This window comes from Schistocerca americana, chromosome X, assembly GCF_021461395.2.
Source record: "Schistocerca americana isolate TAMUIC-IGC-003095 chromosome X, iqSchAmer2.1, whole genome shotgun sequence".
Lineage (NCBI taxonomy): Eukaryota > Metazoa > Arthropoda > Insecta > Orthoptera > Acrididae > Schistocerca > Schistocerca americana.
The window spans coordinates 236152461-236296639 of NC_060130.1; the positions used below are offsets into that span (position 1 = coordinate 236152461).

A 144179-nucleotide genomic window follows, 5' to 3' on the forward strand; every position below is an offset into this window, starting at 1 on the left:
AGCCATTTGTATGTCCCTTGGAGATTAAACTCGAAACTTCCTGCCCCAATTTTAGTTTCATCTTTACTTTCACAGGTAGGGCCCAAGTGAATTTGGAATATGTATCTATGACCATTAGAATGTACTTGAAATCGTTATTTCATTGTGAGTAGTCTGGCATATCTGCTTCCACAACTGGTTTTTGATCGTGCTGTTCAATCATTCGACAATACTAGCTTTCACATAGGAGTCTGTTGAGTAGTGATTTATCCCTGATCGTATTGTATAATTCCCCTCCATGGACGGTCTGAAGGTTGTTCGGACACCAGTTCATTCCAGTCTGCAACAGTTTTTCAAAGATGTTCGAACCTTCCTGCCCCATCTTTACCTTCACAGGTAGGGCCCAAGTGAATCTGGAATATGTATCTATGACCATTAGAATGTACTTGCAACCGTTATTTCATTGTGAGTAGTCTGGCATATCTGCAAGATCAGCCTGCCATAAATCATCCAATTCCTCTTATTATCACGTCTGTGCATAAATGTTCCGTTGCAGGTCTGTGAAGCTCATGAACAACTGACTTCATAACTACTCAATGATGCATCGTTCTCGAATCTCAGATATGACTGATAACATTTGATTCGGGTGACCTGTATTCACCGACCGAGCGAGGTGGCACAGTGGTTAGACACTGGACTCGCATTCGGGAGGACGACGGGTCAATCCCGCGTCCGGCCATCCTGATTTAGGTTTTCCGTGATTTCCCTAACTCGCTCCAGGCAAATGCCGGAATGGTTCCTTTCAAAGGGCACGGCCGACTTCCTTCCCCGTCCTTCCTTAATCCGTTGAGACCGATGACCTCGCTGTCTGGTCTCCTTCCCCAAACAACCCAACCCAACCCAACCTGTATTCACCGTGGAAGATGTGACGTAAGTAGTCATAATCAATCTACCATTTCATTTGAGTCATTGTAATATACACACTCTAGAGGTAGATCGTTCAGTCTTTTACACTGAACTTCAACTCCTTTACCCACGCTATGCGCAGGCGCTAACGCTAGTTTCATTATAAATGTTCAAATGGCTCTGAGCGCTATGGGACTCAACTGCTGAGGTCATTAGTCCCCTAGAACTTAGAACTAGTTAAACCTAACTAACCTAAGGACATCACAAACATCCATGCCCGAGGCAGGATTCGAACCTGCGACCGTAGCGGTCTTGCGGTTCCAGACTGCAGCGCCTTTAACCGCACGGCCACTTCGGCCGGCAGTTTCATTATATTCTTGTATTTATCACTGTTTGAGGATTTCATTCGTCCTTTTGGGGTCCTATGTATGTTGGTCATGTGTAACACACCGAGAAAAAAAATCGCAACACCAGAATGTAATTAATGTAGTGTAATGAAATTTTTAGAATACATTTGTCTAGGTAACATATTCAAGTGATTAACTTTGCAAGATCACATGTTAATGTATGCGCTGAGGTAAACCATTGCAAATGTGAAATCCTGGTACATTAATAACCGGTGTAACCGCCAGAATACTGAATGCAGGTATGCAACTGTGCAAGCATTCTGTTATAGAGGTGCCAGATGTTAGTCTCTGAGATGGAGTTCCATGCCTGTTGCACTTGGTCAGCCAAGACACCGTCAAAGCTGTTTGTGGATGATGCTGGAATTGTCGTCTGATGATGTTCCATATGTGCTCGACTGGAGACGGATCTGGTGATCAAGCAGGCCAAGGCAACATGTCGATACTCTGTAGAGCATGCTGGCTTAGAACAGCGGTGTGTGGGCGAGCGTTATCCTGTTGCAAAACAACCCTTGGCTTGCTGTTCATGAATGGCAGCTCAACAGGTCGAATCACCAGACTGACATACAAATTTGGAGTCAAGATGCGTGGGATAAGCACGACAGTGCTCCTGCAGTCATACGAAATCGCACCCCAGCCGATAACTTCGCACATATTATGGTATAATATTTTGGGGTCACTCTTCAAGTAAAACAAAAGTTTTCAGAGTCAAAAAGTGTGTAATACGTATTATTTGTGGAGTAAATTCACGGACGTCCCGTAGAAACCTCTTCAAAGAACTGGGTATACTAACTACTGGCTCTCAGTATATTTACTCCTTAATGAAATTTGTCCTAAATAATATATCTCTTTTTCCAACAAACAGCTCAGTTCATACGTGCAATACCAGGAACAAAAATGATCTGCACAAGGCCTTAAAAGCACTTACTTTAGTTCAAAAAGGGGTCCACTACTCAGGACTTCAATAATTTGCCAGCAAACATAAAAAATTTTGTTGCAAATAAAGATCAGTTTAAAAGGAGCCTGAAAGACTTACTAGTGGACAACTCCTTCTACTCCATTGGCGAATTTTTTAATAGAAACAAATGATGTATTGTATATATTCATACTACTAGTATTGTGATTTCAGCTTTAAAAAATTGACATGTTCCACATCGACGAGGATCTCCTCAGCACGGATCTATGGAACGAAAAACTAATCTAATCTAATCTGTAGGTGGAGTGTGTCTAGGCTGCAGACAGGTTGGTTGCAGGCCCCTGCCTGGCTTCCTTCAAACCACAAGTGGCCATCACTGGCATAGAGGCAGAACCAGCTTTCATCTAAAACATAACACACCTCGACTCGACCCCCCAATGAGCTCTTACTTGACACCACTGAAGTCGCATATGGTGGTGTTTCGTGGTCAGTGAAATCCACGCTACAGGGCGTCTGGCTCGGAGCAGTCCTTGTCGTACCCGACTTGTAACAGTTTATTGTGTCAATGTGGTGCCAAGTGCTGCTCAAATTGTTGCTGTAGATGGAGTACGATGCGCCAGAGCCATACGCCAGACATGATGGTCTTTCCCCCTGGTAGTGCTACGTGGCCATCCGGAGCCAGGTCTTCTTGCGATGGTACATTCTCGTGGCCACCACTGCCAGCAATAATGTACATTGGTTACAGTCCTGCCAAGTCTATCTGCAGTATCGCAGAAGAGACATCCAGATTCTTTTAGCCCTGTTCTAGGACCTCGTTCAAACTGAGCGGGGTGTTGATAGTGGCGCCTTTGTTACCTTAAAAGCATCCTGGAGTTGGTCTATGCGTTTGGACAGTTTCTCAACCAATGTCATGACCTAAAAAACTTTAACTTTATAACCATATAATCTGTAAAACATGTTTGGTGCACAACATTCTGTACAAGTAGATTGAATCTTTGTTTATAATGTTTGGTTGCATAAGAACTAGTGTCTCTCGTGGATGTTAGTCAGATGTTTCCGGAAGACGGCCCAGTAAAGTGAAAACTAGTTAGAAATAAACAAAATTCAGTAGAACGAAAACAGTTTGCTGATTATTCAACCTTAAATATGGACCTGTTCTACCAAGAAGTAAGAGAATAATCCGTAAATAAAAAAGTTACTTCTGTGCTACCTCCTGCTATATGTCTAAGATATAATTAATGATTATAAGATTATGACGAACTACTTTAAGAATTGTGCTTTTGGCTGAGATAAAATGAGAGTTACATTAGCTGTAGCGCACCTTCATCTCCTCATATAGAGAAAAGGTGCTTATTATGAGATAGTTCCCTAATGTAAGACATCTCGACTATGCTCATAGCAGGTGTTGAAGTCCGGTGGAGTGCTTCTTAATCATGTCTCTAGTGTGTTCACGACGATACAGTGAGCAGGATGCGATTGTTGAACCGGACAGAGTACGTAGAGGCTGTTATAAAATGTATACTGTTTGAAGTTTTCGTGACAGCGGTGCTCAGAAAATATTTCTGCTTAAAGGTGAGAGGATATTAATGTAATCGTTTATTGTTATTATATGTGATGGAATTACCTATAATTATTGATAATGACGTTCATTTTCCAACGAGCGCTTTTAGCATGGGCGTGATTCTTTGTGTAAGGTGGCGAGATTCCTAAAATCCGATAGTATAAGGATTCAAATATGCGGAAATGTCGCAACCTAAGATACCTATCGCATACGGGGGGGAACTAGTTCTTTCACAATTTGTTGTATACGATTTATACAATAACATTATAAAATGACAATATTTTATCATTTATTATAGCAAAATATTGACAAATGTGTTTATTTCAATTTATTAAATTACCATAAACGGGGATTATTTTGACTAGTCCTATGATTCGAAATTAGCATGTTTTATGGGCCTTTGGATTAGGCACTATTTTGTTCATAGGTTAATCAATATTTCTCCAGATTCAAAGTACTTGGTTCACAGTACTTATAAAAAATAATCTAACAAATAAAATCATAGAAATTGAAGTCTTTCGAGGTCTATATCTGACTATTGTATTCATTCTTCACAGATGGCCTTGGCACCTAAAAGGAAAACATGGGATAACGAAGCCATTTTTCGCGCCGCTACATGTGTGAAAAATTGCAAGACGGGGGTACCTAAAGCTTCGAAATTTTTTGCTGTATGAAAACGTAGCACGGAAAGGTATTTGAAGAATAAAACTGATACGTTCCAGGAGTTGCTAGGGGCTAATCTTGGTAGAAGGCCTGTTCTCTCATCTCATCAGGAAGATGAACTGGTGAAATAGTGTCTTGCAGTGGAAGAGCGATTTATGCTCTTAAATGTAAAGACATAAGAAACATGGTCTTCCAGTTAGCTGTAAAAAATTGGCTGAAGAATCCCTTCAGTTCAGAAAAAAGCTTTAGCAGGAAAGAAATGGATCCGAAATTCCCTTAAGAGACATCCCATTTTATTAATGGGAACTCCTCAACCTCTCGCAGCGACAAGAGTGAAAGCTTTTACTCCAGAAAATGTGGCGAGATTTTTTTCGTATTTACGAATCTGTGCTATCCAGAGTCAATCATAACACACACCGAGTCTTCAGTATTGAAGAAATTGGGGTGACGCCCGTGCAGCACAGACATAGCAAGATCATTGCTATGAAAGGGAAGAGAGGAATTGCTGCCTTGATTTAAGCAGAAAGGGGAAATCTCATCACAGTTGTGCCTTGTATGAACTCAACTAGCACTTAACGGTTCGCCACTAGTTGTCTTCCCAAAGAAGGATATCAAGTAGGAATTGATGGCTGGTTCATCCGCAGGATCAGTATCAGCTTGTCATCAAACTGACTGGATATAAACTCATTTTTTTACTCAGTGGTACGATAATTTTGTGAGCCATATAAAGCCATCTTAAAATGACCCTGTCATTTTGAACCTTGACGGACATTATTCCCATGCGAAGAATCTCTATGTGTTAGATAAAGCATGTGAAAACAACGTCCATACGGTATGTTCGCCACCTCACTCTACGCATAAAATGCAGCCCCTTGATGTCGGATTTATGGGTCCCTGGAAAACTTACTATGCCCAAGAGATAGACATGTGGTTTGCAAGTATACCAGGTCGTGTTGTCATCCCATTATCAATAGCTTGGTTATTTGGGGCAGCTTACAACGGAGCAGCAACAATGGAAGTGTCTGTGAATGCCTTCACAAAAACAAATCTCATCGCGTGCAACTGAAACATCTTTAGGGAGCATGAATTTTCAGCTCGTCACCATACTAACCCTCCTCAAGAAAGAGATGCCAAAACCGAAAAGGAAACTAGTGATGGTGATGTTGGTCAAGCTGTCAGACCTACAGATATCTTCCACAGATCGCAAAGCCATTTGGAGATACAGCCATTCAAGTAGGTGTAACATCGCATTTGTGCTCTCCTGAGTTAAGAACATCATCTCCTTATGTGAAGCGATTACAAGAATCTAAACAGAAACAATCAGCAGCTTAAGCTAAGAATAAGGCAGCCAAAAAGTTATTCGGGGGAGAAGAGTGGAAAGTCTTCAAAACGTAGACCTAAGGCAGAAGAATCGTCAGGTGACTCGACGTCCGGTGTCCATCTTGATGACAGTGGTGAATCAGGCAGCAGTGATGACGATGACGCAGAACGTCTGTTCTGCATATGGCGCTTTTATGACGACAAACACGGGGAAAAAATGGACACAGTGCACGAAATGTCGCTGGGCTCATTAAGATTGCGGTGTCACAGAAGACAATTTTGTTTGCTCGCAATGTCGTATGAATAAACATAAGTAGTGTGAAATGTGTGAAGTATAACAGGAATAAACGAACATCTGAAAACTGTGTGCTCATATTTCAATATTCAGCAATAAAAAAATACTATTACTATGTCATATTAGGAAACCTTTACCTCATTTATATGAAATGCCTTGTATGTGAAGATTTAATAATTACAATGTAAGATTGTTGACTATTGCAAATACGGTAGATGTATGGCAAAATTAAGTAATACAAGATATTATTACCATGATAAAAAATATAACTGCATTTACTTTTACGTCTTTAAAATGGGTTTACAAAAGTGTGTCTCATATGTTAGACACGTTTCCTCCACGTTCCATGCCTCGCTAAATATTTCGGAGCTTTCTACTTCGGGTTTAAGCAAGCTCTCGGTTCAGAAAATAATTTGAGTGTGACATTCCTGGAGGGCTGCAAACCGTTCGAGTGCGACAACATTCCTGGAGGGCATTAAGTTCAGGAAATTTGTTACGAGTACTTCAGCAGTTTTGACAGTCGAACTGTCTCTACTTTGTACCCGATCTCTCTGTGTATCGATTGGCGAGCATTCATCAGAGGACCTCAAACTACCAACAAGCCTAAAAAACCGCCATGTGCACTCCACAATATTCTCTTACCCGAGCAGCTGCTTCCTCTGTGTAGTGTACCCCTGACCTAGCAAGGGGAGTCCTACAGATCTCCATCCCATAACGCGCGTCCAGAAATCTATAGCTATGACCATCGCTGAATCTGTGATTGAGACCCTCCAGTCGGTCCCAAACCAAAGAACGCCGATCGACTCTGGGTACGATGATACCAGTCGTGACCTCTGCTTGCACCCTGCAAGCGAGGCCAGCAGTCTTCGAACTCAGAATCCAAGCGACAGCCGCCATTTGGTGCCGACATGAGCAACAAGTTGCAGGCTTGTGCACCCTGAACCCTTGATAGCCACAGCAGCGCCTCTTCCACATCTCGGATGATGCCTCTCAGGGCACTTATCGAGTGCACCTAATGGACTTCACAACGTGCCTAACATTGGAACTCCCGATAACATGTGCGTGCTCGCATCCTGCTGAATGAGCAGTCATCTGTCCACTGACAGATTGAATGGGCGAGACCAGGCGGCCTACTCCACACTGACTGTCGGCCTCGAGCGACGCGACTGGGTAACAACCCGCCACTCACCCTGTAGTGACCACGGATCCCGCGCGTCGGGTGTGCTGGAAGGTGTCTCAAGAGCAGAGCTTGTGGACGAAACAAGCGACACCTGTGGTGATCATCCAACATGGCAGATTTTCCGCTGCCTGCACAAACCGATGCTGACCATGGCCATTCAGCGTCTTCAGCTGTTCACGAACTGGGGCCAGTTCCTCCTGCATCCGCATGCAGCACGCACACACTCTATCCATCCAGCTACCACTAACTTGAGAATTACACTACTGGCCATTAAAATTGCTACACCAAGATTAAATACAGATGATAAACGGGTATTCATTGGACAAATATATTATACTAGAACTGACATGTGATTACATTTTCACGCAATTTGGGTGCACAGATATGATAAATCAGTACCCAGAACAACCACCTCTGGCCGTAATAACGGCCTTGATACGCCTGGGCATTGATTCAACAATGGCGTGTACAGGTACAGCTGCCCATGCAGCTTCAACACGATACCACAGTTCCTCAAGAGTAGTGACTGGTGTATTGTGACGAGCCAGTTGCTCGGCCACCATTGACCAGAAGTTTTCAATTGGTGAGAGATCTGGAGAATGTGCTGGCCAGGGCAGCAGTCGAACATTTTCTGTATCCAGAAAGGCCCGTACAGGACCTGCAACATGCGGTCGTGCACTATCCTGCTGAAATGTGGGGTTTCGGAGGGATCGAATGAAGGGTAGAGCCACGGGTCGTAACACATCTGCAATGTAACGTCCACCGTTCAAAGTGCCGTCAATGCGAACAAGAGGTGACCGACACGTGTAACCAATGGCACTCCATACCATCACGCCGGGTGATACGCCAGTATGGCGATGATGAATACATGCTTCCAATGTGCGTTCACCGCGATGTCGCCCAACACGGATGCGACCATCATGATGCTGTAAACAGAACCTGGATTCATCCGAAAAATGACGTTTTGCCATTCGTGCACCCAGGTTCGTCGTTGAGTACACCATCGCAGGCGCTCCTGTCTGTGATGCAGCGTCAAGGGTTCAAATGGTTCAAATGGCTCTGAGCACTATGGGACTTAACAGCTGAGGTCATCAGTCCCCTAGAACTTAGAACTACTTAAACCTAACTAACCTAAGGAAATCACACACATCCATGCCCGAGGTAGGATTTGAACCTGCGACCGTAGAGGTCGCGCGGTTCCAGACTGAAGCGTCTAGAACCGCTCGGCCACCCCAGCCGGCGCCGTCAAGGATAACCACAGCCATGGTCTCCGAGCTGATAGTCCATGCTGCTGCAAACCTCGTCGAACTGTCCGTGCAGATGGTTGTTGTCTTGCAGACGTCCCCATCTGTTGACTCAGGGATCGAGACGTGGCTGCACGATCCGTTACAGTCATGCGGATAAGATGCCTGTCATCTCGACTGCTAGTGATACGAGGCCGTTGGGATCCAGCACCTTGTGTGAATGCTCTGAAAAGCTAATCATTTGCATATCACAGCATCTTCTTCCTGTCGGTTAAATTTCGCGTCTGTGGCACGTCATCTTCGTGGTGTAGCAATTTTAATGGCCAGTAGTGTAAATTACGAAAATGTGACTCGCTTGTATGTTTGTGCTTCACCAGCGGAGGCTGGCGGCTGACTGAGCTGTGGTCAGCGGTTGCTGGTCATCTAAAAGAATCAAATAAATTACTACTATTTTACAGAATGTGCGAATGTAAACCTTACCGTTACGAAAGCGAGATGCTATACTACTCAAATACAATACTACGCAATGAATTTAAGAATTAAACTTTGCAAACAGACAAAAACACGCAAGGAAGTTAAGATCTAAACAGTGAACACAAAGAGAAAAGCTAAACATGTGACTTGCTAGTCTCCTGGTGCTTCACCAACAAGGGCTGATGGTTGACTATCAACGGTTACTGGCCGACCAAAACAGACAAATGACTACTGTACTACTGAGTCCGCGAATTTGCACGTTGTTGTTACTAAAACGTGACGCTATGCTATACATCTACATCTACATACATACATCGCAAACCACTGGATGGCAGAGGGTATCTTGTATCACTAGTAGTCCTTTCCTTTCCTGTTACACTCTCAGATAGAACGAAGGGAAAACGATAGTCTGAAAGCCTCCGTACGACCTCTAAATTGTCGCATCTTATCACCATGGCCCTTACACAAAATGTACGTTGGTGGCAGTAGAATTGTTCAGTAGTCAGCCTCAAATGCCAGTTTTTTAAACTTCCGCAATCGTACCTCACGAAAAGAGCGTCGTCTTCCTTCCAGGAATTCCCAATTTTTAATCTGACCTAACGGGGATCTCAAACACTCGAACAGTACTTAACCCTAGGTTACTAAACTCTCGTAAAATATTCGATTGCAGTAGGGTATAAAACGAGAAATTTTGAACTTAATTTGTTCTGTACCATAGCATTAGAGAGCTAATAATGTAATTAATTACTGCATAATCCATAAACAAATTTCCTTTGAGTAAAATGCGGAGTTGTAAACTTAACGATGGTTTAGTAGCAATGTAATACTTTCCCCTTTGGCGTTCTTGGGTTAACAATGGGTCACACCAGCCTTCTCTCCGCCGCCTCCTTAATGGATGAGCTACACTTTCTCAAAATTCTCCCAATAAAACGAAGTCGAACATTCGCATTCCCTACTCCCAATCTGACGCGCTCGTTCCATTTCATATCGCTTTTCGACGCTACGCATAGATATTTAATCGATTTGAGTGTGTCAAGCAGCTGTATTCGAACGTTATAGAACTGTTTTTCCTACTCATCCGCCTACTGTAGAAACTAAAATGTAAAGTATTACTATGGCAAATAATTTGGACTACATTCTTAAGTTCCTATTATAAAGTAAAATTAGATTGTATACTGTTGTGTTGTACTATCAATTGCTATGCATGTAATTGCATGTTTCACGCAAATAAATTACAAATTAACTTACATTTTTCTTCATTTAAAACAAGCTGCCATTCATCACACCAACTAGAAATTTTGTATAAGTCATCTTGTATACTTCTACAGTCACTCAGCGACGACATCTTCCCGTACACCACAGCGTCATTAACATGAGATATTAGTCTGCAATTATGTGGGTCAATTCTTTTGCCTTTCTTAGATACAGGAGCCACCTACGCTTTTTTCCAGTCGCTTCGGACGTTTCACTGGGAGGGATTCGCGATAAATGCAGGCTCAGTAAGGGGCCGATGCCGCAGAGTACTCTTTGTAAAATCGAAATGGGATTCCATCTGAACCTGGTGACTTCACTGTCTTCAATTCTTCCAGTTGCTTCTGTACGCCACGGATGCCAGTTTCTATGTCCTCCATGCGGGAGTCTGTACGACAATCAAACGATTCTATATATATAGTTAAGGCACACAGGCCATTTGACCATCTTTTTCTGTGCAGATGCACAAACAGTGCCCGAACTCTTACGGGAATCGGCAGTAAACCCGCGAGTAATGTGTATAATGGGCAGGGGCACTATGACTATAGTGCGGGACAATAAGTTGTGAATATGGGTCTCACGGGAGGCGTGCCAGAGATAAGTTCCTGCAGTTGAACTATCCTCTGTGTCCTCGGTGCCTCAGACGCCGGCACGGTAGTTCAGCGTGTTCGGTCAGAGGACTGCTCGCCCTCTGTAATAATAATTTAAAAAACTGAGTAAAGGAATCTACGATCAACTTGAACGGATGTCTTGTGACGCCCGCCCAGACCAAACGTAACGAACAATACCGAACAAAATGAAAATGAAAAAAAAAAAGGATGGATACAGCCTCTGCCATGTAAGCAGGAGATCCTGGGTTCGAGTCCTTGTCGGGGCACAGATTTTCAACTGTCCCCGTTGACTTATATCAACGCCTGTATGCAGCTAGGGGTATTCGTTTCATTGGAAACGATTCTGTGTTCGTACGATTCTCCTACTTTCTTGAACGTGAAATCAGCTTTCCTTTTACCGTCGACGAATGACTGAACAGAAGCTTTCGATTCGCTTAGTGATTTTATGTATGACTAGAATTTCCTAGGGGTTTTCGCCAAGATCTTTCGCTAGGGTATGACGATGGAAGTTGTATACTTCGCGCATTGACCTTCTGATGCACACGAATTTGTACTAACTTTTGTCTGTCAACATTTGTGCTGTAAATAGTCTTCACGGGTTTGCCGTCGGCCAGAGCTAAATTCATTATATAAGTGGGACGCTAACATCTGCTTACCTGATTTTCGTAGCATAAACACCCTGCTGGCCTTCTTGACGGATTTATTAACTACAGTAACATCTCAAATACAAAAATACGCAATGAATTTAAGAATTAAACTTTACAAACGTACAAAAACACGCAAAGAATTTAAGAATTAAACTGGGAACACAAACAAAATCTAAATGTATGACTCGCTAGTCTCTTGGCGCTTCAGCAACCAAGGCTGACGACTGACTGGCTGTATCAGCGGTTACTGGCTGTCCAAAACAAACGACTACAGCACTACATTATGCGCGAATGTACATGTTACCATTACTTAAACGCTATTCTGTACCATTTAAATACAAAACCACGCAATGAATTTAAAAATTAAACTTTGAAATCACACAAAACATTCAAAGTATTTAAGAATTATACTGTAAACACTCCGTGCTTTGCGCTAGCTGGTGATATACCGCATCATGTACTCGTCCCCCGCGGCGTTCGGGGACACAGCACACAGTTATAACATCTGATGATGGGCATGTAAGAGCCCAAAGCCGGTGTTTTAACTATTGAAAAATAAGAAGAACCTGACAACTGAAGCGGTATTTTCCACCTCCACAATCGGAAAAGCTAAATATGCAGCTTGCTTGTCTCCTGGTGCTTCACCAATGAAGGCTGATGGCTGACTGAATTCTCAGAACAGAGCAAGCGGACGGACACAGAATTGTAGGCTGTGTCTTCTGCAGACCACGGTGGGAGTAAAACTGCAAACTAACAACAATACTATTGGGGGAAGCTAGGAAAAATCTTGCCATTCGCGGACAAGGCTTTAATGGCAAAATCTCGCGCAGAGCAGGAGCTAGGAGCACGGGGTTCACTTTAATTCACTTTCTGATACAGGCTAGGCAGGATCAACTTGATTTTCCTCCTTATACGGTAGGTCGGTGTCGTACTTGGAGGTGGAGAGACGCAAAGGCGATAGACAGGTGACAGTCCGAATAGCGGTTACCTCCACCTACACATCTGCAATCATCACGTCTGCTTACAATTATGGTAAAATAATACAACAGCTTCGGTGGATTTGGTTGCAACGGCATTAGGGCTTAGCTGGTGTAGTACTGGACGAAAACACACTTGAGACATACGCGCCGGCGCTGTAATGGGTCCTAGCAAGTCTAGATTCACTTCTTGGGGATATGGAATAGGTACTCCAACACAAACACAAAATGTTAGATCGCTTTATTAAATCTTGAACAACATAGAATACTTAGCTTGGAAACAATCCATGTCCACATGAATGTCTATGAATTTATTATTGCCGCTCTCAGTGTACATTTGACTGTGAACTTCGATACAGTTCCGATTTCTAACAACTCGCGCTTCTGGATCCTGAAGTAAGACGATGCTAACTTCGTAGGTGAGGATTAGAGTGTTAGCTGAGCGACACTGTGCTCTGACGTAAGTACTCTTTCGGCAGCAGCTGCCTCTGGAACTTCTTGAGTACGTTTCTACGCGGACTTCTCTCATTCGTTGCTACGTCAGGCAGCGATTGCCTTACTTGTGATTTCGTCGTGGGGTATCACCTTTGACAGGGAATCTCGTTCTCCGGACGATACCACAGCTAGATTAGTGTAAATGCACGCAGGCTCAGCATGATTGAGTTCACAGGCATAGTGCATTTGTAGTGCTTCTTCTTTCTTTCGATCAACCAGCCACTGTATTTGCACGATTCCATTATAGTTAATGAATATGTTAGGAAGTGCTTTATCATTGTCATATATCCCTTCATCAGATACCCTTCCCAGACCTTTAGTTTTCCTTGTCTTGCAACCGATTTCATGTATCACTTAAATGTTCTTGAACTGTACGTAATTAAATGTAATGTTTTCTATGAATCTGTGCACACACAGCAACTTGAAATAAAGCTATGATTTACATGGATCAAGTACTAAATTTCGTTGTTGGCACATCCCTCTCATGAGATTAATCAATACAGTAACTGTGGGAATGTCGGTACTTGGAATTCAATGCTTTACTATCAACTTGCGTTAAAATTAATTCCGTTGCGTCACTTCATTAAGCTTTAGGATTTCAAAGAGCGATCTGCTTCCGAGTAAGTTGACGCAGATGAGGCACACTCACACACGGCATTTCGCATCCCTTCGTTTCTCTGCTACAACAGGGAGTGCTGCTTATATAAAACCAAGTGTATACGTCGGTAAAATTTTGACAGTTTACTTATACACTCCGAGATATTTACATTCTTCGCCACATACAAATTATTCATAATATATGATTAACACAAAATAGTTTGCTTTGTGCTTTTCTGGATACTTGGCTCATCGATCGCAATTTGCCGAAAGCGCTCGGCTTATGATTCGCATCTTAAAAGAGTAAAAATTTTATTAGAAATATTTTACTGACTTTGTAGTCTTTCCGGATTCACATTATTTTTGGCAGTCATCTTACGTTCTTTCCAGACATGTTAAGATCCTTTTTAGCTCATCTTTTGCCACTGCAGTACCACCTTGAGCATATTTGTATGGGTGTGAAGTACGCATTACACGGGAACAGCGCGTCACAAAGTTTTATTGGTGAAAAGGTGCTGGCTAAAAGCGTAGTTTTCTGACCTTAGAACCATTTCGATGTCCCCAGACCTTTTACACGTGTTCACTAACTCAGTTAAAATTAGATATATGCCTCGGACCGGATATTACGTGCATATTATACGTGAATGAATGCGGTAACTTTGAACCTCTGTGTCTCCGTAATGGATAATGATATTAAAAAGCCGGCCGGTGTGGCCGTGCGGTTCTAGGCGCTTCGGTCTGGAACCGCGTGACCGCTACGGTCGCAGGTTCGAATCCTGCCTCGGGCATGGATGTGTGTGATGTCTTTAGGTGAGTTAGGTTTGAGTAGTTCTAAGTTCTAGGGGACTGATGACCTGAGACTTGAGACCCGTAGTGCTCAGAGCCATTTGAGCCAAGAAAATTACGTACAAATGAGATTTGCCAGGAAATTGGAAATAATATTTATCAAAAACCAAAAATAGAATATTACGCGTAGTTGGAAATTAAGAAATCCGGAGCGGTTACTGAAATCATCGAATCTGTTTGCTCGCAGCGTGTTTCCGTGTACGGTCTTGTAAGTTTATGACAAGGACTAATTGTGTACTGTGCAATTCCTTTATTTACAAATATATAATAATTTAATGCGCGAATTAACATAAATGCGTGAGGAAGAGGATGAGATGAAGCATCGTTTAGCCGAGGATGGCCTTGGTGTGCAGGGGAGCAGCGTAGGCGGCAGGGGCGGCGTACGCAGGGGCGGCGTATGCGACGGGGGCGGCCACCTTCGCGTACGCTGGGGCGGCGTAGGCGACCGGGGCAGCCACCTTGGCGACGGCGGGGGCGGCGACGACAGCCTTGGCGGCCACCACGGGCTCGCGGTGCACGACGGCGTTGAAGCCGTTCACTGGGTCGGCCGTGTACTCGACGGTGCGGCGGGAGCCGTCGGGTTCGACCAGGCTGTAGCTGCCCTGCACCACGTCGCCGTTGCGTGTCTCCTGCTGGCCCTTGGAGTCGCCGGTCAGCGCGTCCTGGATGTCGTACGCGTAGCTGTACTGAGGGTTCGGGTCGTAGTCGTCGACGACGGCAGCCTTGGCGACGACGGGCGCGGCGCGGGCGACGGCGACGGCCGGGGCGGCGTAGGCGGGGGCGGCGTAGGCGGGGGCGGCGTAGGCGGGGGCGGCGTAGGCGTGGGCGGCGAGTGGCGCTCCGGGTGCGACGACGGCGGGGGCTCCCAGCAGACCCGCGCTCGCCACGGACAGCGCTCCGGCAAGGACCAACAGCTGCAATCAACGACACTCTCTCACTCTCCGCTTAATTAATGCGTGCCCTAAACTTTTTCGGCTTGTCCCTTTCCTCCTCGGACGCCATTTACAATGGAGGAGGCAGATTCTTACCACCTTTTATCTCAACTGCTAGATATTTAAAAGCGAATTTATACAGTATATTTAGGGAGACGATCACAGTCTTTCACCCATCTACATTTACATCTAGATACGCAGGGACCTCAGAAAGTACACTACTGGCAATTAAAATTGCTACCCCACGAAGATGACGTGCTACAGACGCGAAATTTAACCGACAGGAAGAAAATGCTGTGATATGCAAATGATTAGCTTCTCAGAGCATTCACACAAGGTTGGCGTCGGTGGCGACACCTACAATGTGCTGACATGAGGAAAGTTTCCAACCGATTTCTCATACACAAACAGCAGTTGACCGGCGTTGCCTGGTGAAACGTTGTTGTGATGCCTCGTGTAAGGAGGAGAAATGCGTACCATCACGTTTCCGACTTTGATAAAGGTCGTATTGTAGCCTATCGTGATTGCTGTTTATCGTATCGCGACATTGCTGCTCGTGTTGGTCGAGATCCAATGACTGTTAGCCGAATATGGAATCGGTGGGCTCAGGAGGGTAATACGGAAAGCCGTGCTGGATCCTAACGGCCTCGTATCACTAGCAGTCGAGATGACAGGCATCTTATCCTCATGGCTGTGACGGATCGTGCAGCCACGTCTCGATCTCTGAGTCAAACGATGGGGACGTTAGCAAGACAACAACCATCTGCACGAACAGTTCGACGACGTTTGCAGCAGCATGGACTATCAGCTCGGAGACCGTGGCTGCGGTTACCCTTGACGCCGCATTACAGACAGGAGCGCCTGCGATGGTGTACTCAACGACGAACCTGGGTGCACGAATCGCAAAACATCATTTTTTCGGATGAATCCAGGTTCTGTTTACAGCATCACGATGGTCGCATCCGTGTTGGGCGACATCGCGGTGAACGCACATTGGAAGCGTGTATTCGTCATCGCCATACTGGCGTATCACCCGGCGTGATGGTATGGGGTGCCATTGGTTACACGTCTCGGACACCTCTTGTTCGCATTTACGCCACTTTGAACAGTGGACGTTATATTTCAGATGTTTTACGACCCGTGGCTCTACTCTTCATTCGATCCCTGCGAAACCCTACATTTCAGCAGGATAATGCACGACCGCATGTTGCAGGTCCTGTACGGGGTTTTCTGGAAACAGAAAATGTTCGACTGCTGCCCTGGCCAGCACATTCTCCAGATCTCTCACCAATTGAAAACGTCTGGTCAATGGTGGCCGAGTAACTGGCTCGTCACAATACGCCAGTCACTATTCTTGATGAACTGTGGTATCGTGTTGAAGCTGTATGGGCAGCTGTACATGTACACACCATCCAAGCTCTGTTTTGACTCTATGCCCAGGTGTATCAAGGCCGTTATTACGGCCAGAGGTGGTTGTTCTGGGTACTGATTTCTCAGGATCTATGCACTCAAATTGCGTGAAAATGTAATCACATGTCAGTTCTAGTATAATATATTTGTCCAATGAATACCCGTTTATCATCTGCATTTCTTCTTGGTGTAGCAATTTTAATGGCCTGTAGTGTAAGTTACGTCTGTCGTCCCAAGTTAAGACCATAGCTCAAAGAGCATGGCGCGCCGCCAGAAGAGAGTACGTACACCGGGTTTCCTGCAGACGCAGTTCTGGTGCGGTACGGATAACAGGTGCGTCACGGGTTGCGAGTGAAATAGCACAGCAATTGGAAACGTACTGCAAAATTGAAGTTCTAGGTGCAGTTCGATTCTTGTGGCAAAATCTCTAAATTTTGTGGGAATTCCTCGTGAAATTCTGTCACTATATGGACTAAATGTGATGTCTTGTACAGCCGTAGTGAAATCGTGCCAACAGTTTGACCGAGACCGCACAGACAAGGTTGAAACTGATCGGGAAGTCCAGACCTCGGTCTGTTCGGCAAACTGGAAGAACATTTGGGAGGAAAGAGATTTTTCAACGATGGCGAAGCTAAGACAGCAGTTTGCGAATGGCTCGGTGAGCAAGGAGTGGATTTCTGCCGTTCGAGAAACTGAACGATTGGTAGAACGTTCCGACCGTTATTTACAGAGACTTGGTGACTATATTGAAAAATGATCTCACGTATCTGTGTCACTATGAAGTATAATGCAGACTGCTACAATAATGAGTAAGTTACTTTTTGAAGTCTCTCGGTCCATATTCAGCCAGTCACTATACGGCGCATGGCGGAAGGTAACTTGCACCATTGTTAGTCATTCCTTTTTCCGTTTCACTCGTGTATGGAGCTTGGAAAACACCACAGTCTACTTGCTTTCGCAGGAGCTCTGAGTTTTCTCGTCTTGCATTTACGTTCATTACGCGTGATGTATGTTGGTGGCAGAAGCATCGTTCTGTTACTGTTGCCAAGCTCACAGGCCTCTACAACGTCGAGGAGACGTTATGTACGTCCTCGACGTTACATTCTAGTCTACAGGAACTTGGAGGCTGTTTCAATCGAAGCTTCAGGCGAGCCAAACAAACAGTGGGTTATTGGAGGTTCTAATGTGTTTAAGGATGTCACTTCGACATTTCTGTGCTTCTCGATGCTGTATTTGGAAGAAGTATTGGGATGACTGTGTCTATTGGTGCAAGCAATCATGCAGATTATGGTGGTCTTGAAGCTTTCGAAGATATTAATATAATAGCATGGGACACATTGGACATATCTAATGAATTTAATCTATTTTTTCTGAGATATCTGTTATATACTGGGTGTTTTAAAAACATTCGCCCGATTTCACAAGACAATATTGTCTACATGAATGAAGACGGGAAAATCTTGAGGCGAATTTTAACTTTTGCATCAAAACTGAACTTTATTTTGGAGCCAGTTGCAAGTTTCCATTTGGTGTGGCTGTCGGTAGATCTCTCACTAATGAAGCTAGTTCGCTCACCCGCTCGCTCGTTCATTACCCAATGTGCGTTCGATTGGAAGGAAACTACCTTATATACTCTAATCTACAGCTACATTGATACTATGGACGCATAGACCAGATGTGGCTTAAATTCGAAGAAAGAGAATCGGCGACAGCTAAGAGATTTATATACCAAATAAATTAATAAGAGATGATATTGATCCCCCATGGTACACAAAAAGGGTCAGAACCCTGTTGTAGAAGCCACGAGAAAAGTATGCCAAATTAAAATAATGCAAAGTCCCCAAGATTGGTAAAGTTTTACAGAAGGAGATCAAATCCGACTGAAAAATGATTTAGACAAATTATCTGTATTGTGTGAAAAGTGGCAATGAAAAGTGTGAGGTCAGCCACATAAATACTAAAAGAAATTCAGTAAATTTCGGTTACACGATAAATCATGCAACTGTAAAGGCTGTCAGCTCAACTAAATATCTAGGTATACTAGTTACGAGCAACTTAATTTGGAACGATCACATATATAAAGTTGTGCGAAAGGCGAAAAATATTGCGGTTTATTGGCAGAATACTTAGAAAATGCAACAGGTCTGCTGAAGAGACTGCTTACACTACGCTTGACCGTCCTCTGCTAGAGTATTACTGAGCGAAATGAGATCCTTACCGGCTAGGAATGACGGAGGACATCGAAAAAGTTCAAAGAAAGGGAGTTTGTTTTCGTTTTGTATTTTCACGAAATAGGGGAGCTGAGGTGGCGATCGTTAAAAGAATAGTGTTTTTCGTTGCTGTGAGATCTTTTCACTCTCAATCTGCGATATTCTCCTTCGAATGCGAAAATGTTTTGTTGATACCCACTCGCATAAGGAGAAATGATCATCGTAATAAAATAAGGGAAATAGGAGCTCGCGCGGAAAGATTTAAGTGTTCGTTTGTCCCGTGCGCTGTTAAAGAGTGGAACGGTAGAGAAATAATGTGAAAGTGGTTCGATGAATCCTCTACCTAGCAGTTAGGCCTGAATTACAGAATAACCATGAAGACGCAGATGTAGGCACATGTAAAAAAGTATGCCAAGACATGTACATGCATGTAAAAGATACGCGCTTGTAAATTTGGATAGTTATTTTGGAAGTCACAGCTTTGTAGTCCTATTCGTAATTTAAAATTGTACTCCAACTTTCAGTCCGCCTGCTTAGCCGGGTGGTAACGTGCTTGCCTCCCATGCAAGCGGGCTCGGGTTCGATTCCCGGATGGGTTGGAGATTTTCTCCGCTCATGGAGTGGATGTTGTGTTGTTCTCATCATCGTTTCATCCTCATCACCGGCACGCAAGCCGCCCAATGTGGCGTCGACTGAAATAAGACTTGCTTTGCACTCGGCGGCCGAACTTCCCCGGACAGCACCTCCCGGCCAACAATACCATACCATCATTCCATTTTCCAAGTTTCTGTATGGATTCATGTAGATGATATATTCTTGTGAAATGGGATGTATCTCTTTGAGACAGCCTTCTAACTGAAACAACTCCTGCAGTAAAAATCTAAAATCCTTCGTCTATTGCCCCAGCCCAACTTCATCAAGTTTCATAAGGCTTGAACAACACTTCTAATGAACCAAACCCTTCAGAGTCCTTACTATATAAGCTAGTGGTATATGAAATTAAATCCGAAAATGCGCACGCTCTTATAAAGCAAGGTTAAATCTACGGAAATAAGCAATCGTGGCGGCAACATGGGAGACCTTCTCCTCCCAGTTTCAAGGGGAAAAAAACACGTCGGCTATTGTTAGTTCTCAATGAAAGGCTTCATGTATGCCTAAGAAAGATGAAAATTTGTGATGAAATCAAGTGTATTCGCTAACAGTTTTATTGTCAGACCTCTTTCGACCTTCGGACTAGAACAGTTTTACCGAGCGAGGTGATGCAGTGGATAGCTCACTGGACTCGCATTCGGGAGGACGACGGATCAAACCTGCGTCCGGTAAGCCTGATTTAGGTTTTCCGTGATTTCCCTAAATCGCTTCAGGCAAATGCCGGGATGGTTCCCTTTCCTATCCTTCCCCAAACAGGTGGGACGGATGAGCTCGCTGGTGGATTCCCTCCCCCAAATTAACCAACCAATCAACTAGAGCAGTTTTCTTCTCAGCTGTTAAACCCGATGCTTCACTCTGTCTTAGCCTACTGATTAGCAAACTCTGTGTCTCTTGGTGATCAAATTGTTATATTACCTTTATTTGCCTCCTAGGAAGCTTGTTTTTCTAATACTGTGTATGGAACTCCTTAAAGAAACTGTAACTATTTGATGAATTGCGCCTTATATGCACACTATCGTATTACGTAGCTTATTTTATCATGGTGTGTGGAATGTTGTCAGACTGGAAGACAGGGGAATAAGCTACTGCAATGACCGATCGTATTGTATTAGTACATGCTTCACCTAGAATTCCAAAAAGATATTATTTGTTTATTATTCTGACCTGTAAAGCTATGTTTTCCTTATGTAATGTCGCGAGAGACTGTGCGATCTGTGTCAAAATGACAGAATCCTAGAAATTTGATCTGACACAATAAGCTTCATTCCGACCATATTTTAGCTTACTCGAGACTGGTCGATTAGAGATTTAACGTAGACATTTCAGAGTAAATAAATAGCACTTCGTTGAAGCAATAGTCTGAAAATAGGCATCTAACAGTCATAAGTGTATGAAAATAACCCCATAAATTAGAAACGGGACAGTAACTTAGGTTCTGTTATACTCTCCGATGCAAATTGTCTTACCTCCTACTCACTCTGTAATTCTCAACAGCGATGACTTACGTCAGAATCAAATAAAATTTCGAAGCTGATTGATGGATTGAACGATTTAGAACGATTATCACAATTCTGGCAGAACTGTATTCTTATTCAACTGTGTGTTAATTCTGGAACATCTGTTACTACAATGCTCTTTAGATTTCTAATCGCATCAGCTTACTTCGGCTGTCTTTAGATCTCTTGCCTGTGAGAAACTACCTTTTCCAAAGCAGTACCATCTACAATACATTATGATTTGCTTCATAGGGACAATGCCTTTTACGTAATTATGTCGTTGTTTTCGAACTAGTATGGGAGGTTCGAGATATGTTCAAACGATGATGGTTTAAGTTCTTTCATTCTTTGTTGACGATAGATAAATATAACGTTCTGTGTATACATTCTGATACGTTGATGCACCGAACAGCGAAGTTAACAGAGTAGCAGTTATGCGATTTCGAATACAGTCGTAATAACGTGAAAGAAATATTAGAAGAGGCAAACGTTTCATTGTCTTTCATTTTGCATTTGTCATTCTGATTATATAAGTGAAGTTAATCTGTAAATGCTCACCTTCTATTGGCTAATGCTTTGTATAACAACAGTAGACAAGCAAATACACATTCGTGAAACTTCTGGCATTCTCCATTAGTTCATTTATTTACGAGATTAAATGTAGGAGTAACTGCTAACATAATAAATAAGGACTATTAACAGTACTTTAGTGACGTTTTACTTAAAATTATTTCCGGCTCGTGTGTTGACATACACTATATTTATAATTTTTAAAGAAAATTTCGTTGTAGATCACATAAACTACTTCTCCATATTCCGGTGTATTAGGAATTTACATATCAAAAAAATTTCTGTATCATATCTGATTGCGACTGAAAGTTTGATTGAGCTTCTGACAAGGAGAGTAATTAACATAAATTTTGTACATTGATAGTAAGAAAAAGAGGCCTGTGAAAAACCTGAAAAACACGCCGGAAAGAAGTAGTTGTCTTTCATCCACCGTCCTGTCAAGTGGAATGTAATTTAAGAAGGACGCATTTCATTTACATTCGTCACCGTGGTCAAACAATAAGCGCGAGAAAGTCGTTAACTGCTACCAAAATCAGTGTCACTTTACAGCCGAGTGCACGCTATCAGGAAACTTTCTGCAAATATATAATTGTTCGGGGCACTAGGGTTCGAACTGCGTTCCAGAACCAGCACCCATAATTTAAAACCAGTTATAGTTACACTGCAAATTCTATGCAAACTGAAAACAGACTCTTGGGCTGTAGCTCGTACATTTTCTACCGTATAGTCTACCTCTTTCCAAAGGGGCTAGCTGTGTGAACACTGTGCAGGAGATGCTGTAAACTTAGAATGCATAAATAAGAGGCGACAGATTGAAGCTTTGCCCATGAAACGTGCTCTATGGCCTCAGTCTGAGTGGGAGATGCCCGTGGAACTCCCTTGACCGAGATTGAAACCTGATCCGGTGTATAGCTTTAATCTGCCAGAGTTTCATTACCACTGCATAGCAATTTAGGTATAACGTTGACGACGAGGGCGCAACCATTTCGGTGAGTCCTGGTGCATAGACGCCCCAAGTAATTAACGGGAAGATCACGACAGCTGTAGGCCTCGACTAACCGACCGTGGAGAGACGACTGTTACAAGATGGCTGCAATACTACTGTTGGACAGACTCCAAGAAAAAAGTGCAATCTGCTACGGGAAGAGAAATAAGCACAACGTAAGAGCGAGAGTGCTGCTTACCGTGACTGCCATTGTGGTGGATGTGAACTGACTGTTGGCTTCTCTGGACCCGGGTGGGTCTTATATACCTGGCCGGACGTCCAGTTGATGTAATCGGGCGCTCTTTCAAAATTGACCACGCCTGCGTGGCCGGCAGCTGAGCTCAGTGCGTCTACGCGTTACAGCGATCTATTTGGAGTGACCCCGGCTTCAGCCCCGGGGCGTGACCGAAATCGGCGCCCCGCTTCTGTCGAAAGCCGGCCGGCCGCGGTTACACCACAGCATCCAATGTCGCTTTCACCGCCTTATCTTACACGCCCTCCGCTTTGCGTCTCGGCGCAGACATCTCTTATTGTCCATAGCGTGTCCCTGCGTTCATTCATCATTACTTGACACATTACACTGAGGCGAAATATTGACCTTCGCAGAAGAAATACGTTACTACGCACCGTTATTTCGTGACGCCAACGAGGAGAAAACAGTGTTTGCAGCTTATAATATTAAAAGCACTACGAAACTAGGATTTCTTTTATGTTTCATCGCCACTATTGTTATCTTCGTTAGTAATTTTCATTTCAGACATCTGTGAAAGCCCTGTTTGATGTGATCTGCGTTTTAGGGAAATGTCAGCAATTTGTATCAGAGATACAGTATGTGTCAGATTGTCTTTTCGAGAGATTTGATTTAATAGGTTTATCTTGACGCTCACAGAGTCTGAATACATTGAGCCTAGATGCATCGAACACTGAATAATGAGAAAGAAGGGCGTTAAGTCTCAACTGGAAGAAAAATTTAATGTAATGTTGGCATTTATACCGGGGTTACAGGTAAGTGATTAAATACTTACAAGCAATTGTTGATGTAATTTATAAGATTGGCAAACAAGCGTTAATTAGACCTTATTTACCAATCGATAAATTAAATGCCAATTAACAGTCGGAATACTTGTATATTTTGCCATATTACCAGTCTGTTTGTGCGCCCTCTGAGGCGGACAAATTTATTGTCGGTATTCCAAATATTTCTCTAGATAATTTAATTACATCTGCACAATGACGTTGAAGTGCCTCGTTAAAATAATGTAGCACAGGCAAAGGACATATCACTGAATACGAATTTTTTAAAACAGTATTGTGCAGTAAGGTAATATTAAGTGGACACCAATATAAGCGAATGGATTACATGGTAAATAAGTAAATAATCTTTGTATATAACTTGTCCTACGACGGCTTTCAACTGCTGGCATGCCACTGTTGATTGTTGAAATGTCCAATTTTCCCTTTGACGAAGAATTTCTAACATGAAAAACTTTCACCAGCGTTCCCTCGCTACATTTCAGACTTCTGCAGATTACATTAAAAAATGACAGAAAAGGCTAACAAATGTGCAACTGACCGTACTGACAAAAGCCGTATTTTTATAAAGCTGGAGAGAACTTAAAGTGAAACAAGCTGCTTTAGAACAATACGTAAGATAAAGGAGGATGGATTGTAAAAAACTCTGTCGAAATGACATTCATCTTAAGCTTTGAGCAGATATTCTACTGACCATATGTAGAAATAAGGTCTGCCAAATTTCAGAGAATCAGAACGCAGTACGTTCGATACCAGTTGGATGTAGAGTCTAGTTGGTTCTAAATATGTCTCCAAGTGCTTTTACTAACCCCTCTAGCTGCTATTCAAATGAACAAGAAGGGTGAGTTTCCAGTGGGACCGGAAGGAATTTGATGAATGTTACACGGTCCACATTGCATATGTTATTATTGCGACTACACAGAACTGGAGGAACACCCTCGCATAGACCAATGATTTAAAGAAAGTAATGCTATAAACTTTAAATTACTTTTTTGCCCACTAATATGTTTGACTGTGGATGGAACGGTTCAAGGCAAGAAATAGAGGACAACACCTGAATTGTCCTACGTGACGTTGTCGAGTTCATTGGCACAGCAAAAGGAAGCTTGCTATACGAGTCAACCACAATCAACCAACGAGTCTATATGCACACGTTGCCGTGGTAATTACGACTTAGGCCAAGCAGAGAGTTTTGTGGCGGAGCGGACTGATTTTCCGCACATGCGTGACACTGTGACGCCATCTGTTCTATTTGGGTGTCCATCGCTGCCAAGTACAGTGTCGACGCGCTAACTGTTTCTTACGAACAATCCCCCGGTGTCCTTGGTGAAGTAACTGTAACACTTCTTTTTGCAAAGCGTTAGGGATCAACACACGTTACTGTCCACTGTCATTTTGAACAAGAATCAAGCCTTTCTGTACAGCGAAGCTACGCCGACGTGCAAAGTGTCGGCCCACTACAGAGTTCGTTATGCTATGCAAGGAACGAGGCCAAGATGTGCGAATGCATGTGAGCAAAATGTTCAAATCTGAATCAGCCTCCGTGGTCTGCGCAATTTCCCTGTAGTTCAGCAGAAAAGATTGAAGCGATTCAGAATCCTGAGCATCAATGTGACATCAAGATGCAGCAGAAGCGTCAAAGTCTGTATCAGGGCCAATCGGAAGACGTGACGGTGCGTCCGCATTACTATGTTGAGCTGTCGAACGACACACAATCTCGTACTGGTACTGAGGCAACAACAAAACCCATCTTGCAATTTTTGGGCAGTTTGTACAGGAACCGATTTCATCGGATGAAACAAGGTCTTCAAATGCTTGTGATCCGTTACTAAGTAGAATTTTCTGCCATACAAGCAGTGGTGGAATTTGGTGACACCATACACAATAGCCAGTGCCTCTTTCTCTGTTTGTGGATAATTGCACTGAACTTTTGATGCGAAAGCAATAGACCTGTCTTTATCACCAATTCTGTGTGAAAGCACTACAACAACCGGTTTGTCAGGATCAAAGTGAACCAAGCATCGATCACTGAGCAATGCATCTTTAAGTTTTTGAAAAGCTTCTTGGCTCTCATCTGTCCAAACAAAGGGGACATTTTTGTGATGCAAGAGAGCTGCGATTTGTGCAGCATTCGGTATGAATCGAATGTAATAGTCCATTTTCCGTAAGACTGACTGCAATTCTGTGACATTGGGAGGAACTGGCAGGTCACGTGTGGCTAACAAATGTGACTGGAGAGGATGTACACCTTGACTTGTTTATGAAATGACCAAGACACTGCAACTCAGGTTTAAAAAAATCCATTTGTCCAGTCTACACTTTAGTCCTGCATCAGATAACACACAAAACAAAGCTCGCAAGTTGGCAATGTGTTCTTCAGGTCTATGACCTGTTGCGACAATATCGTCCAAATAGTTTGAACAGTTTTTTACTTGAACAGTCAACTGTTCCAAATACCGTTGGAAAATGGCGGGTGCGGGAGCACTGCCAAAAGGCAAACGCAAATATTTAAATAAGCCAAATGTGTGATCACAACACACACTTTTTGAGATTCTTCATATAGTGGTATTCGAAGATATGCGTTGCGCAAAGCAATTTTTGAAAGTAACGACCAGTGCCTAATTTGTGCATGATATCCTCTGGATGTGGCAATGGATAAGTATCAATCACAGCCTGTGGGTTGCCTGTAGACTTAAAGTCAACACAAAGGAGAATGCGACCTGGGGAGCAAAACCAATTGACTTGCCCATTAACTAGCTTGTATGGGCACAATAGCTCCGTTATTTTGCAATTCCTTAAGTTCAGCAGTGACTTTGTCCCGTACTGCAATGGGAACAGTTCTGGCCCGGCAAAATTTCGTCGGAGAATTGTCCTTCAGAGTAATGGGTACAACAAAATTGTTACCCTTGCCTGAACCTGTAGAAAAGAGTTAGGGGAATTCTTTTAGCAAGCTAGCTACAGTGTCTTGTCCATGGAATGCAGACACTGACAACACATTGTCCTGAATTTTAAAGCCAAACAAATCAAATGAATCAAGACCAAATATGTTCTCACAGTCACGTGATTTTAATACCGTGAAAGTCATTGTTCGCGTGTGCGAACGATACATGGCAGGCAACGTATATTCTCCGAGAATGGGAATGTCTTATCCATTTTAAGCTGTCAGTTGCATGCTAGTTTGAGACAGGCATGGAGAACCTAAAAGTTCATACATGTGACGATTTAGCAATGTGACAGAGGCATCCGTAGCTAAATGAAATTTCACATGTTTCCTGCACAAAAGCAAATGAAAAAAATTTTTTTTGGACTGGCGTAGCACTGAAGAAACTGCTCGCTTGCTAGTTTTTCTAATGCCTGCAGCAGACTTGAAATATACTGCCTTAATGACATGGGCCTTGTGACTAGATTTTTGTGCGTGACCAGAATTCTTATGTTTGGTCAGTTGTGAACATACAGACTGTACGTGTTCTTTCTTGCCACACGCATTACACCTGACTTGTCAGGAGGGTGGTCTTGGCGCCTACACTGTGAATAATACTAAGGGAAAGACTTAATTTTGTTTGCCTGTGTAGCCGCTTGTGTAGCAAGCTGCTTATGTTGCATGGAGCGTTGTTTACTCGGTGTGGCGAGCACAAGCTGCCACTGCCAAATGGGCCGGTCGCGAACAAGGGACTCTACCCGGAAAATAGCTGTCTGCTCAAATTTATCGGCTGACAGGGTACCTGAATCGTACTGATCTAGTATTTGCATTCTCTGCTGACACGATGGATCGGACAGTTTCAAAATCTGTTCTCTGAGTTTGAGATAAGGTACATTGTACACGAGCACATCATGCAACATAACATCTGAATATAAAGCACCACAAGCACATTTGAATTTGCATTTCCTCGTCATACCCTGCAAATTTGTTACCCACTCATGATAAGTTTGTTCTGGCCTTTTTTGCAATTGAAGAACTGATATCTAGCTGCTACCACATTCACTTGTTGGTCTTAATAGTTAGTTAGCAAAGCTACAACCTGATAATACGAAAGTACACTCAGAGTGGCGTTAGGATATAACTTCTGGATAAGTCAGAACATTGCACTTCCTAAAGTGGACAAGAAATATGCTAGTTTCACAGTACCTGGTAGGTTGTGAGGAATGACATGTAGATGTTTGCTGAGCCTGAAACTGAAACACCTGCATTAGCTGTGTTGCATCTAACGCAGGATAAGAGACTTTTAAAGCAGGTAAACACTCCTGCAAAGTAAAGACAAGAGAGAATTAAGGCGCCAGAAAAACACAAAAGAAAATTCCGTGGCCGCCAGGCACTAGGCTCTTCTTATAACTCGTCGCTAAATGTCGTATCCTGTCCACTCATCTAATATAGCGTGCCTAGGAAGCTGTTTTTTTTCGGATAGCAAGACAACAATTCAAGCAAATCATATTAATGGAGTTTATTAGAGTGAATTAAATCGACAATACTTTGCGTTTTCACAAAGAGGTCTCGCAAACAATTGGCGACATGCCAATAAGCAATGTCCTTTGGTATATACAATTTCAATGCAAGCAAAACACAACAGTTCTGAAGTCATGGCTAAAGCGTTTGGATGACAGTTTGTCTTCTTGTGCTCCCACAGTTAGGTGGAGTGGCACTTATATTCTCTTTGTATAGGGACCGCTCCTGTCGTGGTGTCGTCCTAGTCAGCATACTCTTGGCTGACGTCATCTCAGAGCCCTCTCTGCTGTAACGTTCCAGCCCAACGTGCTGGCGCTTGATGTTACACTGGAACAAGAAATGTAACCCTTCCGCAAATTGCTGCAGATTTCAGTGCTGATCCATCAACAAGTGTCAATGTGCGAACCATTCAATGAAACATCATTGATATGGACTTTCGGAGCCAAATACCCACTCATGTACCTTTGATGACTGCATGACACAAAGGTTTACGCCTCACTTCGGCCCGTCCTCACCAACATTGGACTTTTGCTGACTGGAAACATGTTGCCTGGTCGGAAGAGTCTCGTTTCAAATTGTATCAAGCGGATGAACGTGTATGGGTATGGAGACAATCTCATGAATCCATGGACCCTGCATGTCAGTAGGGGACTGTTCTAGCTGGTGGAGGCTCTGTAATGGTGTGGGGTACGTGGAGTTGGAGCTGATACATCTAGGGGTTGGGTTGTTTGTGGGAAGAGACCAAACTGCGAGGTCATCGGTCTCGTCGGATCAGGGAAGGATGGGGAAGGAATTCGGCCGTGCCCTTTCAGAGGAACCATCCCGGCATTTGCCTGGAGCGATTTAGGGAAATCACGGAAAACCTAAATCAGGATGGCCGGACGCGGGATTGAACCGTCGTCCTCCCGAATGCGAGTCCAGTGTGATATATCTAGATATGACTCTGACAGGTGATATGTACGTAAGCATCCTGCCGGATCACCTGTATCCATTCAGGTCCATTGTGCATTCCAATGGACTTGGGCAGTTCTAGAAGGACAGTGCGACACCACACACGTCCAGAATTGCTACAGAGTGGCTCCAGTAACACTGTTATGAGTTTAAACACTTCCACTTGCCACCAAACTCCCCAGACATGAACATTATTGAGCATATCTGGGATGCTTTGCAATGTGCTGTTCAGAAGGGATCTGTACCCCCTCGTACTCTTACGGATTTATGGACTACCCTGCAGGATTCGTGGTGTCAATTCCCTCCAGCACTGCCTCAGACATTAATCGAGTCCATGCCATATCGTGTTGCGGCACTTCTGCTTGGTCGCAGTGGCCCTACACGATATTAGGCAAGTGTACCAGTTTCTTTGGCTCTTCAGTGTATTTACGCAGTTGACATATCTCTCAGCCTTTACAGTATCTGCATCTGTTAAGACATGTCACACTGTATGCGATGAATGTTTATCATAAGTGAAAGGCGAGGAGAAAGGTCTCCAACAAAATCGCTTCGTTCGCATGGCTGTGGTTTACATATACCTTAATCTGTTACTGCTAATTACATAAGTACGAGGGCAGTTCAATAAGTAATGCAACACATTTTTTTTTCTCGGCCAATTTTGGTTGAAAAAACCGGAAATTTCTTGTGGAATATTTTCAAACATTCCCGCTTCGTCTCGTATACTTTCATTGACTTCCGGCTGGTGGCAGCGCTATACGGAGCTGTTAAAATGGCGTCTGTAACGGATGTGCGTTGCAAACAACGGGCAGTGATCGAGTTTCTTTTGGCGGAAAACCAGGGCATCTCAGATATTCATAGGCACTTGCAGAATGTCTACGGTGATCTGGCAGTGGACAAAAGCACGGTGAGTCGTTGGGCAAAGCGTGTGTCATCATCGCCGCAAGGTCAAACAAGACTGTCTGATCTCCCGCGTGCGGGCCGGCCGTGCACAGCTGTGACTCCTGCAATGGCGGAGCGTGCGAACACACTCGTTCGAGATGATCGATGGATCACCATCAAACAACTCAGTGCTCAACTTGACATCTCTGTTGGTAGTGCTGTCACAATTGTTCACCAGTTGGGATATTCAAAGGTTTGTTTCCGCTGGGCCCCTCGTTGTCTAACCGAACACCATAAAGAGGAAAGGAGAACCATCTGTGCGGAATTGCTTGCTCGTCATGTGGCTGAGGGTGACAATTTCTTGTCAAAGATTGTTACAGGCGATGAAACATGGGTTCATCACTTCGAACCTGAAACAAAACGGCAATCAATGGAGTGGCGCCACACCCACTCCCCTACCAAGAAAAAGTTTAAAGCCATACCCTCAGCCGGTAAAGTCATGGTTACAGTCTTCTGGGACGCTGAAGGGGTTATTCTGTTCGATGTCCTTCCCCATGGTCAAACGATCAACTCTGAAGTGTATTGTGCTACTCTTCAGAAATTGAAGAAACGACTTCAGTGTGTTCGTAGGCACAAAAATCTGAACGAACTTCTCCTTCTTCATGACAACGCAAGACCTCACACAAGTCTTGGCACCCGAGAGGAGCTCACAAAACTTCAGTGGACTGTTCTTCCTCATGCACCCTACAGCCTCGATCTCGCACCGTCGGATTTCCATATGTTTGGCCCAATGAAGGACGCAATCCGTGGGAGGCACTACGTGGATGATGAAGAAGTTATTGATGCAGTACGACGTTGGCTCCGACATCGACCAGTGGAATGGTACCGTGCAGGCATACAGGCCCTCATTTCAAGGTGGCGTAAGGCCATAGCATTGAATGGAGATTATGTTGAAAAATAGTATTGTGTAGCTAAAAGATTGGGGAATAACCCGGTGTATTTCAATGCTGAATAAAAGAACCCCTGTTTCAGAAAAAAATGTGTTGCATTACTTATTGAACTGCCCTCGTATTATACCTCTACAAATTACAAGGGTTGGGAAAAGGTACTGAAACACTGCCTGAATTTCAGGTTGCACAATTGTATTTGATCACTAACGGCACCTGTGCAATGTCCTCAATACGTTGCAAGACGTAGTCGTGGTCGGAACACAGTTACGTGTAGTTGTGAGTACATTATGTCAGAGCTAAATAAAGTCGAACGTGGGCTAATTGTTGGTTCCGTACCCATGGAAGCCGAAGCGTTTGATGTTCCGAGAGGCACTGTGTCGAAGACATATGCCACATAGAGGAAAAGTGGAAAAAGTCACAACCCGGACGAAAGGATGTGTTGCGTGATCGTGGCAGACGATCATTGCAAATACTATCAGCTCAAAAAATAAAAAATAAAATAAAAATAAACGAAGGGAGCTCCAGGAGATTGCAGGAAGAGCTGGAATTTCAAAACCACTCATTAGTGATGCAAACACCCGTAACGGGGAAATGTTGTCCTAAGTCAACAAATCTAGACTATGGAGCACTGGAAGAGAGCCATTTGGTCAGATGATTCTTATTTCACAATGAAAGGCGATCATGCTTTGTAGTGCTCGCAGAAAATACCATTGGGTTTCTATGACATTAACATTGGGTTTCTGTGATATCGTTTAGTTAACAGTAATTCAGCCACAATGTAATTTAAAAGTTGAAATTTATTCCTTACAGACAACTTAATTGAAATAGTTGTAGATGTTCTATCTGGAGCTACACACGAAAAATTGTGCTGGACCTTTTTATCACTTATGGTCACCCTACTGCTTAGGCTATCTGAGCATGCTTCCCAGACCAAGCCAAACTTACATATGTCACACGCCTACCTATTTCTTTTCATCAGCAGGAAATCTGGGTTTGAGTCCCAGTTCGGCACAAATTTTCATGTATTGCTCCAGTTCGTATATCTATACCTGTTACAGTTAAGTTGAATCGCAGAAATAAACTTAAGTATTTGAAACTTCAGTGCGTAGTCATATATATATATATATATATATATATATATATACTTCAGTGCGTAGTCATATATATATATATATATATATATATATATATATATATATATATATATAAGGCAAAACGGGCCCATGATAAAAATGTCAGTGATAGTCTATGACTTATCCTTGTCTTGGTTCTAAAACCTACATGGGAATCACGAGATGTGCGAGTGTGCGTAAATGAATTAATAATCTACGAGAAGAAATAGCTACGTCTGTGGCATATGGAAGATTGGGTCAGTCTGTGGGGCATGCTCAGCTAGCGTAAGTGGCATTATACCTCCCAGAGAGCTACGGAGGGGTCATGCGCCAGACCTCCGCGACCGGGGCACGTGTCGTGCGTTATGTTTACTTTGGCTGCTGCTTAGTGCCGTCTTCCTTATAGATCTATATGGTGCACAACTATACAAAACCACTTTATGTTTCACCTTTTGTTCAGGCTTCACCCGACCCAATCCCGTATCCTATTGTTGGAAGTGCAGACTTGCTGTTTGGAATATGTCGGTCGCTTGTGTTATGTGGGCGGTTGAGACTGTGATTTCTGACGTGTCTGCCAAGCCAATTTATTGCGAGAGCGAGCGAATGACAGTGTTTAAGAATTGCCTAGAGAGGTAGTGCTTCGATCAGGTGTTGTAAGCTGATGTTCTGGTAATTTTGCCCTTAGTTAGCTGCAGTAATTGTACTGTTTTGATTCTGTGGTGTCACCGCCAGACACCACACTTGCTAGGTGGTAGCCTTTAAATCGGCCGCGGTCCGTTAGTATATGTCGGACCCGCATGTCGCCACTATCAGTGATTGCAGACCGAGCGCCGCCACACGGCAGGTCTAGAGAGACTTCCTAGCACTCGCCCCAGTTGTACCACCGACTTTGCTAGCGATGTTTCACTGACAAAATACGCTCTCATTTGCCGAGACGATAGTTAGCATAGCCTTCAGCTACGTCATTTGCTACGACCTAGCAAGGGCGCCAGTACCAGTTACTATTGATACTGTAATAATGTACCGGCAAGACCGACGTTCTTCATTAACGGATTAAAGTTAAGTATCCCACCAGCTACGTCCGTTTTTTCTAAATTCTAATTTCCTTGTCCTGTTCCAGACCTCACGCCAGCTTCCTCTTGTAACCCGGTGTTGGCTCTCCTGCCAACCCACAACAGATTCCACAGAAACTGATGTTTTTTTTTAATGTACTGTCTACGTTACATGCCGCCGGTTGCATTGCCTTTCAGAATCCGTTATTGTTTAAATCTGCGAGTATTTCAACTGATATTGTAACATGTTATTGTCGTATGGCTGGTACTGAATTTTTTCCGGTGAACATATTAGTTCAAATGGTTCAAATGGCTCTGAGCACTATGGGACTTAACTTCTAAGGTCATCAGTCCCCTAGAACTTAGAACTACTTAAACCTAACTAACCTAAGGACATCACACACATTCATGCCCGAGGCAGGATTCGAACCTGCGACCGTAGCGATCATGTCGTTCCAGACTGTAGCGCCTGGAACCGCTCTGACACTCCGGCCGGCAACATTTTAGTCGTGAATTATGATGTAAGCTATATATGTCTATGAGGATTGATTGTTTACCAGTCTACATGTGTAATGGAACCAGGTGGATGTTAATAGCAGCCATGTTCAGCAAGACTGTGGGACTTAAAATCGGAACCAGTGAAGAATTTATGAATGGCAGGCTCCATGTGGTTCCCAAGTTGTGCAGCGACCGTACACCATAAAATTACCAAATATGCAGCAACCAGTCACAAATTCATGTCACTGGAAACTGTTTTGTTGTCACCTGTGATGTCATTTCATGGTTATTTTACAAAAATAAATGTAAAAAAATTGGTATTTGTAACTGAACTCAATCAATCGGACCCAAACTAGAATCCTACAGCATAGTACGTCCACAATGGGTGATACTGTTAACGCAATCTCAGAATCCACATTTATTGCCTGTGAACAGACGGAACATTGGTTAGCACTACCACCGCAGTAAACACGGGTGAGGGGAGCACTAAAAGACAAAACACTAGAAGTGAAGTAACAGGTGCGGTTGTCCTCTGAGTGCAAGGGGCTAACGTTCGCTCAAATTTCCCCCCTGATCAAGAAGGTAATATTGGGTGTGGACTTCATGCAACAGCATGACACTGTGATAGTAGTGAGTAAACGAGAAATTTATCTTGATGTTGGAAGACGATACGTTGCATTCTGTTTCAACGGAATAGAGCCAAGCAGTAGCGCTCCACCACAATCTAAGTGATCACAACATCCCCACAGAAGGTGGTTTTCGAGGGCGCGTCTGCCTCTCTCCCTGTGACGCTCCAACGAGAAGCAAACCGGAGTCTACACAACATGAAGAGATACTCCATAAGATATAAGTAAATATTCCAGAAGAGAGGCGTGAAGAACCAAAGAATATTTCTGTAGAATATGTGGAAGTACACTCCTGGAAATGGAAAAAAGAACACATTGACACCGGTGTGTCAGACCCACCATACTTGCTCCGGACACTGCGAGAGGGCTGTACAAGCAATGATCACACGCACGGCACAGCGGACACACCAGGAACCGCGGTGTTGGCCGTCGAATGGCGCTAGCTGCGCAGCATTTGTGCACCGCCGCCGTCAGTGTCAGCCAGTTTGCCGTGGCATACGGAGCTCCATCGCAGTCTTTAACACTGGTAGCATGCCGCGACAGCGTGGACGTGAACCGTATGTGCAGTTGACGGACTTTGAGCGAGGGCGTATAGTGGGCATGCGGGAGGCCGGGTGGACGTACCGCCGAATTGCTCAACACGAGGGGCGTGAGGTCTCCACAGTACATCGATGTTGTCGCCAGTGGTCGGCGGAAGGTGCACGTGCCCGTCGACCTGGGACCGGACCGCAGCGACGCACGGATGCACGCCAAGACCGTAGGATCCTACGCAGTGCCGTAAGGGACCGCACCGCCACTTCCCAGAAAATTAGGGACACTGTTGCTCCTGGGGTATCGGCGAGGACCATTCGCAACCGTCTCCATGAAGCTGGGCTACGGTCCCGCACACCGTTAGGCCGTCTTCTGCTCACGCCCCAACATCGTGCAGCCCGCCTCCAGTGGTGTCGCGACAGGCGTGAATGGAGGGACGAATGGAGACGTGTCGTCTTCAGCGATGAGAGTCGCTTCTGCCTTGGTGCCAATGATGGTCGTATGCGTGTTTGGCGCCGTGCAGGTGAGCGCCACAATCAGGACTGCATACGACCGAGGCACACAGGGCCAACACCCGGCATCATGGTGTGGGGAGCGATCTCCTACACTGGCCGTACACCACTGGTGATCGTCGAGGGGACACTGAATAGTGCACGGTACATCCAAACCGTCATCGAACCCATCGTTCTACCATTTCTAGACCGGCAAGGGAACTTGCTGTTCCAACAGGACAATGCACGTCCGCATGTATCCCGTGCCACCCAACGTGCTCTAGAAGGTGTAAGTCAACTACCCTGGCCAGCAAGATCTGTCCCCCATTGAGCATGTTTGGGACTGGATGAAACGTCGTCTCACGCGGTCTGCACGTCCAGCACGAACGCTGGTCCAACTGAGGCGCCAGGTGGAAATGGCATGGCAAGCCGTTCCACAGGACTACATCCAGCATCTGTACGATCGTCTCCATGGGAGAATAGCAGCCTGCATTGCTGCGAAAGGTGGATATACACTGTATTAGTGCCGACATTGTGCATGCTCTGTTGCCTGTGTCTATGTGCCTGTGGTTCTGTCAGTGTGATCATGTGATGTATCTGACCCCAGGAATGTGTCAATAAAGTTTCCCCTTCCTGGGACAATGAATTCACGGTGTTCTTATTTCAATTTCCAGGAGTGTATTTCCAAGATACAGAATATTCCAGAAGAGAGGCGTGAAGAACCAAAGAATATTTCTGTAGAATATGTGGAAGTACTTCCTAGCAAAATGGGTACTTTTAAAAACCAGAGTAACTACTGTTAACTTCTGTCACCTCTGTATCAATTAAAAGTTTTAAATTATAATGTTCAATAACCCTCCCTGTAGGATTATAATGTAGTAATTCCCCAATCACTACGCCCACACGAGTCGTACGGGTTTGATCTCACATTCATGTACGTGCCAGTACTAGACTGGTGGCTGGTCTGTCCTGTCCAGTGTCACTGTCACACCGCCACAGCTCATCGGAAGACCAGTCACAAAAAGTTATTATTATCTTTGCTTTCATGGCCTCCGTAAATTGTGTCGTGTGAATGTAGCACCATTAAACTTTTCTTCTTGTTTAATAATTTGTTTCTTAGACATAAGCTCATAGTAAGGACCCGCTAGGTTAGCCGAGAGCGCTAATGCGCTGCTTCCTGGACTCGGGTAGGCGCGCTGGCCCTGGATCGAATCCGCCCGGTGGATTAACGACGGAGGCCGGAGTGCCGGCCATCCTGGATGTGGTTTTCAGGCGGTTTTCCACATCCCACTAGGTTAATACTGGGCTGGTCCCCACGTCCCGCCTCAGTTACACGGCTCGCAGACATCTGGACACGTTCACACTATTCCATGGATTACACTAGATGCAGACTAATTCCGTCCCGGGGGTTACAGGGTGGCGGCAGAAAGGGCATCCGGCCACCCCTTGAATTAACCTTGCCAAATCCGAGTAACCTTGCCGATCCTGCGTCACTGCGGGAAACAGGCACACGCAAAAGAAAAGAAAAGAAAAGAACATAAGCGCACAGTAAGATCAAAATCTGGACTTTTGTAAAGGTAGAGGGATGTAAAAAGTATAATTACTGTAAAGTATTGTAATAGTGTCGACATTTTCGATCCTCATTCTGAGGCTAGGGCAGGGAGGCGAAGGGCCCCGTGCCATACTGCCAGTGCTCGGTCTCTCTCTTACTGATCTTGGAACGCTTCAGATCAGTCTCTGAGAGACTGGAGTTTTCCGCGATGCCTCTCCATATGTAGGACCTCTGTATCCCTTATTTCCAATACATCGCATTGGTGTCAATTGGGCCTTCATATTATTACCACTAAATTCACAGCCTATCCTGTCGCCTACACACCTAGCGTGTCTGTTCTGTACACAAGCAGAAGATCGTGGACAAAATCACAAACATTGCAAAAGCGACGATAAGGAGCCAGTAGAGAAATGCCAAGAACGCCAAGCAGCGATTTTCCTATATGTACCACAAAGTATTTATAAGGAATCACAGTTTGTTCTGCCTGCAAAGTGAAAAGTTAGTCATGCATTCTGCGATTTGCATTTTCTTAATACAGTGCGTTGACCCTCTCGCTGCTTACGTCAGACCGGCTGCTGCAGCTTTCGTCGGTAGTCATGTTAACAACACAACCAACACGGTGATATCGCTCTCCGCAATCAGTGCGGTCCCAAATGGCTGGCCCGTCGGGTAATCCGCCTTTGGTCTGCTTTGACGGTTTCTTTCCTGTAAGCATCCCTTTGTGCACACATCTCACCTTTGCTGAAAAATAGAAAGAGGTTCCTATAAGTATATTTGTACTTAAATTCAATTTTATCTAACTAGTTGGTAATCCATCATAAAATCTGATTGTGTTTGATTTAAAAAAAGTGTGTGTAAACATGAAATTTTCGATGAGATTTGTAATGCTTAGCACCGCAGTTAACTTATTATTAAATAATAGAGAATGATATCAAGATGGTTTGCACAGTTAAGTTTTACTCTGCACAAAAAAATTAATCCTATCATCAGACTTTCATATGGTTTAAAGTGTTACCCTCTCCCCCCTTCCTTCGACCCAAGAAAAAATACGCTACTAATAATAATGTCGTTCATGCTCTTTCATTTGTTTGTCTTTGTAATCATGTTAGTGAGATGTGGGCTCTGCACATAAAGTTTTTATTGAGTGTTGAAGATGGTAAAAACAAACTGTTAATTCTGGCTTCTTAGTTACAGTTCAAAGTAGCACAGAGAAAAAAACAAACATAGGACACTAAGACGAATATAAATCATTATCACCCAATGCTCTCTTGGCAAACAGGTGTCTGCTAAAAACTCTCATAAACTCACTCAAAACTTATGGCCAACACTCCAGCATATTTTCACGCTACCAGCGGTATGCCTTTTTTATAAAAACAATAGCCTGTAGTGTATCCTATGACCACTCAGCTTGTCTAGGAAAAATCTAGAAATATTATTCATGCCATATGGTCTAGACTTACACTTCATATATAAATGAATTCAAGACTTATACTTCTAAATTTTATACAAATAGAGAAAATCATAGACTATATGAAAAATTTAAGTATATCACAAGATACAGTATTTTTAACATAGTAGTAGTTGACACGAATGAAAAGAAACTGTTTCTACAATATTAAAATTAAAAGGAAAGACACTTGATGTTTTTTTACCTTTACCATTGCATTCTTACAGGGCTGAAAAGAAGAAAACAAATACAGACGTGCGCATCCGACATCTCTTGCTGACTGTCACTGTAGCACTTTTTCTAGAACATTTGAGAAAACAAACATTTTATTTTTGTGCTTAGGGTTACTGAGCTATGTGCTTACTGGACGGGGGAAAACAGTTTAGGTTATAAAACTCAATCAGCATTGTAATAATACTTTGGAATACCAAATGAAACCTTAAGATTGATACAGATGCACCTATTTCCAGTACCCGCCACTTTTGCAACATATTATATATGGCACAGGAATCTAACTATTTATGGGCTATTAGTACAAAATCCAGTAGTGCTATATCTAAACTAAACATTATATTTAACATACACAAATAAAGTTTACAGACTGAAAGGCTTTATATTTCATAAGTGGTGCATACCTATTCTCTTTTCTGTGCATAGTGTTCTTAGGACTACAGAAATTCTGAAAACTAGACGCTTTATGCAAAACAGCCAAACATGAGAAGAAGCTGCAAATCGCAGAATGATCGGAACTGTCGCACCGGAATCATTTTCTACTGTTAAGACAAGAAGGATTCAATTTTATGTAACACTGTTTTTTCTTGATATCAAAAAAACATGTTGTAAAGGAACGATTAATACTGTTTTGTCTGAGACTGCATCGTAAATTGTGTTATACCAAGTGTTATGTGCTAGTGTGGAAATTTTGCTCTTAAACGTAAGTTCACGTTTATCCCGACGGGTTAGTCATCACGAAACGATACCCAGACAGGAGAATATGTTACTGTGTTACAATCAATTTCGGCTGGCTTGGACACCAACGAAGTCAAATTTTTAAACAAAAACTTCCTTACTTGCAATTTTGCTGGTATGTTGATTTTTTTAAACAATTAATTTTGTTGTATACTTAGTCATAAGTTATTAATGCACAAACAATTTTGTCATTTTCACACAATTAAAGTTATATATACATATTTCTTCATTTTGCTATTATGTTGGTATGTCATCCTGCTAAACAATCAGTTTTTGTGGAATGCATAAACATTATATGTAAGTTTTACTGTTTGCCATTATATCGGCAAATTACTCTGCTACTTTCAGTAAACAGAAAAGAAAGAAGCTCCTGTTATCACGTTGTAATTAAGTTGTGCGAAAGTTGTGCTTGCACAGAGTGATTTCTATTTACGTATAGGTATTTGCTCACATCATTTTAATTTTATGCAGATTTTTGTATTTATCGTGTTAACATATACATAACAGGCAAACATCCTTTCCCAGTGATATGTATACAGCTTAAAGTACTGTGCATACACACAGATAATCGTTTTGATCTTAGGTCATTTGTCAAAAGCCTCAACTGTCAATGCAGGAAAGAAAGTAAGATATTTTTACTTTCAGCTTTATGTGAGACTGAATTTTTCACTGTTCTTTAGAATCATTTTGTAGCATTTTTTTATATAAGCATAAGACACGGCTTACAGAAGGTTTTTTTTGTCGTTTATTGTAAAAGTTTCTTAAGTTATAAGTATGTTGCCAGTATTACTTCCAGTAGGAAGACTGCTTCTTCTTCTCATGCAACTGTAGGATGGATCAGTTTTCCAGCAGGCCCAAAACAAAGTCACGCTCAAATGTACTACGAAAAAAATTGCATCTATTATTTTTATTTTATTTTATTTTATTTTTAAGTGACAAGGAGATGATGTAATCTGACTGGTACTGATCGCTTCGCGATTCTTTACATGTTTAGTTACATTTCATTTTCATGTACACACATCAAAAAAAGTTTTGCATCACCTCGGCTCCGAGAGTTCCGAAACCTATACAGAAAACGGGAATAGGGATCAACGTAAACATCATTTCTGCCCCTTTATTGCTCATGAAAACCACACATTGCATGTTGTACCACCATACCGCCAAAACCTTCAGAGGTAATGGTCCAGATTGCTGTACAAAAAATGGTTCATATGGCTCTGAGCACTATGGGACTTAACATCTGAGGTCATCAGTCCCCTAGAACTTAGAACTACTTAAACCTAACTAACCTAAGGACAACATACATATCCATGCCCGAGGCAGGATTCGAACCTGCGACCGTAGCGGTCGCGCGGTTCCAGACTGAAGATTGCTGTACACACCGGTACCTCCAGTACCCAGTAGCACGTCCTCTTGCATTGATGCATGCCTGCATCCGTCGCTACATAATATTCACAAGTTCATCAAGGCACTGTTGGTCCAGATTGTCCCACTCTTCAATGGCGATTCGGTGTAGATCCCTCAGAGTGATTGGTGGGTCACGTCGTCCATTAACAGCCCTTTTCAATCTATCCCGGGCATGTTCGATAGGGTTCACGTCTGGAGAGCATGTTGGTCACTCTAGTCAAGCGATGTCGCAATCCTGAAGGAAGTAATTCACAAGATGTGCACGATGTGGACGCGAATTGTCGTCTATGAAGGCGAACGCCTCGTCTATATGCTGCCCATATGGTTGCACTATCGGTCGGAGGATGACATTCACGTATCGATCAGCCGTTACGGCGCCTTCCATGACCATTAGCGGCGTACGCCGGCCCCATATAATGCCACGGCAAAACCGCAGGGAACCTCCACCTTGCTGCACTCGCTGGACAGAGTGTCTAAGGCGTTCAGCCTGACCGGGTTGCCTCCAAACACGTCTCCGACGATTGTCTGGTCGAAGGCATATGCGACACTCATCGGTGGAGAGAACGTGATGCCAATCCTGAGCCGTCGATTCGGCATGTTGTTGGGTCCATCTGTACTGCGCTGCGTGATGTTTTGGTTGCGAAGATGGACCTCGCCATGGACGCCGGGAGTGAAGTTGCGCATCATACAGCCTGCCGCGCACAGTTTGAGTCGTAACACAACGTTCTGTGGCTGCACGAAAAGCATTATTCAACATGGTGGCGTTGCTGTCAGGGTTCCTCCGAGCCATAATCCATATGTAGGGGGTCATCCACCGCAGTAGTAGCCCTTTGGCGGCCTGGACGAGTCATGTCTTTGACAGTTCTTGTGTCTCTGTGTCTCCTCCATGTCCGAACAACATCGCTTTGGTTCACTCCGAGATGCCTGGACACTGCCCTTGTTGAGAGCCCTTCCTGGCACAAAGTAACAATGCGGAGGCGATCTAACCGCGGTATTGACCGTCTAGCATGGTTGAACTACAGACAACACGAGCCGTGTACCTCCTTCCTGGTGGAATGACTGGAACTGATCGGCTGTCGGACCCCCTCCGTCTAATAGGTACTGCCCGTGAATGGTTGTTTATATCTTTGGGCGGTTTAGTGACATCTCTGAACTGTCAAGGGGGCTGTGTCTGCGATACAGTATCCACAGTCAACGTCTATCTTCAAGACTTCGTGGAACCGGGGTGATGCAAAACTTTTTTTGATGTGCGTATAAAGCAGGCAGTACAATCTGTTAGGTGGTGGCTGAAAGATTCTCATTCAAGGAAGTGGATATCACGACATCTGATGTTTACTATGAAGTGCAGCAGCATAGCTTTGCTCTAGGGCTGGGTGGTCACAGAATTATGAATTAGCGATTTCTTGGCAGTAATCCATGACGTGCTGCCGCAAAGGTGCCTTAGGCCCCAAGTGCCCACTTGATGTGTAACAAGTAGCTGTTCAGCGTTGATGTCAACAAGAATTCTGCCTTCCATTCTCACGAAACGTGAGAAATTCAGAATCATCTGAGCAGTATTTCTGTGTGGCCAATCAAATGTATCTGAGCACTATAGGACTTTACATCTTAGGTCATCAGTCCCCTAGAACTTAGAACTACTTAAACCTAACTAACCTAAGGACATCACACACATCCATGCCCGAGGCAGGATTCGAACCTGCGACCGTAGCAGTCCCGCGGTTCCGGCCTGCAGCGCCTAGAACCGCACGACCACCGCGGCCGGCTTGGCTTGTGGCCAATCCTGCAATTTCTTCCCGTATTAGACACTTTGTATGCTACGTCAATCAATAGTAAAAGCCCAGTCAAACTCGGTACCAACCTTATAAATTGTTTATACGTATTTTTATGCCACTTCAGAGGAACTTTTGCAGCGTTCCTCTCTATTTTCATGACTCGACGCAATTCCGTTTGGTCACATTGACTACAAGCATACTGTCACCACTCCAACAGAGTTTGTGCTGAGAACAGTGACCTTCTTATTCTTATCATTCGCTTCCTGGCTGTGGTCCCATGCTGGTCTGGAGATGTTAAGTGTCGCTTTTTGCTATAGCATAAGGTGTTAGTTTCATATCGCAGAGTCTGTAACCTGAAAAGCTCGCATGTATCTGGCTCTTTTGAGTATCTAGAATGTGCAGTTGGGGTATTTCTCTTGCGCAAATGAGGAATTCTGATTTATACTTCTTTCAGTTTTCTTAACGATACCAGTCTATATCACTCATTATTAGCTTGAGTTTTTCATGTTAATTTTCTGTGTTTTGGTTTTCCAGGAGTAACATTGGAGTAAGGTTCCACGTTGTTTCTCAAATTTGAATAAACGTCCAGTAATTTGTGAAATCGACTTTCTTTCACGAACCCTATTTTCTGCAATGTCTCCAATCATTAGTCGACCCTTATTTAACAAATCAGGAATACACTAAGGTGTTTCAATAGCCGGCCGCGGTAGCCGAGCGCTTCTAGGCGCGTCATTCCGGAACCCCGCGACTGCTACGGTCGCAGGTTCGAATCCTGCCTGGGGCATGGATGCGTGTGATGTCCTGAGGTTAGTTAGGTTTAAGTAGTTCTAAGTTCTAGGGGACTGATCGCTTCAGATGTTAAATCCCATAGTGCTCAGAGCCATTTCAACCAATATTTCAATATGTTGGTGTTTCCATTGTGCACATAGCCAAATTATTAATGGAATGTAGCACAACATTTTGTTTATTGCGGTAGCGAGTGGGTAGCGCTCGTACGTTTTTATTTCGCAAGGGCATCGCGCCTACTCGTCATAAGCGATTTCGTCCAAATTTGTTTAATTGGACAGAAATGGAAGTGACGGAAGTGGGAGCTCCAGATGCTCAAGGGTTTAGAAGAAACAACATTTTTGACGCGGGTTGGGCGAAGCATAGTTTCTGGGCGCGGTTGACGCATCGGAAAGAGTGCAGAACAATAATCCGGGAGTCGTGGGGTCGAGTCACTGCGGGCCGTTGGGGACAACTCTAGCACGTGTAATACATAATCTGTAGAATAATAGAGGTATCTAATTTTATGTATGAATTTCTCGTGTAAGCCATAAAAATCCTTGTCATGCCTTTTATGAAAACATTAATAAATAGTTGTATTAATTAATAATAATGAATTAATTAACTGGGCATTTTTCGGTTTATTCGCAGTGCAAGTAACGTAAAAACCGAAAACAAGAAAAAAGAAAAGTGTGTTTCCACGTGGAGGCTCGATCCCGCGGACGTCTAATTAGTGCTGTGGGATCTGTCCCCTGCGCCGACCGCTGTCCGGATGATGATGAAGAAGTTCGTTTGCGGGGCGCTCAGCGTCGTGGTCATCAGCGCCCTTAATAGTTCTCAATCTTTCCATTTCCAGTTTTGCCATTTCACAAATGATGATGAGATGATTAGGACAACACAAACACCCAGTCCCCGGGCGGACTCCGCTGTCCGGAAGCTACAGTAGTATCAATAGCTTTTCCCCCGCCCGATCTGCACCAAAAATGTTATTTTTTCTAAATACTTGCTCATCAGGAGCTCCCACTTCTGCCACTTTCATTTATGCCCAAGTCCTGCACATTCGTATTCCACAAATTTGGAAGAAATCGTGACGACGAGTGGGCGCGGCCCCATTGTCAGAACTCAAACGGTTAGTAATGCAGATTAGCTTAACACGTCATCGGGGCACTAAAAGAATGATGTTCAATAAATCTGTCCGATTGCAAATGCAAATTTCAAACTGAAGAATAGACCGGAATGATTAGACACTGCATCGAATCATAAGAGTAATCTTAGCTACGTAGATATACTTACACTGACAGCAAAGGAAAGGAAATAATAAGTTCCTTCTAATAAGTTCCCTATAATTAAGGGGCTACATCTTGAATACCGTATCCAACAATGCCATATGACCTTATATTTATGCTTTCATTGTTGTGAGTGCACTTTTTTCTAAGAAGATTAAGAAAAATGCCGCCTAATAACTCATAAATAAAGCATTAAATTAATAAAATGCAATTTGAAATACATGTTTAAAATTTAGGAAAGTATACATCACTTTAGTATGTCCATAAACACTCAACACAGAGTGTCATTCCCACAAGTAGCGACGTAGCACATAGACTAATGCGGGAATTGTGATGCTGTTGAAGATACGGCGGTCTCTTAGTTCGCCTAATATAGACAGCACTCAAAATAAAAATAAGTAGCTTCGAGGTGTTGTAGACGACGCCGGAACCGAGCGAGGTTGTTTGTACACTGATCTCGTGTTCGGAAGGACGACGATTTAAAGCCGCGTTCAGACATTCATACCTACGTTTCCCGTGATTTCCTGAACATTTAAAGTAAATTGCCAGTCACTGCAATACTTTGAGAGCTTATCAAGAATGGACTGAATATTTTGCAAAATTTTTCAGACTATACTTCATTTCACATAACTACATCATCTGCGAAAATTCTTAGGTTACTATTAATATTGTTTACAAAGACATTAATATATAAATTCAGTAGCAAGGGTCCCAGAACACTTCCCTGGAGCACACCTGAAGTTACGAGGGTGTGCTGGAAAGTAATGCCTCCGAATTTTTTGTATGTGAAAACTCTAAAAACTTTTTGTGTAAGACAGACGTTATTAACATTCTACAAATTTATTCTTCATGTCTACGTATTTATATCTCAACACAGCCACGCCGGCGACGAACACTTTTCTCCCTACGAGAGACCAGTTTGTTGATACCGTCACTGTAGAATGTTTGACTTTGTTGAATGAGCTATAACCTCACCTCTGATTCCAAAGCTTCCTCACTATCAAAGTGAATTCCTCGAAGGTGTTTTTTTAATTTTTGTAAACAAATAAAAACCGCATGGGTCCAAGTTGGGAATGTATGGAGGATGATCGGTGACAGTGAACCCAAGACGTCGGACTTTTGCAGATGTCGCAGCACGTTTGTGTGTTCTGCCATTGTCACGCTGAACGTGAAGGTTTTCCGTGTGTGGACTAACTCTTCGAATTCGAAACTACGCACCGACATTTACATTACACACCGCCATCTTACACGCTACAGATCGGAGATCACTAGCGGCGGAGGGCTGCAGATATGTAGACAGGAAGAATAAAGATGTAGAAAGTTAATTACGTTTGTTTTATTTAAAAAACATCAGTTAGGAGGTATTCAGCACGCCGTCGTAGTTGTGCATTTGTCGGCGATTCTCTATTGAAGAGCCGGCCGCGGTGGCCGTGCGGTTCTGGCGCTGCAGTCCGGAACCGCGGGACTGCTACGGTCGCAGGTTCGAATCCTGCCTCGGGCATGGGTGTGTGTGATGTCCTTAGGTTAGTTAGGTTTAAGTAGTTCTAAGTTCTAGGGGACTTATGACCTAAGATGTTGAGTCCCATAGTGCTCAGAGCCATTTGAACCATCTATTGAAGATAACATGTTGTGTCCTACCTAAAAATAGTTCCTCAGTCCTGCAATACATTTCGTATCAGTGCGGAGAATTAATCAGCGTTCAACAATAAACGTATGAGAGTGAATCTGGAGATTTGTTTATTTATTACATTGTAGGCTGTTACAAATAGGCCGCGCAGTTTGAGGCGCCATGTCACCGATGGAGCGTTCCCTCCTGCCGGAGGTTCGAGTCCTCCCTCTGGCCTGGGTATGTGTGTTATTCTTAGCATAAGTTAGTTTAAGTAGTGTGTAGGTCTAGGGACCGATAACCGCAGCAGTTTGGTCCCTTAGGAATTCACACACATTTGAACATCTGTTACGAATAAATTATACAAAGGCTGTATTCATTCTTAACGAAATGATTACTGCCGGCAGTATTTTTTTGTATCCATCGGTAAATCATCTGGAGAGAAAAAGGAGTGTAATTTGTCTCGTCTGCAAATCGCTAAGAGTGGACGGATTCTAGCCGCGGCCGAGGGACGGCACGAAAGCTCCGGGGCAAGACGAAAGGAACGTTTCAGTAAAGCCTGTGTTCGTGTTGGAATAGCTACGTAGAGAGACTACACTGAAGTGACAAAAGTCAGGGGATAGCGATATGCACATAGAAAGATGGCGGTAGTGTCGCATACAAAAGGTATAAAAGGGCAATGCATTGCTGGAGCTGTGATTTGTACTCAGATGGTTCGTGTGAAAAGGTTTCCGACGTGATTATGGTCGCTCGATGAGAATTAATAGATTTTGAACGCGGAGTGGTAGTTGGAGCTAGACGCACCGGACATTCCAATTCGAAAATCATTAGGGAATTCAGTATTCCGAGATCCACAGTGTTAAGAGTGTGCCAAGAATACCAAATTTCAGGAATTACATCTCATCACGGACAACACAGTAGAAGACCGAGAGCAGCGCCGTTTGCGTAGAGTGGGATATACATCGAACGTATCTGTTAGGATAGTCGCGCGAAATTTGTCGTTAATGGGCTATAGCAGCAGACGACCGACGCGAGTGCCTTTGCTAACAGTACGAAATCGCCTGCAGCGCCTCTCCTGGGCTCGTCACCATATCGGTTGGACCCTAGACGACTGGAAAACCGTAATGATGTCGGATATCAGGTGATAAGAGCTGATGGTAGAGTTCGAGCGTGGCGCAGACACCGCGAAGCCATAGATCCAGGTTGTCAACAAGGCACTGTGCAAGCTGGTGGTGGCCCCGTAATGATGTGGTGTGGTGTGAACCTATAATTGACTGGAAATGGTTATGTTCGGCTACTTTTAGACCATTTGCAGGAATTGGAAATTTTTTTGGAAATTTGTGGCAAGTTCCTGTGAGGCCAAATTGCTGAGGTCATCGGTCTCTAGGCTTACATACTACTTAATCGAACTTAAAGTAACTTACGCTAAGGAAAACACACACACCCATGCCCGACGGAGGATTAGAATCTCCGGCTGGGAGAGCAGCGCGAACCGTGGCAAGACGCCTTAGATCGTGCGGCTACCCCGCTTTGCTGCCATTCATGGACTTTATGTTCATAAACAACGATGGAATTTTTATGGATGACAATGCGCCATGTCACTGGGCTACGATCGTTCGCGATTGGTTTGAAGAACATTGTCGACAATTTGAACGAATCATTTTGCCGCGCAGATCGCCCAACTTGAATCCCATCGATCATTTGTGGGACGTAATCGAGAAGTCAGTTGGAGTACAAAATCTTGCGCCGGCAACACTTCCCCAATTATGAGAACAGCGTGGCTCAATATTTTTGTATGGGACCTCCAACGGCTTTTCAGTCGCTGCCAAGTCGAGTTGCTGCTCTCCGACACGATATGAGGAAGTATCTGGTGACTTTTGTCACCTTAGTGTATTATCTACAACGTAACAGGAATAAAAAGTTAATTTTTCTCGTACATAAGTGTTAGGAAAGAAACTTCAAGGATTTCGAATCTACATCTCCATGATTACGCTGCAATTCACACATAAATTTCTAATATTTTTAATTTCAGCCTATCGTCGCATTTTTCAAAAAATGGTTCAAATGGCTCTGAGCACTATGGGACTTAACATCTTAGGTCATCAGTCCCCTAGAACTTAGAACTACTTAAACCTAACCAACCTAAGGACATCACACAACACCCAGCCATCACGAGGCAGAGAAAATCCCTGACCCCGCCGGGAATCGAACCCGGGAACCCGTGCGTGGGAAGCGAGAACGCTACCGCACGACCACGAGATGCGGGCTCGCATTTTTATTTATAGTATTAGCAATATCGTTCAAATTTTGAATCTTAAAACAATAAAAGACATGCTGTTTGCTCTTACGTAACTAATCTGAAACACACACACACACACACACACACACACACACACGCACACACATACACACATTTCAGATTAGTTATGTAAGATAGCAGCAGACGACCGACGCGAGGCCTTTGCTAACAGTACGAAATCGCCTGCAGCTCCTCTCCCGGGCTCGTGACCATATAGGTTGGACCCTAGACGACTGGAAAACCGTAGTCTTGTCATATATATACAGGGTGGTCCACTGATCATAACCGGGCCAAATATCTCACGAAATAAGCGTCAAACGAAAAAACTACAAAGAACGAAACTTGTCTAGCTTGAAGGGGGAAACCAGAAAGCGCTTTGGTTGGCCCGTTAGATGGCGCTGCCATAGGTCAAACGGATATCAACTGCGTTTTTTTAAAAATAAGAACCCCCATTTTTTATTACATATTCGTGTAGTACGTAAAGAAATATCAATGTTTTAGTTGGACCACTTTTTTTAGATTTATGAAAGGTGGCACTGTAATGGTCACTAACATATGGCTCACAATTTTAGACGAACAGTTGGTAACAGGTAGGTTTTTTAAATTAAAATACAGAACGTAGGTACGTTTGAACATTTTATTTCGGTTGTTCCAATGTTATACATGTACTTTGTAAACTTATCATTTCTGAGAACGCATGCTGTTACAGCGTGATTGCCTGTAAATACCACATTAATGAAATAAATGCTCAAAATTATGTCCGTCAACCTCAATGCATTTGGCAATACGTGTAACGACATTCCTCTCAACAGCGAGTAGTTCGCCTTTTGTAATGTTCGCACATGCATTGACAATGCGCTGACGCATGTTGTCAGGCTTTGTCGGTGGATCATGATAACAAATATCCTTCAACTTCCCCACACTAAGAAATCCGGGGACGTCAGATCCGGTGAACGTGCGGTGCTTCGACGACCAATCCACCTGTCATGAAATATGCTATTCAGTACTGCTTCAACCGCACGCGAACTATGTGCCGGACATCCATCATGCTGGAAGTACATCGCCATTGTGTCATGCAGTGAAACATCTTGTAGTAACATCGGTAAAACATTATGTAGGAAATCAGCATACATTGCACCATTTAGACTGACATCGATAAAATGGGGGCCAATTATCCTTCCTCCCATAATGCCGCACCATGCATAAACCCGCCAAGGTCGCTGATGTTCCACTTGTCGCAGCCATCGTGGATTTTCCGTTGCCCAGTAGAGCATATTATGACGGTTTACGTTACCGCTGTTGGTGAATGAGGCTTCGTAGCAAAATAGAACGCGTGCAAAAAATCTGTCATCGTTCCGTAATTTCTCTTGTGCCCAGCGGCAGAACTGTACACGACGTTCAAAGTCGTCGCCATGCAATTCCTGGTGCATAGAAATATGGTACGGGTGCAATCGATGTTGATGTAGCATTCTCAACACCGACGTTTTTGAGATTCCCGATTCTCCGCAATTTGTCTGCTGCTGATGTGCGGATTAGCCGCGACAGCACCTGAAACACCTACTTGGGCATCATCATTTGTTGCAGGTCGTGGTTAACGTTTCACATGTGGCTGAACATTTCCTGTTTCCTTACATAACGTAACTATCCGGCGAACGGTCCGGACACTTGGATGATGTCGTCCAGGATACCGAGCAGTATACATAGCACACGCCCGTTGGGCATTTTGATCACAATAGCCATACATCAACACGATATCGACCTTTTCTGCAATTGGTAAACGGTCCATTTTAACACGGGTAATGTATCACGAAGTAAATACCGTTCGCATTGGCGGAATGTTACGTCATACCTCGTACTTGTACGTTTGTGACTATTACAGCGCCATCTATCACAAAGCGGAAAACGTGGTCCAACTAAAACATTCATATTTCTTTACGTACTACACGAATATGTAATAAAAACTGGGGGTTCTTATTTAAAAAGTAACGCAGTTGATATCCGTTTGACCTATGGCAGCGCCATCTAGCGGGCCAACCATAGCGCCATCTGGTTTCCCCTCTGAAGCTAGACAAGTTTCGTCCTTTTTAGTTTTTTCGTTTGACGCTTATGTCGTGAGATATTTGTCCCGGTCACGATCAATGGACCACCCTGTATATATAGAAAATGAAAAACGAACATCCACCACAACAGGACCATGGAATGATTCCATTCAAAAATAATCACCACACACATCAATACATTTATCCCACTGGGAGGCAACCGATTCCCGTTTCATAGATCGCGGTCGGCCGCTGAAGGATGTTCAACAGTACATAGTCTTGCACTTCCTCTTCCGACTGAAACCGACGTCCGCGCATGTCTTTCTTCAGGCAGCCAAAGACGTGAAAATCGCACAGTGAAAGATCCGGACTCTGCGGAGGATGTTTCAGTGTTTCCCAACCAAATCGCTGTATCGTAGCCTTCGACCAATTAGCAGTGTGGGGGCGGGCGTTATTTTGCATGAGGATGATTGTGCCCGACAGCACTCCTGTGCGCTTTGACTGCAGTTTATGCAAAATGTTTTCATAGCGCTGTGTAGTGATTATGGTTCCACACTTGAGGAACTCGAAGAGCAGATGGCCCCTGCAGTCGAAGAAGAAGGTCATTATAACCTTACCGATACTTTTGCGAACAGCTGTGGATTTCCTCGGCGAGGTAGATGTGGCATGTTTCCAATGTTCTATATCTACATCTACATCCAGACTCCGCAAGCCACCTGACGTAGCCCAAATGGAAAGGAACACTTCCTACTTAAATTTCTGCACCCTACACTGTTGGCAGTTTTGTGTAGGTGTCAGTTACGTGATTTTATTTCTGTGATTACAAAATAGAGTCGAATGTATGCACTGGGTCGGCGAGGCAGCTAGTTCATGACGATTCGGTCAACCAAGTAAATGAATGTACTGAACAATCTGCAAACCACCACAGGGAGCCCGTGTGTCAGGATGCTCATCGAGTGTGCCGCAACGGTGTTCTGATAGAAATATAAGTCTGAGAGAAGAACATATGGTGGTCTGTTGGGTTGATGATAGGTTCCTATGATTGTGGTCTGGGTTCCATTCCAGCTTCTTCCGATCATTTTTAATAGGGATAGACAGATTCCATTCTCTTCTGACTACGCCAAGTGAAGAAAGTATAATGGCATCGTGGTATGAAATTCACATTAAACATGATATTCCTTCTCTTCCAAGTAGAAGTTACGCTGAACCTCAATAAAGTCAGGAGTGGCGAAATGTGGGAACTCTAGCACCAGTAACCTTTGTTATACAAGTTATTTATTTCTAGTGACGAAATAAACGCTATGTAGGGTCACTGGACACTTATTCCATCTTTTATTTTAGCTTCTGTATGCCAATAAAATTGGTTCTGAGCTTGGAATGCAACTCAGACCGCCCTTAACGCGGAATTTGATCCCTTCGCGACAACACACCTCGACTACAATTTGTTGAAAACTGCAGATTCCTCAACATGTCCACATATTGCGCGTGAATGGGTTCGAATCCTAGTCCGGCACCAAAGATATAATTATGTATTATCAAGCTCTAGCATGAGAACACCTATCTGCTGGTGGATAATAATTTTGATCTTTAATGCATTTTCATTCGTTGTCAACACTAACGATATCTGACGTTTTTGACTCCCAGTGAGACACAGAACTATTTGAGAGATCACTGTAAGTTCAAGGATGTTATTCCGAGCTGCTGGTGGAGACAAATTCGGTAGCTGATGTCTCTTTGTGTGTACTCAGCAACGATATGGTTCAAATGGCTCTGAGCACTATGGGACTTTACTGCTGAGGTCATCAGTCCCCTAGAACTTAGAACTACTTAAACCTAACGACATCACACACATCCATGACCGAGGCAGGATTCGAACCTGCGACCGTAGCGGTAGCGCGGTTCCAGACTGTAGCGCCTAGAACCGCTCGGCCACTCCGGCCGGCAAACAACGATATGTGTGGGGTTCGATTCCCACTCAGCACTGAACTCTTCGTCATATTATTTCTAGTTCAAACATACTCACATGTCGCTGCTGGTGTAACAAACCCATATTTAACGTTCGTTTTCTCTAGAATATTACAGCGATAGGTGCCGGGTTGGAGTCCTGGGAAGGAAAAAATTAATGTTTCGTCTCGTCATTTCAGTTAAAACATCTAGCTACTGCTGAGAGCCGGCCGCGGTGGTCTAGCGGTTCTAGGCGCTCAGTCCGGAACCGCGCGACTGCTACGGTCGCAGGTTCGATTGGGATTGTTTGGGGGAAGAGACCAAACAGCGAGGTCATCGGTCTCATCGGATTAGGGAAGGACGGGGAAGGAAGTCGGCCGTGCCCTTTCAAAGGAACCATCCCAGCATTTGCCTGGAGCGATTTAGGGAAATCACGGAAAACCTAAATCAGGATGGCCGGATTCGGGCGCAGGTTCGAATTCTGCCTCGGGCATGGATGTGTGTGATGTCCCTAGGTTAGTTAGGTTTAAGTAGTTTTAAGTTATAGGGGACTGATGACCACAGATGTTAAGTCCCATAGTACTCAGAGACATTTGAACCATTTTTTACTGCTGAGAAAATCCGATATGTCACAGTTGATTATGCTTCGATAACAATCTGATTAGGTTCTGGGTTCGAATCCCTGTCCAACACAAAGCTTTACCTCACGGCATTTCAAGTAAGTTACTTGTGAAGAAGAAATACTGAACATCTCTCGTAGTTCGTTAACAGGGACAATAGATGCTGGGTAGGAATTCGCGTCCGTTAAAAATGTTTATGTTATGTAATTTAAAGGTTATATTCGCTAACTGATACTGTCTAAAATCGTGGTATATCACTCTCTGTTTACCTAGTCAGGAATGACTGTTAGTTTCCGTCAGTCACGAAATCTTAGTCTGCATGACCTGGGTTTGAATCCATATGCAGAACGAGACGGTTCTTCGTGACATTTGAAGTTCACACATATTCTCAACTAGCTGCTCGTGAATAACTTTTAATTTTTAATGTCATTTTGTTTTAAATAACAAGTACGGTATGTTACTTTGAAGAGGAAATCATGAATACGACGATCTTACTACGTGCATTGTCTATCTGACGTAATAATGAGAGTGGTAACATTATTGCAATAAATGTGAGCTTACAAGCCTTAAGGTCAGTCTTATCTGTGATTAGGTGTTCCTTGATATTTGTAGTATCGTGGTATTACTTCACATCTTGAGTTCTTACGATACAGAGCAGAGTTTTCTAGCGGTGACTTTTTGGAACCATTTTCAATAGTCAAACGACTGTACCAAGGAGCGATTAGAGGACCTGCTAGACAGCTACGTTATGTGGGTTGCATGCGTATCAGGCGAAATGCAATTCAGGTCGTTCGGATACTTTTGAGCATGTCTGTACATTAGTATTTTCTGCAGAGACGATTGGCATTTGAACCATGTCGATGCGTCAACATCGATATCGCGGCGCAGCACCCCCTGCCGGTAAAATGTACCTGCGCCTCCCTTTGACGTTATAAACTGAAGGTAATGGATCACGTTTTCTCCATCAGTGCGGGACGAAGTTCTTTTGGCAGTGCAACAGGTATGTGGAGAATTGTTCACGGAATGCCATAAAACACGCCAGATGGGTCAGGTCATACCACCGAGACCACTCCCAAGGAGATCGACAGCTCATTCCAAAGTCATTGTAGGGCAGATCCGCATCCTCCTTGGCTCTGGCACAAATGTGGAACAGTGTAACACATCGTACACTATCCGGGGTGACAGTCTGTCGCCATTTATTGCAGCATGGGTTACGTGTGCGTCGTCCACTTCTCCGCCTACCTTTGACGAATGTACAGAAACACAAGAATGGTGTATGGAACGACGTCACTGGGGACATGAATGGCACTAGATAGTGTTTTCGGGCGAATCCAGGTTCTTTTTGTTTGAAAATGATGGACGCATTTTGTTTCATGGAAGACAGGGGGATTGGCATCACAGTGACTGAATTCGCACAAGATAAACTACGCAAACTCAAGGCCTTACGGGGTGGGGTGCTATTGGGTACAACCACAAATCACGGTTGTTGTGCATCCAGGGTGAATGACATCCTGCGACCAGTAGCCGTACCCTTTCTGCACAACTCCCCAGATGTCATTTTTCAGCAAGACAACGTGCGACCACATGTTACTGCAGGATGACGTGCCTTCTTGGTGTCACAGGATGTCAACCTTTTGCCCTGGGCCGCCAGATCACCAGACTCGTCGCCAGTCGAAAATGTGTGGGATGTGGTGAAACGACGGGTACAGCGCTGTGACCCAATACCAATCATAACACATGAACTTTGGAACCAGGTGAATGCAGCATGGATGGCTATATCACAGCACGCCATTCGCGCCTTATACGCGTCAGTGCTATCACTCATGGAACAAGTAATCAGGGCCCATGGTGGACTCTGTGCCTACAAGGCAACAGGACACACGGTGAACGGAGGTGACTGAAATGCTAATCAAGTGGTTCAAATGGCTCTGAGCACTATGGGACTTAACACCTGAGGTGATCATGTAACAACACCAACGCTATACTATTGTACACATTATAGTGTATTGTTGTGTATTTATGGGTTGTCCATATTAGTACAGAAAGTGAAATTATTAGTTCAGTAGATTTTCTGGTTTTAAAATTTACCATATTATGCAGTGTTATTACGTGTTGTTTTGTATGAACATACACCAACTTGTACAGGGAAGAAACTACTCAGTTAATGCCTAATTAGGCTGGCGACCGTATTATTAACAATTTGGTAGCATCTGCTGTGTTGTTTCTTGTCCGTCCTAACGTGTGGTTGCACTCCGGAATTGCTTGACGTATCATTGTTATTACTGAGTGAGTGTACGTCTGATTTGCGTCCATTCAGGTACACGCGGTCAAAATCTATACAAAAATCCTTTCTCTTAAGGTGAAGCCCGTCAAATTACCATAGTACAGGCTTTAAACAGTATCGTGTGCATTAGCGCAGTGTTACAATCAGTCCCCTAGACTTAGAACTACTTAAACCTAACTAACCTAAGGACATCACGCACATCCATGACCGAGGCAGGATTCGAACCTGCTACCGTAGCAGCAGCGCCGTTCCAGACTGAAGTGCCTAGAGCCGCTCGGTCACAAAGGTCGGCGAAATGTTAATCAATTCTCCTTCTTTAGGGCCAGGAGCATAATGCATGGCTGAAAACGGCATAATTATTAGAGTAGATGCACCAGGCAGCTGCTATTTAGTGCATCTACTCTAATAATCATGTCGTTATCAGAAATGCTAATCATTTCTGCGGAACATACTAATGTACATGTCCTTTGATTATGAGCGTCCTACCTCTAGTCGCTCAAGGTGTTCTGTTTTTTTCTGAACATGACTGTATATGTGCAGTGCGCACCTTTCATACGTCTTTAATGTACACACAATACAAAGTCAGGAATTACAAAGAAGTGAGGGAGAACATGTTACCCGGCCTCTGTGACCGAGAGGTTCTAGGCGCTTCAGTCTGGAACCTCGTGACTGCTACGGTCGCAGGTTCGAATCCTGCCTCGGGTATGGACATGTGTGATGTCCTTAGGTTAGGTAGGTTTAAGTAGTTCTAAGTTCTGGTGGATTGAAGACATGTTAAGTCCAATAGTGCTGAGAGCCATTTGAACGATTTTGAGAACATGTTAGGAGGTGTTGCCCTCTATATGTGGCACTTCAAGAAGATGAAATCAATGTGTTAAAACAAAACAGCTACAAAGTTAAATTGTGGTCAATGAGTAGAATTAAAACTAGAATGGAAGAGAACCTCGTAGTTCACATATGAAACAAGTTTTCCTCTACCTCGTTTATTAGTGCCCATCTTTTGCAAGTATTCTATCCCACGGCGTTGATTTCCATGGCTCTGAAACAGGGACAGCGTGTTGTTGAACTCCGGTGCTGAGCTGGTCTCATCGACCGATGCAAACGCCGTGGCGGCGTAACTGTTTCAAGATGTATTTGGCGGCGTGTCTCTATAAACTGTCTTCATAAAATTCGGAATAGCTATGCATTTTTAAGTTAATTTTTCATTGGGCAGTTTGTCTGGATCCTTAAAGCGACACGCAAATGCATAGATAAATGTGACAACAGACTGCAATAAATATCTACACTTGACCCAGTGACAAGCTTCCAGTTACACGTGAAGAATTTGGCAAAGAGTTCACATATCCCTTTACAGACTATTTCTCTGCCGTTCCACTCTCGAATATCGCATGGAGTAAATGAGCATGTTAATCTTTCGGCGCAAGCTCTGATTTCTCTTATTTTATCGAGATGGTCATTTCTTTCGATGCAGTTGGAGGTAAACAAAATATATATGGTTCTCGGGCGAGACGTCGGATGTCATAGTGAAAACTCCACAATATTTCTTCAGCGCAACTCGCCGACATCTTCAGGTGCGACGAACACACTGCTAAGGCAAGACCAGAGCCCCCTATTTATTAAATAGGGGGCTTTGGTCCTGCCTTAGCTGCGTGTTCGTCGCACCTGAAGATGTCGGCCAGTTGCGCTTTAGAAATATTGTGGAGTTTTCACTATGACATCCGACGTCTCGCCCGAGAACCATATACAGGGTGTTACAAAAAGGTACGGACAAACTTTCAGGAAACATTCCTCACATACAAATAAAGAAAAGATGTTATGTGGACATGTGTCCGGAAACGCTTAATTCCGATGTTAGAGCTCATTTTAGTTTCGTCAGTATGTACTGTACTTCCTCGATTCACCGCCATGATTTCATTCGGGATACTCTACCTGTGCTGCTAGGTTAGGTTAGTGTTGTTTTAACGTCCCGTCGACAACGAGGTCATTAGAGACGGAGCGCAAGCTCGGGTTAGGGAAGGATGGGGAAGGAAATCGGCCGTGCCCTTTCAAAGGAACCATCCCGGCATTTGCCTGAAACGATTTAGGGAAATCACGGAAAACCTAAATCAGGATGGCTGGAGACGGGATTGAACCGTCGTCCTCCCGAATGCGAGTCCAGTGTGCTAACCACTGCGCCACCTCGCTCGGTGTGCTGCTAGAACATGTGCCTTTACAAGTACGACACAACATGTGGTTCATGCACGATAGAGCTCCAGCACATTTCAGTCGAAGTGTTCGTACACTTCTCAACAACAGATTCGGTGACAGATGGATTGGTAGAGGCGGACCAATTCCATGGCCTCCACGCTCTCCTGACCTCAACCCTCTTGACTTTCATTTATGAGGGCATTTGAAAGATCTTGTCTACGCAACCCCGGTACCAAATGTAGAGACTCTTCGTGCTCGTATTGTGGACGGCTGTGATACAACACGCCATTCTCCAGGGCTGCATCAGCGCATCAGGGATTCCATGCGACGGAGGGTGGATGCATGTATCCTCGCTAACGGAGGACATTTTGAACATTTCCTGTAACAAAGTGTTTGAAGTAACGCCGGTACGTTCTGTTGCTGTGTTTTTTCATTCCATAATTAATTTGATTTGAAGAGAAGTAATAAAATGAGCTCTAACATGGAAAGTAAGCGTTTCCGGACACATGTCCACATAACATATTTTCTTTCTTTGTGTGTGAGGAATGTTTCCTGAAAGGTTGGCCGTACCTTTTTGTAACACCCTGTATACATGTCCGTCGGGAAAGCCTCAAGCAACACGTAAACAAAATACTTTAGCAATCGGAAGAGAAAGTCGTTGAATGTTAGGTTATTAAGAAAGAAAGAGCCTCACATTTGGATATAAGATTTTTATTTGAGATATGATTGTTCGGCAGTGAGTGGGTGTAATAAATGGGACAGCTCGAACCGGTGAGGAGGTGAGGGAGGTGCTAGCCGATGTAAGCCTGGGTGTGGAGCGGCGCGAAGCCGACGGCGGCGGGCACCTTGGCGACGCCGAAGGGGCCGACCGGCTTCTGTAGCCCCGCTGGCGGGCCGACCGCCGCCTTGCCGCCTACCACGGCCGCCTCGCGGTGCACGACGGCGTTGAAGCCGTTGACGGGGTCCGCCGTGTACTCGACGGTGCGGCGCGAGCCGTCCGCCTCGAGCAGCGTGTAGCTGCCCTGCACCACGTCGCCGTCTCGCGTCTCCTGCTGGCCCTTGTTGTCGCCGGTCAGCGAGTCCGCGATGTCGTACGCGTAGCTGTACTGCGGGCTGGGGTCGAAGTCGGTGTCTGCGCCCGCCACGGCCTTCACCACCGGCGCGGGGCCCCTGGCCACGACGGCGAGCGGCGACCCCGCCGTCAGCACCCCGTGTCCTCCGATGATGCCACCGCACGCCACGCCCACCAGCGACGCTAGCACCAGTACCTGCAGTGGGGAAAACACATACCATCTTCAGCGCAGGTCGCAGACTTACACTACTGGCCATTAAAATTGCTACACCAAGAAGAAATACAGATGATAAACGGGTATTTATTGGACAAACATATTATACCAAAAATGACATGCGATTACATTTTCACGCAATTTGGGTGCATAGATCCTGAGAAATCAGTGATCAGAACAACCACCTCTGGCCGTAATGACGTCTGTCTGTAGTAGGGTTTTGGAGCATATACTGTATTCAAACATTATGAATCACCTCGAAGGGTACGATCTATTGATACGTAATCAGCATGGTTTCAGAAAACATCGTTCTTGTGCAACGCAGCTAGCTCTTTATTCGCCCGAAGTAATGGCCGCTAGGGACAGGGGATCTCAAGTTGATTCCGTATTTCTAGATTTCCGGAAGGCTTTTGACACCGTCCCTCACAAGCGACTTCTAATCAAGCTGCGGGCCTATGGGGTATCGTCTCAGTTGTGCGACTGGATTCGTGATTTCCTGTCAGGAAGGTCGCAGTTCGTAGTAATAGACGGCAAATCATCGAGTAAAACTGAAGTGATATCAGGTGTTCCCCAGGGAAGCGTCCTGGGACCTCTGCTGTTCCTGATGTATATAAATGACCTGGGTGACAATCTGAGCAGTTCTCTTAGGTTGTTCGCAGATGATGCTGCAATTTACCGTCTAGTAAGGTCATCCGAAGACCAGTATCAGTTGCAAAGCGATTTAGAAAAGACTGTTGTATGGTGTGGCAGGTGGCAATTGACGCTAAATAACGAAAAATGTGAGGTGATCCACATGAGTTCCAAAAGAAATCCGTTAGAATTCGATTACTCGATAAATAGTAAAATTTATCAAGGCTGTCAATTCAACTAAGTACCTGGGTGTTAAAATTACGAACAACTTCAGTTGGAAAGACCACATAGATAATATTGTGGGGAAGGCGAGCCAAAGGTTGCGTTTCATTGGCAGGACACTTAGAAGATGCAACAAGTCCACTAAAGAGACAGCATACACTACACTCGCTCGTCCTCTGTTAGAATATTGCTGCGCGGTGTGGGATCCTTAACAGGTGGGACTGACAGAGGATATCGAATGGGTGCAAAAAAGGGCAGCTCGTTTTGTATTATCGCGTAATAGGGGAGAGGGTGTGGCAGATATGATACGCGAGTTGGGATGGAAGTCATTAAAGCAAAGACGTTTTTCGTCGCGGCGAGATCTATTTACGAAATTTCAGTCGCCAACTTTCTCTTCCGAATGCGAAAATATTTTGTTGAGCCCAACCAACATAGGTAGGAATGATCATCAAAATAAAATAAGAGAAATCAGAGCTCGAACAGAAAGGTTTAGGTGTTCGTTTTTCCCGTGCGCTGTTCGGGAGTGGAATGGTAGAGAGATAGTATGATTGGGTTCGATGAAACCTCTGCCAAGCACTTAAATGTGAATTGCAGAGTAGTCATGTAGATGTAGATGTAGATACGCCTGGGCATTGAGTCAAACAGAGCTTGGATGGCGTGTACAGGTACAGCTACCCATGCAGCTTCAACACGATACCACAGTTCATCAAGAGTAGTGACTGGTGTATTGTGACGAGCCAGTTGCTCGGCCACCGTTCACCAGACGTTTTCAGTTGGTGAGAGATCTGGAGAATGTGCTGGACAGGGCAGCAGTCGAATATTTTCTGTATCCAGAAAGGCCCGTACATGACCTGCAACATGCGGTCGTGCAATTTCCTGCTGAAATGTGGGGTTTCGCAGGGATCGAATGAAGGGTAGAGCCACGGGTCGTAACACATCTGAAATGTAACGTCCATTGTTCAAAGTGCCGTCAATGCGAACAAGAGGTGACCGAGGCGTGTAACCAATGGCACCTCGTACCATCACGTCAGGTGATACTCCAGTATGGCGATGACGAATACACGCTTCCAATGTGCGTTCACCGCGATGTCGCCAAACACGGATGCGACCATCATGATGCTGTAAACAGAACCTGGATTCATCCGAAAAAATGACGTTTTGCGATTCGTGCACCCAGGTTCGTCGTTGAGTACACCATCGCAGGCGGTCCTGTCTGTGATGCAGCGTCAAGGGTAACCGGAGCCATGGTCTCCGAGCTGATAGTCCATGCTGCTGGAAACGTCGTCCAACTGTTCGTGCAGATGGTTGTCTTGCAAACGTCCCCATCTTTTGACTCAGGGATCGAGACGTGGCTGCACGATTCGTTACAGCCATGCGGACAAGATGCCTGTCATCTCGACTGCTAGTGATACGAGGCCGTTGGGATCCAGCACCGCGTTCCGTATTACCCTCCTGAACCCACCGATTCCATATTCTGCTAACAGTCATTGGATCTCGACCAACGCGAGCACCAATGTCGCGATACGATAAACCGCAATCGCGATAGGCTACAATCCGACCTTTATCAAAGTCGGAAACGAGAAGGTACGGATTTCTCCTCCTTACACGAGGCATCACAACAACATTTGACCAGGCAACGCCGGTCAACTGCTGTTTGTGTATGAGAAATCGGTTGGAAACTTTCCTCATGTCAGCACGTTGTAGGTCGCCACCGGCGCCAACCTTGTTGAATACTCTGAAAAGCTAATCATTTGCATATCACAGCATCTTCTTCCTGTCCGTTAAGTTTCTCGTCTGTAGCACGTCATCTTCGTGGTGTAGCAATTTTAATGGCCAGTAGTGTAGTATAGTTTGTGAACATTGAAGAAGGGCAGAACTTACACCGGATCCGTTAAAATGGTAATGAGACAGATTTCAGCGGCAGGGGCGCAGCGTGTCTCGTGAAGTCTAGCTAAACCTAATGTACTCAGTGGCGTCAGTTGACAGTGGAAAGTGGGTGCGTGCCCTGGGTGTCGTTTCGGTGGGGGTGCAGTTTTAGGACAGCCGAAAAGAAAGAGGAATTGAGAAGTAGGAGGGGGAAGAAAAAGTAGAAATAGATGAGAAGGGGAAGTAGAGAATGGCTCGGAGGACACTAAAAAACTAAATTTGTATGACACGATTGGCTAGGAACCCCTCGAGAAGGGTGTTCAACCGCTTGTTTGCGAGTTCTCTCAATTGGACGTCACTTCGGTGACTTGCGCTCCCTTGTCGTACCTGAGTAATGCTGCCCGGGAAAAGGATCTACAGTTGAACATGGAATCCGAACCATGTATAGTTACTGGTATATCTTCCCATCAGTGAAAGGTGAAGGCTAGCCAATCGGGCAACTGATTCTTCCGGGATACCTATCGGTTTAGCTAACACCAAACGCTGTAACCTCCCCCCACCTCCCCCACAAAAAAAATCATATACGTGAAGTGCAGGGAACGTGGTGGCCAGGCATTGGTCTACCCCTCCCAATCCAACAAATGGGAAAAATAATCTAAATGTTGTCTGCCATCAACGGCGAAGTGTGGTGCGACCCCGTCATGCTAGAACCATAATCGTCGCATGACTGCTAGTGGGACATTCTCCAACATTTCCGGTGGTACTCCACGTGGAAAGATACGGTAGTTTCATCCACCAATCGTGTTAGGCAAAAGATACGGCCCAGTCAGATGGTCGTGAACAATACCAGCACAAAAATTTATGGCATTCTCTGCTGACTCTGGAACACACGAGTGACTGTAGGATTTTCGAACTCCCAGACATGACTACTGTGGCTACTGAATATTATTACCTTCCTCAGTAAACAAATCACAGATTTGGAAGTTAGGGATGTTGACAATTTGATGTAGATACTGTTGGCTGAATTTAAGGCGCCGGGGAAAGTCATTAATTGCCAGGTCTTGTACCTGCTGATACTTAGAATGGATGCATGCCCGTCTCGTGCAGGATGTTCCACGAAGTGGCGTTGCAGTTATTTAGTTCCTTGGCTGCAGATAATGTGCTGCTGCTGGGGTTGTCGCCAGTTCAACGTAACACAGCTTCTTCAAACTTCACAGTTCGCATACCGCGAGGTCTTCCACTTTGCCGTCTGTCTGGTCTAAGGGATCCTGCTTCACGACGACGGTCATTAAGTCTTTGAAATGTGACACGGTTTTGTAGCCTCCTCCCTGAAAATCGTTTTGCATATAGGCACCTTGCTGCTCGACTGTTGCATCGTCTCTTCCCAAAAAATGAGATGCATGTCAGATGACTCGATTAGAGTGTAATCAACCATTTCGAACCTGTAAACATCAGAATCTTTCATGTAAACACAACACAACATAAATGATAATAATGTAATTGTTTATCCAGGGACGTGGACTCCGCTAGCAGTAATGAAAACTCACCCTTCCTAGTAGAAAGATGTCAATGTGTTAAAAATCGGTTTCCAATGTCAACGAGTTGCCTGTGAATCAGTCAGAACAACGTTGAACGTTTGGCCTAAGAGAAGTTCAACGTCAGACCTTTCAAGGACCCCTAGCGCGGAAATGATGCGCCTGTGGCCTTTGTGTCACGTAATAAAAGTGTTTCTCTTTAACTCTTCTATTAACTCTAAAAATATGTGTACGTAGTTGTTTACTCTCTGTGTAAAGACCTTATCTGGCGAGGGAGGAGAGATGGCATAGTGAAGATTCTGATACTAGATTTCACGCCCATGTCCTGGATTGAATTCAAAATCTGTCCTTTGTGGGCCGGCCTCTGGCCGAGCGGTTCTGGGCGCTTCAGTCCGGAACCGCACTGCTGCTACGGTCGCAGTTTCGAATCCTGCCTCGGGCATGGATGTGTGTGATGTCCTTATGTTAGTTACATTTAAGTAGTTCTAGGTCTAGGGGACTGATGACCTCAGATGTTAAGTCCCATAGTGCTTAGAGCTATTTGTCCTTTGTGCCCACGAAGTGTGGGGGGTGTAACGCGTTTGCCGGCATTCAGTCATTTGGCTAGTGTCCTCATGGTCGAATGTCTTGTCTGTCGATATCAGGTTCACCCCTGCCCTTCTCTCTTCGTTAAGGCGAATGCTATACTACACTCTATATGCACTCACTACTAAAAAACAAAAACTAAACTCCGCCCGAACAGGCCATGGATGTCCAACGGTACCGACCGGCCGCCGTGTCATCCTCAGTCCACAGGCGTCACTGGATGTGGATACGGAGGGGCACGTGGTCAGCAAACCGCTCTCCCGGCCTTATGACAGTTTACGAGACCGGAGCTGCTACTTTTCAATCAAGTAGCTCCTCAGTTTGCCTCACAAGGGCTGAGTGTACCCCTTTTGCCAACAGCGCTCGGCAGACCAGTTGGTCACCCATCCAAGTGCTAGCCCAGCCCGACAGCGCTTAACCACGGTGAGCTGACGTGAACCGGTGTTATCACTGCAGCAAGGCCGTTGGCACATGCACTCACTACAATCACCTAAAAATTTGGTCACAGAGGGCCTGAGCGTTTCTCTCAAGTGTCAAGACATCCCTAGATCTTTGCGGCAGTAGATCACTGGATGCAGACTTCATTTACGTAAATTACAATTATATACAATTGGCTCTGAGCACTATGGGACTTAACATCTATGGTCATCAGTCCCCTAGAACTTAGAACTACTTAAACCTAACTAACCTAAGGACATCACACAACACCCAGCCATCACGAGGCAGAGAAAATCCCTGACCCCGCAGGGAATCGAACCCGGGAACCCAGCGTGGGAAGCGAGAACGCTACCGCACGACCACGAGATGCGGGCGTAAATTACATCTACCTAGATAATATATGTGAGTAGCCTGGACATCATAGAAATACAGCAGCTTTGTCGATCGTATTTATTGGCTGTTGAGAACCAGCCAGTCCAAGATATCATGTAGCACTCACCATCGGTCTTCCATTTAAAAACACTACTGTCACAAGTTTACTTGCATGAGATACAGGAAAGCTAGGTATCACACCACACTTGATCTGTTAGTATTTGTGAACCTATGTACGAATATTCTTGGAAAGGCTCCGCAGCATCTATCCTTCCGTTGTCTTCTTCAAAGCAATGATGTGTCAAGTTCGTAAAAACAAATTTTCGATCAGACGATCAATATTAAACGTAATGGTACATTAAGGTTTGTATAGCTGGCTGCCTAAATGGATGGAAAGAAGAGTGTGAAACGAAGTGACAACAGAAATTTCGCTCCTGCCACTAAGAGCTACGTGAATTGAACGACTGTGCCAGACAGCACCAAACAGTGTGCCTTACCTGCAACGCAATATATCGTGGGGAGACATGCGATTTAGACTAAAACATCTGGAGATTAAGAGCTGCACGTTATAAGTTCTCCTACCTCAGAAGACTGAGCTCCCATGTGGACATCTCTTTTGACCTCTTAGGACCGAATCTGCAATATAATTACCTTAGTCAAGACTTTTGCCTTCCAGAAGGCAATTTCACCATCTGAAAATGTGCTTGACACCAGTCCAACAACCAAATTAGAAGAATTATTCAGACGTCTTCTAGGAAAGTCTGAAAAGTTGCTTTACTCTTTAGTTACCCAGCTTCGTTTCTAGCCACTTTCGAAATGGAAGCAAATGCGCTGCACAACAAATTAAAGGATAACTTTTTCGATATTTAGGAATGGTCTCCCATTGCGACGTATACGACTGAAATTTGGCTCAAAGGTTTCTACGGTCTTCATCTATATTTGTGCAAAACCGTGGCGCTCTGCGACATCAGCCTCGGGCTCGACGAAGCTTCGTACAGCAAGGTGTCGACACATGCGAAGAAAGGCCACATCTCAGATGTTCATGCGAGGTGCAAGGTAGGTTAATGATGACACACTGACATCAAATTTCACCAAAATTCTGCCCAACGCCACAGTGGAAGTATCACACGATTGAAATGTAGTCACACCTTCTCTTACTCAAATTTCGCCCCTTCTTTTGACGCCTCTGTGTCACTCAGCGACACCCAGCGTTGAAATCGGGCTATTTACTTGCGGGTGGCCGAGGAAGAGATTTCAGACACTCCGCTCGACATGAAAACGCCTCAAGGGATGGCATAAAGGGCGTAAATGAAACCCTCCCTTTTCTTGGGGCTTTGATTCCCGCACATTTCGCGGTTGAAAACGATAGTTATCAGTGTGATGAGGTACAGGATGATGTTATTGACAAAATTTGAAGCTGCTGACGTCCCCAGATGTTTCAACCCCTCTCTAAAGACATTGTGAGGTGCATCCCACTTGAACGTGATATGACCCCTTTGGAGCGCAGTGTGAACACAATTTTTGCTCTTGTGCACTCGGGGGAACCACTGAGAACCGTTCAGAATCAATCTGAAAGTGATCTGAAGCAGGAAAGGCTGCTTATGTGTTTTTGGGCCTCTTGTTTCACGCCCTCCCGCGACGTCAACATGGAGGGGTACGACATTGACACATATGTCAATACGACGACAAAGAGTCCCTCTAAGGCCCTTACGGTTCGGCAGTACCCTCAACGACCCCATCCACATTTATTGAGAATTTTAAAAATGTACGTTTACTGAGAAAACCTTCAAAGCAGTCCTAGGCACCTGCAACCAGGCAACCACTTGACATCCGTCCGATACTAGCTACCTTCCTGCATGTGTCTAGGACTATTTCGCGGGGTTTCTCTATAGTCACATTTTTAAAACTCTCAAAAAAATGTGTGTAGGTGACACTGAGGGTGTTCCCAAACTGGGGATTCTTAGGCGAGGGACTGAAATGTCCGGCGGGAAGGGGAGATGGGAGCAGAGTCGAAGGTGGTCAAGGACGTCGTCCTATTATGCAGAATGAGATTTTCACTCTGCAGCGGAGTGTGCGCTGATATGAAACTTCCTGGCAGATTAAAACTGTGTGCCGGACCGAGACTCGAACTTGGGTCCTTTGCCTTTCGCGGGCAAGTACTCTACCAACTGAGCTACCCAAGCACGACTCACGCCCCGTCCTCACAGCTTTACTTTCTTTCGGGAGTGCTAGTTCTGCAAGGTTCGCAGGAGAGCTTCTGTAAAGTTTGGAAGGTAGGAGACGAGGTACTGGTAGAAGTAAGTTTCACGTCGTCCTGTTGCTCATCGCACTTAGAACTGTTGTTTTCGACTGAGAAATGTGCCAGAATCAACGCCCCAAGGAATGGGATGGTCACATAGACACCTTTTATGCCACCCCCTGAGGCCTTTTCGTGTCGAGCGGTGTGTTCGAAATCTCTCCCTCGGCCATCCATATGAAAACTGCATGACTTCAACGTTGGGTGACGCGTTCTGATCTGAACCGCAGTGGCGTCAAAAGAAGGGGAGGAATGTGGGTAAGAGGTGAGGGGTGACGACTTTCCCATCGAGTGACACGTCCACAGTGGCGTTCGGCAGAATTTTGGTGAAATTTGGTGTCGAAGTGACATCATTAACTCACCTGACACTTCACATAAACCATGTGACATCATTAACATTACACACGAACCTTTGAGCTCTAGACTGAGCGAGGTGGCGCAGTGGCTAGCGTACTGGACTCGCATTCAGGACGACGACGGTTCAATCCCGCGTCCGGCCATCCTGATCTAGGTTTTCCGTGAGCTCCCTAAATCGCTCCAGGCAAATGCCGGGATGGTTCCTTTGAAAGGGCACCGCCGATTTCCTTTCCCGTCCTTCCCTAATCCGATGAGACCGATGACCTCGCTGTTTGGTCTGCTTCCCCAAACAACCTAACCCAAGCCTTCTGAGCTCTGGCCTTTTTTTCGCATATGTCGACATCTTGATATACGAAGCGTCGTCGAACATGAGGGTGACGTCGCAGGGGGCCACGATGTTGCACTATTACAGAGGAAACTCGTAGGCACCTTTGAGCCAAATTTCAAACTTTTGCGTCTCAGTGTGAGTCAGTTACTGGGTTTCGAAAAAGTAACCCTTTAATTGTGTTGCGCAGTGTAGTACGCCTTTATCACCTTAAATTTAGAGAGGGGCCATAGACCAGAAAAAAAATCACAAACGATTTTATTTCTAAATCTAACTACCGCATGTTGTAGGTAAGTCAATAATTTCTTTTCACAATTTTCACAAGTCTCTATAAATTGAAACTCGGAACCAATCGTTTTTTCCTTAACGAATGAGTTTGTCTTAGGCGCTAGTGATGAGTTAGTTACTTAAAAAGAGTAGATTAATTCACACTTAATGTAGGGACTGTCAACTGGACGGCTAAAAACTATTACATCGCCAGTGTTAAGTTCCACATCTATCTACCACCTATCTATACCAGATCTCATGTTTATAAATTTCTATGCCTTCCCTGAACAAGCGGGCGTGATAGCTCTTCCCACAGTGAGAACGTCCGTGTCAGCGTGTAATAAAATTCGCCTTGACGGAGATTCTCGACTTTGAGAGCCATAGAAATTCGCAAACATGACAACAGTTTCATTAATAAAGAAGAAAGCTTCAAGCTGTGATTCCTGTGCTGAACTGAACAACCGTTGCAAGTAGCAATGGGAGAACCACAATGGCAATAACCAAAGAAAATCCTGCGACGTTGGGACGGCGGGTTACTTATTCCCATCTCCGGCTGCGGACTCGACTTCAGTCTGCTACCAGCAAGCGGAGGTAAAACTTTGACAACGCCAGCCCTTCGTGCTGGCGAAACGTCAGGGAAATAGTTGAACAAACGTCGACCGAAAATCTCGACGCAGAAGCCAATACGCAGGCACTACGTCAATATGAATGCAGTGCATATATTGTAATCTGAATTATTAAATTAAATAATAAGGAATTTGGCCTCATGGTTATCACAGCGCACCAAACGTTGCATATAACTAGAAATTTAAGAAAACCCGGTAATGTTTTCGAAGAAAACATGGATTGTCATGGGATTTAAAAACAAAATCAGTACGCTGTATAGAAATCGATGCAAAATAATAAATCTAATGTTTCGAACACTCGGTAAGAATATTTACGAGGTAATTGGACAGTAAAGTCGCACAATTCGAGAGCGACCTCTGCCGTTGTTTTTTTAAATGTGTGTATCATTATTGTTATTCTATTGTCCGGGGAGGGGGGGGGGGAAGGGAAGAAGTTTGTGTTTTGGAAGGATACCGAAATACGAGGTATTATTGGGGATGTTGGGCCTACAAACAAAAGCTGTGGTACCTTGTCACAGATGGCAGATTACTAGAACGCGTAGATATGTACAAAAATACAGAAAACAAGATTCCAGGTGAGAGTTGCACTCATAACAAAACTTCCAAACTCGCTGTTAGCATGACACTGAGAAGAAGCGGCATTAACTTGCCTTAGTTTCGATACAAACGTGTAGAGAACGCTGGTGGTACGCACCTTGTAAGCCATGGTTGACGAGAGACTGTTAGCAGACGGTGACTGCCGTCGCTATATATACTGCTGAGCTGAGCCAGCCGCCGCGGGGACCACACCTTCAGCTGATGGCCCTGCCGAGCTGTTAGCCTCCTTGCATACATCCGTTGTGACATCGCTCATATCGCACCGCGATGACGAGCTGCAACAAAAACCCACTAAGCAGAACACCTCCCATACTGCCTCAACCACTGATCTTATCCGTGTGTTACAGCTAACGGCTTCTGTCTGGAAACAGCCTGCCGCAAACTTAATTACTTTATCACGTCCTCGCAAAATAGTTTAAAGCCTTTTGCCTCGTCAGCATAGAGAAGAGCGGGAACAACGTTTCGTCTAAGTGACCAATGAAACTAACTACCTTTTTTAAAATTATGACGTAATGGCATGCGCAGTGAACAGTAACAACAAAATATAAAGGACACTGCACAGCTAGAACGCACCATTACACCCGGAAGAAGGCCGCTGCAACCGTGGCCGAAACGTTGGTTTTTCTCCAGCAGCAGAAGTTTTTTACATTATGACGCGGTACCACACATAGAGAACTTTTATGTCTTACGTTTCGTCTATTGACAAATCAAAGACGGACATGATTACAAATGTCTGGCGCAACACCAGAGAAAATGCTCCTCAGGACTCTTAGGAGAACGACCCAGCATGGCTATGTATGATGAATGACTACTAGATACAAAAATAAGACACCGGCACTTTATGCAAATTCGTTTTTGCAATGTGTAGCTGCTGTCACTCCACACAAATACTGCTCATCACATCTTTCATGCGACGCCCGTTGTCAACGGAAAGCGTCGGTTAGTTTTCCATAAGAAACAAAATGATTTTAAAGTGGATTTTTACGAACCGACTCGATAGAGCAGTCACAGACTACTCCGATATTCGTTTTATCGATATGTATTAACAGCGACATTAAAACACCTAGTATAACCAGCACTCCATCACTGACTGAGCAGCACCCTGGCCTGCGCCGACAGCTGCCACCATGCAGCAGCGCTACTTAGTCACTGCTAGAGTACTGGTTATTATACGAGTTCCAGTGTCTCTGTTAATACATACTAATAAAACGAAAGTCACATTGGACTAATCTGGTATCACTCTGTCAAATTCTTTCTTCCTTTCTTTCGCTACCGCCTTTATCCCACATTGTGCGCAGGGTCAGCAGGGTTCAGTACAGATTTGGCATTGTTAATTGTAAGGGGTGGCCGGATGCCCTTCCTGCCGCCACCCCATACCCCCCGGGACGGAATTAGTGTACCCCAGCTGTCTGCGTCAAGTGTAAATCGTGAAATAGTGTGAATGTGTTGCAAATGTCTGCGAGTCGTGTAATGAGGCAGGACGTGGGGAAAAGCCCGGTATTCACTTAGTAGGATGTGGAAAACCGACTGAAAACCGCCAAAAAATCACATCCAGGCTGGCCGGTACACTGGCTGTCGTCGTTAATCCGCCAGGAGGATTCGATCCGGGGCCAGCGCGCCTACCTGAGTCGAGGAAGCAGCGCGTTAGAGCTCTTTTTTTTTTTTTTTTTTTTTTTTTTTAACTCATTTAGCTCTCGGCTACCCTGGCTACTCTGTCAAATAGGGTGGTAAAATTCCGCACTTAAAATGATTTTGTTCGAAATGGGGAAAAAAGCCGACGCTTCCGCCCACGCTGGGCAACGTATGAAAGACGTGATGAGCAGTACTTGTTTGGGGTGATATCAGCTACACATTGCAAAAATAAGATTCCAAATATCCCCCGAAACACCAGAGAAAATGCGTCTGACGACACTTAAGAGGGACTCCTGGTATGGTATATAGGATCAAGCAGCTAAGACAGGCACCCCATATATGAACTCCCCTGTAACGTGCACCTTTACATTCAAAATAGTTTTCAGTAATGATGGTACGAGAGCGAGCTGAAAATTAATACCTACGATTTTTTTTACAACTTTATTCTTCGTGTCTAGATTTTTATTTCTCAAAATAGTCACTATGGTGAAGAATACATGTCTCCCAGCAAGAGACCAGTTTGTTGATACTGTCACTGTAGAAGGTTCGACTTTGTTGGCGGAGCCCTAACTCACTTCTGCTTTCACCGCTTCATTTACTGTCAAAGTGAAGTCCTCAAACGCGTTCTTTAAGTTTTGGAAACAGATGAAATTCGAATGTGGCCAAGCCGGGAGAGTATGGAGGATGATTGATGACAATGGATTTTTACAGATTTCGCTGCGCTCGTGTATGGTTTAACATTTTCTTGCTGAAGGAGAGGGTGCTCCGTATTTGGACGAACTCTTCGGATTCGAAACTGTATTACAGCACGCACTAACCGTTACCCGCCGCCATGTTACACGCTAAAATTCCGAGCTGTCTAGCGGCAGAGCACACGGAGAATAAAGATGTAGAATGTTAACGTCTGTTTTATTTAAAAAGCCTTAAGAGTTTTCATGTAAAATATTCGGAGGAATTACTTTTCAGCACGCTCTCGAATATACAGACTGAATAAATACATCGAGGTGCGGTTTTCTCAAAGTTATAGTTGACAATATGGCGAATTTTCTGACGTTCGCAAGCGATTTTTATCGTTTGTAGTCGCCGAATTACGACACCGACTTTATTCTTCTCTGTAGCATTAGAAACAAGCCTTTAAGAGAACTTCAACGACATAACAGAGACTTTATCAAATAGTGTCAATCACTGTGCCACCATCAGGAAATGAGATTACACAAACATCTGCCCTATTACATGAAATGTAAAGAAGCACTTAGCTCATGTACGATTCTTGTGTTTACCTGCGCCTGAAGCCCTTCAATGTCTTTTCTGCTGTTGTAGAAATCAGATAACTTGCCCGTAAAGCTACTGAGGCATTCACGATGTATATAACTGTCGAGAAAGTGAGTATCGTTTATAGCGAGTGTCGCCAAACTATTAGAGCAGCGGTACGGTTGTGCGCTGAACTGGCAGCAGAGGTCGTGAATAGTATGTACATTTACAGTGCTCGATAAATAGTTTACCCAATTGTTACAGAACCGTCAACGATTAAGGATGTCGAGACATATGTCAACACTCGCTGTTGCGAGGCAGTGTAAGTAATAACACTGATGCTGATGAGTAGGAAACAACAGATATGCTTAACAAATAATTCCTTTTCCTTGCAGGCGAGGGGAAGCCATTCCAGCAACAGCCACATGATGTCGAAAACAATGCTGTTCAGTCGAACCTATTGTTTGAACACCAGTGACTGTAAGCATGTCAGTGTTGGTGTTATATCGCACTATGAGTTCTGCTCAGTGGTAGAATTTGAAAACGCTCGATTTAGTGACATCAGAATAATATTACCCATGCATGAATAGCGTCGACTGTGCAATGTGTCAATGCAGATTTCAGCCTTGACCTATAGAATCGTCCACTCCCCGCCATGATACTTGACGATCGTAAGGATCATACAATCTCTGTAGGGACGTGCCTGGAACAGTTAAAATATTTAACAACAGAGTCCATACACCTCTGGAACGGACTTTTAAGACTTAAATATATCAAGCTGCACCGTAAAGCATGACGCAGAGTGTCAACTAAGGTGGCTGCCATATGTCCACCAATTCTATGAGATATTGTGGGGCAATCTAGTGGAGTTAGCTCGCCAAACTCTGCCCATCAGAAGAAACCATAGCTCAGCTCTACAATACTTGCTATGCGTCGATGGAGGTGGAGGTGTGTGAATGTGTGATTCAACTTTAACAAATGTGACCACAGAACTACGATCTTATTTAGTTTGTTTGTGTAGGTGAGAGTTTATAAAGTTTAAGAGCCACACATGTGTTACTTATTTCCCTAAAAAAATCCAAACCCTAATGTAAACGAAAAGTTGCCACCATGACTGACTGGACGAAACAACCTCACCACAAGGGTCTTATAGCAAGTGACAGGTACTGTAGTGCTGATGCTAGAAAGTGGAAGACGTAGAGGAATGGATCATTACTTCCCAATAACACACATTCTTTAATTATCAGGCCTGCAGACTGGGGGAACAATAATCTTGTTCTAAAACTGTTAACACATCCTGATGAATTCCAATTCGAGCATGTATCTATTATTTCAAAAGCCCTGTTTCAGCCAAAAATCTGCTATTACAGGAGATTTTGTATGGAATTGAGGGTGTAATGTACCAGACATTCAGCGAAAGCAAGGATATTCCATTGTCTGAAAAAAGAGCCCAAACAATATATTCATATTTGATAATGTAGTAGTGGAAAATCAGGATGTGATCTAGAGACATTTCTGCTTTGTGATCTAGAGACATTTATGCTTTGGTTGGCCATATACACGTCAATATATTTTATTTGAGGCAGATGTACTCAAGGATCCTGAAGCAGTGGATATGGGATAAGGTGAATCTTGTTATCGCTTTCAAATAGGACAATCTGAATTTAAAGCATATTTACCAAGCACATGAAGGAACTGACATATCATTCAACGAATTGCTTACAATAACCGAGGATTGCTGGAATAACTCATAGTATGGCTTTCTGATTATAGATAAAACTAGGAAACTGAATGAGGGTCGATATAGATGAAATTTCGACGATATTCTGCATAAAACCCTCCCGCTGGAGGTTCGAGTCCTCCCTCGGGCATGAGTGTGTGTGTGTCGTTCTTAGCGTAAGTTAGTTTAAGTAGTGTGAGAGTCTAGGGAGCGATGACCTCATCAGTTTGGTCCCTTAGGAACTCACACGCATTTGAACATTTAAAAATCTGCATAAAAGGAAGTGTAGTTCTAATGGTTCAAATGGTTCGCAGCACCATGGGACTTAACTTCTGAGGTCATCAGTCCCCTAGAACTTAGAACTACTTAACCCTAACCTAAGAACATCACACACATCCATGCCCGAGGCAGGATTCGAACTTGCGACCGTAGTGGTCGAGCAGTTCCAGACTGTAGCGCCTAGAACCGCCAGACTGTAGCGCCTAGAACCGCTCGGGCACTCCGGCAAGCGAAGTGTAGTAAAACGTAACTGCACCCGTATACTGAAGACTATAGGCAAATTTACATGTGTCTTGCACACTTGTTCAGAAGGTACAAATCACATGTGTGCACACACTGACAGAAAAATCGAGGCAATCAACGCTAAATTAATGGAAGGTCTCGTTGAGGTGGTAGCTAGAAATGATGAGGTGCTGAATGTTAGAATACAACAATGTCCACTATATGTCAATGAATCATTCAGTATGTTTCACTGATAATGCAACACACATTGGGATACGGAATGTGAAAGAACGTCTGATTTATTAAAGTCAAATTCTGAAAAACTGCAAATGTCAAAAAGTATTTTCCAAAAAATAGATAAGTGTATGGTGAAGTATTAAACATGACTAATGCACATAGGAAGGGTAACACCTAAAAGGACGAATGAAAGTCTCAAACAGTGGCAAATACAAGAATATAATTAAATCAGTGTTAGCAGGTGCACGTAGCGCAAGGCAAGGGAGTTGAAGTTCAGTAGAAACGAATTAACAGTCTGCCTCTGGAGTATATGTATTACGATGACCCGAATGAAGTCCTAGACCAATTATAGCTACTTAGAGCATCAGCTGCCACAGGGAATACAGGTCACATGAACGAAATAATATCAGTCATTTCAGAACTTCGGGAAAAACACATCAAGTAATGATGGAGAACGTTGTTCTTGAGCTCCATATGCGGCACACACAATTGGATGATTTATGAGAGGCTGATCTCATAGATATTTGAGAATATTCACGATAGAATAAAGGTTTGAAGTGCATTCTAGTGATCATAGATACATAGTCCGAATTTGTTTGGGCTCTACTTGTAAAGATTAAGACAGGGAAGAATGTTGCGGAGGTATTGGACGACAAACTAATTAGTGTGCTGACAACTTTCAAAGCGACCATAGAAATGTATTTCAAAATAGGCATTTAAAAACGGCAATGGAACGATATGGAATAAACCACTACTTGACCCCCTCCCATTTGGAAGGTAGTATTAATGAATAACTGAATAGGATGATAAAAAACTAGCTGTTGATGCTATTTAAACTTAGTCGTTTCTTCACCAACAATAACCAGGCGTTCTACAATTTTCTACGTTACCAAGACTTCAGGTTATACATGTGCGGTAGTCTATTTCTAACGTTTCTCTTGACGATTGCGTAAAAACGACCAGTAGGCATTTCACTGCATCAGTTGAGGTCTACATGCAACGCCATACACTCTAACCTTAAAAGAATTTCGTGTACATTAAAAGCAAACTAATTTACTCCAATACATCTAAGCAAGGGGAAGTGAAGTATTGCGACTAGAAACATATAATGGGCGACCAAACAATCGGTTTGTCAATCAGGCAACATCGTCGTGAACATTGAGGGAATCACCCCACCGATGCACCAGGTTTAAGATACCTGTTTGGTAAATACCGTGTCCTGCTGCGTGAAGAAGTCTGTAACTGTCTGCTGCACATCCTCATCTGACAGAAATCGTCGACCCTTCAAGGCCTGTTTTTAGGGATCAAAGGTGTGATGATTGCGTGGGGAGAGATCAGGACTATAGGACGCGTGCTTGAGTGTCTCCCACTTTAATGAGTCTGGACACCCAGATCGACCAGCGTCTTGTGTCGCATTGTGCCCGCATGGAACTTGGCACATCATTCCACAACGGTGGTTTTTGACAGACATGCTGCCCCATTCTTCATTCTCCAACGGATATCTGCCGGTGTTTGTTCTTCGTCAGCCAAAAGAAGAATAACAGTACTTCGGTCCAAATTTTCATTTTTGTCATTCCATTTTACAGCTCATTCGCCTATTCGATGTATGCTCAATTACGAATACATTTAATGTATTTCATAATGGCTGTAGTCACCGCAGTGACTGTTCCTCCGGATATGCATGCATGTCCGAAGGAACGTTGCATCGTAATTCAGAATAACACAATCACTTCAAAATCAGATTTTTCATGTAGTCACCAAAGGAAGTTCATTGCATCTCTTACTTCTTATATGTTTGTTTATCCCTGCACGACGAAAGAACCCCTAATAAGCTTCATAGACAGTTTCTTACTTTCGCAGCTCGTAATAGTGGTGGCGTGCATCATCACAGTCCCAGTCCGATAAGGTGTACAGAGGCAATTAAGCAGTTAAGGTAAAAGTTTGTCAGCAAACCCGGATCAACTTCCAACTGTTGACTATTACGGAAATAGTTTAGTCGAGGGTCACCAGCCTCGGTTTGACACGCGAGACGAGGATAAAAACAGTACCACATATAGACTACTATCAGCTCTGTAGCAACCTTGTTACTTTACCTTACGTTGCAAATTTCTCCCACTGAACTGAAACATACATAGCCACGTCCAGCTAAAATATTGCAATGTCACCAAAAATCAGAGCAAAGAAAAATTCTCATGACAATGTCAAAACTAAGAAAGATTCAGCGCTCCCAGGAAATAAAGCGCATCAGATCTCACGAAAACAAGAAAGAAACGTATTTCAATTATAGCGAAGCCGATATGCAGTATGGTCAGCTATTTTGTTACTCTCATACTCGACTTCATAATTTAGGTAAACGTTGTCCGAAATTTCGCCATCTTTTTCATTCTAGTGAATTCTTACAAAAGATAAGGAATAAAGCTGAAACTTATAGCTTTGAACTCTGTATTTTTTGAGAGTATTACCCACTCCTCTATCCATCAAACCATGTGAGACACACGTCAAAATGATTTCCGGAGTACTTGAGTCCATGTGCTCATCCAAGATAATTTTGTTGCTTTTATCTTCACTCTAAAACGTCCGAAGCTGCCATTTCAAGTTTCAAAAGAAGGACACAAGCGATTTTAGAAAACAAAACTTGCTGGTTAAATTGTTTTTTCATTCTTAGCTGCGACCGTACGGTAGATAAGGAGCCATTATAAGAGTGTTCTTAAAATTTTTATGGCTTTTGTGCCTCACGTTTGTTGTTATCCAGATGCTCTCGATGCGATTCAGATTTCAGTCAGACCCATAATCTGTGTCGTAAAAGTAAGCAACTCTTATCACACTGGTCATAGAGGAATACAGAGTGAACTTCGGATACCTTGCATTTCCTACATCCATGACACGCTTCCTCAGTCTGACATCACACCCTGGCCTGATTTTTATGCTGCTGTTACCAAATAGTCAAATTTTTCTGTCTGTCTAATCTGACCCAGTTTTTTGGCTATTTAGTGTACATCCATTTTTATAATAAGTATCGATACAGAAGTGTTTTACAGACAGGATGAATAGCAGATTATGGCTGTCTGCTGAGACGCTGTGTTGTATGTGACGGTGTCGTCGTTGAGTGACGATAGAAAGATGTAGAGTGATTAGATAGAATTTTTTGTTGTTATGATGAATGGCTGCTTGCCCTAAATGTAGAAAAATGTAAGTTAATGCGACTGAGTAGGAAAAACAATCATGTAACGTTCGAATACAGTATTAGTAGTGTGGTGCTCGACACACTGCAGCTCGATTGTTTGGGATCGCCAACAGATCGGATTAAAGGAGGACATCGGAGCAGTCCAGTGGCATTCTTCTGCTTCGTAAACCCAAATGGGAGTCCGTGGGGGGAAGACGTCGTTCTTTTAACGAGGCACTATTGACGAAATTTAGAGAAAAGGCATTTGTGGCCGACTGCAGAACGATTCTACTGCCACCAACGCACATTTTGCGTAAGGGCCACTAAGACAAGATTAGAGGAATTAGGGCTTGTACAGAGGCTTATAGACAATCAGTTTTCAGGTGAACATGAAAGGAAATGACGAGCTTCCTTGTTCCTAGTTTCCTTGTTGCTTACGTGTGACCCTTATTCCTGGCCCGCCGTAGCTCCGTCTACGTTTTTCTTATTGTTTTTAGTATTGGTAGACATAATCTTATGATTATGGGTCTTTATTCTGTATTAGTTTTATTCTGTGAGATGGAAAACGTTTGGCCCTCAAAATAATTTAATTTTTGTAAGTATCACGATTTTCCTTATTATGAAATCATTAGATTGATGATGTATTTCAATGTTTAATATACGTCCGTATGGGTTAATTTAAACGTTCTCAAGAAGATACCATTACTGGCATCGAAACCTAGGTAAGCTAAAAAAAATTTACCTTGCAACTGAAGGCTGAATTTCTTATTGCCTGACACTAGTAATACCATATCCGAACGTTACAGGTTTGATCTTCCTATTCATCCGCATTATAATTTTTCACACTTAAGGCTAGCTGCCATTCATTACACCAACAGGAAATTTTGTCCAAGTCGCCCTGTGTCTTCCTACAGTCACTCAATTTCGACACCTTACCGTACACCAAGGCGTCATCAGCAAACAACCGCAGATTACTGCCCACCCTGTCAGCCAAATCATTTATGTATATAGAGAACAATAGCGGTCCTGTCACACTTCCCTGGGGCGCTCCTGACGATACCTTTGTCTCTGACGTACACTCGCCGTCGAGGACGACATAATGGTTTCTATTATTTAAGAAGCCTTCGAGCTACTCAGATATCTGAACTTATTCCATTCGCTCCTACCGTCATTAACACCTGTATTGAGGCACCAAGTCAAATGCTTTCCGGAAATCTAGAAACATGGAATCTGGGTGTGGCCTTTCGTCCATAGTTCGCAGTACATTATATGAGAAAAGGGCAAGCCGAGTTTCGCACGAGCGATGCTTTCTAAAACTATGCTGATTCGTGGACATAAGCTCATCACTCTCAAGAAATTTTATTATATTCGAACTGAGACAATGTTCAAGGATTCTGCAGCAAACAGAAGTTAGGAATATTCGTCTTTAATTTTGCGTGTCTGTTTTTTTACCCTTCTTATACAGGGTGAAAAGTATTTAAACCGACAAACTCTAGGAGGTTGTAGGGGACATCAAAACAAATATTTTTCCCTAATTTTATTTTTTCCTATGAGGATAATTTAAACCGGTGGAGGCCGTATTACGCTCTTCAGTTGTTAGAGGCCGTATTGCGCCCTTCATTTGCAGCCAACTGCTGTCCACCAGTGTAGTAGTGCATTGTCTCTGTTTACTAATGGAGCGATACACCTGGAGTGAGTACACTGATATGGTTGGTGTGTACTACGTAGCGCACCACAACGGACGAGATGCACAGCGGGTTTATCAACAACAATATCCTAATCACCGTATCCCGCATCATACGACCTTTGCTGCTGTGTACCAACGTCTGCGTCAGACCGGGTCATTTAGGTTGGTTGGTAGGTTGAGGTTTAAGGGACCAAACAGCAAGGTCATCAGTCCCTTCTTTCAAATATGTGCCATTCCGCTAATGGGACAACTCAGTAAAGTCAGAACAATAAAACGGAAAAAGGGAAAAAACGTAAAAAGGCAGTCATGTTGTCATTGGTAAAAAACAAAATGAGGGAAGTCGGCAAGAGAACGAACCCAACACTATGCTGAAGCAGCATAGGCAAGACCACCTGTGACTTAAAAGGTACAACTGCTATAATGTAGAAAGTACGGATGGGAATAGAAAGGCTAACCAAGCCTTAAAAAAAGGGCAAAAACAGAGTAAAAGGGGAAGAAAAGAGGAATTCGGTCAGGGAGGTGAATCAGGAATCTCTGAACACTGCTTACAGTGGGAGACACCCAAACACTCACCGCCCCGCCCCAACACCAGAGAGAGATTAAAAACCTTAAAACTGAGAATAAAAACCACTTCCCCGGAGGAAACCGAGAACCAGAGAGACCATCCGGGAATCGTCAGCCAACATCAAAGGTAAAGTGTGGGGGAGCCTGTACTTAGCACGCAGAGCCAAAAGAAGGGGGCATTCAACCAAAATGTGGGCTACTGACTGGAAGGCTCCACAACCACATAGTGGGGGTGGCTCATCACGCAAGAGAAAACCATGGATCAACCGAGTATGGCCAATGCGGAGACGACACAGTGTGGTCGAGTCCTTTCGGGAGATGCGAAAGGAAGAACGCCACAGGCCTGGTGTCACCTTAATTGCACGAAGTTTATTAGACAGGGAAGTAGCCTCCCAAGAATTGGCCCATGACTGTGCGAAGTGGGATTTGATGTGAAGCCGTAAATCCGCTGCAGGAGGGCCTACAGAAAACGAGGGGTAAGTAACTGCTCCCTCAGCCAAACGATCAGCGAGCTCATTACCCGGGATACCCACATGGCCAGGGACCCAAAGGAAGTCAATAGAACAAGCAGCACGGTGAATATCAGCGAGATGGTCATGGATGGCAGAGACCAAGGGATGGCGCGAAAAACACCGGTCAATAGCAAGAAGGCCACTCATCAAGTCCGTGCATAACAAAACGCGGTTGTGTTGGGAATGTTTAATAAAGGTAAGGGCCTGGGAAATTGCCATCAATTCCGCAGTAAACACCCCACATGTAGGTGGCAGCAGATGACTTTCCGTTCCAACAGAGGACGTGAAGGCATACCCAACACGATCAGCAGATTTAGAGCCATCAGTGTAAAAAACAACAGCATCCCGAAACTCCCATAAAATTTGGCGGGAAAAGGAACGGAACACCACCGGGGGGATGGAATCTTTCGGACCGCGGCGGAGATCCATCCGAAGTCGAGGCCGAGGAACTAACCAAGGAGGGGTGGAGGGGAGGGAGCGAGGAAGACAGGACAAAGAAGGAAGCTGAAAATCACGGCAAAGAGACGCAAGGCGCAGCCCAACCGGTAAACCCGCCCGAGGGCGGGAGTCGGGTGGGCGACGTCCATGGTCTGGGAACAGGATAGAATAGGAAGGATGAGTGGGAGAGGAACGGATAGTGAGTGCATAAGACACCAGAAGCTAGGACCGCCGAACAGAAAGAGGGGGGATCCCAGCTTCAACCAGGAGACTATCAACAGGGCTAGTAGGGAAGGCACCGGTGGCCAAACGGATACCACGATGGTGGACTGGATCCAGCACGTGCAGTGTGGAAGGAGCAGCTGAACGATAAACTTGACAACCATAGTCCAAGCGAGACAGAACTTGAGCACGATAAAGACGGAGGAGGAGGGAACGGTCCGCACCCCAAGAGGAGTGGGCAAGGAAGCGAAGGACATTGAGTTTACGGAAACATCCTACCTTCAGGAGTCTGATATGGGGCAGCCAAGTGAGCTTGTTGTCGAAAAGAAGACCCAGGAAACGAAACTGTGGGACCACAGGCAATCGTTGTGCAGCGAGATAGAGCTCTGGATCAGGGTGGATCGTAGTACGGCGACAGAAGTGGACCACTCGCGATTTTAAAGGAGAGAATTGAAACCCATGTGAGAGGGTCCATGCAGAGGCACGCCGTATATCTACCTGGAGCTGCCGCTCTGCAGATGCCATCGAGGAGGAACTAACCCAAATGCAGAAATCATCCACATACAGGGCAGGGGCGACCAAGGGACCGACAGAGGCCACAAGTCCATCAATAGCAATGAGGAAAAGAAGGACACTCAAGACAGAACCCTGTGGGATGCCCGTCTCCTGGGTCTGTGGAGAACTAAAAGCAGTACCAACTCGAACTCTGAATGACCGATGGATCAGGAACTGGCGGATAAAAATCGGGAGTGGGCCCCGAAGACCCCACTGATGAAGGGTAAGTAAGATGTGATGGTGCCAGGCCGTGTCATAGGCCTTGCGAAGGTCAAAAAACACTGCAACCAAATGGCGGCGCTGGGAAAAAGCCTGCCGAACTGCAGGTTCCAAGCGAAGTAAATGATAGATTGAAGACCGTCCCTCTCGAAAGCCACACTGGTAAGGCGACAATAGATCCCGAGATTCGAGGACCCAATTGAGCCGACGGGCTACCATCCGTTCAAGTAACTTACAAACAACATTGGTCAAACTAGTTGGCCGATAGCTGTCAACAGATAGGGGGTTCTTACCAGGCTTAAGGACAGGAACCACAATGCTATCCCTCCACTGAGAAGGGAAGTCACCCTGGAGCCAGATACGGTTAAACACCCGAAGAAGATGTTGCCGTTGTGGAGCACTGAGATGTTGAAGCAGTTGGTTATGAATGGAATCTGGGCCAGGGGCTGTATCGTGAGAAGAAGATAGAGCAGAAAGAAATTCCCATTCAGTGAAAGGTTCGTTGTAAGATTCTGACTCACAAGGGGTGAAACATAAGGCGGAAGCTTCAGCCAGCTGTTTTTGATGAAGGAAAGCAGCTGGATAGGAGGCCGACGCTGAAGCCACTGTAAAATGGGTCGCAAGATGTTCTGCAAGAACTAATGGGTCCGTACAAATGCCATCTGGGAGGTGAAGGCCTGGGAGGGTGGACTGCCGATGGCAACCTTGGAGAGAACGAAGTGTAGCCCATACCCGTGACAGAGGGACAGTAGAACCAAGGGAAGAAACGAATCGTTCCCAACATATCCGCTTACCCTGTTTGATTAAATAGCGGGCTTTAGCACGGAGTCGTTTAAAGGTAGTAAGGCTGGATACGGATGGGTGCCTCTTAAAGTGTTGCAAAGCTCGACGGCGATCACGGATGGCAATGGCAATGGCCGAACTCCACCACGGGACTTGCCGGCGACGAAATGGTCCAGATGAGCGCGGGACAGCAAGGCTAGCAGCGCGAACAATCGCGTCAGACACGTCACGTAGGACGTCATCAATACAACACGACAAAGAGGGAGAAAACTCGACCTGTGCAGTGTATAGAGGCCAATCGGCGCGGTGGAAAGACCAACGAGGTAACCTGTCCATCAGGGAGCGGGAAGGGAGCGTGATAATCAACGGGAAATGGTCACTATCACAAAGGTCGTCGTGTGGCGATCAGTGTAATGAAGGGAGGAGAGAGGGAGAAGAAAGAGAAAGATCAATGGCAGAACAGGTACCATGACTGGCACTGAAATGAGTAGGGGAGCCATCATTAAGAAGGCACAGGTCGTGGTCTGCAAGAAATTGGTCTATAAGAAGACCTCGTCTAGATGGAAAGGCACTGCCCCACAAAGGATGATGAGCATTAAAATCCCCAAGGAGGAGGAAGGGAGGAAGTTGCTGAAGAAGGCAGCAGGTTTAAGAGTTCTGTCAGGTGGGAGATAAAGATTGCAAACTGTGACTGCAGAGTCTAAGTATACCCTAACAGCAACCACTTCCAATGTAGTTTGGAGAGGAATCCACGTGCTAGCAATGTCTGTACGGACCAACGTACAAACGCCACCAGAAGCCCACAAGGGTCCGACCCGATTTCGACAGAAAACACGGAACCCACAGAGGGTCGGTGAGTGAGCATCAGTAAAATGAGATTCCTGGAGAACCACACAAGCTGCAGAGTAGAACGAAAGAAGTGATTTCAATTCCGGAAGGTGACGATAGTATCCATTACAATTCCATTGGAGAACCACAGAACGATGGTTTAAATGAGGGCTGAACACGCTAAATCCAGCCATACCGCTGGGTCCCCACCCGTCACTGACAAGGAGGGGGCGACATCCATGAAGGACAGGTCAGAATCTAGTTGTGAAGTCGGGGAAGGGACCTCCGGTGAGACCAGAGGCTCTTTGTCCCGGGACTTATGTTTCTTCTTCTTTTCAGGCTGAGATCAAGGAGGGCTGTGTGGCATAAAGGAGCCAGCTGCAGCAAGATCAGGAACAGAAAGAGACCGGGCGACCTGGGTGCCGACAGACCGCGGCTCTCGCGGTCGTCGCGCGGCAGCAGACCTTTGACCTGGAAGGTGCCGGGAATGGGCATCCCGGGAGAGGTGCCCTTGACTGGCAGACGCCGAAGGAGTGGGACACTTCTCCGGCTGGGGAGGGGGAGCAGAGCCCATAGGAGTAGGTGTGGGAGCCGCAGGGGAGGGGGGGAGGAGAGGGGTCCGGGATGGGGGTAAGGAAGAGGGAGGAGGGGGTGAAGATGTAACCAAGGCGTAACTAGATGTCATGGACACAGGGTGCAGTCATGCATATTTCTTACGGGCCTCTGTATAGGTTAAACGATCGAGGGACTTATACTCCTGTATCTTTTTTTCTTTCTTATATACTGGGCAATCTGGTGAACGTGGAGAATGACTACCATGACAATTTACACATACAGGAGGGGGAACACAGGGACTCCCCTCATGGAGTGGACGTCCACAGTCACCACAGAGAGGGGCCTGGGAACAGCGAGAAGACATGTGGCCAAAACGCAAGCACTTAAAACACCTCATAGGAGGCGGGATGTACGGCTTCACATCACAGCGATAGACCATAATCTTAACTTTCTCAGGAAGGGTATCCACTTCAAAGGCCAGGATAGAGGCACCAGTCTCAATACGATTATCTTTAGGACCCTTCTGAACACGCCGAACAAAATGAACACCCCGCCGTCCGAGATTGTCCCGAAGTTCCTCATCAGTTTGAAGGATGAAGTCCCTGTGAAAAATCACACCTTGTACCATATTTAGAGACTGGTGAGGGGTAATGGACACAGGAATTGTGCCAAGATGGGTACAGGCATGAAGGGCCGCAGATTGGGCAGCTGAAGCAGTTTTTATCAGCAACGAACCCGACCGCATCTTGCTCAGGGAGTCCACTTCACCAAACTTGTCTTCAATGTGTTCCACAAAGAATAAAGGTTTGACACTGGTGAAAGTACACTCCTAGAAATTGAAATAAGAACACCGTGAATTCATTGTCCCAGGAAGGGGAAACTTTATTGACACATTCCTGGGGTCAGATACATCACATGATCACACTGACAGAACCACAGGCACATAGACACAGGCAACAGCATGCACAATGTCGGCACTAGTACAGTGTATATCCACCTTTCGCAGCAATGCAGGCTGCTATTCTCCCATGGAGACGATCGTAGAGATGCTGGATGTAGTCCTGTGGAACGGCTTGCCATGCCATTTCCACCTGGCGCCTCAGTTGGACCAGCGTTCGTGCTGGACGTGCAGACCACGTGAGACGACGCTTCATCCAGTTCCAAACATGCTCAATGGGGGACAGATCCGGAGATCTTGCTGGCCAGGGTAGTTGACTTACACCTTCTAGAGCACGTTGGGTGGCACGGGATACATGCGGACGTGCATTGTCCTGTTGGAACAGCAAGTTCCCTTGCCGGTCTAGGAATGGTAGAACGATGGGTTCGATGACGGTTTGGATGTACCGTGCACTATTCAGTGTCCCCTCGACGATCACCAGTGGTGTACGGCCAGTGTAGGAGATCGCTCCCCACACCATGATGCCAGGTGTTGGCCCTGTGTGCCTCGGTCGTATGCAGTCCTGATTGTGGCGCTCACCTGCACGGCGCCAAACACGCATACAACCATCATTGGCACCAAGGCAGAAGCGACTCTCATCGCTGAAGACGACATGTCTCCATTCGTCCCTCCATTCACGCCTGTCGCGACACCACTGGAGGCGGGCTGCACGATGTTGGGGCGTGAGCGGAAGACGGCCTAACGGTGTGCGGGACCGTAGCCCAGCTTCATGGAGACGGTTGCGAATGGTCCTCGCCGATACCCCAGGAGCAACAGTGTCCCTAATTTGCTGGGAAGTGGCGGTGCGGTCCCCTACGGCACTGCGTAGGATCCTACGGTCTTGGTGTGCATCCGTGCGTCACTGCGGTCCGGTCCCAGGTCGACGGGCACGTGCACCTTCCGCCGACCACTGGCGACAACATCGATGTACTGTGGAGACCTCACGCCCAACGTGTTGAGCAATTCGGCGGTACGTCCACCCGGCCTCCCGCATGCCCACTATACGCCCTCGCTCAAAGTCCGTCAACTGCACATACGGTTCACGTCCATGCTGTCGCGGCATGCTACCAATGTTAAAGACTGCGATGGAGCTCCGTATGCCACGGCAAACTGGCTGACACTGACAGCGGCGGTGCACAAATGCTGCGCAGCTAGCGCCATTCGACGGCCAACACCGCGGTTCCTGGTGTGTCCGCTGTGCCGTGAATGTGATCATTGCTTGTACAGCCCTCTCGCAGTGTCCGGAGCAAGTATGGTGGGTCTGACACACTGGTGTCAATGTGTTCTTTTTTCCATTTCCAGGAGTGTATCTCCATCAGTCCTGGTGCAAACTAGATAACAGGGGAAAGGTTTTGCCCCTAGACGACGGGCCTGACCCTCTTCCCAGGGGGTAGCCATGGAAGGGAAGGCCGAAGAGGCAAGAGAAGCAGCACTTGAGGAATCAGTTCCACGCAGAGAGACGGCCGCAGAAGAACGGCCAGTTTTGGACCCGTATGCATTTCATCTGCATAGCGTCCGCCCTGATACCACCCACTCCGATCAGGGGCTCTCCTCACGGGCGCCACCCAGCCACAGCAAGGGCCGTCTGGCACGGCAGCCATTGCCGGGAGTTCCGATACTCCAGGATGACGAGCAACCACTCCAAGGCATGCATGAGGAGGTCACAGCTCAGGTATCAGAAGTGTGATCCCTGTGTGTTCAGGGGGCTTAACCAAAAGGGTACAAAGCGACCCCACCACACGGGCTGGCTACCGTGCTGGCTATGCATCAGATAACGACGTGAAAGAAAAGGTGGAATGTACTAGGAGGGCGCACGTCGGAGACACTAGGTAAGGTGCTCTTCCCCAAATGGCTCACACTACGGACTAGAAATTTTGTAATGGAGGTCAAACCCCAGAGGGGGACCAAGAAATGCCAAAAGGAGGAGATGATTACACAACAAAGCCAGAGTGTAAAACCAACAGAACCAGGAGGATAGCGGGGGCCAACATAAGCAAGGACACCAATAGAGGGAGAGGAGAGGGCGAGGGGAAAGGAGGGGAAGGGAAAGGAAATGCAGCCCGGGAGAGAAAGAAGGCTGCAATAGCTCGGGGCCCCATGCTCGCCACGCATGTATCCACAAAAGAGTTGTGGACCCCCTGGGGGGCTGGGTCATTTAGCAGATTACCTGGACAGGGACGCCGTCGCACGGTAAGCACGCTGCAATTTGAGGAAGCTGTCTTGCAGCATGTGGAGCGAGATCCTTCAATCAGCACTCGTGCAATTGCAGGTGACATGAGGACGAATCAGACAAATGTAAAACAGTCCTTCGAGAGCAATTGTTACGTCCATTTCACTTACAGCGTGTCCACAACCTGGAACCAGTTGATCATCCACCCAGAGCACATTTTTCGCAGTGGTACCTGGAACAATGTGAAATGCATCCTAAATTTCCATCCTCTGTGTTGTTTACCGATGAAGCGACGTTCAGGCGTGATGGAGTCTTCAACATGCACAATTCGCATGTTTGGAGTGGGGATAAACCACATGCCACTGTTACTAGTGCTCACCAAGTGCGGTTCTTCGTTAATGTGTGGGTTGGCGTTGTTGGGAACTGTTTAACTGGGCCGTATCTGCTACCTAGGCCATTAAATGGCAGGCACCATTACAAATTTCTCGCTAGAGCATTGCCAGAATTGCTGGAAGACTTCACGATCCCTAGAAGACAACGCATGTGGTTCCAGCATGACGAGGCGCCGGCACATTTCAGTCGTCGTGTGCGTCGATTCCTGGACAGATGGTTCCCAGAAACGTGGATTGGCAGAGGCGGTCCTGTACCATGGCCTGCACGATCCCCAGATATGTCCCCTCTGGACTTTTTGTTTGGGGAGAGATGCACAACCTTATTTACGCAACTCCTGTTGCATCAGAAGACGATCTGCTTGCCCGGATAGTAGCAGCAACAGGAACAATTCAGGATACTCCTGGGGTTTTTGCCCTTGTCAGAACATGATCTGACGGTGTAACCTTTGTTTACGTGTCAATGGAGGAATTTTTGAAAATCTGCAGTAATTGAAATTGGGTTGTGTTAATGTGTTGTCTCTTGGTCATAAAAAATGAAAAAGTGTTTGTTGGTTTAAATAATTTGTCACCAGAGAAATCTTCCGGTACCGGTTCAAATACTCCTCGTAGGAAAAAATTACATTAGGGAAAAAATATTTGTTTTGGTTGGTTGGTTTGTGGGATTGAAGTGACCAGACTGCTACGGGCATCGGTCTCATTTGTTCTGATGTCCCCTACAACCTCCCAGAGTTTGTCGGTTTAAGTACTTTTCACCCTGCATAATGGAGTCATCTGGGCTTTTTTCCAGTCGTTTCGGACATTGTGCTGGGCGAGATATTCACGATAAACGAAAGCTAGGTAAGGGATCAGTGCCGTAGGGTACTCTGTAAAATTGAACTACGATTCCATCCGGACCTGTTGATTTATTTGATTGCAAGTTGCAGAAACATCGAAACAAACATGCCAAATTTAAACAGAAGCTAAATCCCCAAGATTGGCGATCTTTTACAGAAGCTCGAAATTTAGCGCGGACTTCAATGCGAGATGCTTATAACAATTGCCACAACGAAACTTTGTCTTGAAACCTGGCAGAAAATCCAAAGAGATTCTGGTTTTATGTGAAGTATGTTAGCGCCAAGAAACAATCTATGCCTTCTATGCGCGATAGAAATGGAGATACTATCGAAGACAGTGCTGCCAAAGCAAAGTTACTAAACACAGCCTTCCGAAATGCCTTCACAAAAGAAGACAAAGTAAATATCCCAGAATTCGAATCGAGAACAGCTGCCAACATGAGTAACATAGAAGTAAATATCCTCGGAGTAGTGAAGCAACTTAAATCACTTAATAAAAGCAAGTCTTCAGGTCCAGATTGTACACCAATTAGGTTTCTTTCGGAGTATGCTGATGCATTAGCTCCACACTTAACAATCATACACAACCGTTCGCTCGACAAAAGATCCGTACCCAAAGACTGGAAAGTAGCACAGGTTACACCAATATTCAAGAAAGGTAGTAGGAGTAATCCACTAAATTACAGGCCCATATCGTTAACGTCTTTATGCAGCAGGATTTTGGAACATATATTGTGTTCGAACATTATGAATTACCTCGAAGAAAACGGTCTATTGACACACAGTCAACATGGGTTTAGAAAACATCGTTTCTGTGAAACACAATTAGCTCTTTATTCACATGAAGCGTTGAGTGCTATTGACAAGGGTTTTCAGATCGATTCCGTATTTCAATATTTCTGGAAGGCTTTACTGTCCAACACAAGCGCTTCGTAGTGAAATTGCGTGCTTATGGAATATCGTCTCAGTTATGTGACTGGATTTGTGATTTCCTGTCAGAGAGGTCACAGTTCGTAGTAATTGACGGAAATTCATCGAGTAGAACAGAAGTGATTTCTGGCGTTCCCCGAGGTAGTGTTATAGGCCCTTTGCTGTTCCTTATCCATATAAACGATTTGGGAGACAATCTGAGCAGCCGTCTTCGGTTGTTTGCAGATGACGCCGTCGTTTCTCGACTAATAAAGTCATCAGAAGATCAAAACAAACTTCGAAACGATTTAGAAAAAATATCTGAATCGTGCGGAAAGTGGCAGTTGACCCTAAATAACGAAAAGTGTGAGGTCTTCCACATGAGTGCCAAAAGGAACTCAAACTTCGGTTACACGATAAATCAGTCTAACGTAAAAGCCGTAAATTCAACTAAATACCTAGGTATTACAATTACGAAGAACTTAAACTGGAAGGAACATACAGAAAATGCGGGGAAGGCTAACCAAAGACTGCATTTTACTGGCAGGTCACTTAGAAAATGTAATAGACCTACTAAGGAGACTGCCTACACTACGCTTGTCCGTCCTCTTTTAGAATAATGCTCCGCGGTGTGGGATCCTTATCAGATAGGACTGACGGAGTACATCGAAAAAGTTCAAAGAAATGGGAGAAAGTGTCACAGAAATGATACAGGATTTGGGATGGACATCATTAAAAGAAAGACGTTTTTCGTCGCGACGAAATCTTCTCACGAAATTCCAATCGCCAACTTTCTCCTCTGAGTGCGAAAATATTTTGTTGACACCGACCTACATAGGGAGGAGCGAGCACCACTATAAAATAAGGGAAATCAGAGCTCGTACGGAAAGATATAGGTGTTCATACTTTCTGCGCGCTATACGAAATTGGAAAATAGAGAATTGTGAGGGTGGTTCGATGAACCCTCTGCCAGGCACTTAAATGTGATTTGCGGAGTATCCATGTACATGTAGATGTAGATGTAGAAGTCTTTCAGTTGTTTCTCCGCGCCAGGGATGCTTATTACTATGTCGTCCATACAGGAATCTGTCCGATGGTCAAATGACGGAATGTTTGTACAATTCTCGTGTGTGAACGATTTCCTGAACGTGAACTTTGGCTTTCGTTTTGCTGTCATCAACTGCCGCACTAGACTGGTCAACAAGGGAGTGATTGGAAGCCTTAGACCCACTTAGCGATTTTACGCAAGACCAAAATTTTCTCCGGTTCTTTGCCAGATATTTTGCTAAGGTGTGACGGTGGTAGCTGTTGTATGCTTCGTGCATAGACCTTTTCACAGACGCACGAACTTCTACTAACCTGCTCTTGTCGTCATTTGTGTGTTCCGTATAAATGGTAGTTACAACAGCCTCTGCTTCGTCAGCATCTTTCGAATTTCGTTGTTAAGCCATGGCTGGTCATTTCCATCCTTTATCCACTTAGTAGGCACGTAACTCTCAAGATCACGATTTACTGTCTTATTAAACTTTGCCCAAAATTCCTCTACATCCATCTTACTGGAACTAAGTTTTTTTTTGTTTGTTTTGGTTTTAGGGCCCAAAACTGGTATGGTCATTAGCGCCTGGTCCGTGACTTAGGAAACAGTAAAAAACCGAAATTGAAAACAAGCAGCAATGGGAACGAAAGTCATAAAATTGGAGAAACGAAAAGCAGAAGGAAGGCTTAAAAATCCACTACAGAAAGGAGTTGGTTGTCCCCAAAAAAAGCTTCAAATGACAGACGTCATTTCACTGGCACTAATAAACTTGAGAACGCGGTCGGCTGAGCGCGTGTCATCTGCTAAAATCGACGATATATCAGGCGATAGCTGTAGACGGGAGCGTAACGGATTAAAATAGGGGCACTCAATTAAAAGGTGTCTTACCGTCCACAGCTGAGGGCAGTGGGGACAGAGTGGGGGAGGATCGCCGCTTAAAAGATGTCAATGGCTAAAAAGACAGTGCCCTATCCGGAGTCTAGTTAAAATTACCTCCTCCCGACGACGCGTTCGTGAGGAAGAGGTCCAAGCACAAGGAAGAGCTTTCACGTCTCGCAATTTATTATGGGGAAGTGTCGACCAATGTGCGTGCCATAATTGAAGAACACGACGACATAAAACGCTCCGTAGATCGGCGAAGGGAATCGATTGAATAGCTGGCCGAGGAAGAGAGACTGCAGCCTTGGCTGCAGCATCAGCCGCCTCATTTCCACAGATACCAACGTGTCCCGGGAGCCAGAGGAATGCCACCGAGACGCCCCCCAGGTGGAGCAAGCGCAGACAGTCCCGAATCTGGTGGACCAGAGGGTGCACAGGATAAAGAGCTTGGAGACTGAGGAGAGAGCTGAGAGAATCTGAGCAGATAACGTACTGTATCCGCTGATGGCGGCGGATGTAGTGGACAGCCTGGAGAACAGCGTAAAGCTCCGCAGTATAAACCGAACACTGGTCGGGAAGCCGAAAGTGAGTTGGGGTGTCGCCAACAATATAGGCACTCCCTACACCTAACGATGTTTTCGAGCCGTCGGTGTAAATAAATGTGGCGTCCGTCATTTGTGCACATAGAGCAGCAAATGCCCGACGATAAACAAGTGAAGGGGTACCATCCTTGGGAAATCGACAAAGGTCACGGAGCAGGCAGATCCGGGAACGGAGCCAAGGCGGTGCTGTACCCCAAGTTGTCAAGAAGGTTTTAGGAAAGCGGAAGGAAAGAGAATGGAGCAGTTGACGGAAGCGGACTCCCGGTGGTATTAGGGAGGAGGGGCGGCCTGCATACCCTACATCAAAGGAGGCGTCGAAAAAAAGGTCATGGGCTGGATTAGCAGACATGGAAGACAGATGGCTAGCATAACGACTCAGAAGGACTGCTCGCCGATTGGACAGCGGAGGTTCAGCAGTCTCAGCATAAAGGCTCTCCACAGGGCTGGTGTAAAAAGCTCCAGACACTAAACGTAATCCACGGTGGTGGATAGAGTCGAGACGCCGAAGAGTAGACGGCCGAGCAGAGGAGTAGACTATGCTTCCATAGTCCAATTTCGAGCGCACTAAGGCGCGATAGAGGCGGAGAAGGACCACTCGGTCCGCTCCCCAGGAGTTACCATTAAGGACACGGAGGGTGTTAAGGGATCGCAGACAGCGAGCCGAAAGATAGGAAACGTGGGAGGACCAGCACAGTTTTCTGTCAAACATAAAACCCAAGAATTTAGCGACGTTTGAAAACGGAAGGTTGACAGGACCTAGATGTAAGGAGGGTGGAAGAAACTCCTTACGTCGCCACAAATTAACGCAAACGGTCTTACTGGGAGAAAAACGGAAACCGGTTTCGATGCTCCAAGAGTGGAGGCGATCGAGACGTCCTTGAAGACGTCGTTCATGAAGGCTGGTCCATTGAGAGCTGTAGTAGATCGCAAAATCGTCCACAAAGAGGGAGCCCGAGACATCAGGAAGGAGACAATCCATAATTGGATTGATGGCAATGGCAAACAGTACAACACTCAGCACGGAGCCCTGGGGTACCCCGTTTTCTTGGGAGAAAGTATGGGAGGGAGTAGTGTTCACCCGTACCGTAAATGTGCGCTCTGCCATAAATTCGCGAAGAAAAAGGGGCAGCCGACCTCGAGAGCCCCAAGAGAACAGTGTGCGGAGGATGCCTGTCCTCCAACAGGTATCGTATGCTCTCTCCAGATCGAAAAATATTGCTACTGTTTGGCGTTTCCGGAGAAAATTGTTCATGATATAAGTGGAGAGAGCAATAAGATGGTCAACTGCAGAACGATGCTTTCGGAATCCGCATTGGGCAGGTGTTAAAAGACTGCGGGATTCCAGTCACCACGCTAAACGGTAATTCACCATACGCTCCAAAACCTTACAGACACTACTCGTGAGAGAAATGGGGCGATAGCTAGAGGGGAGATGTTTGTCCTTTCCAGGTTTCGGAACAGGAACGACGATAGCTTCCCGCCATCGTCTGGGAAAAGTACTGTCGGTCCAAATTCGATTATAAAGGCGAAGGAGGTAACGCAGACTATGGGTTGATAAATGCAGCAACATTTGGACGTGGATACCATCCGGTCCTGGGCGGAGGAGCGAGAAGAAGAGAGTGCATATTGGAGTTTCCGCATGGAGAAAACAGTATTGTAGCTTTCGCGATTTTGAGAGGAGAAAGCAAGAGGTCGCACTTCCCCTGCACGTTTCTTCGGGAGAAACGCTGGCGGGTAATTTGAAGAGCTCGAAATCTCAGCAAAGTGCTGACCCAACGAGTTAGAAATTGCGACGGGGTCCACTAATGTGTCATGCGCGACAGTGAGCCCAGAGACCGGGGAGAAACTAGGCGCGCCTGAGAACCGTCGAAGCCGACTCCAAACTTCCGAGGAGGGAGCGAAGGTGTTAAATGAGCTAATAAAGAATTTCCAGCTTGCCTTCTTGCTATCGTGGATGATACGACGGCATCGCGCTCGGAACTGCTTATAACGGATGCAGTTGGCCGAAGTAGGATGGTGGCGGAAAACGCGGAGAGCACGTCGCCGCTCACGTATTGCATCACGGCATGCCTCGTTCCACCAAGGAACTGGGGGGCGCCGGGGCAATTCGGAGGTGCGTGGTATTGAATGTTCTGCAGCTGTAAGAATAGCGTCGGTAATATGTGTGACCTCATCGTCGACGCTGGGAAAGTGACGGTCATCGAATGTCGCTAGAGACGAAACAAGTGTCCAATCAGCTTGGGCAAACTTCCAGTGTCGTGGGCGCATGTAGGGCAGTTGAGGCTGCAGTCTAAGGACACATGGAAAATGGTCACTCGAGTGTGTATCATCAAGGGCGAACCATTCGAAGCGCCGAGCTAGCGGAACAGTACCGACCGCAAGGTCCAAATGAGATAAATTTGTCGTGGAGGCAGACAAAAATGTAGGGACCCCAGTGTTGAGGCAAACTAGATCTGCTTGGTGGAAGACGTCTAGCAATAGTGAGCCACGTGGACAAGGATGTGGAGATCCCCAAAGCGGGTGGTGGGCATTGAAGTCCCCAACCAGCAAATATGGGGGTGGAAGCTGACCAAGAAGATGAAGGAGATCAGCTCGTGCCATTGGTGTGGACGATGGAATGTATACAGTACAAAGAGAGAAAGGGAAAGACGGACGGCGACAGCTTGGAAGGAAGTGTTTAAATGGATTGGGTGATAATGGAGAGTTTCATGGAGAAGAATCATGAGTCCTCCATGTGCTGGAGTGCCTTCAACAGAGGGGAGATCATATCGGATGGACTGAAAATGAGGGAGAACAAAGCGGTCACGGGGACGCAGCTTTGTTTCCTGAAGATAGAAGATGACCGGCGAGTAGGATCGTAAGAGGATCGACAATTCATCTCGATTGGCTCGAATACCGCGGATATTCCAGTGGATAATGGACACAGGGTGAACAGAAAATGGAGGAATGTGACCAAGGTCGCTGTCAACTCAACGACTGCTCAGAGCTTGCGACCGACAGCATGGAATGGCATTCAGCCGAAGGCAGAAGATCCTGATCCATAGGTTGGTCAGGAGCAGCTCCTGCCACCAGCGATCGGCCGGTTGATCGGCCGCCAGCAGTGCGCCTCGGCGACACAGAAGACGGCAGAGGGCGATTTACGCCAGGTGGTGCTGTAGATGGGACACGCCTTGGCGGAGAAGGAGAGGAACTGGGTTTCTTTGCAGCCTTCTTGGAAGTATGAAGTTTAGAGGAAGGAGGAACCGATGGTTGGGAAGTTGCGGTACGTAAAAACTCTTCACGAGTATGCTCTTTTTTCGAGGTCTTGGTGTCTGTCTTTTGGGCTCGAGATTTAGCAGAACTCGACGAAGGGTGAGCCAGAGAGTGGGCAGGCGAAAGTGGTGAGGTTGAACGGGCGATCTTTGCGCTGGCCGATCTGACGACCGTGGCACTAAAGGTGAGGTCGCAAGTCTGCGTGGCCACCTCCTTTGTTGGCCGAGGAGAAGCAAGGACAGTGCTGTATTTTCCTGTCTGAGGCACGGTGGGCTGTCGACTGGCGAATAATTTTCGAGCAGCAAAGGTCGACACCTTTTCCTTCACTCTAATTTCCTGGATGAGCTTTTCGTCCTTAAAAACGGGGCAATCTCGAGAGGAAGCAGCGTGGTCACCCATACAGTTGATGCAGCGAGGGGATGGAGGTGGACAGGCACCCTCATGGGCATCCTTGCCACACGTAACACATTTGGCCAGATTGGAACAGGACTGGCTGGTGTGATTGAACCGCTGACACCGATAGCAACGCTTAGGGTTTGGGACGTAAGGGCGAACGGAAATTATCTCACAGCCTACTTTGATTTTCGATGGGAGTTGAACTTTGTCAAATGTCAAGAAGACAGTGCGGGTTGGAATGATGTTTGTGTCAACCCTTTTCATATCCCTATGAACAGCCGTTACGCCCTGATCTGACAGGTAGTGCTGAATTTCTTCGTCAGACAATCCATCGAGGGAGCGTGTATAAACGACTCCACGCGAGGAATTTAAAGTGCGGTGCGGTTCCACCCGGACAGGGAAGGTGTGTAGTAGTGAGGTACGCAGCAATTTTTGTGCCTGGAGGGCAATGACTGTTTCTAACAACAGGGTGCCATTCCGTAATCTGGAACAAGACTTTACAGGACCTGCAATTGCGTCGACACCTTTCTGAATAATGAAAGGGTTGACCGTGGAGAAGTCGTGACCTTCGTTAAAACGAGAAACAACAAGGAACTGTGGCAACGATGGAAGAACTGTCTGTGGCTGAGACTCAGTGAACTTACGCTTGTGAGCAGACATAGTGGAAGGTGAGGAAACCATTGCGGAAGAATCCCCCATGATTACCGGCGTCTCCGATGGCGCACTCCTCCCTTGTGGGGGCCCTGTCTGAGGGCACTCCCGCCTTAGGTGATTGTTCACACCTCAGGTCACACCTCCCGACAAACGGACGGAGGGACCAGTCGGCACTTTCGGAAGGTATCAGCTCGGGTAATCACCCCTCCCTGGGCCTGGCCGTTACCAGGGGGTACGTACGTGTCCTACCTGTCTACCCGGGGCGGGGAATTACGCGTTACCCTGTCACCGGCTACGCATGGAAGTACGTGGGTCGGCCTTCAGACATGCACAGGGAGGAAAAAAGAGAAAGAGAAAGGAATGAAGAGGGGTCTCAAACGCCGCAGCGGAGAAAAGGGCAAAGAGAAGAGGGAAGGAAAAGAGAAGGACAGAGGAAGGACGAAGACTTGCAAGTATAGAAAGCAAGGAATTTGTAACAGTTTCGAGCGTCCGTCTCCGGACGTAGGCACAAACCATACTCCCAGAGGGGGAGAAAGGGAAAGGAAGAGCCAGAGCTGAGGGGGGGGGCGAAGATGGGGGACGGGGAAGGATGCGTAAAGGGAGGGTATGCAGCCCGGAAAGGAAGGAGGGCCACATTAGCTCGGGGTCCCGTGCTCGCTACGCACGTATCCAGAAAGGAGTTGTGGACCCCCTGGGGGGACTGGAACTAAGTGATGCCAATTAACTGTCTAAGTGAGATGCTAGTAACAACTAATCTGCTTTATCTAGCAGAAACTCTCTCCTATTCTTCTTGACTGATTTATTAACTTTCTTTATCATAGTTGCTATAACGACAACGTGATCGCTAATCTCCGTTTCTATACTGGCATTGTCGATAAGGTCCGGCGTATTTGTAGCAACAAGATCGAAGATATTTACATTGCGTTGGTGCTGCCGAGCTAGCTGCTGAACACAGTTTTCAGAAAACTGTATTCAAAGGTATTTAGCATGACTGCCTGTCTGTAACCCTCACAATGAATCCATAGACATCCCAATCTATACTCGGTAGGTTAAAGTCGTTTCCAACTAGTATTTCATGATCTGATTATTTTAGGACCACGTGGTCTGAGGCGTCTTGTCACGGTCCGCGCAGCACCCTTATCGGAGGTTCGAGGCATGGGTGTGTGTGTCGTCCTTAGCATAAGGTAGTTTAAGTTAATTTAAGTAGTGTGTAAGCTTAGGGACCGATGACCTCAGCTGTTTGGTCCATAAGACCTTACCACAAATTTCCAAATTTTCCAATCTGATTATTTACGGGCTATGGACGAAATTAACTTGGTTTCACCTATACGTGTTATACTCGACCAGATGACTCACTGCCACATTCAACTTCGACTTCAATGGAGACAATATTTTTGTCAACTGCAATGTACAGCCGGCCGCTTCAGTCTGGAACTGCGCGACCGCTGCGGTCGCAGGTTCGAATCCTGCCTCGGGCATGGATGCGTGTGATGCCCTTAAGTTTAAGTAGTTCTAAGTTCTAGGGGACTTATGACCTCAGATGTTAAGTCCCATAGGGCTCAGAGCCATTTGAACCATTTTTTGGAATGAAAATTTCCCCTCCTATGGCCTCTATCTGTTTTTCCGATATACGTTCCGCGACTCCCTAAATATGTCAGAGCTTTCTACTTCGAGTTTCAGCCAGCTCTCGGTCCCAAGAATAATTTTAGCACAAGAACTTTACGGCAGGGCAGTAAATTCGCGAACTTTATTACGGATACTGCGACAGTTCACTGAAAAAAAAAAAAAAAAAAAAAAAAACACTGTTGAAGTTTATTTATTCTGAACGCCGTTTGACTTCTCTTGCTGTATATCGACTGGCGGGTGTTCATCAGAGCACCTCAAAGTGCTGCCTAACCTGAAAAACCCACATGTGCACTCTCCTACCCTAGTAGCTGCTTCTTTTGTGTAGTGCACCCCGACCTATCAAGAGGAGTCCTACAAATCCCCACACGATAATGCAGTTCAAGAATTTGCAGCCAAGACCGTCGCAGAATTGGCGAAGCCTTTTGTTGAGACTCTCCACTCGGCTCCAAACCAAAGGACTCCTATCAACTCTGGGAACAATGCTGCTAACTCCGAGCTCTGCTTGCACCCCACGCGCGAGGCCAGCAGTCTTCAACACCTCCTTCAGCTTCCTGTACGAACTGAGGATCGCCTCAGAACCCATGCGATACACATCGCTGGCGCCGATTTGAACCGCAATTAGCAGACGACTGCGTCCTGCACGCTCGATAGCCACAAGCAAGGCTACCTCCACATCTCGTATGAGGCCCCTCAGCAGATGTACCGAGTGCACGTTGGCATCCTTTCCAGCCCTGAACGCTATGTTCCTAAGGGTCTCCACAACGCGCTTAACATTGGTGTAGAGTCGTGTACTGTAGGAAGCAAGGGAGAGAATGTTGCTATGGGTGGCCAGTATCCTCTTTCTAGTACACAAATGCACATGTGAATTAATTCGATTCTTTATTTTACATGAACATTTACGTATCTTGAACGGAGTCCATGTGTTTTGGTACAAGCTTATCAGTAATAGTCCTCTTGCAGACAATATCAGTAATCTTGCTATTATACAAATCTTGTCGCTATGCATTGTCGTAGCCCGAGTGAGTCAGTGAGTGAGTGAGAACCTCCGGTCAGCAGCGGTAGCTTAAATACTTGCTGTCGAGAGGGCGTTGGCGGCGAGTTGCTTGTCGGTGGGTCCCTGGCCTCTCTCGTGATAGGCGCACTTGATCCAGCGCTTATTATCGATCTTCTCGCTACATCTTTGCCGACCGGTGTGCTGGAGGCACTAAACCCCTCCCCCGTGTGCCAACTCGGAACGTGCTGAAGGAGCAACCTCTTGTGCACTCGCTGGATGAATGGGCGAGGCCAGGGGCAAGTCTCCACAGTGGCCCTCCGCCTCGAGCGACGCGAACGCGTTACCATCCGCCACTCACCCTGCTGTGGGGGCGGACCCACCGCGTCTGGTGCCTCGGAAGCAGAGCCCGTGGGCAAAGCAAGCGACACCTGCGGTGTCTCATGCGGCGCGCCAGATTATACGCCACTGCCACACCCCGTGGTAGCAACCTGAAGGCGGCTGACCGTAGCCAAAAGCACATTCAGCTGTTCGCGAACTGCGGCCAGCTGCTCCTGCGTCCGCACACAGCATGCGCACATCCTTACAAACACCCGAGACTGAAACACTTAAAGAGAAAAACACGCACGAAATTTAATATATATACTACGAGGAAAACACAAAAAAAGATAAACACTTAACTTGCTGCTCCGTCGTTGTACTCGCATATTAGCCGAGCCTGAAATCCTACAGAGTCCGGTCGGTTAAATATCTAGGCGTGAAACTGGAAAGCGATATGAAATGGAACGGGCATGTAAGGATTGTAGTGGGCAAGGTGAATGGTCGCCTTACGTTCATTGGGAGGGTTTTAGTACAACGTGGTTCACTGGTACAGGAACTCGAGTGTTTGGGATCTTCACCAGGTCGGATTAAAGGAAGACGTCGAAGCAATTGACAGTCGGGCTGCTTGACTTCTTCCGGTACGCTCGACAAGACGCAAGTATTAGGGAGATGCTTCGGGGCCTCAAATGAGAACCCCTGGAGAAAGGCGACGTTCTTTTCGGGGAAGACTATTTAGAAAATTTAGAGATTTAGAGAACCAGAATTTGAAGCTGGCTTTAGAACGCACCTACTGCCGCCAACGTACATTTCGCGTAAGGTCCACGAATATAAGATAAGAGATATTAGGGGTCGCAAGGAGACATATAGATAGTCGATTTTTCCTCGCTCTATTAGCGAATGGGAAGAGAAACGACTAGTAGTGGTAGAACGTACCCTCCACCACGCAGCTTGTGGTGGTTTGCGGAGAATCGCTGTAGATGTAGGTCTGTGATCTCTCAGGGGTTAGTTTAAGAGCCAGGTTTTGTGTCCATCGTGATACTGAACAAAGATCGTCATTCAAACCTGATAAGGAATCAGGGCTGGCGCTGAAGTACAACTGAAGATCTCAGCAAATAAATGGTAGTTACAAGAATGAAAAACAGATGAAGTATCATTGATACACAAGGAGAAAAGCGATGTACCAAGGGAACTGTAGGACTCTAGAGAGCACATGTTTCCCATGGTGACACCTCCGACGCACAGGTGACTCGTTGACACGCAGTTTTGAGGCATCTGTGAAAACACACTATTGTACTGTTTGGGAAATTCAGCTACTTCATATTAGTAAGTAATATAGCGAAATCAACACTATCAAAAACCTTGCTAAAATTAATGAGTGTTAAAATGGTCGCCTAGCGTCTGGTGTTTTCGGAAGCCTGATTGATATTAATCGTTGATGTTATAAGTATTAAGGTAAACTGTCAGCTGTTCTTGAACAATGTACTCAAGGCCTTTAGAAATTGTAGGTAAAGTGCTGATAATCCTAAGGTCGCCTGATGGTTTTGGGTTATCTTTCTTGGGTATTGGTCGAATTAATATTTGCTTCCCCTCGGTGGGATAGGTACCATTTACAAGACAGAGACTGAAGATGTCAACGATAGCTAACATAATAGTTTCGACAAGAATAACATCGACTACTCTTCCAAGATGAAATATGTTAATTGTAATGAAACTCTTTAATATGAAACCTGTGCACGAGACTGGGAAGCTTACAGAAGTGGTCTGAGCCATGTCCCTTGCATAGGTATTCATGAGCATTGTTTGTGGAAGACATGCGGCTGTGTTCGCTTTCCGTTATAATCTGGCAGCAATGCTCACTGCTGTGCACAATGAGCAAATTTCGCCTGTCATCGATTGAGGTGGTACTATCGAGAAGATGACAGTTCTAGAAAGATCTATAGTAGTTAAATAGTACCACAAAATTCGTGCTCAAACGTCTTGAAAACGAAATCTATAGTGAGTTTCCAGATTTACAGCCTAAAACCTGACAAGAATTTGCCAATATTGGACAAGCGCGACGAAGTTGACTGTGTCAAGGAAATCAATGCGGCACTCGGTTCCAATTCCCTAACAGCTATGCCATCTGATGTTCTTAACCTCGACTTAAGGCTGCAAGTAGAGCCCTGCAGGCACGTGGCAGTCAGAGTGATCTGCACGTGGCTGCGGCGTGCGAGGGCAGCGTCAATACACTTCGTGTACGTTAGTGGAAGTTGTCGAAGATGACCGAAGCAATAACAACTGAGTGAACACTTGCCCACAGCCAAGTGGATGTCTCGGGTTAGCTCTCGCTTGCGCACAGGCTAAGAATTTGCAGTACGCGCATGTGTGGCTCGCTTCTCTTATCACCAGAGATGGACAAAATTTATTCGAATGAGGAATAACGAATACAGATAAAAATTATTATTCGTTATTTTTGAATAATGAATAGAAATATTTATTCGGAGCATTATTCTTTTACAAGAATATAAACATTTATTCGTCTACTGTAAATAAGCGTCTTGAATAACCGATTAATTAGAAATCTAATGACATGTATCGCCGAAATTTTCTGTCATTTATTAAACAAATGTACAGCCGACAAAAAATTGTTCGTACGGAAAATGGATAAGGCTCACATCAGGCATTCTATGTGTATACAGCAACGCCACAATTTGTGGCAACACGTTCGCCCCGTTTACGCTCATGTTGCGTTGTAGCCTCAACATATTATCGTGCCAGTGAAACGTGCTATACACAACACTGGAGGCACTAAGTCTGTTTTGGTGAATTTATTTGATGTTGTGCAGACATATGTCAATTAACCTTCAATGACGGTCCTTCAGCATATATATGTGAAGGCCAAAAGTAACAGAATTACCAGCCCACTGGCCTAAAAACGCCAGTAAGCAGTAATAATTTGTAGACAGCTTATATCCACCTGCCACAACCAAATAAGATCCACTACAGTAAATTTAATCATAAGATACACCACAAAATATTTTTCGGGTTTGTTTCAGTAGGGTACATAGATTGCGAACTATATCTCGATTATGATATTTTTCACAACAAACTAATCCTCTAACTAAACTTATCTCTTTCTCGTAGTCCATGTTTAGTGTCGTGTCGGCCATTATGACCGGAAAAGAAAACCAAACTGATTTGAATTTAACCGATTGTCGTCCGAAATCTGCACGTTCGGGTGATAAGATCGACCACATTGTGACCGCTTACGTAGTGGCACACTGATTTGAAAAAGTCGGCCGTCTTCGGAAAATGTCGGTCGTCGGCGGAATCCACTGATATCGTTGCCGCTGTGACCGCAGTCTAAGGCATCATTTAATGTACATTAATTTATTTAAACTGTTTTGTACCATTGTTTTTAACTACTGTATCCTTCAATATGTAAATGGTCACATACCAGACAACCAGCGCCATCGCTAGGCTCTTACAATCAGCTGTTCATTCGCATTAGATCAGTCACAGCTAACACGCTGCATAGCGCAATTATTGTTTACTATTGTGCGATATGTCTGTTCACCCCAGGACTATCCACTCGCCGGTTTTCTTCATGATTTGGTGTGACTAATAACTTCCGGGTAGGTTCTTCATGCCATAGGTACGGAAAGTCCGGTTTAGCAATTATCTGTTTGAGAAGGAGACGGATGAATTTTAAAATGAATACCTGCAACAGAGACAGTATTTTTACATGAAGTTTTGGGTCAGTCAGATTTCTTGCAAAATTTTGTCTTTCACGAAGTTTGTATTTCAGATGTAGAAGAGAGTAAGTAATCAAACAGATATTCAATTCTTTGGTAAGAATGAAATAGGTAATGACATATTAAACACTCAAATACAAGCGCCAAGCTAAACAGCAGCCCCGTTGCCCTTTAATTCGGGAACACTAAAATTCATTATCACTCTCAGTTTAAAAAACAATCAGGTCCAAATTAAACTGTCAAAGAGACAATTTTGTCTGTATGCATAAATCTATTCATAGAAGTAGCAGAGAACAGGGAACTAGATGCAGCAGAAAAAAAATATCAGAATGAAATCGAGTAGGGGAGAATAAATGTTTATCAGTCAGCTCAAATTTTGGTCTCTAAGTAAATTTGCAAATGTGGTGGAAAAAATAAGTCCCACTATTCAAGGTAATGGATCTGAATACGATATTTACATTCTGTCAGACAATATTTATTAAAATGCTACTGAAAGAGTACACTGATCCAGAATACTTTACTGAAAATTATTTCCTATATAGAGGCAAAATGCAGATAAAAAACTGCACGACCTTCCATTTGGCAAGACAAATCTAGAATATGGTTTTACAACGTCAAGTATGGTTAGTTTCTCCGTAATTTTCAAGAGAAACAGAACTCAATAACGTCGGTGGGCTGTGAGTGTAAGACTACTGACATTAACTGATGGTATGCACTTCTATTTTCCCTAATACACTCCTGGAAATGGAAAAAAGAACACATTGACACCGGTGTGTCAGACCCACCATACTTGCTCCGGACACTGCGAGAGGGCTGTACAAGCAATGATCACACGCACGGCACAGCGGACACACCAGGAACCGCGGTGTTGGCCGTCGAATGGCGCTAGCTGCGCAGCATTTGTGCACCGCCGCCGTCAGTGTCAGCCAGTTTGCCGTGGCATACGGAGCTCCATCGCAGTCTTTAACACTGGTAGCATGCCGCGACAGCGTGGACGTGAACCGTATGTGCAGTTGACGGACTTTGAGCGAGGGCGTATAGTGGGCATGCGGGAGGCCCGGTGGACGTACCGCCGAATTGCTCAACACGTGGGGCGTGAGGTCTCCACAGTACATCGATGTTGTCGCCAGTGGTCGGCGGAAGGTGCACGTGCCCGTCGACCTGGGACCGGACCGCAGCGACGCACGGATGCACGCCAAGACCGTAGGATCCTACGCAGTGCCGTAGGGGACCGCACCGCCACTTCCCAGCAAATTAGGGACACTGTTGCTCCTGGGGCATCGGCGAGGACCATTCGCAACCGTCTCCATGAAGCTGGGCTACGGTCCCGCACACCGTTAGGCCGTCTTCCGCTCACGCCCCAACATCGTGCAGCCCGCCTCCAGTGGTGTCGCGACAGGCGTGAATGGAGGGACGAATGGAGACGTGTCGTCTTCAGCGATGAGAGTCGCTTCTGCCTTGGTGCCAATGATGGTCGTATGCGTGTTTGGCGCCGTGCAGGTGAGCGCCACAATCAGGACTGCATACGACCGAGGCACACAGGGCCAACACCCGGCATCATGGTGTGGGGAGCGATCTCCTACACTGGCCGTACACCACTGGTGATCGTCGAGGGGACACTGAATAGTGCACGGTACATCCAAACCGTCATCGAACCCATCGTTCTACCATTCCCAGACCGGCAAGGGAACTTGCTGTTCCAACAGGACAATGCACGTCCGCTTGTATCCCGTGCCACCCAACGTGCTCTAGAAGGTGTAAGTCAACTACCCTGGCCAGCAAGATCTCCGGATCTGTCCCCCATTGAGCATGTTTGGGACTGGATGAAGCGTCGTCTCACGCGGTCTGCACGTCCAGCACGAACGCTGGTCCAACTGAGGCGCCAGGTGGAAATGGCATGGCAAGCCGTTCCACAGGACTACATCCAGCATCTCTACGATCGTCTCCATGGGAGAATAGCAGCCTGCATTGCTGCGAAAGGCGGATATACACTGTACTAGTACCGACATTGTGCATGCTCTGTTGCCTGTGTCTATGTGCCTGTGGTTCTGTCAGTGTGATCATGTGATGTATCTGACCCCAGGAATGTGTCAATAAAGTTTCCCCTTCCTGGGACAATGAATTCACGGCGTTCTTATTTCAATTTCCAGGAGTGTATAACTAGAATTCAATTTGATAGTTTTATGACCTGGCGAAACTACAATCGTGCGTCCATAGCTGTGGTTCTTCATTTGCTCTGGGAGACAACATACGAAATATTAGTACACTGCACTATATGAGTAACAAAAAAGATTTACTTAACTTGATGCAGTCCTTTTCCACACAAGTTCTTGATAATTTAAAACTTCCACTGATTATTAAAGCATCACATGATGCACTAATTAACAAACTTTTCTCTTGAACCACAGTGTTCAATATTTACAAAAGTAGATTTGCATGTGAGACTTCAATACCACTTTAGTCCTATTCGATGCTGTTGAATGCTTCATCTGAGGTCACGAACAGATAACGTCTAATCCCAGCTCGGCTCTATATTAACCCTAGCGCGAATGCTCTGCAAGGGCTGAGACAGAGGGTGTGTCTTCTGGAGTGCCTCCCATTCTTCGTTGTGGATTGCAGCGGTAGCTCGCAAACGTCTTTGGTATCAACGTGCGTTGCCGACTTCGGTGTGCCACTGCGATCGTTGGACGGTACCACAGAGAAAATGTCTTCTTATGTTTTAATTGGACATTGTTTTTTATTTAACCTAAAGATAAGTGCTGAAAAGTAGCGCCTCTGATTTTTTATGCAAAAACTCAGAAGGCTTTATACAATAAAACAAATGTTATTAACGTTCTACATCTCTATTCTTCATGTCTACATATTTGCAGCCCTCTGCCGATAGAGGGCTGCGAATTGTACACTACTGGCCATTAAAATTGCTACACCACGAAGATGACGTGCTACAGACGCGAAATTTAACCGACAGGAAGAAGATGCTGTGATATGCAAATGATTAGCTTTTCAGAACATTCACACAAGGTTGGCGGTGGCGACATCTACAAAGTGCTGACACGAGGAAAGTTTCCAACCGATTTCTCATACACAAACAGCAGTTGACCGGCGTTGCCTGGTCAAATGTTGTTGTGATGCCTCGTGTAAGGAGGAGAAATCCGTACCATCACGTTTCAGACTTTGATAAAGGTCAGATTGTAGCCTATCGTGATTGCGGTTTATCGTATCGTGACATTGCTGCTCGCGTCGGTCGAGATCCAATGACTGTTAGCAGAATATGGAATCGGTGGGGTCAGGAGGGTAATACGGAACGCCGTGCTGGATCCCAACGGTCTCGTATCACTAGCAGTCGAGATGACAGGCATCTTTTCCGCATGGCTGTAACGGATCGTGCAGCTACGTCTCGATCCCTGAGTCAACAGATGGGGACGTTTGCAAGACAACCATCTGCACGAACAGTTCGACGACGTTTGCAGCAGCATGGACTATCAGCTCGGAGACCATGGCTCCGGTTACCCTTGACGCTGCATCACGACAGGAGCGCCTGCGATGGTGTACTCAACGACGAACCTGGGTGCACGAATGGCAAAACGCCATTTTTTCGGATGAATCCAGGTTCTGTTTCCAGCATCATGATGGTCGCATCCGTTTGGCGACATCACGGTGAACGCACATTGGAAGCGTGTATTCGTCATCGCCATACTGGCGTATCACGCGGCGTGATGGTATGGGGTACCATTGGTTACACGTCTCGGTCACCTCTTGTTCGCATTGACGGCACTTTGAACAGTGGACGTTACATTTCAGATGTGTTACGACCCGTGGCTCTACCCTTCATTCGATCCCTGCGAAACCCTACATTTCAACAGGATAATGCACGACCGCATGTTGCAGGTCCTGTACGGGCCTTTCCGGATACAGAAAATATTCGACTGCTGCCCTGTCCAGCACATTCTCCAGATATCTCACCAATTGAAAAGTCTGGTCAATGGTGGCCGAGCAAGTGGCTCGTCACAATACGCCAGTATTGGTATCGTGGTATCGTGTTGAAGCTGCATGGGTAGCTGTACCTGTACACGCCATCCAAGCTCTGTTTGACTCAATGCCCAGGCGTATCAATGCCGTTATTACGGCCAGAGGTGGTTGTTCTGGATACTGATTTCTCAGGATCTAATCACCCAAATTGCGTGAAAATGTAATCACATATCAGTTCTAGTATAATAAATTTGTCCAATGAATACCCGTTTATCATCTACATTTCTTCTTGGTGTAGCAATTTTAATGGCCAGTAGTGTAGCAGGTGACATGGCGATGTGTAACGTAGGTATGTCGGTGCGTGAGAAACAGCGTGCTGTAATATAGTTTCGAATGCTAAGAGTTCGTTCACACACGGAACACCCTCTCCTTCAGCGTGACAGTGCTACACATCACATGAGAGCTACGACGTCTGCAACAATCCGACACCTTGGTTCACTGTCATCGATATCCTCCATACACTTCCGACATGGTCCCATCCGATTTTCAACTGTTCTCAAAACTTAATGAACATCGTCGAAGACTTCAATTTGATAGTGATGAAGCGGTGCAAGCAGAGGTGAAGTTGTGACTACATCAACGAAGTCAAACATTCTACAGTGACTGCTTTCTCGTCGGGAGAAATGTATTCATCGCCAGGGTGAGTAAGTTAAGAAACAAATATGTAGGCATGAAGAATAAAAGTGTTGAATGTTGATAATGTTTGTCTTATTTAAAAATCTTTAAGAGTTTTCATATAAAAAATTCGGAGGCATTAATTTTCAGTTCGCTTTCGTATTTTGACTGTAGAAGAAAGCAGCATGTTACAGAGGGAATTTATTAATGTGAGGCAGCTAGATTCTAGCTCAAGTATCTGCTCAGCTCTGTTGGAGAGTATCAGAACTTAGTTCTTACAGCGCCTGAGGCATATAGCAGTGTCAGTAAGATCATTACGAAGTCTTATATTGTCAAAAGTTTTTGATTTTACAAGTGTTAATTTTCAAGTTTTTTGAGCATAAGTGATTGTAGGACTTAAACATCGAAGCCGAGTAGCTGTTGCAACGATATTGATGTGATTATGTTCTTCATACAGTTCTCCTTCATTCTATATAATGTATTTATTTCAAACCAAGCAGCGTAACTATGAAGGTAGGTTTCTAGCGTAAGATGGCTTATTCCTAATATGCGATACCACAGATATCCTAATACGCGAAAATATGGCATATTACAACACGGTATCTTGTATTAAGATAACTTCATCTTGCCACTTTAGTAGCTGGATTCAGATTCACATTTTTACTAATTGCTATGGCAATTTCGTGAACATTGTTGATCCACCTGGTGGCGATCCTGTTGTGCTAATATTTGTGTGAATCATACCACATTTGTGTGATAGACAAAGCAAGAGAAAACAGTGTCCACATGATCTGTTTATCACCCCATTCCAAGCAGAAAATGCAACCTATTGTGCGGAATTCATGGGACCGTTTTAAATGCGTTATCCCCAAGACATAGAAAACTGGTGGGCAAATAATGCATGTCAAGTAACAACCTCATTTTTGATTACGTGTTTATGAGAGCAGTAACAATGGAAAGTGGTATAAACTGCGTATGGAAAACGGAATACTTCCCATGTAAGAGACAATGACTCTTCAGTACACCAGGAGTTTGACATACAAGATACGAATTGTGTCGTCTGAAGAGTGAAGTTGGTACCTCAAGACGGAACCACAGTCGCTGCCAGACGCAGATACCAGGGAGAGACGTCGACGAAGACACATCCTCAAAAAGTTATATTTGCCGCCGCTTCTGGAACTATATTTACGTCAGAGCGCAGCACCGTTCGCCACACTCTGTGATAGCCAACTAGGATAGCAGCATCACCATAGCTCAGATCCGGCAGCAAGGTAGTATCATTACTCAGAACTGGGCACCAAAGTCATAATTAAATGTACATTGATATGAGACTGTCATTCAACACTTTTCGAAGTTAGAAACAATTATCCTTGTGTTCTGCGACACTACTAAATAGAAATTGCTATTCATATGGATATGGCTTGCAGCCAAGTTAAATATTCTGTGATATATTAAAGAGTTTCGCTAAAGTGAACTAATATTTTATGTATGTCGGTTTCCGCTCCAAAAGTAAAACCACCGAACTGTCAAGGCTTGCTACGAGCCGGCCGCGGTGGCCGAGCGGTTCTAGGAGCTTCAGTCCGGAACCACGCTGCTGCTACGGTCGCAGGTTCGATTCCTGCCTCGGGTATGGATGTGTGTGATGTCCTTAGGTTAGTTAGGTTTAAGTAGTTCTACGTCTAGGGGACTGATGAGCTCAGATGCTAAGTCCCATACTGCTTAGAGTCATTTGAACCATTTAGCTTGCCACAACGTACATGAAACAAACAACGGGGTAAATGCGAATCCAAGTGGTATCCAACGAGGTCTCAAAATCTTCAAGCCACATCAAGAGCCACCTGGTCTATTTAAATCAGCACGTTAAGAATCTGTTTAGCAGCTAAGATCGGCTCCATACAGGGAATGTTTGAAACGTTCAAAATCATGAATGCTGTAGCGAAATCAAAGGAGACAGAAGCGAAAGTTTTGTTCTTGAAAGACGAACACAGGAAACAGTCTTCCAGTCATTCATAGTCTGATACAAATTTAACTGAAGACAACGTTTTAGATGTGCAATCTGAAGAAGACATTGAACGCAGATGGTCACAGTGCATGAACTGTTATCCTTGAGCTCCCAAAGAATGCTCACTCAAAAAAGAGCTTTTGTATGCTCTGACTGCACGTCTTTTGAACGATAAACACAGAAAATATTGCAGAGACAGTAACGAAGGGAATATTATTATTTTAACGTTTACCCAGTCTTATATTGGTCGATATTAGGTTTTTCTCTGACTGTGTCGTATTAGTGGGGTATTTCTATTCAAATTATCTTCCTTGAGCTTTTTCAAATTTACATGTATTAAGTATTAGGCAGCATGAATTCAATAAGTAAAATGTAAAGTACGATGATTTCACGTAGATTTACAATCAACAAATTAACAGTTGTTTCACATCAGGGATGAGGCTAATAGAAGTAGCACTCACCATTGGTATAAATTACCTGCCTCATCCGACGAGGCATGGAGGCGGTCAGTCCCTGGAACTAAGTCTCATCTTCCGCAGGACTTCCATTTATCCAAAACTAGATACGGGTACTAGTGTCGGTCAGTGTAAGTTAATGTGACGCCTCATTTTGGTCCACAATTTTTCAGTGCTATTCAAGTTCTGAACTCGAACAGGCCAGTCGATCAGGTCGACATCCGTCTGTTGCGAAAACTGTTGCTGAACGATTCGACTCGTGTGTAGCGGTGAGTTATCCTGCTGGAAATGGATCACTTCATTGGCATAGCGCACTGAAACTATCATTCTGGACGAGTGCTAGGAGGCAGTCTATCGTGGTCTGTGTATGCTCAGACATCCTGGCAGTAAATAGCTGTCACATACTCGTCTGTGGAGCAGTGTTTTGTCATGTTCGGCGTATCTCGGCTATGTTCGTATTACGCTTACAACACATTAACAAACAATGCAAATTAGAAAGAAATATGCTATGGGGACGACGCGAACCTTCTACATCAACATGGATACTCTGCAAATCACATTTAAGTGCCTGGCAGAGGGTACATCCAACCACCTTTACAATTCTCTATTATTCCAATATCGTATAGTGCGCGGAAGGAACGAACATCTATCTCTTTCCGTGAGAGTTCTGATTTCCCTTATTTTATCATGGCGATCGTTACTCCCTATGTAGGTCTGCATCAACAAAATATTTTCGCGTTGAGAGTGGAAACTTGGCGATAGGAGAAAATTCCGCCGCAACGAAACACGAATTTCTTTTAATGTGTCCATCCCAAATCCTGTGTCGTTTCAGTGACACACTCTCCCCTATTTCGCGATAATACAAAACGTGCTGCCCTTCTATGAACTTTTTCGATGTACTCCGTCAATCCTATCTGGTAAGGATTCCACACCAGGCAGCAGTAGTCTAAAAGAGGACGGACAAGGGTAGTGTAGTCAGTCTCCTTAGTAGGTCTGCTACATTTTCTAAGTGTCCTACCAAAAAAAAAAAAAAGTCTTCGGTTAACCTTCCCCATAACATTTTCTATGTGTTCCTTCCAATTTAAGTTGTTCGTTATTGTAATTCCCAGGTATTTAGTTGAATTTACGGCCTTTAGTTTTGACTGATTTATCGTGTAACCAAAGTTTAACGGATTCCTTGTAGCACTCATGTGGATCACCTAATACTTTTCGTTATTTAGAGTCAATTGCCAGTTTCCGCAACATACAGATATCTTTACTAAATCGTTTTGCAATTTTGTTTGATCTTCTAATGACTTTACTAGTCGATAAACGACAGCGTCATCTGCAAACAGTCGAAGACGGCTGCTCAGATTGTCCCCCAAATCGTTTATATAGAGAAGGAACAGCAAAGGTCCTATAACACTATCATGGGGAACGCCAGAAATCACTTCTGTTTTACTCGATGACTTTCTGTCAATTACTACGAATTGTGACCTCTCTGACAGGAACCACCAATCCAGTCACACAACTGAGACGATATTCCATACGCACCCAATTTCACTACAAGCCGCTAGTGTCGTACAGTGGCAAAAGCCTCTTAGAAATCCGGAAATAAGGAATCCATTTTAAATCACTTGTCAATAGCAGTCAACACTTCATGCGATTTGAGACCTAGTTGTGTTTTATTCGAGGTAATTGGTAATATTCAAACACAGTATATGTTCCAAAAGCCTGCTCGATATCGACGTTAATGATATGGGCCTGTAATTATTGGATTACCCCTACTACCATTCGTGAAAATTGGTGTGAGCTGTGCAACTTTCCAGTCTTTGGGTACGGATCTTTCGACGAGCTAACGGTTGTATATGATTTTTAAGTATAGAGCTATTGCATCAGCATACTCTGAAAGGAACCTTATTTATTACCGTGGAAATACAGAGCCTTACACGGTGACATGCGGCGACCACGTAACTATACAGCTCTGCTCCCGTTTGTAAATAAACGTCTCGGCATTTCAAACAGATAAAAGTTATGCGTACATATAAAACAATATACGGTAATTATACCGAAAAAGTAACCAATACAGTGCCAAATGTGTGTTACATATGTCGCTGCAGCCGTTGCTATTGCGTTTCATTTTCACTGTTGCGAGCTGTGCATAACCGAAGGTATCCGAACTTATCAAGACATGCGAACAGTTTTGTTTCTTCACTTTTTGTTCTTTTAAATTAGTTTTCAGATCAAATATTTTTCAAACATGTCACCAGAAACCCTATTTGAATTTCAAAGATTTGCCATTTTGATACACGAAAGAGAATACCTTTTACATGTGTAGAAAGGATTTCGGTGTGTTATATGTCCCGAAATCTTCTTTATTGCAGGGTAACAACATAAGATTTTCCAATCACAACCTGCTTCAGCAAAAATTGAGAAGTCATTAATTCTGCTGTAATGTACGGCAAATAACACCGTTGCGATTCTACGTTAGTTTCAGCTCCCGGATCACTTTCGAAACAAATTGTTTTTACAGCATAACACCATTTGAAACTGACGAGTCTATTTCTTCGACATTTCTTTGGCCATAGTACATGTAATTCAAAAATGGCTCTGAACACTATGGGACTTAACATCTGTGGTCATCAGTCCCCTAGAACTTAGAACTACTTAAACCTAACTAACCTAAGGACATCACACACATCCATGCCCGAGGCAGGATTCGAACCTGCGACCGGAGCGGTCACGCGGTTCCAGACTGAAGCGCCTTTAACCGCACGGCCAAACCGGCCGGCAGTACATGTAATTATGTAGTTTTTGTGGCCTCCACTGGTCATGGACAGAAATATAGGTGAACTATCCGTTTTTAAATCTTGGATAAGGCATTACTGCAACAATTACGGTTGGTGTACAAAGACAACAAAGTCTTTCAATCGTCTCTTGACATTTTCTCGGTAAAAAAGTTGCCAGTGTCCTGCAATATCATAACGGATTGTCTATTCCGAAATTTTTCAGTCTCAAAGTTGCAGGTAATGGCATAGATGCATCTTGGGTCTTTTTTTTTGTGGATTTAGGGCGCACAACTTCAACCGTCATTAGCGCCCAGACTACGTTAGGAATGCACCGCGAGGCACAAGTTTAAAACAGCAACTAAAAGGGAAAACACGATAAAAGATCGACAGGCATAGGATTAAAAAAACAGCATAATCAAATGTCCTTAGACAGGTTGGTCAAGTTGATAAAACGAAGAACGCGAGCAGCTGCTCCTGGGTCATCCGCTAAAATGGCATCGAGAGTACATGGCAGGCCAAGATCAAGACGCAGTGTAGTAAAATCCGGACAGGACGTTAAAATGTGGCGGACTGTCAGCAATTGCCCACATGGGCAGAACGGCGCCGGCGCAGCCGTCAGCAGATGGCGATGGCTGAACCGGCAGTGTCCAATTCGTAACCGGGCCAAAACTACCTCCTCCTGCCGAGAAGGGCGTGAGGAGGACGTCCAAGCCACGGGAAGAGGTTTAAAGGCCCGAAGCTTGTCCGTAAGTGCAGCCCAATCGGCACGCCACAGCGACAAAATACGCCGACAATTGACCCTGCTACAATCTGATGAAGGGACACAACAAGAAGCTGTCCGAGGCTGGAGGACCGCAGCCTTGGCCGCGGCATCTACAGCTTCGTTCCCAGGGATACCGACATGGCCAGGAACCCACATAAAGCTAACCGGAGAACCGTCGTCCACCAGCTGCTGAAGAGAGCGTTGGATCCGGTGCACGAAAGGGTGAACCGGATACGGATCACTGAGGCTCTGGATGGCGCTCAGGGAATCGGAGCAGATGACATAAGCAGAATGTCGGTGGCGGCAGATGTAAAGAACAGCCTGGTAGAGGGCAAAGAACTCAGCTGTGAAGACCGAACAATGGCCATGGAGCCGGTATTTGAAACTTTGTGCCCCGACAATAAAAGAACAACCGACCCCGTCATTGGTCTTAGAGCCATCTGTATAAATGAAGGTCATATTAATGAACTTCGAACGAAGTTCGACAAAACGGGAGTGGTATACCGAACCGGGGGTAAACTCCTTTGGGAGCGAGCTGAGGTCAAGGTGAATGCGAACCTGAGCCTGGAGCCAAGGTGGCGTGTTGCTCTCGCCCACTCTAAAGGTTGCAGGGAGTGAAAATTCAAGGTGTTGAAGGAGGCGACGAAAGCGAACTCCAGGGGGTAGCAGGGCAGAGACATACAACCCGTATTGACGATCGAGAGAGTCGTCAAAAAAGGAACGATAAGACGGGTGGTCGGGCATTGACAGTAGCCGACAGGCATACCGACAAAGCAGTATATCGCGCCGGTAGAACAGTGGCAATTCACCGGCTTCAGCATGAAGACTCTCGACGGGACCAGTATAAAACGCTCCGATCGCAAGACGTAAACGCCGATGTTGTATGGAGTTGAGGTGGCGTAAGATGGACGGCCGTGCAGAGGAGTATACGAAGCTCCCATAATATAGCTTTGAGCGGACGATCGGCCAATATAGGCGAAGTAGGACGGTTCGATCCGCTCCCCACGACATACCACTGAGAACACTGAGGACATTTAGAGAACGGGTACAACGGGCAGCCAAATAAGACATGTGGAGACCAGCTAAGTTTCCTGTCAAATGTAAGACCTAAAAATTTTGTTGTCTCCACGAATGGGAGAGCAACGGGACCGAGTCGTAAGGACGGTGGGAGAAACTCTTTGTAGCGCCAGAAGTTAATACAGACCGTCTCCTCGGCAGAAAAACGGAAGCCATTGGCTACACTCCAGGAGTAAAGATGGTCAAGAGAACGCAGAAGACAGCGCTCCAGGAAACATGTACGCTGCGCGCTGCTATAGATGGTAAAATCGTCCACGAAAATGGAGCCTGATACATCAGCTGGGAGGCAATCCATTATTGGATTGATCGCTATGGCGAAGAGAGCGACGCTCAATACTGAGCCCTGTGGCACCCCATTCTCCTGGCGAAAGGTGTCTGACAGGACAGAACCCACAAGTACCCTGAACTGTCGATCCATTAAAAAGGAACGAATAAAAAGAGGGAGGCGACCGCGAAGGCCCCATGTATGCATGGTGCGGAGAATGCCCGCCCTTCAACAGGTGTCTTAAGCCTTCTCCAAATCAAAGAACACAGCCGCGGTCGGGCGCTTCCGCAAGAAGTTATTCATAATGAAGGTCGACAAGGTAACCAGATGGTCAACAGCAGAGCGGCGCCTACGAAATCCATATTGTACATTGGTAAGTAGGCGTCGAGATTCGAACAGCCAAACCAAATGAGAGTTAACCATTCGCTCCATCACCTTACAGACACAGCTGGTAAGCGAGATGGGTCGATAACTGGAAGGCAAGTGCTTGTCCTTCCCCAGCTTAGGAATCGGTACAACAATAGACTCGCGCCAGCATGCGGGAACATGTCCCTCAATCCAGATGCGATTATAAGTACGAAGAAGGAAACCTTTACCCGTAGGAGAAAGGTTCTTCAGCATCTGAATTTGAATAGAATCAGGCCCTGGAGCGGAGGACCGTGACCAGGCAAGTGCATTTTCGAGTTCCCGCATGGTGAAAGGGGCATTATAACTTTCACGATTCGAGGAGCGGAAGTTAGGTGGCCTAGCCTCCTCTGCCTGTTTTCGGGGGAGGAAGGCAGGGTGGTAATGAGCGGAGCTCGAAACCTCTGCGAAAAAGCGGCCGAAGGCATTGGAGACATCCTCAGGGGCCACAAGGACGTCATTCGCGACCGTCAAGCCAGAAACTGGTGAGTGGACCTTAGTGCCAGATAGCCGGCGCAGGCTACCCCAGACAACAGAAGGAGTAAAACTGTTGAAGGTGCTTGTGAAAGCAGCCCAGCTGGCTTTCTTGCTTTCTTTAATAATACGACGGCACTGCGCACGTAATCGTTTATAAGTGATACAATTCGCCACTGTAGGGTGGCGTTTAAAGGTGCATAAAGCACATCGACGAGCACGTAAAGCGTCTCTACATGCTGCGGTCCACCAGGGGACCGGTACGCGACGTGGAGAAGAAGTAGTGTGAGGGATGGAATATTCAGCAGCAGTGAGAATGACTTCCGTGAGGTGTGCGACCTGACTAACGCAGCTTTTGAAGGTTTGATCCTGAAAGGTCGCCCTGGAAGAGAAGAGCCCCAGTCTGCTTTGGAGATGTTCCAACTAGTTGAGCACGGAGAGGGGGTATGATGCAGGAGATGGATGACACACGGGAAGTGGTCGCTCGAATATGTATCAGAAAGGGCATACCACTCAAACCGGCGTGCAAGTTGGGTAGTACATATAGAGAGGTCTAAATGGGAATAGGTGTGAGATGTGTCCGAAAGAAAAGTAGGGGCGCCAGTATTGAGGCAGACAAGATTGAGCTGATTGAAAAGGTCTGCTAACACGGAGCCCCTCGGGCAGGATGCTGGAGAGCCCCAAAGGGGATGGTGGGCATTGAAGTCTGCAGTTAACAAAAATGGTGTAGGTAGCTGAGCAATAATTTGCATCATGTCTGCCCTGGTAACGGCAGACGACGATGGAGTGTAAACGGTACAAATGTAAAATGTAAAAGTGGGGAGAGTAATTCAGACGGCAACTGCCTGCAGGTCGGTGTGCAATGTGATGGGATCGTAGTAAATATCATCCCGGACCAGCAACATAACCCCTCCATGAGCCGGAATACCTACCACAGGGGGTAGGTCAAAACGCACAGAGGTGTAGTGTGCCAAGGCAATGTGATCGCATGGGCGTAGCCTCGTTTCCTGGAGGGCTACGACGAGCGGACGGTGCAAGCGGAGCAGCAACTTCAAGTCCTCTCGGTTGGAGCGAATGCTGCGAATATTCCAGTGAATAAGTGCCATCGTGAGAAGAAAAGGAAGATGAAAGAAGGGGTCACCTCGAATGCCGCTGAGGGCCTGGCTTCGAGCGAGCACTGCCGCCGCTATCAGTAGGCGGACAGTCATCGTCCATTGGTTCTATAGGTTCATCGGCCATGTCGTTAAGATGGCCGGGAGGAGGAGCTTCCTCCGCCGGTGGACGGCCAGATGTTCGGATACCAGCGGTGCGTCCAGGCGAAACAGATGACGGCCTGGGGCGGCAACCGCTGGGTGGCGCAGGAGAAGAAATGCGCCGTGGCGGAGAAGGAGAACTGTGCTTCCTGTGAGCCTTCTTGGAAGGTCGTTTAGTGGAAGTACTGGTCGATGGCTGGGAGTTCGAGATATGTAGGAAGTCTGCACGGGACGGTTCCTTCTTGAAGGCCAGTGCATCTGACTTCTGGGTCTTCGTCTTGGCAGAAGCTGATGAAGGTGCTTGTGTCTGAGGGGTGACGGGAGGAAGAGGAGACGTCGACCGCGCGATCTTAGCACTGGCCGAATGGACGACCGTGGTGCTGAAGGTCAGATCGCATGTCTGCGTCGCCACCTCCCTGGTAGTCCGAGGAGAGGCGAGGACAGTACTGTATTTTCCCGCTGGGAGCAGCGTGGGCTTCCTACTAGCAAATAGCTTGCGAGCAGCCGAGGTGGAATTTCTTGGATACAGCGTTCTTCCTTGTAGATGGGACAGTCGCGGGACGACGCTGCATGGTCACCCTGACAGTTCACACAACGGGGAGATGGAGGTGGACAGTCACCCTCATGGGCATCCCTGCCACAAGTGGCACATTTAGTCGCATTGGAACAAGACTGGCGAGTGTGATTAAAACGCTGACACTGGTAGCAGCGCGTAGGTGTCGGGACACAGGGGCGAACAGAAATAACCTCGTAGCCCGCTTTCATACGCGACGGCAGCTGAACACTATCAAAGGTCAAGAAAAGTGTCCGGGTCGGTACAAGGTCATTGTTGACCTTTTTCATGACACTATGGACAGCCGTCACGCCCTGCTCAGCGAGGAAAGACTGAATCTCCTCGTCAGTCAATCAGTCGCGTGATCGAGTATATACCACACCACGAAACGAATTCAAAGTGGGGTGAGCCTCCACCCGGACAGGGAACGTGTACAGGAGTGTGGCCTGAAGCAGTTTTTGTGCCTGAAAGGCGCTCTCAGTTTCTAGTAACAAGGTACCATTACGCAACCTGGTACACGACTTGACAGATCCGGCTATGGCATCTACGCCCTTCTGGATAACGAAGGGGTTGACAGAGGAAAAATCCTTGCCGTCCTCAGATAGAGAAACTACGAGGAACTGTGGGGCAGGCGGTAGTACTTTTTTCACTGGTGGCTGGTCAAGTTTCCGTTTATGGGCAGAAATCGAGAGAGAAGAAGGAGAGAAATCCATTGCAGAGGAATCCCCCATGATTGCCAGCGTCTCCGATGGCGCGCTCCTTCCTTGTGGGGACCCTCTCAGAGGGCACTCCCGCCTTAGGTGAATGTTTACACCTCAGGTCACACCTCCCGAGAAACAGACGGAGGGACCAATCGGCATGGTCAGAAGGTATCAGCTCAGGCAATCACCCCTCCCTGGGCCTGGTAAAGACCAGAGGTACATGCGTGCCTTACTTGTCTACCCAGGGCGGGGAATTACGCGTTACCCCATCACCGGCTACGCGTGCGAACGCGTGGGTCGGCCTTCAGGCGCGCACAGGGAGGAAGGAAGAAGAGGAAAAAGAAAGAGGGAGAGAGAGGACAGACTGTCTCAAACGCCGAGGCGGAGACCAGAGGAGGCAAGGAGGAGGAGGCAAGGAGAAGAGTAAGGAAGACAGTGAGATGGAGAAGAACAAAGTAAGGAACCAACCAAAGGAAGGAAGAAACGAGAAGTGAAAAACCAAAATGACCGCAAATATAGGTCGTGGAACCGTCCGTCTCCGGACGCAGGCGCTAACTACCCCCTTGAGGGGGAGGGACTCCTTTTAGTCGCCTCTTACGACAGGCAGGAATACCTCTGGCCTATTCTAATCCCAGGACCTGCAGGGGGAATCTTGGGTTGGAAAACTATTCCATCTTCTAACATGAAACAGAGTTAATCGTAGAACTCGATAGGGTGATATTCGACATCCAGCAGCACTTCAGAAACATTTAGAAGACTTTAAATCTAAAGTCTGTTGATCTTAGACATCAACAACCACTGAGTCCTTACGTTGTTCACTCATTGTGCAGCGCTACAAATGCCAAAGAGTTGCGTTGATATAACAACGAGACATCCATTCCGACAGCTTTAGCAACCTTGGTACAATGGGGACGTTGCAGATTTTTTGTTGGCTGCATTCTCATTTTGGCTACTTACGTAGAGCGTTGTCGCATGTTCGCAGGACCAGGGAGGAAGTACTGGCAAGTGCAGAATCGGTTGAAGAGGTAGCGTCCGTAGTGTAACTACGAAGGCCGTCATTTTTATTTTGCATTTGTTACGCTGTAATGCGAGTAAAACTGTGCTCAACCTGAAGATTGCTTTGAACACTGCACTGATTTACTAGGCATCATGAGTGTCTTTGCCTTCCTTCTACCTCTAAACGGACTTATACAGTCACTTAAAGAGGGACCTACAGTTCAACCTGTATTCTCAAACACGGTGCAACTTGACTTCGCATTTTTGTCATCGTTGGAGGTGAAATAAGCGGTAATTAACAAAAAAACTGTAGGATCAACGGGAGATCGTACCCCAAATCTTCAGTTTGTTGTCTGGAACGAACCCAGTTTTTCTTTGAAGCTCCCTGTAGCTCCTCCTTCCACTCACCATGGGCCTCCATCGGCTAGCATCTTTAGATTTACTAATTGCAGTAACTTTTCTTGACTCTCGTGTGCCACTGAGCTACCGAGGCAAATTTCTGCACAAACTTGTTATCAAACAAACTGTTCTAAACCAAGGGAACAAACACAAGTTATAGAACACTGTACAAGAATTAAACAAAGAAATGCTGTGACATACTACTTCATTCGTTATCTCAGTTGCGAATAATAAATAAGAAATAATTATTTTTATTCGCAGAGAGGAATAATACCATTAGTCGAGAACGTTTTATTAGCGAATAGATTTTCTTGAATGATCCACATATTTGGATAATCATCCAGATATAAATTTATTCGAATAATACTCATCTCTGCTTACTGCTTACCACTACACCTTGTGCTTCCCTTCTCTTTACAGTCAGCGCTGTTAATATTATCAGCTGTAACTAGACCTATTAATTCACTTGCCCGATTTGCTCACGGCAGCCTACAATATTGCTGGATTGTAGTGTCTTTGCCAATTACAAACAAAGCCGACAATCGTAATTAGTTGTCATGCTCGTCAACGTAAATCTGTTTCACTTGTTTTCTCGAAAATAAGTATCAAACACCAGAGAGACTTTAGTTGCAGACTGAATGCGAGCGTTAGCTCATCAGCTATTCATTTACGCAAATTTACAGTTCCACAGCTAAAGCAATGAAGTTCAATAAAATTCATAATTTAATTATCAATCTAATTTTCATTATACACAATCATACTCAGTCGCTGTGGTAATACACTCCTGGAAATTGAAATAGGAACACCGTGAATTCATTGTCCCAGGAAGGGGAAACTTTATTGACACATTCCTGGGGCCAGATACATCACATGATCACACTGACAGAACCACAGGCACATAGACACAGGCAACAGAGCATGCACAATGTCGGCACTAGTACAGTGTATATCCACCTTTCGCAGCAATGCAGGCTGCTATTCTCCCATGGAGACGATCGTAGAGATGCTGGATGTAGTCCTGTGGAACGGCTTGCCATGCCATTTCCACCTGGCGCCTCAGTTGGACCAGCGTTCGTGCTGGACGTGCAGACCGCGTGAGACGACGCTTCATCCAGTCCCAAACATGCTCAATGGGGGACAGATCCGGAGATCTTGCTGGCCAGGGTAGTTGACTTACACCTTCTAGAGCACGTTGGGTGGCACGGGATACATGCGGACGTGCATTGTCCTGTTGGAACAGCAAGTTCCCTTGCCGGTCTAGGAATGGTAGAACGATGGGTTCGATGACGGTTTGGATGTACCGTGCACTATTCAGTGTCCCCTCGACGATCACCAGTGGTGTACGGCCAGTGTAGGAGATCGCTCCCCACACCATGATGCCGGGTGTTGGCCCTGTGTGCCTCGGTCGTATGCAGTCCTGATTGTGGCGCTCACCTGCACGGCGCCAAACACGCATACGACCATCATTGGCACCAAGGCAGAAGCGACTCTCATCGCTGAAGACGACACGTCTCCATTCGTCCCTCCATTCACGGCTGTCGCGACACCACTGGAGGCGGGCTGCACGATGTTGGGGCGTGACACAGAACACACATTATCCGTAGAAAACATGCAAAATTGATGGCCAAAAATAAATTCTAATTCTAAATTCATCCCAACGCTTGCAAGGCCCATTAGTGCCGCTACGTTGTGACGCAGCTGCACAAAGTGCATGTTTCCTTAGCCAAGCACCAGGGCCACTTTGTGATACCGAGTGTGACGGCCGGGTGGCCGATCGGTTCTAGGCGCCACAGTCTGAAATCGGGTGACCGCTACGGTCGCAGGTTCGAATCCTGCCTCGGGTATGAATGTGTCTGATGTCCTTAGGTTAGTTAGGTTTAATTAGTTATAAGTTCTAGGGGACTGATGACCTCAGAAGTTAAGTCCCATAGTGCTCAGAGCCATTTGAACCATTTTTTGATACCGAGTGCTTCTGCAACGCGTGCGAACCGCGTGACCGGCGCGATTCTCTCACGCGGATGTAGGGCTAGGAAAGCCGACTCGTTAAAACCGATACTGGTATTTAAGTTCTGAATAACCGGCGTTTTCGATATTTGTTTCGTCTCGACTATAACAGGAGTTTAATTTCTACTAATAACTGAGTAAAGAAAGCAAAATATCAATTAGCCAATACAGTACTGCTAAAATTTTTCGTTTTTAAATAAAGCTTTATTTAAAAAGGGAATAATTTTTATTCGTAAAATGTGCATTGATTTGAAATATTGAGTTTTATACAAAATAGGTTAAGCGATGAGTGCTATTTTAATAACAATGCCGGCAAAATTGGCAACGAACACTCGGCGTAAGAACTGGTACAACATAGCTGAGACAATAATGTCCTCATTGCGGTGTGTCGTGGCGTAAAGTATGAGTGTACGTGCAGTCTGCAAGTACTCTTGCCCCACCCGGTCTATACAGTACTTTTTAGCTGTCGTCGTCGGACATCGACTGTATTGCAGAATGCCACCAACCCTAGTCGGGAAACATTTTTATGAAGTGACGAAACAATGACGTGCAGTGGTGCATTTGGCTTAAAAGATTAAAGATATGCCTGCCATTTGCATGAAGTAATAAAAACGGAAGGAAATTATGGTAACAGCAATGAACCAAAAACTCAACAACAATTCATTCACAGCATACAGTGAGAATAGAAAGTAGCTGACGTACGACCTGTGCCTACGTAAAGTGCCTTTATCTGCCTCTAGCCCTTGAAAATGGACAAATTAACACGAAAAACAGCTCTTTAACCTCACTTTCCACCCTTTAGCATTGGCTGTTCCTAATGCCCACGCACACACAATCAAAAAAAGGTTTTGCATCCCCGGTTCCCAGAACTCCTGAAGACAGACGATGCCTGTGGATATTCTATCACAAAGTCCCTTTGACTGTTCAGAGATGTCATTAAACCCGCCCAAAGATGTAAACAACCATGCATGAGCAGCGCCTATTAGACGGAGGGGGACCGACAGCCGATCAGTTCCAGTCATTCCACCAAGAAGAAGGCACACGGCTCGTGTTGTCTGTAGTTGAGCCATGCCTAGACGGTCAACACCGCGGTTCGATCGCGTCCGCATTGTTACTTTGTGCCAGGAAGGGCTTGCGGCGGCGCGGTAGTTTCCGTTCCTTTACAACGAACCTGCACCTACCTGTGAACATTGTCTCAGCAGATCATCAGTAGGAAAGCCGAGCGAAACCTACTGTACTTCGACGTGAACCAGGATGCAATAAAAGTCACTAATCTACGTTTCGGGAGAAAATTGTCACACGAAATGAAAGGTTGAAAATTTTTGTCCTCAATATATTCTGAAACTTAGGTGAACAAGTATCACTGCCAAGCACGTGCTAGTCTTAACACAGTCACTCACAATAGCAAGTTTATGATGTTGCATTTCCCGAAAACGTAATAGCTACAAAAATACTGATTGTTTTTGATTGAGAATGCTCGCCAAATATTAAGTCTGTCAGTACCAAATGCAGTCACAGTTTTTTGCCACCGACCTGCTCAATACCCCACGCGGAATATATGTCTTTTCTCGTCACAAAATTCACTTACAAATTCCGAAATTTCTACACACCCATCGGAATTATTATGCCGTCACTTTACAACACTTTTGATGTATGAAACACCGCTAGATCGGGCAACTTATCGTTTCCATCGGAACTTCTACACACGTCCGAACTGTTTCATGGCTAGGCTTCGACTCCTCCTCTCGAATACTCTAAGTCTTCTCTACCAGCAGAGAAAGGCGCGTGAAGAATACTGCTTTACCATTGGTCAGTTTACTCAACAGCCAATAGCAAAACAACACTCTCCCGCGTCAGTCCGCGCTTTTCGTCAATAACCAATCGCAAAATTGTAAACCTATCGACTGCACTTTCTACCGACGTAATTATCTAATATGCTGAAGTTTTGTTTATGCTTAAAGTTATTTATGCCTGAATTAACTTTCCCTTTACCATAAACTTACTTTACAAATCTATTCTACAAAAATCTCCTTTGTCCATATCCATACTTCTTCGAAATGTTCCCACACTAAATCCTACTATATAACTCGTTAAACAATTATCCTCATATTAACATTAATCCACACTCACGCATAATTCATACTGCTAAAACACATTTATAACATTTTACATACACAAAAAGACATAATAACACTTTATGAAAATACTAGAACAGTTTATGAAAAACATTCTATTACTTTAGTGGACTCTAGTGGGCACAATCGAAACTAAAATCACAGTTCCCCTATCCGATATTGTCCTCTATCGGCTGATACATAAACTACGTGCGCGTCCAGTCTCGCGTCACCATCTGTCACTCTCCAGCTCTGAGACATCTCCCACTTAACCGCCTCCAAGGCAGGATCGGTATACGGCGCTACGCCTCAGGCTCTCAAACAAGGGAAGTGTCCAGGCGTCTCTGAGTGAACCAAAGCGATGTTGTTCGGACATGGAGGAGATACAGAGAGACAGGAACTGTCGATGACATGCCTCACTCAGGCCCCCAAGTGCTACTACTGCAGCGGATGACCGCTACTTACGGATTATGGATCGGAGGAATCCTGACAGGAAGGCCACCATGTTGAATAATGACTTTCGTGCAGCCACAGGGCGTCGTGTTACGGCTCAATCTGTGCGCAATAGGCCCCATGTCCATGGCGAGGTCCATCTTTGCCCCCAAGACACAATGCAGCGCGGTACAGATGGGCCCAACAACATGCCAAATGGACCGCTCAGGATTGGCATCACGTTCTCTTCACCGATGAGTGTCGCATATGCCTTCAACCGGACAATCGTCGGAGACGTGTTTGGAGTCAACCCGGTCAGGCTGAACGCCTTAGACACACTGTCCAGCAAGTGCAGCAAGGTGGAGGTTCCCTGCTGTTTTGGTGTGGCATTGTGTGGGGCCGACGTACGCCACTAGTGGTCATGGAAGGCACCGTAACGGCTGTACGATACGTGAATTCCATCCTCCGACCGATAGTGTAACCATATCGGCAGCATATGGGCGAGGTAGTCTTCTTCATGGATATCAATTCGCGCCTCCATCTTGCACATCTTGTGAATGACTTCCTTCAGGATAACGACATCGCTCGACTAGAGTGGCCAGCATGTTCTCAAGACATGAACCCTATCGAACATGCCTGGGATAGATTGAAAAGGGCTGTTAATGGACGACGTGACCCACCAACCACTCTGAGGGATCTACGCCGAATCGCCGTTGAGGAGTGTGACAATTTGGACCAACAGTGCCTTGATGAACTTGTTGATAGTATGCCACGACGAATACAGGCCTGCATCAATACAAGAGGACGTGCTACTGGGTATTAGAGGTACTGGCGTGTACAGCAAAAAAATAGTTCAAATGGCTCTGAGCACTATGCGACTTAACTTCTTAGGTCATCAGTCGCCTAGAACTTAGAACTAATTAAACATAACTAACCTAAGGACATCACACACGTCCATGCCCGAGGCAGGATTCGAACCTGCGACGGGAGCGGTCGCTCGGCTCCAGAATGCAGCGCCTAGAACCGCACGGCCACTCCGGCCGATTCCAATTTTCTTTACAGGTTGCGGAACTCTCGGAATGGAGGTGAAACAAAACTTCCTTTGACGTGTATAGTAATAGGATCCTCGATTACAACATGATTAGTGAGTAGGATATAAAAAAATTAGAATCAGTAGGAGAACACTGGTGGATTTTTGTAGTATACAGCCGCTTATCGCTTTTCGAGAAAAGCAGCGAACGGTGGAAGGACTAACTCTTCTTTTATTTTCCTATTTGATTTAATATTTTAATTCTTTTTATCTTGAAACAGAGAGACGAAATTTTCCAATTTTAGATCAATTTTTACGATTATTACACGAAATGATAAGAATAAAAATCGAAGATCGTTTACTTCAGGAACCGGATATTTTCAGTGGTTTTAACAGCCACGTTAAACTGGCGTGGGAAAAAGCGAGTAAAACCTACGCGGAAGTCGGGTCTGATGCTCTTGCGGTCAGCTCTATGAAGGCTGTTGCTCCAACAGTGTGGGGATAGGCATGGCTTTAATGCAGTGTTTCAACCCACTCGTGGTCGCTTAACAGAGTCACACATCACTCACAACTTCCTGATATAAATACAAGATACGTTCAGCAAAAAGTAGCTAGCGTGACGGGAAATTCGATTAATGTTTTTGTGGGAATTGAGGCTCTTAATACTCTGATAACCCTATAGGAACGCCACCAAGACGTTATTGCCTTGAGTATCGCAAAAACCCCTCATACATACTCAAAGCTTAGAGAAATTTGTACAAATTCGATGGAAAAGATCTACAGTACAGAGCGTATTAAAAGAAGCACTAACATATACAGCTCGTACAGTGCGTCAACAAGGAGGAGGAAGTGTGTTAATAACACAAAAAATTACTGTTTTTGATATATTCTCTCTACTTTTATTGATGGTGACGCGCATGGAAAACGTTAATCTTAACTGGAAAACCAAACATCGAGGAAAGTGTCGCACGGCTTAAAATACTAGACTTGTGTTCGGGATGAAGGACATTCTAATCTCCGTCTGACGTGCTAATTTTTGCACTGTTACCAACATACTTCGGGCAGTGTTGGGATGATTGCACCAGAAAGGCTGCTGCGCTTTCCTGTTCTTGTCCAACTGAACGATGGGCTAAGCGACCTTTCCGTCGACATGACGAGAAGCAATAATATTATCTTGGAACTCTTCCATCTGATCCGTGTTTGCATAGAAAAACAGTAATATCACAAACTGCGTCCGCCTTGATGCAAAAACACCTTACTATTCGTTTATTTCTTTATTATCAAAGGGTTCGAATGGCTCTGAGCACTATGCGACTTAACTTCTGAGGTCTTAGAACTACTTAAACCTAACTGACCTAAGGACATCACACACATCCATGCCCGTGGCAGGATTCGAACCTGCGACCTTAACGGTCGCTCGGCTCCAGACTGTAGCGTCTAGAACCGCACGGCCGCTCCGGCCGGCTCTTTATTATCACAAACTAATTTCGGCGACAAATATCACTATCAGTGGTTTTTTTAAATTTAAAACGAGCAGAAAATGGTATGGTTGTACAAACACAGTAAAAAATTATTACATTTTTACAAATCGTCTTTTGAAACAGTTTTATATTGATATTTTTATACTACCTTATATATTGTATGCTACAGCATGTTTTAAGCAATTATTGGCGCTGTTTGTGGCATATTTTCTGTGCTCTTTTTCTGTTGCCGTCTTTTTACTTAGCGAACCTCATGTCATCTGCAACCATGTGAGCGGCTATCAGTAAACAAATACTCAAAGGTGAGCTTCGTATGTCAGCAGTATATACTTGGGGTTGTGTTGGTGTTGTGAAAACCAGTTATTTTGGTATGTATTTAGCTGTTGCTTAGCTATTTGTGTACTCACGTTCGTGTAAAAAGCAGCCACACGCCATCCAACGAGCGTGAGTACACGAATAGCTAAGCAACAGCTAAATACACACCAAAATAACTGGTTCCCACAACACCAATACAACCCCAACTACATATACTGCTGACATACGAAGCTCACCTTTGAGTATTTGTTTACTAACAGCCGCTCACATGGTTGCGGATGACATGAGGTTCGCTAAGTAAAAAGACGGCAACAGAAAAAAGAGCACAGAAAATATGCCACAAACAGCGCCAATAATTGCTTAAAACATGCTGTAGCATACAATATATAAGGTAGTATGAAAATATCAATATAAAACTATATTTCAAAATACTATTTGTAAAAAATGTAATAATGTTTTACTGTGTTTGTACAACCATACCATTTTCTGCATTTTTTTATTTTAAAAACCCACTGATGATGGTGATATTTGTTGCCGAAACTAGTTTGGGATAATAATGAAATAAACGAATAACAAGGTGTTTTGCATCAAGGCGGACTCAATTTGTGATATTACTGTATGACGAGAAGCTTTCCTCCGTACAATATAGCCCTACAGGAGATCCGCCCATGCCGTAGCCTATAATTTTGTATGTGCTGAGGCTCTCCATGCAAAAGATAGAACAAAGCTAGCCTGAGTTTGGCGTTGCACGAGCTGAGCTAACGGGGCATCGCGGCTGGCGGCTGGACACGCGCCATTACGCATGCCGGGCGGACGCGGTCGATTTTGGCGACGCCGCGGGGAAAGTTGGCGGGCGCGCCAGGGCCGTGCACAGCCTCCTATCGCACCCTTGTTTCTCGGTGAAACGCGCAAATTGCAAATTCCCGGCGCTCCGCGGACAACGTCGGCTTTGGGTTTCGTTTGCATCGATCACGAGTTTCGCAGTTTGCGTTGTCTTAGAGCAGTAGAAAGCGCGAGATAAGCCTTTTCTGCATATAGTTACAGCGCAACCGTAAGAAATTTCTCCGACTGGTACACGAGTTCCAGCTGAGAACAGATAAACATCTAAGATTTAATGGCACGAATGACAACAGCGGATGAATTACCTGTGTCATTTGTTTTCCTACACTCCTGGAAATTGAAATAAGAACACCGTGAATTCAATGTCCCAGGAAGGGGAAACTTTATTGACACATTCCTGGGGTCAGATACATCACATGATCACACTGACAGAACCACAGGCACATAGACACAGGCAACAGAGCATGCACAATGTCGGCACTAGTACAGTGTATATCCACCTTTCGCAGCAATGCAGGCTGCTATTCTCCCATGGAGACGATCGTAGAGATGCTGGATGTAGTCCTGTGGAACGGCTTGCCATGCCATTTCCACCTGGCGCCCCAGTTGGACCAGCGTTCGTGCTGGACGTGCAGACCGCGTGAGACGACGCTTCATTCAGTCCCAAACATGCTCAATGGGGGACAGATCCGGAGATCTTGCTGGCCAGGGTAGTTGACTTACACCTTCTAGAGCACGTTGAGTGGCACGGGATACATGCGGACGTGCATTGTCCTGTTGGAACAGCAAGTTCCCTTGCCGGTCTAGGAATGGTAGAACGATGGGTTCGATGACGGTTTGGGTGTACCGTGCACTATTCAGTGTCCCCTCGACGATCACCAGTGGTGTACGGCCAGTGTAGGAGATCGCTCCCCACACCATGATGCCGGGTGTTGGCCCTGTGTGCCTCGGTCGTATGCAGTCCTGATTGTGGCGCTCACCTGCACGGCGCCAAACACGCATACGACCATCATTGGCACCAAGGCAGAAGCGACTCTCATCGCTGAAGACGACACGTCTCCATTCGTCCCTCCATTCACGCCTGTCGCGACACCACTGGAGGCGGGCTGCACGATGTTGGGGCGTGAGCGGAAGACGGCCTAACGGTGTGCGGGACCGTAGCCCAGCTTCATGGAGACGGTTGCGAATGGTCCTCGCCGATACCCCAGGAGCAACAGTGTCCCTAATTTGCTGGGAAGTGGCGGTGCGGTCCCCTACGGCACTGCGTAGGATCCTACGGTCTTGGCGTGCATCCGTGCGTCGCTGCGGTCCGGTCCCAGGTCGACGGTCACGTGCACCTTCCGCCGACCACTGGCGACAACATCGATGTACTGTGGAGACCTCACGCCCCACGTGTTGAGCAATTCGGCGGTACGTCCACCCGGCCTCCCGCATGCCCACTATACGCCCTCGCTCAACGTCCGTCAACTGCACATACGGTTCACGTCCACGCTGTCGCGGCATGCTACCAGTGTTAAAGACTGCGATGGAGCTCCGTATGCCACGGCAAACTGGCTGACACTGACGGCGGCGGTGCACAAATGCTGCGCAGCTAGCGCCATTCGACGGCCAACACCGCGGTTCCTGGTGTGTCCGCTGTGCCGTGCGTGTGATCATTGCTTGTACAGCCCTCTCGCAGTGTCCGGAGCAAGTATGGTAGGTCTGACACACTGGTGTCAATGTGTTCTTTTTTCCATTTCCAGGAGTGTATTTCAGTAGCAATCCCTGTACACTTTAGCTCTGCTCCGGACTGTTCCGAGCCTATAGAAAAAAATAGTATGGTATTTATGAGTATGACTTGATTCAAAGTTTGTTTATCCGCCCACACTAATTTCCGATATAATTTCGCCATCGTAACTAGGTTGTTAATCTCGCAGAAGCTATTTTGGGTGTAAGAAACATGGTGTTTTGCATCAGCGCTGTTCACAAATCGTATACTGCATTTCAATCACAGGTAATATGTAAGAAGAGAGATAAAGTGTACGTTTTCTGGCGAGGCCAACGTCAAATATTCTTGGCCAAGAACCGAGGAAGGCTTGACATTTTGTTGGTACATATTGCGCAAAAACGTAAGTCGAGCATCAACTTGGGCTGCGTAATAGTTTGGTTTGCATGACATGATGAAGTACTATTTTTACATTTATATGGGTCAGTTGAAATATCTGATGCTCTAACTTTATCTTTTTAGTCACTTCGCTGCCAATAAAAACTCATGCGTAGTTGAAGTCTGATGAAGAATCTGCTTCTTCCTGTTCAACAGCTAAAGAATGGGCAACTAAATTCAAAATGGTTCAAATGGCTCTGAGCACTATGGGACTTAACATCTATGGTCATCAGTCCCCTAGAACTTAGAACTACTTAAACCTAACTAACCTAAGCACGTCACACAACACCCAGCCATCACGAGGCAGAGAAAATCCCTGACCCCGCCGGGAATCGAACCCGGGAACCCGGGCGTGGGAAGCGAGAAAACTAAATTCAAACGTGGCCATACTTCTTTCGAAGATGGTATATATAAGTGACAGTAGCAGGGCTGAGTGCATTCTGGTTCAAAAATGGCTCTGAGCACTATGGTACTTACTTCTGAGGTCATCAGTCCCCTATAACTACTTAAACCTAACTAGCCTAAGGACATTACACACATCCATGCCCGAGGCAGGATTTGAACCTGCGACCGTAGCGGACGCGCGGTTCCAGACTGTAGAGTGCGTTCTGGAACAATGGGTCCATTGTTCTCGTTGTGTAAACGAACTGGCTACTTAGTGTCCTTACGTAAACAAATCGCTAATTTGTGCTCTCTTGTTATGTTTATATCCCTAATGTAAACAAACTGCGTTTATATGCTCTTATGTTATGTACATGTAAGTCTAATTTGTGGCCAGATACTCTTAGCCTAATCTTAATCATTATAATTTATGACCCCCTTTCCCCCTGCTCCACTCCTCTAGTTGAATTCGGCTGGCTGAATTACTAAGACATTTCCCCTACCACTAGTCCAAGTGGCGGCTTACCTCCACTACTCATCTGGGTACGGTAGGATCGTCATGAGACAATCGCAGCACTTGTGCTATGTATATCACTTGATCACCACGAGCATCAGCAGCAGTAGCAGGAGATATCAGCTGCCATTCCCAACCACAATAAAAACAAGAAGCTACAAAACGCTTTATACTCTGGACAATGACAGCTGTGAAAATGCAACTTGGTAAATGAAAAACCACAATAGCTGTTAAACGGTCCTTTATTAAAACTACTGGTTTTGCAGCTTATGGCTGCACTCTCAGGTCTATATCTGAGTAGAAGAAATGGGAAAAATATAATAAATAATCTAAGTTAAAAAAGGATGTATTAAATAACGGATAAAAGTACTCACAATCAATTCGTATAAAATCCAGACCGGGACTAAATGGACGACGCAATATTCTCAGTCAAATAAAAACAAAACATCTGTCGGAAGTGTTGTGGTTGGCAGGAGAGCCAACACCGTTTTACTAGAGGAAGCCGAAAGGCACGCGTTTTAGCTCACGCAGGCTAGCGTGAGGTCTGGAACAGGACAAGGAAATCAGAATTTAGAAAAAACGGACGTAGCTGGTGGAATACTTAACTTTAATCCATTAATGGTGAACGTCGGTCTTGACGGTACATTATTACAGTATCAATAGTAACTGGTACTGGCGCCTTGGTAGGTCGTAGCAAATGACGTAGCTGAAGGCTATGCTAACTATCGTCTGGGCAAATGAGAGCGTATTTTGTCAGGGAACCATCGCTAGCAAAGTCGGTTGTACAACTGGGGCGAGTGTTAGGAAGTCTCTCTAGACCTGCCGTGTGGCGGCGCTCGGTCTGCAATCACTGATAGTGGCGACACGCGGGTCCGACGTATACTAACGGACCACGGCCGATTTAAAGGCGACCACCTAGCAAGTGTGGCGTCTGGCGGTGACACCACAGGAAGAATTGGAGTGAGTTAATAAAATCGGCGGAACTGTGGAGTCGACCACCCCAAATAGTAAGGAATTCGACAACAAAAACCAAGAGAATTGATAGGGTGCAAAATTCAAAGTTTGAAAATTAGGAATTACATTGATGGTAGGTAATTCATAAGATGGAAATACGTATAATTAGATAAACTCACCGTTTGAAGAGGAACAGAATGTGCAATACACTCACGCGGCAGTAGCATATGATGGTATGTAGACAGGAAAACAGATTAGACAGGAAAACTGATCAGACAACAACCAAAATAAAATTGGGAACCTAAATATAACAATAGAGGATTAATAGCCAATAATAAAATGTTTGGGGAGGTAGATATAGAGTAACAGATTAACCAACATACAGCGAAAAACTGAAGCAGAGCGCTATTTAAGAACTTACCAGAATGTAATCCCCAGATAATGATGTAACTGGAAGGAACACAGGTGAGAGCCAGCGGGACACTGAGTGCGTGGGGGCAAGGAACCGACTGGATAGGACAGCGTGCGCAAACCAGGTAACAAGTGACACCATGACAGCACGTCAGGAGCAATTACTGCTACGGCATAACGGGACAGAGAGAGTTGGATGGTGTCCTTGCACAGCTGTTTAGTAAAAATACGATAAGGCCTGGAGCGTGAATAATCTTGATAGAATATAAAATATGTTACTTACAGCCAATAATCGTCAGATTTCGAGAACATCTGAATTCAAGCACATAAAAATCAGCTTCGATTACAACCTCCGTGAACAAGGGCATTCCATTACTAGTCTGCCAAATAATTTTAAAGTTTTGCACTATTAAAATGAAGGTTAAACCCATCACGTTCTTCATTCGAATTTTGACTGTCAGTATAGGGTTACTTAATTTGATTCATATTTGTACTTTTTCAATGCCTTTGCTTCCTCCCCTCTCCTCCAATTTCTTCTGATTCACTTTTGTTTCCTTCTCCCTCCTGTCCAATTACTGTTTTAATTTTCTCCACTCCCTCTCTTCTTGTGATCCCCTTTACGTCTCTCACCACTTTAACTATGACTTTTCATCATTATTTTAAGCTGAAGATTGTTTGCTGTATGTAATGCCTTTTATATTCTATCAAGGTTATTCATGTTCCAAGTTTTATTGTATTTTTCCGTCTACTTAAGGACGCCACCCAACATTCTCTGTCATGTTATGTCATAGCAGTTATCGCTTCTGACATGCTCGCGTGGTGTCTTTTACTACGTAGTGCATAGTCGCATATTTGTTCGGTTCCTTGCCTCCGTGTGCTCAATGTTCTGCTGGCTCTCACTTGAGTTTGTTCCAGTTACGTGACTATTTTGGTTTTACACTCTGGCAACTTCTCCGTAGCGCCATGCCTTATTTTTTCAGTGTCTTTTAGTTTGTATGTATCTATATATCTACTCCCCCCTCAACCTGTTTTTATTGGCTATTAACGCTCTATTCTAATTTCACATTTTCAGACATTGAATATTAGACCCTATCAGTTGTCTTGTTTTTCTTTTATATAGGATCTCTTGCTATTTGGGGTGGCTAACCTTATTGTTCTTCCTATTTTATTACCTGACTACCGTTCTCTCAACGAAAATTTTACGTTGATTTGACTTAGAATGATGGGTCATCCATTTCATCTCGGTCTGAATGTAATATAAACTGATTGAGAGTAACTTAATCTGTTATCTACTACATCCTCTTTTACCTTGGGGTGTAGATAATATTGTTTATAGTACTTTTTCCAATTTTTTCTACTCAGATGTATACGTAAGAAAGCAGCTACAAGCTGCTAAACAGATCATTTTAATAAAGCATCAGGTAACGGCTGTTGCGGTTCTTCATTCATCAAGATTTAAAAACAAGAAGACCGTCACATTTCAATATAAATATTATTAATCCACCCATCTCTGTCACTGATCATTATTGCTACATTTCATTGTGTATACTTTCACTTATTATTATTATTTCTCCCACACTCCACCAGGCGTCTGATGATTAAATGGAGCAGCTGCTGTCTACACCGCATCAGCACACAGTCTCCCTCCCTGATTTATTGGATCAGGACGATCACCAACTGTTCCCGCACTTTGAACTTCCTTTGTTTACACCGCCACCACAACCACAGCAGCAGTGCACTGATGGCCTGGCTTATTTAATGGATCAGGCCACCTCAAACTTTAAGTTTCCAGTGTCTAAATTGCAGTAACCAACAGAGTATATATCACAGCAGCAGCAGAATATACAGGAACAGTTCTTCCCAGACTTTGAGTTCCTGCTAGTACCGTCATCGACACAACTCATTGGGAAGTTACCGTGCCATAGCTCGCCTGTTAAAATATTCTGTGTAATGCACAGTCTAAATTGAGTGGAAGTGAACGTATGGCTCTAGTCATGTCCTGCAACTATGAGTTCAGTGTGCTGATAACATTTGAAAACCTCTAATTTAGTGGCACGAAAGTAGTACTCTCATGTTATGAGTGGTACAAATTATGTCAGAATTCTGCAAAGACAACTGTGATGTTCAAAGCTCAAACGGCTTCAGAGTTATTCTGGTGTCATACATTATGTGTTAGGGACTAGCGAAGAGGAATTAAAACGTACGACAATGAGAATACGACGCAATAGACTCAGTTTTAGTAACAAATGCTCACGAAATTGATGAGTGTTGTCGTGTGGTGGGAACATGTGTAGTGATTTTTTGGAAATATTTTGTATGTGCGTACAAAGCTTACCCATTAGAATACTTCAGAGGACGTTTTTTTTTGCTAATTTCGATGTGTGTTCAGCGTCTGTACACAGTATGTATGATGCATCAGGATCCTAACTAACTGTTACTGCTAAAGAAAACCATGCATATTTGTGCTTGCTTGTATATCCTACAGTGTTAGCTGGATTTAAAAAAAGAAAATAAATGAATGTTTATCTCGCTAAACTGTGATTCGTTTCAACTACAGTGATGTGTAAACCATCCATAATACGTAAAGCAGCAAAATCATTCTAGATCAGTCCGTAAGCTGCTTGCACTAAAATAATATAGAGTAGCCCCATTACTATCGTTCCTCCAACTTACTGAACTACGATGGCTGTGCTTCTTTGTATGGAACAAAAACACGTATAAATCGTTTGGAAAAAAATAGTTTAATTGTTGCCTTTTACAACAGCACAGTTGAATAGGAGGAAAACCGTGAAGTTCTCATCCTCCATCCAATTGAAAATGCTTATTACAATAGTCATCACTGTGAAACACTGGAGTTAACGTGTAAAAACTGTGTGAAATCCATACATATTATAAAAATTGACGTATGTTTATATGTGTGTATGTTCCAAATTTACTCCTAAAATACTCGACTGATTTCAATCAATCTTGGTCCACAAATCATTTACTGCCTGGAAAGAACCCCCAGGGGGAGTGGAATGGGTAAGAACGACCTGCCTATCAACGTGGTAGTGTTGGGGGTGAAAAAGAAGTGTAGACCCCGACGAGCAAGTGCCCGTGCTTAAGTCATCCAGTATTTGAGAATGAGGATATTTAGTGATTTACGACAAACTTTACAAATAATTTCAAACCTTTAAGAAACTTTTTCTCACTGACAGTACCCAAAAAACGATGAAAGGAAATAAAGTTTGTCGCTTATTACATTTTCTCTGTTCATGCAGTAAAACTGTCACATGAAGTTTGGTGCACTGAGTGTTTAGTCACACCTGTATTCTGCCTAGCATAAAAGTCTGATGTTAGTTCGCCACAGTTCCCTGTCTGTCCTGTTTTACCAGTCTGTCCATCCAACGAAGTCCAACACCTGTAATGATGGATGGCCACCTAACCCCACAACATCTGGACGTAGTTCCACCTTGGTTTGATCATGTGTAGAAGACAGTCACCACAGTACTACTCGAACACCTGACAGGTTTCATGAAATTCAAGCGGTATTTATTATCTTGATGTGTAATTAGGACATTGGGTGGTTTTCGATCTCTGTGGCGTGGAGATGTGCCGAGCCGGCAGGTGTGGACGACAGTGCGGCCACAGCCTGGTCGGCTGACAAGCTCGCGGGCGACTCAAAACGTTCGCTAATATATCGTACTTTATTCTATTCCTCGGTGCTTACAGTTACTTCGTCATAGAAAGTGGGGGAGTGGACAGAAGGAGCACTAAAAGGGCTTCAGTCTCAAAGGGTGCAGGTGGAACATAGGAAGAACGTAGATCTAGGAACCGTCGTTTTAAGAGCTGTAAATTTCCGTAGCTGTGTTGGGAAAGTACCAGAGATCCAAGCGCTGAGAGAAAGCACTGATACTCAAATTGTTATACGCACTGAAAGATGGCTAAAGCCGAGATTCGTTCAGCCGAAATTTTTGCAAAAGACCTAATGGTGTTCAGAAAGGATAGGCGAAATAGAGTTGGCGGAGGCGTGTTTGTTGCTGTTAGAAGTAGTTTACCTTGAACAGAGATTGAAATAGATAGTCCCCGTGGGCTATTATGGGTAGAGGTCATTCTTGGCAACCGGAATAAAACAGGATTTGTGGTGGACATCATCAAATCAAATGCTTTCTCATTGCGCCGGGATCTTCTCACGAAATTTCAGTCACCTGCTTTCTCCTCCGCATGCGAAAATATTTTGTTGACGCCAGCCTGCATAGGGAGAACGATCGTCATAGTAAAATAACGGATATCAGAGCTGGCACGGATAGATATAGATGTTCGTTTTTTTGGGGCGCTGTTCGACAGTGGAATAAAAGAAAATTAGTGCGAAGGTGGTTCGATGAACCCTGTGCCAGGCACTTAAATGTGATTTGTAGAGTATTCATGTAGATGCAGATATAGATGAATGTCGCTAGCTAGACCAACATGTGACGAGACGAAGTAAAAAACTTACAGAAACTGGTATATCAATTAGCAAGACAAGAGACAAGAAGGAAGAGAAGCCTGTTTGATTTCACCAGCGAGCTAAGTAAATTATTGTTTGGTAGACTCCCTCGGGCATGGGTATGTGTGTTTGTCCTTAGGATAATTTAGGTTAAGTAGTGTGTTAGCTTAGGGACTGATGATCTTAGCAGTTAAGTCCCATAAGATTTCACACACATTTGAACATTTTTTTTAGTTTGGTAGAATAGGTGAAAGTGATGCTAAATATTACAGTCAACACGTTGTGAACATGGACAGAAATTCGAAATACCTATTGAGATTAACCAAAAAATAGGTAACAGTGGTCAGAGCAACGTTATCAGGGGCAAACAGAACAGTAAGTGCGATGAAGGACAATAAAGATCAACTAACAAGGAGAGGTCACGATGTTGGGACCACGGATTTGCTTCAGACTTTATTAGGCCATTAAAACAAAATGATATAGTAAGGTACACTAGTATGGCGAGTCTGAGAAAATCGCCTCTATTATGTAGCGGATGTATCTGAGAGTTGGTGCACTTGTTAGAGTTCATGGTGGTCAAATGGTTAGCGTTCAAGCTAGATCAGACGAACGTGTCTGAGGCGACAGTTCGACCTCCGCTCAAACTTTGTTTTTAGTTTATATTTTTTTATTATTTAATTTATATGGCATTTGAGAGGTAATATGATTATTAGACCACTGGCTATTAAAATTGCTACACCACGAAGATGACGTGCTACAGATGCGAAATTCAACCGATAGGAAGAAGTTGCTGTGATATGCAAATGATTAGCTTTTCAGAGCATTCACACAAGGTTGGCGCCGGTCGCGACACCTACAACGTGCTGACATGAGGAAAGTTTCCGACCGATTTCTCATACACAAACAGGAGTTGACCGGCGTTGCCTGGTGAAACTCTGTTGTGATGCCTTGTGTAAGGAGGAGAAATGCATGCCAACACGTTTCCGGCTTTGATAAAGGTCGGATTGCAGTCTATCGCTATTGCAGTTTATCGTATCGCGACATTGCTGCTCGCGTCGGTCGAGATCCAATGACTGTTAGCAGAATATGGAATCGGTGGGTTTAGGAGGGTAATACGGAACGCCGCGCTGGATCCCAACGGCCACGTATCACTAGCAGTCGAGATGACAGGCATCTTATCCGCATGGCTGTAGCGGATCGTGCAGCCGCGTCTCGATCCCTGAGTCAACAGATGGGGACGTTTGCAAGACAACAACCATCTGCACGAACAGTTCGACGACGTTTGCAGCAACATGGACTATCAGCTCGGAGACCATGGCTGCGGTTACCCTTGACGCTGCATCACAAAAAAATGGTTCAAATGGCTCTGAGCACTATGGGACTCAACTGCTGAGGTCATTAGTCCCCTAGAACTTAGAACTAGTTAAACCTAACTAACCTAAAGACATCACAAACATCCATGCCCGAGGCAGGATTCGAACCTGCGACCGGACGGTCTTGCGGTTCCAGACTGCAGCGCCTTTAACCGCAAGGCCACTTCGGCCGGCTCCGCCCTTGCTGCATCACAGACAGGAGCGCCTGCGATGGTGTACTCAACGACGAGCCTAGGTGCACGAATGGCAAAACGTCATTTTTTGGGATGAATCCAGTTTCTGTTTACAGCATCATGATGGTCGCATCCGTGTTTGGCGACATCGCAGTGAACGCACATTGGAAGCGTGTATTCGTCATCGCCATACTGGCGTATCACCCGGCGTGATGGTATGGGGTGCCATTGGTTACACGTCTCGGTAACCTCATGTTCGCATTGACGGCACTTTGAACAGTGGACGTTACATTTCAGATGTGTTACGACCCGTGGCTCTACCCTTCATTCGACACCTGTGAAACTCTACATTTCAGCAGGATAATGCACGACCGCATGTTGCAGATCCTGTACGGGCCTTTCTGGATACAGAAAATGTTCGACTGCTGCCCTGGCCAGCACATTCTCCAGATCTCTCACCAATTGAAAACGTCTGGTCAATGGTGGCCGAGCAATTGGCTCGTCACAATACGCCAGTCACAACTCTTGATGAACTGTGGTATAGTGTTAAAGCTGCATGGGCATCTGTACCTGTACACGCCAGCCAAGCTATGTTTGACTCAATGCCCAGGCGTATCAAGGCCGTTATTACGGCCAGAAGTGGTTGTTCTGGGTACTGATTTCTCAGCATCTATGCACCCAAATTGCGTGAAAATGTAATCACATATCAGTTCTAGTATAATATATTTGTCCAATGAATACCAGTTTATCATCTGCATTTCTTCATGGTGTAGCAATTTTAATGGCCAGTAGTGTAAAACACCATGTGTATTTGCGTGAAGTTTTAGTGAATTTCATGTTATTTGACTACTTACTATTTTATTTAAATGTAATTCTTAGAACAAACATATTTATAACTATCGACAAGTAAATGAAGAAACGCATAGTTTTCCTGAAAATGTACGCCTATCGCGATTTGCGAAATCCCTTATACATGCAACCTGATACAAAAAAATGGTTCAAATGGCTCTGAGCACTATGGGACTCAACTGCTGTGGTCATTAGTCCCCTAGAACTTAGAACTAGTTAAACCTAACTAACCTAAGGACATCACACACATCCATGCCCGAGGCAGGATTCGAACCTGCGACCGTAGCAGTCGCACGGTTCCGGACTGCGCGCCTAGAACCGCGAGACCACCGCGGCCGGCCAACCTGATACAGAACTTTGCATCTCAACGCTTCGAGCTGCAGACACTGAGGTAGGCCCCGTTTGACAGTTAACCTGCGTAATGGTGAGCCGTGGCTAACGTAGGAAGAATGAATAGTGCAGGTGCAAATTTTTCGAATATCACAGAATTTACACTTGAACTTTAAAAATGAAGGTTTGAGTGGGTGTTGAAACGTCGCCTCATACACGTTCGTCTTACAAAGCTCGAACGTTAACCACTTTTTTTTAATATTATAATTTTCCCCTGGGAAGTATAAAAAGGATTTTAAAAAAAAGAAAGTAGGAAAACTGCTTCCGCCAATTTTGCTCTAAGAAAAACAAACCACCACTTCAGGCGTTGGCCTCTATCTAATTCTACTCCCTGTTCGACTAACCTAGAGCTATGAGGGTCGAAAAGGGATCAAGGGAAGGAAACCGCAGGGGAGCCATGAATATTAAAAACAATTAGTTTTTTGTTCATCTTATTTTATTTCATTTTTTATTTTTATTTATTTTTTAATTTTTGTTTTATATACGAGAGTCGGCCAGCACGTCCAAACGCGTCTTCTCGTTGAGTGGGCGTAGATCCATTATTGGTTCTGTTCTGTTCGGGTAGGTTCAGATCAGTTTTCAGCTTCTCATGGCTTGGACGCTCCAACTGCGAGACGGATCATTAAAGCTGCTCAAATAAGAAATTGGAGAAGTATTGCTGATAGCTTGGGTTGCATATGAGGACGAAGGTTCGTTGTGATAATTCCAATATCCTAGCACTGACTTATGGCCAGAATTAAAAAACTAAAGAATCGTGTGGCCACAGATCCAGTTCAGAGAGTGAGTATTAGTGGTTGGGAAAAAAGTCCTCTCCGGGAATAACATAAATCTGAACGGGTGTTTGGCGTGTAAGAAACGCCAAAATACGCCGCGCAAGGGTCCAGACGTTGGACGCCGGCCCACCGTGGAACTGGTGGTCAACTGTGTCATCCACTGCACAGTGGGTGCAGTGGGGTGACTCAGCTAGAAAGATGCGATGTCTGTTAACTTCTTTGCCGTTCTCTGTGATATACCACGCTGACTGGACGTCGGGTTCGAGAAAGCGGGCTTGGACCGCTTTCTATATGTGTTATTACCCATACTGGGGATACTTAATTCCGATAGGGTTGGGTGGGCGGCACTGTTGTAACACTTTGTAAACTGTTTTCGTCTGAAACAAACTTGTAAGTGATAAGGACTGGTAGACAAAACTGAACAGCGCCGTGACTGTGGTCGGCACATGTGTTAGTCCAGCCCCACCACAGTCCTATGGGAGTGTAAGGGAGTCATACCTGATCTGACGAAGGAGCCCAATGCCATTAACAGACGGCGAACCGGGAGAGTTGGGATCGGTAGTATCTGAGCCACATGTGATATACGGGAGGTATTATAGATGTTCACATACTGGGCGCGTTGGATAATGTCAAGGGCTCATAGCCGGTGATCTATAAGGCTAACTCTGATAGTCTGCAGCAAACGCCTACCGTTAATGGCCGCTGATCGACGGAGATCGGCTGTGAAATCAGTGCCAAGACATCAAACAATGGCGGCGACGCTAAGGGGGCGACGCTAATGGAGCGACGCTTCTCTCCGGTAGGCCCTCACCAATGACCAAGACATGTAGAGAGCTGCTCGATGCTTCGCCGAAAGTCACCACCCGTGTTAGGGCTGCTCGAACTTCATCCTCACTGCGCAGATAAAGGACGAGTTTGTCTGTATACTCCATGCAACAGAAACGGTGCCCATGGAGCGTCATACCTTCTAAACGTTGGCGCAGTCCCTGGAGCAGGGGTTCCAAAGCGAAAGCATGTAAAATCGTGGAGAGAAGGCAGCCTTGCCGGACAGATCATGCTAGGGCCAGGGGCGACGCGAGGCGGCCATAGTATATGATTCTGGAGGTCGCGCCGTTCAAAGGCGCTAAATTACCGTGACCAAACTGCTGGGGAAACCTATTATCTTTAAGAACTGTCCGCAAACAGGAGTGGTCTGCACGGTCGAAGACCTAGCTACTGTCTAGCGACGCCAAGGCACCAGGGAGATGTTGGTGATGAGCAAATGCTGTCATGTCTCAATTATGGCAAAGGGCCATACGGATATTGTTGTCGCCTCCTAGGGAAGTCTGGTCGAAGGAGGTGACGTGACGCGCGACCTTCTTGAATCGCGATGCCAGCAGCGGTGTAAATATTTTCTTATCGCTGTTGAGCAACGTGTTTGGGCGATAATCATGGACGCTCGATCGCCCATGCGGTTTGTGGACAGGTATAATGATGCCCTCGAGAAAGGTGTTAGGCACCACTGTTATCAGGGACATACACTCTTGTGCGATGGTCGTCCATTTGGAAGCCAACAAACAGTTAAAACTCTTGTAAAATTCGATGGGGATATCATCAGGCCCTGGGGATCCGTTATCAGATACCGCCTTGATAGCATCGAGTACCTCATCTGTGGTCAATTCTTTCTGGAGTTTATGCGGTACCTCCACCATTAGAGCGCTCGTAGTAAGTGGTGCGCCGGCCGCGGTGGCCGAGCGGTTCTAAGCGCTTCAGTCCGGAACCGTGCGACTGCTACGGTCGCAGGTTCGAATCCTGCCTCGGCCATGGATATGTGTGATGTCCTTGGGATAGTTACGTTTAAGTAGTTCTAAGTTCTAGGGGACTGATGACCTCAGATGTTAAGTCCCATAGTGGTCAGAGCCATTTGAAGTAAGTCGTGCAACCTCTATGATCAGTCCTACGGAATGCGGTATAGCTGCGTACAATTCGGCGAAATGATTGTGGAGAGCACGGCCGATGGTTTGTCAGGTCTCATGCCAGTGGCCTTTCACAACAGTGAAGACGTGGAACAGAGCTCTGTATTGTAGTTGTCTTTCCTGGAGGGGGTGGTACATCAACAGATGTTGTTGAGGTACATGGTTAGAGGTCGGAGATCAGACTACAGTGCATTCCAGGTGACGGCGCATGAGCAAGGAGATCTGCGCCTTTGTTCGATGTACCACCGTCTGCCTGGCTGGCGAAAAAGGCATCGTCGCACAGTCACGAAGAATGAAATAATAAAAGTGCAAGGTATTAGTGCGCCATGCCTTGGCTTCCTTACCATAGCTCATCAATGTTTTACGAAGCGTCAGCTTTGCACAGGAGAGCCACCTAGATAAGATGGGGTCATAGATGTCACGATGACGCCAGCATCGTGCCCATGCATTCTTGACCATGTGGCGACAGTGTGGGGAGGTCACGCAGCTGACACTGAATTTCCACAGACCATGATTATGCCACACATACTGTCGGACAAAAGTGACGTCGCAGATGTGTGCTTCATGGTCTGAAAAGGCCATGGGCCAGACTTCTGCATGGCGGGTGCCATCAGCAAGCTGGTATGTGAGGTAGATGCAGTCTGTGTGGCTTGATGAGTGATTGGTTTAAGAAGTGTAATCCAGTTGGGTTCCATGGAGATTCGTCCAGGTGTCAATCAGTCACCGGTGATCGATGACCACCGAGAGAGCCGCACAAGGTGAATGCCACGGGAGTTGGTCAGCAGGCCCTTGTGTCGAGTTGAAGTCCCCATTGAACACCAAATCGTCTTTTGGGCTTGTGAAGAGCGGTGAGAAATCCTCAGCGAAGAATGTATATCGCTCATGACGGCAGCTAGAGCCAGTTGGTGCATAGATGTTAATGATACGCACGTCAAATAGGGTGAGGGCCGTAGCCCGTGCACTGGGGATGTGTGCAACATCCTCTGCAGGCAGCCCGTCACGTAGAAGGATGGCGACGCCGTTACCAGTACTGAAGGAGCGAGAAACATGGATTGGAAGTAACCGACGAACGCCTGCTGTAAGAGTGCTGCAATATTAGCATCTGAAGAGTAGATGGTGTCCCAGAACATGGCCAGTTTGTGGGGGTCTCGGATGGTGGCAAGATTCATTGTGGCGACACGATATTGCTGCGTACAGTCCCTTTCAGTCGATGCAGAATGCGTGATGGGAGGATCCTGCAGTTCTATACGCGCCGGGTCTGCCGCAGTGGTCATGATTTCTGGCAGGGCACCGGCTGTGGCGCATCCGTGGGATGCTCTCGCTTGGACACGCTGGTGGTCTGATCCGCTCGGCTGAGGATGCTGACGTCGAATATTTGTTACAGTCGTTAACTGTCAGAGTGAGAGAAGCAGGCGCTGCGACGCAAGCTGTGGGGGATCTGTCGTCCACATGTAATGGCAACATTGAGTATGTATTCTGGACTGAGAGAGAATCCGTTGCAGGAGGGCAGTCAGCAGCGGTCGCCTCATGTGAGTGGACGCAATGTGGAAGGTCACCATCAGACATCCGATCGTCATGTCGCGAGGCCATCTGAAGGAGGGCGTCTTCAGAGGGTGTTCTTCAGCGTTTCTTGCGCTTCCTGTGCGACCGTTGTTTCCTAATGTACTGATCCGAATCAGAATGTGATCGCCCATCATCCGATGCTATACTTGTCTGGATAAAGGCAGAAGTCGACACGACATCTAGCTAGACTTCCATGGTTCGAGCAGGGTCGTTCGTCATGCTCCTAAGATTGGATGGTGCTGGTGCGAGCACTGGGGGTTATGCCATGCTGGTCTCGTCGGTGTGCTGTGGTGCGGTGGGTGGCGTTATCGAGGCTTTATCCTGAAGTGGCGTGGTCGGGTTCTGTGCTACCGCCGCGCAGGTGACAGTTGGGGACGTGAACGTCGATGCTGGGGTCACTTCATCCACCTGTGTCTGTATCAAAAGTTGGAGTAAACATTCGGACTGGACATGTCCTTTCTTCACACATCCGGAACATGGTCGTGGCTGGTCATCGTACATGACGATGGCCCGCACACCGCCACTCATCAAATACGATGGAACGTGTTTCGTCAGCTCAGTTTTGATCTGCTGGATGCCATAGGTCGTAAATGTTTGTCACTTCTCCACGAGGTGACCCAAGATGTTGCCATATGGTTGGAAAGCGTCAGTGAGTACTTCTTGAGATACCTCGAAGGGAGCTCAAACACCCGCAAGGTTCAGAGACCGAATCCCGCATGGTTCACTGCCACTGTACCTACATGTCCATCAGAGTGTTTAAATTTTAGTCCGACGGCACGTCGCCGGACAGCTTCAACGCATAGCGCCTCCGTCAACATCTTGATGTACACAACACTTCCTGTGATTGAAAAATGTATTCCGATTACGTCCAGGGGGTTTAAACGCAGATCCTCTCGTATGAAT

At 45.3% G+C, this 144179-nt stretch overlaps 1 protein-coding gene across 1 annotated transcript; it reads right to left on the reverse strand.

Moving 5' to 3' along the window:
• Positions 1-14667: 14667 nt before the first annotated feature.
• LOC124555936 (cuticle protein-like) lies at positions 14668-68871 on the reverse strand. The gene is made up of 3 exons (XM_047129987.1): positions 68860-68871; positions 58167-58628; positions 14668-15280 (listed from the first exon to the last, which is right to left on the reverse strand). Exons 1-3 carry the CDS (start codon positions 68869-68871, stop codon positions 14693-14695), a joined length of 1062 nt encoding a protein of 353 aa, XP_046985943.1. The 3' UTR covers positions 14668-14692.
• Positions 68872-144179: the final 75308 nt, after the last annotated feature.

Excerpts from the sequence above, each read along its gene's own strand:
- LOC124555936 (XM_047129987.1), bottom strand. Across the intron at positions 15,281-58,166 it reads TCGCGCCGCTCCACACCCAG|CTGTTGGTCCTTGCCGGAGC; the intron begins GCTTACATCGGC and ends CGTTGATTGCAG.